Source organism: Gopherus flavomarginatus, chromosome 1 (genome assembly GCF_025201925.1).
Source record: "Gopherus flavomarginatus isolate rGopFla2 chromosome 1, rGopFla2.mat.asm, whole genome shotgun sequence".
Taxonomy (NCBI): domain Eukaryota; kingdom Metazoa; phylum Chordata; order Testudines; family Testudinidae; genus Gopherus; species Gopherus flavomarginatus.
The window spans coordinates 67,042,494-67,186,672 of NC_066617.1; the positions used below are offsets into that span (position 1 = coordinate 67,042,494).

Below are 144,179 nucleotides of genomic sequence, written 5' to 3' on the forward strand. Positions count from 1 at the left end.
TGAAGGCCTGAGGTTAACACCCTACAGGGGGTGTCAGGAGAAAAAGAAAATTGCGGCACCACTCCCGAGGCATTCACCAGAGTTCAGTACACCTCTTCACACTGCCTAATAGTTACTTACTATATGAAAGCCTCTTTCTTAATTCACTGGATCTAGTTCTACAGAGCTTCCACTCTTGGCACACCCATTGGCTTCAACAGGACTTTGGCATGCAGAGCAGCCATGAGATCAGGTCCCAGCTGCCCTTTCCTAGTGTAACATAAGTATCGTTTACATTCATTTTATTTTTCCAATTTGTAATAAAATGCCTGCAATAAAAGTTAAAAATCAATTCTAGTCTCCTTTAGCTAATAAAGATAATGAAATAGTGCTCTCTCACATCCCATTCTAAAGCAATATTTTCCATAAACATAAGAATGAAAATAAAGCTAGTATCTGTTTCTTTAAAAACTACATCAATATGCTCCAGATCATTGTGTGATAAGATTGGCACCAGGAATGAATGCATTAGCTTCCCAATGCACTACAACAAGGTTGAAATGCTTCTTAGGTCAGTGGGAAAGTTGAATGAATATTTAAGTTTATTGACTACAGAGCTCACAATAAACCTGCAAAATATCCGACTCAGCATTTTGTGTCACTGAGTGAGAATGATGTGTGTTACATTTTGACCTTGTTTCCCCCCATTATAATAAAATAGATCTATAGGCATGTTTGGTAAGTCTTTTCAGATCAAGTATCTGGTAATAATTGAATATAGTATTATTTTCCCAATAAATTTTTAAAATAAATGAAAGTAATATTTCTACCCAAGATGTTTCACTGTCAATGAAATTGTGAAAGACAGTGCAGACTTGAGTCTTTCTGTAGTCCTTATGGCAGCAACAAATCCAGTAAAAAGTATTTAACTCCCTAAGCAATAAGGCCCCCATCATATGCAGGCTTACACATGTGTATGTGTTTTCAGGCTCAGGACCCAACTGTTCAAATTGAGCAAAACATAATATATTCAGGTGTGGCTAATTGCAAACCTGCTCCACAGATTTTCTAGCATTTCTGGTCAAACTTTTCAGACTTTCTTTTGCTTAACCAACACAGACCAATAGTAAAAGAAAAGTTGTTCCACAAATGAGCGGAAGGGGGGAATGCCTTCTAGTTTCAAAAATCCTTGTTTCTGTTCTTCTTGGACAGCTTTCAGACACTTGGAAAATTTTCAGTCTGCAGATATCTCAGGGCTTTTGGATTTGGTGTTTTTTTAATGCTTCACTGAGAATGACACCAGCAATCTAATCTCTTGTCTTCAGCCAAAAAGAATTGCTTGGCTAATACAACAGATCTGTTTTCTTCCACTTCCATTTTCAGTTACTGGCAGATTTTTTTTTCTTTCTTTCCTTTTTCTGTTTGGTTGGTTGGTTTTGGACTGGTAGCATTTAAGTCAATACAGCTCCAATGTGAAGGATTTTTTTCTCTCAAAACTAGGGTTGCCAACCCTCCAGGATTGTACTGGAGTCTCAAGGAATTAAAGATTAATCTTGAATTAAAGATTATGTCATGTGATGATACTTCCAGGTATACGTCCAGCCAAAATTGGCAATCCTATTGAAAACTGTGGCTTCATGTTACATCGCACACAGAGAACTACAAACATCCTGTCTGCCCAGGTGAGGAATAATACCTGTTCCCAAAAATATAAGTGATCAAAATATTGTACACTGTCTGTCTTAAATGTTCCTAGAAGAGCAATTCCACATTTTACAGACCCACTTGCCTAGAGCAAGTAGCTGTTATGACAAACAAGTGAGAGATGTGTCTCATTATTACTGTAAAAGTGGACAAGTAGATTTTGTGCCTGGGCTAGTACATTTTCAGAATGTTTTTTCTAGGCTGTTTTTCATGCAGCCCTCTTCTTGTAGTCTGGACATTCTCATCCAGTTAACAACTTCATTATTGTACATTTCGAACATACATGAACATCTGGAGAACATCGTCAGGTGTAACTCTTGGGCAGTGTGGAAAATATCTGTAATTATCTGAAACAAGTTTTGCTTTCCATGAAAGTATGCCCCTGGGGGCTGGATAATTGAGAAGGTATGTATTGAGAGAGAGACACTTTCGCCTCTAGAACACCATTTCAATTTTGGCCTGTCTCTGTAATAGCCAAAATCCACAATGATTTCATAGCTGTTCATTGGCCGTTGTGAAATTAGTTGGTCTTGGCACCACTTTACAAACCCACCACCCCAATAACCCCACTTATTGGCAGCCTCAGCCAATAATCCAAGAACTGAATGAGCACAGAGATGAAACTACTACCTTTGCTCTAGCAGTGGTTCTTTTGTGTTCAAGGGCAGGAGTAGCAGAGTGGGGAAATTTGCATTCGCGCTGTTCATCCTATACCTGTTTTGCGGCTAAAGAAAGGCCTTACACTAGAAGGATTTCCAACCTGGCAGCTACTATGAGCTCTAAAATCACTCAAAACATAAAACAATATAAGCCTCTGAAATAATTTACAAACATGCAAGTCTTGGTTTTTCCACCCCATTGCATCAGTGTTATGCCAGGAAGTTACGCTACTGTAAACCTGGTACAATGGAACGGAGAGTCAGGCCCATTGATTGAGATTTTCGAAAGCACTTACGAGAAAATCTTTTCAATGTTCATTGAAAACTTTCTGTGGGAGTTGGGTGCCTAATTCTTAATTGCATATGTAAGCCCAGCACTTGAGAGATCTAGCCAGTGTATGAGCTATAGGGCATAGTCATTCTAAAAATAGTGGACCAAGTTCTCAACAAATTCATGTGCCATACGAAATGCATGCACCCCTCTTTATTCATGAAATTCTGAATTTTTCTAAGCAAAAATCTGCCTGAGCAGTCTTTTTGCAGGTACTGTTACCCCATTTGCACATGCGTGCCCCTTTGTATGTCAATACAGGCTTTCACAGTTACAATAGGTTCCCACATGTTTTGCAGACTCAAATATTGTACAGGACTTCAAAAAACCTATCATATTATCCCAATCCTAATCTAAGGAATTTCTGTCTTCAGGTCACTGAATATAGTTTTGTGGGCTAGCAGTGACCTGAGTGGTCACAAGTTGCAGAATGAATTCAGTGTCCTCTCTGGTCATCAGCTAGTTTTTCTCTGCCATTGTGCCATTGTCCAATAAATTGTTACTTGGAGTGTATGTGCAAGAACAGATCGGTGCACATGTTGTAAATATCACCCAACAGGATGAGTGACAAGGGATAGCTGAGAATTTACTGACTGAGAGACTCATCCTGCTGCAGTTTGAAATCAGTGGAAGTTTTGCCATTGACCCCAGTGGGAGCACAATTGCCTCCCCGAGATAGCTAAGAGTAGTTGGTGGTGGGAAGGCACAAAAGGTCCTATTTTCCCCTTTAAAGTCCCAGGGTCCGAGTAGCTTCCACTGAAGTGGGTGGACAATGCTTGCGTCCTGCAGGGGGAGGGCAGTCGTTCCCTAGTAGATGCAGGTCGAAGCAGAGAGCCCTTTCATTTAAAATAACAGTGTTTGTGTTTTTCAAGGGCAGACTCTTGTGGCTGTTTAGGTCACAAGACGCCGGTGCCTGTTTGCATTGAAAAATGAGGGCAGAGGTGGTGGGAGGTGCCTGAATTGCTACACCAAACCTAACATTCTAAACCAAACACTGACTTGGCCAAAGGGCGGCTTCATTCATCCCTAGTGACACTGTGACATGAAGGGAGCGAGTCCAACAGCTGAATGACGTCTGTCCAAGGGGAATAATATTTGGTATTCTCCCTCCATGAACATCAAATACTTCAATCTATGCAGGGGTCCTGCAGGAGTTATCCTCAAGTGAGTTGGGTAAATATTATGTATTGACTACAGCTGACGTTTCAGTGGAAAGAGATTCCAAAGGGTGAAGCCGTGCCCAGTAGTGGGATACAATGCTTGTGTCTGAAAGCATATTGGTCAAAAAGGGATCATCTTTTTCCCTCCACCTATAATCAAAACTAACCAGTAGGTTTCGTTACACCTTAGACATGGGTGAAATTCATAGACTCTCAGGCTTGGAAGGGACCTCAGGAGGTCATCTAGTCCAACCCCCTGCTCAAAGCAGAACCAATTCCCAGACAAATTTTTCCCCCAGATCCCTAAATGGCCTCCTCAAGGATTGAACTCACAAACCTGGGTTTAGTAGGCCAATGCTGAAACCACGGGCTTTCTTTCTCAGTTGTGAATTTTGTTGTGCCGCTGAAGAACCAAATTGTTAAAATGTTGCTATATCATGACAAAAAAAAAAAAAGTCACTATTAGATGACCGGGGCACTTTCACACAAAGGTTTTCATTCTTATTTCATGTTTCAAGCCAGATTGCCAGATTGAGGTTAGTCAGGTGAGTCACCTGGCATTGGTTCTGGGTTACCAATTGGCTGAGCTGTAGGAATATAGACATTGCCATAATGGAACACTGCTAGAGTGGGAAGGACAGGCTCCGGTACCAATGCCTATGCCACTTCTTGATGCAGAGTTGGTAAGCATACATCTCTAGTTAATTCCATCCACAGGTGTGAATATTAACCTATGTGTGACTTTCTGTGTTTTTATTCCTCCATGTCTTCAGTCCAGAAGCCAAAATTGCCATAGATGACAATGACAAAAGTATTTGTCCTCTGTTGCTATTTAATTAGCAGATTATGCCTCACTAAACGGAGCCTGGATATTTGAACATTACTCATAAGAACGGCCGTACTGGGTCAGACCAAAGGTCCATCTAGCCCAGTATCCTGTCTACCAACAATGGCCAATGCCAGGTGCCCCAGAGGAAGTGAACCTAACAGGTAATGGTCAAGTGATCTCTTTCCTGCCGTTCATCACCACCCTACGACAAACAGAGGCTAGGGACACCATTCCTTACCCATCCTGGCTAATAGCCATTAATGGACTTAACCTCCATGAATTTATCCAGTTCTCTTTTAAACCCTATTGTAGTCCTAGCCTTCACAACCTCCTCAGGCAAGGAGTTCCACAATGCTCACCACCTCTCTTGTCATCTGAAAGAAAAAGAAGAATCAGGAGATAAATGTTTATGACCAGTGCAATCGTGCAAAACTGTTTTAGGTGACCCAATCCTTTCTTAGCTAATCAGCTTGGCCTGTGACTCATGGGGTGAGCAGTTCTGTTACTATTCAGTAGAGGTAAGTGATAGACTACTAGTGGGCTATTGGTTTACATTTGAAAATATACATTTATACCAACAGTGTGTCAAATAAATATTTTTTTTTGCCCGGGTGACAAAATTAGATAGGTTAGAACTATTAAACTTTTTTACTATGCAGTTAAGGGACTCATTCATTTCTCATTTACATTACTTTTATACTGGCATAACCCACTTGATTTCTATGGCCTTACTTCTGATTTGCACCCATATGAGTGAAAGTAGGAGCCCACCTTCAACAAAGTGCATCATTCCAAGTGGTGCAAGTGGCTGCCCGTCAACATGAACAAAAGGCAATGTCAGCAACTGAAAGCACCATATAGTCTGCAAAACTGCTGCTCAGCCATCTTGATCTCTAGCATACGTGATACATTTCTAAATGAATTAACAAAAACTTTACCTAGCCATTTCTGAAAAAGAAATTTTTGTTGAGAACAGGGCCCCAGAAATAAGGGGTAAACCATAGAGTGCTGGAACTAAACCATCCATCTGAGGGAATCTCATGTAAATTAAGCCCCCCCCCCCCCGCCACCACAAGCTGCTGTTTCAGGCAAAGCCCAAAGGTAAGTCTCAGACATTTGCTTACCAAATGGACATACTGCCCTGTGTATACTGTGTAATGTATAATCACAATGTGTTTAGCGTTATGCAAAGGTAAATCTGAACTCTATTCCACTCAATCCAGGAATCAAACAGCTTGTTCTTATCAGGGGCAGTGGACCAAGCAGTCAGCTGAATGAGGCCAGGAAAAGAGTAAATTTGGGATTGTTCACAAGGTAATACTTACAGAACCCCTTGGAATCAACTGAGAAAATCACTGCCTTAAAAACAGCTTGACATTAGCTAAGAATATTGATACTTTCTGAGTAATGGGATAACTTGGGCTATATATTTACTTCCCAACTCACTAATTATTTTCACATCTGAGTTTATATTACAGTGCAGAAACTTCTGAGGAAAATCTCGAGGCTTGTCTGAAGATGCACATGACGACTTATATGGTGAAACATGGTGAGATTGGGAAGCTAATTCAAAACAATTGCAATGTCAGCCATAAAGATGTACAACATTTTTCAGGAAGTCTTGTCCACTCTAACAAATGTTTTCATAAAAAAAAAATAGCCTATCCTTAGTAATTGCTGTTATTGAAAAGACACCCCCAGCTTGCCATATGGAAATATGTTAAATATGTTCTGAAAAGCAATCTAATTTCAACATTAGAGCTCATTCAGAATTCTGTATTAAAAGCCTATGCAATTTTCATGAAATATGTCTGCCTGCGTAATCATGAATGCCGAATATTGTCATGGCTTTCCCGGAATTTTCAACCTCAGTGCAGAGGAAAGAAAATCCTTCTTAACCCACCAAGCAGAAATAACAATAACAACTCTAAATTTAAAATAAACATTTCTGGAAAAATAGTGTTTTTTAAAAGAGGCCATAGTCTAACAGTAATGCTACTCGTAATATGATACAGAGGCTTTGATTGTGCATATAATTACAAACCCTTGCTTTGGAGGGGACTGAGGACAAACAGGCTCATTAGTAAAGGATCTGCTTACTAACACCCAGATTTGGAAAATTATCCCTTCAGATGGATCTAGCCTGGGACATATCAATATTTTTTTTCTTTAAATCACCAGTTTTGTAGATGTTACTTTAATTATCTAATTGCAGCATGCTGCTATTTGCTAATTTGTCTTTAGTGCTAAATTCTCTCTCTAGCATACCACTACACATCTACTCTATATCTGAGAGGCTGAAAGGTAAATAGGGACTTCTGAGGCCCATCTTCATATGAATGTTGGCTTCGCTGCCATGATTTCTAGGGAGTCATTGGATATTTCTACACAGAAATTAAACATTTGTGGCCAGCCTGGGTCAGCTGACTTGGGCTGTGGGGCTGTAAAATTGCTATGTAGATATTCAGGATGGTACTGGAACTGGTGGTCTGAGGAGAGGAGGGTCCCAAAGCCTGGGCTGTAGTCTGATCCTGAACATCTACACAGCAATTTTACAGTCCCACAGCCTGAGCCCAAGTCAACTGGTATTTAACTGCGGTGTAGACATACCCATACAGACCTAGGTAATTGAAATAGTATAGCTGCTGTTTGTCATGCATTTCTTTTTTATTTGTTATTGTTTAGTTATTAACAAAGTGCTACTCAAAAAAAAGTTTTGTTTTTGTTCTGTTATATTCTTATTAATGGCTCTTTGAATTTGTTATAGGCAATCTTCTATTAGCAGAATATTGCTAATTCTGTGGCATGAGTTTAAAATGTTAGGAAAAATCATGCAGTGGGTGTGAGCTTTTTCAGCACAGCTATTCTAATCCTGTTATTTCACCCAGTACAGGGCCATAGACAACTTATTTCCAGTTCTAATACAATTCACACTACATTCATGGTATCCTGAATGCCTGCTTTTCCATTTGCCAAAGATATGAAAGTTTGTGATTCAAAGAGTTCCATTCAGACTACTCTGCATGTGGACAATTAAACAGTGTCTGCTGTGTAGTATTTAAGGACAAGTCTACACTACGTACTATGCTGAGGTGAAAACACTCTCCTGTCAGCTAAATTACTTCACCTCCATGAGAGGCAGAAGCTATGTCAGTGGGAGAGCAGTGCCCAGCGACTTAGCGCTAGTCTGGAAAGCGCTTAGGTGGATGTAACTTATGTCACTCCACTACATTGACTTAAGTGCTAGTGTGGACTAGCCCTATGTTTGAGTTCCCTATCTTAGAGCATCTGGGAGCCTCTGTGGAGATACTTCACTGTAAAAGTTCCCCCCAGCTGATGATTTGTAGGAATAGGTTCTTAGCTGAAGTCTGATCCATTTATATTAATAATACTGAATAGCACATGTGTTGCTAAGTGAGCAATTTCATTTGGAAGAAGGATCCCTTTTTATTGCCTAAGCTTTCCTTTACTACGGAGCATAACACCTACTCCGGTGAAGAGCACCACTGAAGTCACTGGTTACTCATGGCAAAAAGGCCTATGTTTAGTAGTAGGTTTTGGCCCTAAATGGCGAAGGGACAATAAAACTTAAAGAGTAGCCAAAGGATTGAGGCTAATTTACATTAGAAATGCATTTTCTATTACCTAGTCACCAATACAGATAGCAAGGATGCGTACCTGTCCAGCTTGTAGAAGGCAGAGCTTTTTGGCACCTTTCGTCCTGTCTGTCTTCCAACATATGGTGTCGAGTCCAAGAAAGAGTGTCCCTTTCATGATCTGGCAGAAAAGATATGTGCCTGCTGGCAATATGCTCTGCCCCAAATTTGTAACACTCAACCAACATGTGGTAGAAACTGTCTTTGATATTTACCTAGCTTCAATCACTTGTACCCAAATGATAAAGTGAGTGTCCAACAAACATTGCACCTGTAAGTACATTAGCAACAAAAGGAGGGGATGAGGGGCACCACCCTGAAAGAATCCCATTGGTGTGCAACTGCATGCAAATCAAAAGCTGTATTGTCAGCCATACAATTGCTGACTTCTCTGCTGACCTAACTTCCTTCCAGCCTAGATGCACACATAACTCTTCGAAGATAGGACTCCCCTCACCTCGCTCCCAATCAATCTTGTACTTGTAGGAAAGTAACATTCTGCTTCATGTCTAAGCAAACGTCTTTGAAAATTTGTCCCACTGAATTTACATCCATTTTTTAAGCTAATCGGAGTTAATGGATCATAATACTACAACTTTAGAAGTCAGACAAGAGAAATAAAGAGGATGATCATATTCTAAGATGGTGGAAAGCAGTCTATATGTCCTAGTTGTCTAAGGACTGCGTTTAATACTACAACCACCACTGAACTCCTTAAGAAAAACAAAAACAAAAAACCTCAAAGAGACCGTACACCTTTGTTTCTGAATATTCCCAGGAAAGTAGGTTTGTGCCAGTGGTCCTTTAGTAGTCTTTTCTAACTAGGAAAGCAAGAATCTGCTTAAAAGACAGGATGGTTACTAAACATAGGGGAGAAAATAATCACTTCTACTCTACAATGCCTGGAGTGAGGAAACGGCTGCATACAAGCTTTTGAGATTAGAGAGTTCAGATGAAATCCTGAGTCTGCTGAAGTCAATGACAAAATTCCCATGGATTTCAATAGAGCCAAGGTTTCACCCATGTTATTTTTCAGCAGAGTGTTGCTTTTCTAATACAACTTGAGATCCTCATTATGCAATTTTGAGCTAAGAAGGAAAGAAAAATAGTACTTAAATCAACCGGTGGTGTCTAAGAAACAGTTAAAGAGCCCGATTCACCATTGCCTTGCACCATGTGCAGTGCAAAGTGAGTGGAAAATGTTACCAAATAGGAATGGTACAAACTCAGCAGAGGCATCTTTTTACATTCACTTTGTAAATGACTATACAAAATGCAGCAGAGCAATGGTGAATTGGGCCCAAAGATTTCAAGAGATTATATAGCTGTAGATGTTCTTTCACGGTTCTGGGGTGGGACCTGAGAAGTTTGGTGGCATAGGTTTTTTCTGGGCCTGCTCCTGCAAGAACCTGAGAACCACTTTTGGGATGCTGTGCACCCTTGGCTCCTCGACTCCTGTTAAGCTCGTTTTGAGGAGACCAGTTTTATGCACAGGGCCATTGAGCACGGATTCGGGCCTCGGTGAAAAAATTTTTTCGGGCCCCCCAGCAAGAGCAGACCAGCTAAACAGGGCCAATGAAGCCGGGAAAGCTGGGCCCCAGGCCCCCTTCCGGACAACAGGGCCCCGGTAATTTATACTGGCTTCCGCCTCTCCCTCCCCTTCGTCGGCCCTGTTTATGCAAGCCTAACTGCCTAGAACTCTACTACAGATTTGTAAACTTTTCTAAGCAAGACTATTAATCACCAAATGTCATACCAATGCCAGCGCTGTAGTTACTTCACAGCTCTGGAATCTGGGCTTCATTTTTTTTTTAAAGTAATAGCCGGCTTGTGCTTGAGAATCAAAGAACCAAAACACATTGCACTGTGTTGGAACTGTTTTTATCAATTAATATATTTATTCCAGATGGCAGATGTTTAAGCTAATCCAACTGTACAATACCTTGCAAAGGTGTATGAGGGCCCTAGCTAGCAGCACTGAAGTAGTGCTATCAATAATAATGCAGAAAAGGCAGACATATTCAATAAATACTTCTGTATTTGGGGAAAAAAACAGACACTATAGTCTCATATGGTGACAGCACTCTTTCCATGCCATTAGTGTCTCAGGAAAATGTTAAACAGCAGCTACTAGAATTAGACATTTTTAAATCATCAGATTCAGATAATTTGCATCCAAGACTTTTAAAAGAGCTGGCTGAGGAGCTCGCTGGACCAGTAATGTTGATTTTCAATAAATCTTAGAATACTAGTTCCATAAGGCTGAAAGAAAGCTAATGTTGTGCCAATATTTTAAAAGAGTAAATGAGATGACCCAGATAATTATAGGCCTGATATCAATCATGAGCCAAATAATGGAGAGGATAATATGGGACTCAATTAATAAAGAATTAAAGGATGGTAATATAATTAATACCAATCAACGTGAGTTTTTGGAAATTGATCCTGTTTCACTACCTTGATAACTTTTTTTATGAAATTACAACTTTGGTTGATAAAGGTAATAGTGTTGATGCAAGATGCTTAGACTTTCATAAGGCATTTAACATGATATTTTCATTGAAAAAACTAGAGTGCCATAAAATTAACATGGTACACATTACATGAATTAAAAGCTTATTAACTAATAAGTCTCCAAATATAACTGTAGACAAGGAATCATCATTGAGCGGGTGTGTTTCTCCATGGGTCTTGCAGGGATCGATTCTTAGCCCTACACTATTAAACATTTTTACAAATGACCTGGAAGAAAACATAAAACCACCACTGATAACATTTGCAAATGACACAAAAATTGAGGGAGTGGTAAATAATGAACAGGACAGGTCACTGTTGGGGAGCCATCTGGATATCTTGGTAAACTGAGCACAAGTAAACAATATGCATTTTAACACAGATAAATGTAAATGATATATCTATGAACAAAGAGTGTAGGCCATGCTTACATGGTGGAGGGCTCTATCTGCCATGCCCTCCAAATCTTTTTCTGGGACATTGCTTCCCAGGATAATCAGCTGAATATGAGCTCCTAATGTGGTGCTGTGGCCAACAGGGCTAAAGGAATTCTTGGATGCATAAATGGGAATCTTGATTAGGAGTAGAGAGGTTATTTTACATCTGTATTTGGCACTGGTATGACTGCTGCTGGAATACTGAGTCCAGTTCTGGTGCCCACAATTCAAGAAGGATGTTGATAAATGGGAGAGAATTGAGAGAAGAGCCATGAGACTGTTTAGAAAACGTGCCTTATAATGATAGACTCAAGATGCTCTACGTATTTAGCTTAATAAAGAGAAGTCTAAGGGGAGACTTGATTACAGTCTCGAAATATCTACGTGGAGAACAAATATTTGATAGTGGGCTCTTCAGTCTAGCAGAGAAAGTATAACACAATCCAATGGCTGGAAGCTGAAGTTAGACAAATTCAGACTGGAAATAAGGTGCATATTTTTAACAGTGAGGGTAATTAACTGTTGGAACTATTTACCAACAGGTGTGGTAGATTCTCCATCACTGACAATTTTAAATCAAGATTGGATGTTCTAAAAGAGATGGTCTAGGACAGTGGTCCCCAAATTTTTGAGGGTCACATCTCCCCTTCCCCTTGTCTGCACCCTGCCCTCCCAGAGCCAGAGCCAAGAGGGGGCTGCAGCTCCTGGAGAGGGTACATGGACAGGTGTAAGGGGGCCTCAGCTTGGGGTGGGGTCTGGGTCTGGAACTGTGGCCAGGGACCAAGGCTGGGGTGCAGCTGGCGGAGGAGCCGCAGCCAAGCCACAGCAGGGGCTACAGCTGCCCCTCTGGCCAGATGTGGAGCCGCGCCAAGGCTGGGGACAGTGTCAGGCATGGAGCTGGGAGCCAGGGCTAGAGGAGAGCTGAGGGTGGAGCAGGGCTGGGTGGCACTCTCTCCCTGCTGCGCTGGGGGGCTGGCCCAGCCCATTGCGCTCCCCTGAACGTTCCTCAGTGCCATCCTCCCCTACCCCCCAAGTTTTGGGACCTGTGCTCTAGTAATTATGTAGGGAAGTTTTATAGCCTGTGTTATGCAGGAGGTCAGACTAGATGATCACAATGGTCCCTTCTGGCCGTGGAATCTATGACTCAATGAAGTCAGTGGGAGTTTTACCATTATTTTCAATGGGAGTAAGATCATGGCCTTTATTACTTAACTTGAGGTTAGAACCCTGCACAGATACAATTTTATATCACCAAGGTCAGTTAAACAGTCAATCAATGAAAAAAGAATCCAGAATCCCTGACTTCCAGCTCTTTGCTCTGATCACCAGAGTAGCTCCACAACGTGCCTATTCAGGTGTACCATATAATAACGGCCCTTCAGGATTTCAGTCACTCTGTGACATCATAAAGGCTATTTAAAAAAACGTTACATGTGCTAGATCATAAATGAGTAAAATGTGATCTCTTTAGGCCCAGTCCTACAAACACGCACAGAAGTAATGTTACCCCTACCTTCCGTGGGATTATTCATGGGAATAAAGTTAAGGGCTTAAATGTCGTGGCACTGTGCCCTTAGTCGTCATCTCTCCTGTGCTTTTTGGCTGGCTGGTTTGTTTTGCCTGCCTGTTAGTGGTGTTTCAGAAACCAAGCAAATGAGAACAATCCAAAGGGTATGTTGTGCAGCTGCCCTTTCTATGAAGGGCTAGATGGAATGTTTCCTGAACGGCACCATCATCGCCAGACAGCTTTTACAATTAACAAAGGTATTTAGTGACAAGAAATCTATAGGGTTTGGGGTTTTTTTTATGTGAATGCATTCACTGTGGGTGGCTTAAATTAACAAGGGCTGCAGGGAGGGGGCTATCAAGTATCATTGCTACCAGTATATCACAGGCTGTGGGTTAACAGCGTTTAAATTCCTGCTTTGTCTACCGCAGCTCCCAGCCAGTCCCTCCTGGAACGAAAAGGCCCTGTTTCTTATCAAAATGTATTGAAAGCTCAGCACTCAGTCATAACCAAAACATGGTGAGGGATGCCTTTACACCTTGTTGTCTGTAACCTTTCCTGGGACTGTTTCCCTCCCTTTGCATTGCCTGCCTGCCTTCTCCATTTGACATCAACTATCTCCAAGGCACATTAGGAGGACTCTTAGGTACTAAGTCCATGGGGAGATTGTCACGACACATTCTTTGAATCCAGAAGTCATGTGTGTCTCTTTTCCATTATCCAGATGTGTAAATATGTGCCTTTTAAGTACCTCGGATATAGGGGAAAAGGGTACAGAAAAGGAGGGGGCAGTGGGAAAGTAGTAATATTGGAAACACCTCATAAATCCCTGGAGACAATGACTCTGAAAACTGCAGGCTTAAGGACTTTGGAAAACGCACAAGGGTCAGCCGTAAAGCGGGTACTATTGTTGAGTACCAAGCATTTTATTTTGTTTTGTTTAAATCCTAGCATGCAATATGGTCCAAAACACATTCAAGGAGTTAACTAGATGGGCCATTATAGTGCTGATTTCACATGAGTTTAGTATTTCATGTTAATAGGTTTGACATTTCCAGACAACAGCTAATACCAGTTTCCATTCTATAAATGAGACCTTGCCTTTCCCCACACATTAAAGACAAATCCACCAAAGCCTGCTCTCAACTGTTGCTTGGATTTTCCCAGTAACTGTTTCTTTCAAGTGAAAGACTGATGTTCTAATCACAAGGGCCACAGTTTCTATTTTCAACTCTGGTTTAGACATATCCTGAGCTGAAGAATGTAGAGCTTCCTGAGTCTGAAAACAAAGGGAGTAAAAAAAAAAAAAAGAGAGAGAAAAAATCGTTCTCAGGGGGAAAATATCCCCACGTACCTCAACCCTCCTATGCGTCCTTCAGACATGCAAGGGCTGCTCTATATTCCACAGTGATATTTAAATGGGAGAGAAAGAAATGAACACTCACAGGAGAGATAAAGAGGATTTTTAGAAATATTTTCCACTTTAGCTCCCTGAATTTTCTTGTGCAGCCCAAATATGAAGCAACTGTATGCCTGTATTTGTGCACTACAACCGTGTTTTTAAAAAGCAGAAATATCTTGGCCCTATAATGAATGACTGTTGGGAAATATTGATGGACCACCAGCCTCTGGGAGTTGTTTGATCTATGTGACCCAAGGACCTCTTGATGCCAACTGGCAGAGGGCACTGGGCTGTGTAAGGGCTATAGGGGTCCCCTGCATGTGGTCTAGTTCACGAAAGAGTGTCATGGAAGGTTTCTACTGAATGCCTGTGTCACACTTGTCATCATAATATTTGAGAAAAGTGTGTGTGGATAATATGGGAGGAGATTTGCACATTTATTGGAAATTGTGTGCCTAAGGCCATCTAGTTAAAGATAGGTCACCCAGCGGTAGTGTGCCTTAAGGCAGGTCCCATTAGGCAGGAGGCGGGAGACACTTACCTCCCTAGCTGACTATTGTGTATTGTATGTCTTACAATGGAAGTCAATTTGCATACTGAGTCAAATGCTAATGAAGAGATTTCAGGGTGCTTCCAGAGAAGAAATTAACAGGAAGAGTTGAACAACGGGGGAGGGAGCCCTGTTTACAGGTAAAGAAAAAAGAACTGCTTTAATATAGCTAGGGGTGCAGAAGTATGCCCTGGCATCCTTCTGGGGCAGACAAGCTGCCATTGGGCTTGCTCTCATGAAAGGCAGGTCCTACTCCCAGCCATCTTGGCTGAAAAACACTGTGAAAAGGATTTTGGGTAAGCAGTACCATATTATACAAGAGGGCATCTTGTTAGTCAAGCTCTAGAATGTGCGTTATGATTTTATTTTCTGTGTAGCCCTTTGTTCCCAACATTTCTGTTTGCTAACATTTTAATCTCTCTTCTTTGGCAAATTTATTTTTATTTTCATTACAAACACATCTAAGTGCCATATGTTAAGTGGAGCTGGGGCCAAAGGTGTGACTAGCAAGTTGTGGTGTACAATTCCGTTAGGAACAGCAGGTCTGGTAAATCTGTGAGTATCCAGTGGATAAGGGGCTGAACACTCCAGGTGGCTGCTTGGAGGTTAGAGTCCTGTCACCAGCATATATGAGGAACAGCAGAGCCCCATGTAGTGGGAAGCTTATGTTGCCCCTGGCAGGTACAGACAAGGCTTCCTCATGCTAAGAACACTGCTGGGACTTAACATCCATCACCTGCAAGGCTAGTGAATGCATCTAATTAGTCATGCTTTGCATCTGGGGAGGTGAGTAACTAATTGGCTCTTAGCCAGGGGTTGGAGCTAAGCCATAATAAGTAGACTGGAGTGGAGACAGGTCTTTATGACTGAGAGAAGCCCAGGGCTAGAGTAACAGAGACAATGTAGGCTCCTGCAAGGGAAGCCCTGAGATAGAGTTTGTAGGAGAAGACTTTGGTAGCCTAAGGGGACAGAAGAATTGTTTAATTTCATTTGGACCTATTTATGATGCCCTGGCTGCGGTCTGAACTTAGGTGACTTGACTGAAGGCCAGAGCCCCAGATGGTCTGGCACCAGAGGCAGGTGGCCTACAGCAGCTGCTGGATCTGAAGATAGTGGCAACATGCTGCACCAATGCAAGGGGGCAGTGTAAGGGTGAGTGAGCCCCACCACAGTCAGGTCATAGCAAAGTGCCTGACAATGGTGGGTACCCCTGCTGGGGTTGTTGGAAATTATTGTTGGATCACCAGCTCTAAAGAGCAGTTTGATCCCCAGCAGTCTGATTTACTTACATTTGACCATAACTCACCATTCACTGGGCTCAGAATTTCCAGAATGGAGACCAGGGCTCTGTACTTTTAGGAAAGGGCTTGTACATTAGTGTCACTAAAGAGAGAGTGTTCATATTGTGTAATGAGCTGTAAACATAATGAAAACAATTTTCTTACAATGGCTTACGAGCTGGGAAAGCCCATCCTGTGAGGTGTCAATATTCAACTTGTCAGCTTGTGTCCTCATCTTCTTGGCCACAGTGTGTAGTAATGGGGTCACACATACCAGTAATTATGGTCACAGATGGTTGCAGTATGGGTGAGTTTGCATTGCTAATGCTACCACAATGTACAGATCCTAGGTATGCACAATATTCTTCCAGCCCAAAAGATTCTGCCATTGGGACTTAAGGAATGGAGAGCTTGTTCCAAACTGAAATTCCTTCCTTGACCTAGCAACCAGACAAATACTCTATACTCCATTCTTCTGTCTACTTCACACGTTATTCTCTGCTTCTCCATAGCAGCAAAGCAACATTTTATTAAATTGTAGGATTGTGGAAATACTGGCCCAGACTGCTTCAGAGACTGAGATTCTAGAAACTTTAGCTTACCTGCTAATTTATACATAGTGCATTAGTGGTGTGAAATGCATGAAATGGAGGGGAAGGGAATAGAGATGGAGCATAAGGTTAAGAGAACAGCAGAGAGAGCATGGATGTCATAAACAGATAGCTAAGGGTTAATGTCTCTTTCACCTGAAGCACCTGACCAGAGGACCAATCAGGAAACCGGATTTTTTCAACTTTGGGTGGAGGGAAGTTTGTGTCTGAGTCTTTTGTCTGCCTGCCTGCTTTCTCTGAGCTTTGGAGAAGTAGTTTCTACTTTCTAGTCTTCTGTTTCTAAGTGTAAGGACAAAGAGATCAGCTAGTAAGTTATATGGTTTCTTTTCTTTGATATTTGCATGAATATAAGTGCTGGAGTGCTTTGATTTGTATTCTTTTGAATAAGGCTGTTTATTCAATATTCTTTTAAGCAATTGACCCTGTATTGTATCATCTTAATACAGAGAGACCATTTGTATGTATTTTTCTTTCTTTTTATATAAAGCTTTCTTTTAAGACCTGTTGGAGTTTTTCTTTACTTCAGGGAAATTGAGTCTGTACTCACCAGGGAATTGGTGGGAGGAAGAAATCAGGGGGAGAGATCTGTGTGTGTTGGATTTGCTAGCCTGATTTTGCATTCCCTCTGGGGGAATAGGAAAGTACTTTTTGTTTCCAGGATTGAGAACAGAGAGGGGAAGTCACTCTGTGTAGTTTCACAGAGCTTGTGTCTGTGTATCTCTCCAGGAGCACCTGGAGGGGGGAAGGGAAAAAGGATTATTTCCCTTTGTTGTGAGACTCAAGGGATTTGGGTCTTGGGGTCCCCAGGGAAGGTTTTTCAGAGGGACCAGAGTGCCCCAAAACACTCTAATTTTTTGGGTGGTGGCAGCAAGTACCAGGTCCAAGCTGGTAACTAAGCTTGGAGGTTTTCATGCTAACCCCATATTTTGGACGCTAAGGTCCAAATCTGGGACTAAGGTTATGACAATGGAGAAGGATTTACTTGCCCTTTCTGAACCAGCCTTACCATAGCTTCTATTTGCATGACAGCCCTGCTTCCACCATTGCACTTTAGCACCTTGTTGAGATCCACAAGCAGCTTGGGTGACAGCTTTGCTGACTCCACCTTCCAATACAACTTTTGAAAGTCTATCTTTGCAATGTTGTTCTGCACTTACCTCGTATTCATTTTTGAGGATATAGCTTGTTAACATATGTGCATTAAAAATAAGGGCACATTGCTCAAGGATATCTTTCTAAAAGAGAGATTTTTAGCTCAACTGAAAGTGATGGTCTTGATGCAGGAACCATTTGGAGAAAGTCTGTGGCCTATGTGCTAAAGATCAGATTAGATGATCATAGTGGTCCCTTCTGGCCTTAATCTACATGTAACTTGCAACTTGATGAATCTCAAAGTGCTTTGCAAACAGGTGGAAAGCAACTGCCCAAGTTAGAATGTGCTAGGACACTGAGGGTCACACACTTGCTGTTATAAAAAGTGCCAGAGGATTTTAAATGACTACAAGTCATCAGGATCTTAATTTTAAGTTTCATTTGAGAGATGGAACCTCCAGCAGCACAGTGACCTCTAACACCAGGCTGGGGCACTGGCTCAGTGCTCACTCAGAGGGGACCTTGATATATACTGAATCGTCATCACTATGTCATGCAGCACCTGTGCTCTCTCTAAAGATCACTTACCCAAGTAGTGAGCCCAATGTGCTCTAATAAGAGAAGCACTTTTATTAGATGGAATTGGCTTGGTAAGCTCTGCATCCAGTAAGAAGAAGATTAGGTCTAATGAGATAATGCCTTGACATGGTCTGGCAGCAAACTGAAACTACTAAAAAGGAGGGTGCACCCATGTGCTGTGCCTTCATAGTCTATCTAATCCATCTAACTAGATAAGGGAATTTTATCCCTGTTTAATGCTACTGCCTATCTTAGGCCTGCTCCAAATGCCCATTGAAGTAATTGGGAGTCTCTTCATTGGCTTCAGCGACCTTGCATCAGGCTCTCAGTTTGTGGTTCACGTTCATATGACATTCTTTCTGAAACGGAACTTGCTGCATTCATTTTCAAGCCAAGAGCTTTAGCTGATGGAAATGTCTGATTCCAAGATTCCTGAAGTACCAATGATTTACCATAAATTAAGTCATTTTAGTGGTGAATTACTGTCATCCCCCAGCTATTTAGCTACCCCCTCCCTTAATAGATACACGGGCTTCCCATCTCACTCTTCTTTGGTTTCTTGTCTCCTTGAATACACCTTCTTTTACCATTCTTAGCTGAATTCAAATGCACTACTGTGACATCTCACCCATGATTGTTTCAAAGTAATTTTACAAGCTGATCTTTCAAGGTAGATAGCAAAGCAACATTCTCATTAGGGAAGGTTACTATTACAGCAACTCGCTGACAAAAAATGTGTATCTTAAAACTGAAATTCATGTAAAGAAAAAAGTAATTGCAAAATCTTGTTTCTTCCTCAATCTAGTTCCGTTATCAGGCACTAATTCATATTAGTAGCAGACAAGTGTGACATACTGGGGCACAAAACAGAGTAGTTGGAGGCTGTGTCACCACTGCCCTGCAACCTTGGGTGTCCTTTACAATACCTTGCTGTCGTAGCTCCCACCTGAGCCACTCTCAAACAGCCTCTCAGCTTGCAAGCCACACCCTGAGTGTCTGTGTGTAACTGCAGCCTGACAGCTACACCCTGGGTCTCATCAGCCTGGATTATACTGCAGCACAACTCCAACACACCCCGAGTCCTGGATCTTCCCCCAGAAATGTATGTCCTGTACTACCCAGCCCTCTCCTGGACAGTACAAATATTTCAAGTCTGTGATTCCTTAAGGGAATAATATAGCAGCTTATTATCTTAAATAGAGTTACCCAGACACTTCAATTTAAACACACTTGATTAGATCAAACAAGTTTATTAACTACAAAGAGAGATTTTAAATTAGTATAAGCAATGAGGCATAAAAGTCAGAAATGGTTACAAGAAAAATAAAGTTAAAATGCTTACTAGTGTCTAGCTTAACAAACTATATAAATCTTCTACCATAACATGCTCTTTAGTGCACTGATGATGACATGTACATAACCTTGTTTTTCTAACTTATTACATACTTTGGGAAATAAGTGTACTTCTCTTCACTTGTAAATCCCAGAGCTAGAAGGCTTAGAGGGATGGAACTCTGCTTCCGTTATAGGGGAAATGAAAGCAGGCAGGCAGTTTTGCTTCTTTATTTGGTGTTTGTCTGTGTTGTGATTGTATAAAGGGATTGCTACTGTGACTGTACTCCTCAGAGGGCATAGGAGTTGTGCAAGATATACCCTGGAGAAAATGGGTCTCCCTGAGTTTACAAGCAATGAATTTTGGTTTGGGAATGGGATTCAGGCTCAACAAAAGAGGTCCCTGTTCTAGAGACCAGCTGTGCTATCCCGGGGAACAGGACCTCTGTCCACGGCTCCTAACTTGCTCTGGATGCCTCACTTTTAGGTTCTGAATGCTATATGGAGTGATTTTGTAGTACTGGAATGGACCAGATCAGTGACAGTGGTGGTGCAGAGCTGAATTCATAGTAAGGGCCAGTTGAACCAGCCATGGAACTGGAACAGGTAGCTGCAAATTATAGTAGAACCTATGGCTGTGGCCTTCACTGAACTGCAGCAAACAGGCAGAGGAGAACCAACCCCTGACGTTCCAGAGTATAATTGTACATATGAGTGAGGATTGGTTTGTGACTAAGAGCTCTGAACCTCAACAAACCAAGCAATTAATACCTGGAACTGTGTTTTTGGCCATACTCCCAACACACTGATTGGGTTTTGCTTACTGTATCATATGTAAATATACATAGTTTGTTGTGCTGCTTTTGTTTTTTTCTCTTCGTCTTCCAAATAAAAGGGCATTTATGGTTCCATATGCCCAAGAATAACTAGTATGGTGACCAAGGATGTTATATTTTAATTTCCCAGATCCAGGAGTAGGGGTACAGCTCTGGGTGGGGGCTCGAATTATCATTTTATTTTAGAAAAGGACCCCTTGACATATTGAACTTGGCCCTTGTCGCTGCCATTGGCACCTGCTTGAAGGGTTGCATACTTGTGATAGATACATTGATGTACCCCTTTGTTAATTCTTTAGCCATACGGTCTCACCGATGTCATCCATTAACAATCAGGAAATGCCTGGTGAAGACTGAACATGGAACCCTCACTCCAGTGTCTTGGCTAGACTAGGATTTAGAATGTGTTAACTACTGTGCTAACATGCTGGTGAAGACAAGGCAGTGTGCCTTTAACATGCTATTCTGGTGAAGTAAGGGCTAGATTAACTGGCTTAACACAAGGTACACCGTCTTGTAAACACTAGGGTGTTAATGTGTTTCATTAAGCACTGAATAGAGGTGCCAGGGCTTGAGCAACTTTTTTTACTTTCATAACTGATACAGCAAGCCCAGAGATGCTGGGCTATGAACTGCCAAGCCTAGAGGAGCTCGGGCTCAGTCCTGGAACAAATTAAGCACTGTGTGTATTAGCTAACATCTTCCAAATCCTAAACTATGCCAGTGTCTGTAGTGTAGACACAACCCTGTTGGTCATGCATATGAAGGAGTCAAGCCATCCCTGACCATCAAAGCTGTGCTGGCAGAAGCCCTTGGGTAGACATGGCTCTAATCTAAACAAGACCTGAGTGCCTGTGCAGATGTTACATGGCACTCTTTAATTATCTGGTTCGTAAACATAGTCAGTATTTCAAAGAATCGTAGAAATGTTGGACTGGAAGGGACCTCCACAGGTCTCCTAGTCCATCCTTGTGCACCAAGACAGGACCAAGTATACCTAAACCATCCCTGATAGATGTCCATCTAACATGCTCTTAAAAACCTCCAGTGACAGGGATTGTCAAAGGTTACCAAAACCTCTCTTGGTAACCTATTCCAATATTTAACTATCCTTACAGTTAGAAACGTTTTCCTAATAGTTCATCTAAATCTCCCTTGCAGGAGACTAAGATGATTACTACTTGTTTACCTTCAGTTGACATGGAGAACAATTAATCACCATCCTCTTATAACAGCTCTTAACATATTTGAAGATTGTCATCAGTCCCCCTCAGTCGTCTTTTCTCAATTCTAAAAATGGCCAATTTTTTTAACCTTTCCTCACAAAACCTTTTTATCATTTTTGTTGTTCTCCTCTGAATTTGCTCCAGTTTATCCACATCTTTCCTAAAATGTGATGCCCAAAACTGGACACAACACTCTAGCTGCGTTCTCATCATAGCTCAGTAAAGTGGAAAAAGTATGTCCTATGTCTTACATACACCACTTCTTTAAATACACCCCAGAATGATAGTCTTTTCTGCAAACTTTATAAGTACACTCTCCATTCCATTATTCAGGTCACTAGTGAAAATACTGAATCATATCAGCCCAACAACAAACTGCTGTGGGATCCCATCTAGATATGTTCCCCCAGTTTGACAGTGAACCATTGATAACTACTCTTTGAGCACTGTTTTTCAACCAGTTGTGCACTCACTTTATAGTAATTTTGTCTAGACCACATTTCCTAGTTTTCTTATGAGACTGTCGTGTGGGACTGTATCAAAAGCCTTAGTAAAATCAAGATAAATCACAGCTACCACTTTCCCCCTATCAAAGAAGGAAATTAGGTGGGTTTGACATGATTTGTTCTTGACAAAACCAATGTTGTCTATTACTTATCACCCTATTAGCCTCTGGTGCTTACAAATTGATTGTTTCATAATTTGTTCCAGTATTTTTCCAAGTATGGAACTTAGGCTAACTAGTCTATAATTCCCTGAATCCTCTTTGTTCCTCTTTTTAAAGATAAGTACTATGTTTGCCCTTTTCCAGTCTTCTGGGACCTCTCCTGTCCTCCATGAGTTCTCAAAGATAATCACTAAAGGGCAGCTAGTTCCTTAAGTATCCAATTTAGAGTGATTTTTTTAAGACCTTGTTGATCTAAATACATCTAATTTACCTAAATATGCTTTAACCTGTTTTTTCCCTAGTTGGGCTTATGTTCTTTTCCTATTGCTATTAATATATATTGTGTTAAGCATCCAGTCACAATTAATTTTTTTAAAAAAGGGTAAAGAATAATAGACATTAAACCTTAGCCTTCTTGGTGTCATCTGTTAGCCCTCCTTCCCCACTAAATAGTGGACCTACACTGTCCCTCCTCTTTCTCTTGCTCCTAATTATTTATTGAACCTTTATTGCCTTTTATGTCCCTTGCTATGTCTAAATCATTCTGTGCCTTTGCCTTTCTGATTTTATCCCTACATGTTTGTACTATTCTTTTATACTCATCCTTTGCAATTTGTCCATGTTTCCACTTTTAGTAGCATTCTTTTTTGATTTTTCAGGTCATTAAAGAGCTCCTGATGCAACCATATTGGCCTCTTATTATTCTTCCTGTCTTTCCTTGTATCAGAAGAATTTGATGTTGTGCCTTTAACACTGTTTCTTTGTAAAACTGCCAGCTCTCTTGAACTCCTTTGTCCATTAGATTTTCTTCACATGGGACTCTGACTTACCAGTCCTCTGAGTTTGTTAAAGTCTAGTGTTTTGAAGTTCATTGTCCTTATTCTGTTGCTCTCATTTCTCCCTTTCCTTAGAATCAGGGCATCGTTTCATGATCACCCAAGTTGCCTTCCACTTTAAGATTTACAACTACACTGTAACTCCTCCCTGTTAGCCAGAATCAAGTCTAAAATGGCTGCCACTTTGGTTACTTCCTTTACCATATGAAACAAGAAATTCTCTCCAACACATTCCAACAGCTTATTGGACTTTTTGTGTTTTGCCATATTTTTCCAACAGATATCTAGCTAGTTAAAGTCCCCCCGTTCTACCAGCTCTTGTGGTTTGGATATTTGTTATTCTAGAAATGCCTCATCCACCTCTGCCTCCTGATTTAGTGGTCTGTAGTAGACCCGTACTAAGGCATCACCCCTTTTTATCTTCACCAGAACACTTTCAACTGATCTGTCTCTCACCTCCTTCTGGACCTCGGAATAAGTGGATACAATCTTGATGTTCTGTTTGACACCTACCTTTTTTCCCTTGCCTGTGCTTCCAGAACAAGCTATACCTCTCTCTAGCAATATTCCAGTCATGAAATTTATCCCACCAAGTCTCTGTGATTCCAGTTACATTATAATTTTTCTTGTGTACTAAGGCTTCCATTTCTTCCAGTTTAATCCCCATCATGCTCCTGGCATTTATGCAGAGATCCCCTTCCCCACCCCACCCCCGCCCTGTGTAGGGATATTAAAGAAGGTACTAACCGTGATTCTCCCAAGTGACAGTGACCCCCCCCCCAGTTTCACCAAGTACAAAAATCTTTTAGTTCTTCTGTTAAAACTTGTAAGCTCCTGTCTGTAGAAACCATTGATCGTATCTGTCCTGTGAAAGATACTCTGTTACTATGTAAAACTTACAAACAAGATAATTGACTTTGTTCTTGAAGTAAAAACTGTTACCTGTAATTGATACAATGTAAACAAATGCTATAAACCATTAAGTGACTTTTATTTCATTGTAACAGCAAAGTCTCCTAGGAACAGACCCCCACCCTCTGTGATTAAAAGACGGGAGTCTCAAATGAATTAGCACACCACACCGAAAGTGGTGGAGACAGTAAATTAAAATATGGTTAAGATATGGAATGTGTGTTGATGAATGCTTGATGTACATGCAATGGTTAGGGAGGTGCCAGCCTAGAAAGGGAGTATCCATCAGCCGAAGAACGTATCAAGTGGACCACCAGACAACCCCTGGAGGATAAACTGGGATCCACCCCAATGCCTGGAAGGATGAGAAACACAAACTTTGGACAGTGTGGAGCCACCAGGAATGTGCCATCTGCTGATTGAATCAGCAACAGCAGGATGAAACAGCTCCCATAGACTAACATAGGAATTAATTCCTATAAGAATGAACTCTAAAGACTGAGGACTTTGAGTTTCTGGTTATGCTGTCAGCCTCCAGGAGCATCAGGTGCATCTGACAGAGACTCGGTTCCATTCTTATGACCAAGATACCTGGCCAGTAACTTAGCATGAGCAACTTCTAGGCTGGTAACTATAACACCTATACAGAACTTGAATGAATATATGTGTGTACATATAGTGTGTGTGTGTATAAGGAATAAGTAGTCAAACAATGTTGTTTACTTTTATCTTTTGCTTTATTATTATTATATTTACAATAAAATGTGGCATCTTTGCCTTATCCCTCTTAAACAAGATCCTGCTGGTTTTTATTCTATTGGTGTAACAACTGTTTTCCTTCTTGTTGTTCCTATAAACTTACATATTGTAATTTTCCATTCCCTCCCTCACCAGCTTCCTGCTTTCTTCAAGGTCACCTTTTTTATACTTAGGTGATAAAAGCCTACCGATATCTCCTTTGAACTTAATTTAAAGTCCTTCTCACTGTGCTGGTGAGTTGGGTGTGAAGAACGTCTTCACACCCATCTTCATCATCTGGGCCCCATCTCTTCCTAGGAGTTATCATTCATGAAGCAGCATCCCATGGTTGAGGAAGCCAAAGCCCTCCTGTTGACACCATCTGCACAGTCATGCTTCTGTCCCTGCGTGGGCCCTTACTTTCAAATGACAGGATGGATGAGAACACCACCTGTGCCCCCTGGCTCCTTCACCCTCACTCTCAAGAGCTCTGCAGTCAAAGTATCTTTTCTTACCTTAATTTTGGTACCTTAGCAAGGTCTTGAGCACAGTATGCTGCTTAGTTCTCTATGGGTAAAATTCACTCAAATTCTGAAGGCTCATTCAAGGTCTTCCTCATCACTTAAACCTCATATTGTTCCTCTGAAAGAGAGTAAGTGTAGATGACTGTTACGTAGGGGGCATCCAGATGCCTCCTCTTTCCTGAGCCCAGAGCGGTTACTCTTGAGTGAGTGGGGATGTGCTGCTGAATACAAAAAACTTGGTGTAGGGAACATGAAGAACTGTAGCCTCTACTCCAGTTGAGCGGCAGCTGCAGAGAGGCTTTCCCCTGCAATTCCATGGGGCTGGGTGTGTGTTTGTGGATTCCACACCCCAGCCCCTTGGCATAAAGCCCAGTTATTAGAAACATAAACCAAAGAAGCATAAACAGATGATTACATGAAAAGTATATCATGATCAGCCAGATAGATCCCAAATGTTTATTCTGTAAACTGCAATAGGCAACCGCTGCAGCAGCACCGGTGTTCTTTGCAGCTGTAGTTTTTCATCTTATTTGTGCAAGTTTGTCATTAAGCTTAGAAACAGGCAAAAATATCTTCCTTCATTTCTTGGTTCACACTTAAGTAACTGCTTTAAGACTGTATTATGCCAATATTCAATCCAGCCCTTTTGCAACTATTTTTATGCTGTAAATCAGCTCTGACCTAATACAAAATCTTCAAGTTTTTCTTCTGTGCTACTTCCTTTTCTTACTGCAGCTGTTTAAGTGGCTTATTTTGTGAATGAATGCTGGCTGCCCTTAGCACAATGACATTCACATTGACCTCTGATTGTGTATTGAATTCCTGCCCAGCAGGGAGACTAGGTCTTAGGAAAAAGTTAGTTCACTGATGGTCAGAGCCTGCTGAGCTAAGGCCTGTTAACCTGCCTGGGAAGTGAATGGCTTAGAAGGCTTTTTCACTTCCTTGAATTATGTTAGAAAAGCCATCCTCTGTGTAGTTTTATCCATCATCTGGAAAGATGGATTTGATTTATCTCAGCTTGATACAATATTTTTTAAAAAAAATCAGTATCTAAAATTACATTCTCTAATAAGTTTAGGAACAAAATACATTTTAACTTCCCTATTGCTACTGTAGGTATCAGGAAGGGGCTCTGTGCTCACTGCATAGAAAACTACCACGGACAATACCGAAAAAGCCAACCCAAATGCTAACCTTCCACAGAAACGTTGGGGCCTTACGCTCTTTGAGGCCTAAATCTGTGACATACATATCCTCTGAATGGAATTAATCTGTAAACAGAATCTTTGCAAAGTTGATTGGCAATAGTGTCCTGCTCTCAAGTCCACCAACCAATGAGAGTTTGGTTGTAATGATGAGGTAGTGGTTGTAATTAACAATGATGTTACACTCTGAAAAGGTGACACTGTAAAAATGGCACCTTCTTACTCAACAGCACAGCAGGGTTACATTCAATGTTATCTGCTGTTGTTAGTGACACAAATCATGGCCTGCTTTTTAGAGATGATATGCACCCAAAGCTCCAGTTAAACTTACTAGAAGCTGCAGCATATTTAAAAATCAGGCCCTTAAATTTAGTTCTTTGTACTCCTGTTAGCCCGTTAGAGCTAACAGAGTTATGGGAGAATGAGACAGATTCTGTTCTGGTTTCTTGCATTCAATAGCTAATTTCTAAAAGCTAGTTGCAGAATCTTTACTATTGATGATATGTGAGCTACTGTAGAAAAAGATCCCAGCAAAGCCTTCAGATTCCAAATGGAATTTGCAGCTCTGGCTGTTATAGATCAGAGTCAGGTGCTCTGTTTCTTACACTGGTGTAAATCAGCAATAAAGCCACTGAAGTCAGTGCAGTTACCCCAGTGAAAAACTGATTTCAGTGAGATCAGAATTAGATTCCACTTTTTTTAACTTGTAAAATGAGTACAGGCGAGTCTCATCTTACGTGCATTTAACATGCGCGAATTCAGCTTTGTGCAGTCGGCAAAAACAAACCAAAAAAGAGAGAAACAATTTAAATACTGTACCTGTAGTGTGGGCTATTCCACCAACCATTACACTCAATGTAATTTTGACTATACGCGATTTTCGCTTTAAGCGCTGACAGCGGAACTTAACCCCCGCGCAAGATGAGACTTGCCTGTAGATAGAAATCACTGTGACATATGGAACCCCACAATGTCATGTTCAGCCACTCTTCAGCATAAAGCCACACTTTATTATCCTTGTTAGTTTGTATAGGTGGACAGTTTTTGAGAACTGGATTGAACTGCTCTCATCAGCTAAGAGAACACCTCTTCTTACTGTGCACTTTGAATTAAGCTGCTTCTTAATGCAGTTGTTTCTTTTTCAAAGCTATTTTCTAACCTTTTCAAATTACTTTACACAAACAGTAAGCCCAATCCCTCTTCCACTGAAGCCAGTGAGAGTCTTCATTCACTTCAGCGGAAGTTGGATTGGGCCCAGTAAGAACAAAAGAACTAGATAAATTCATGGAGGATAGGTCCATCAATGGCTATTAGCTAGGATGGGAAGGGATGCAAAACCATGCTCTGAAGTGTCCCATACTATATAAGTGTAGTATAAGTGGCCTTATACTACACCCATTGCTTAATCACAAATTTCCTATCAAGTTCAGTGGGGCAGAATTGGGCCCATCAAACTAAGTGAAGGCATATCTGCTTCATTCCATACCCCAAATTTATAAGGTAACTAAATTTGCTCACATTGCTCAAGGTTAGACACTGTATCAGCCTTCCTCTCCCTGACTCCTGTTAGCAGAGATACAGAAATATTCTCAGAGGTAGCACATTTCAAAAGGCACATGTCTAAGGAAGGGAATGTTCAAAGCAAAAAGAAACATGCTTAAGATTTGTTCATAGGGGTGTATCCATATGAACCCTATAAAAATTGTCTATCAATATTAGAGGATGAACGAACAGTGAGCAGCTGACCTGTCAACCCCACTACTGCTGGAGCACATCAAGGTGGCAGAGAGCAGCTGTTAGAAGCAAGTTACTCATACAATGCCTGGGATCTGGCTGGAATAGTGGTAATTCAGATATTCCAACCATCTGTGATGATAAGTATGATGTCACATATGGACAATGTAGCCATCAATGAGGGCAGGAGGAAAGAAAGACAATTAATTTATTTCCCATGTGAACTGTCACTTAGCTTTTGGTGTTTTGTAGACCTTTATTTTTTAAATGTGGAAATCTAAGAATTATTAATGAGCTCATGGATGTGAAAATACTTCCAGTGAGTAGACTTAATTTGTTTTTTGGTGCTTGGATCTTTAAATAAATAACAGAAAGGTAGGCAGGTTTGGGTTGCAAGCAGCAGGAATCACTGGAGAGGGAGAAAATGAAAAAACACCCTAATACTCTTCTTTCTGGAAGGTTCTGCACAGTCTATAAAAACATGCAAATCTAGCTGATGGCAAAGTCAAGGCTAGAGTTTGTCTCGGGGAAACATCCAGAGACCACATGCATTAGTCACGCCCCTCCTTTTAATTGTCCATCTTTCTGCACAAGTACTTCTTCCCCTACCTCATCCCAGGGCCGCCCAGAGGATTCCTGAGGTCTTTGGTGGCGGGGATCTTTCCACTCCAGCACCCACCATCAAGTGTCCCAAAGACCCACGGCGGGCGCCCCCCGCAGCCGAATTACCACCGAAGCGGGTCCCACCACTGAAGCGCAGCTGAGTCTTCAGGGCACTTCGGGGGCTGGTCCCGGAACGGAAGGACCCCCCCACTGCCAAATTACAACCGAAGACCCGGCTGCACTTCGGTGGTGGGTCCTGCTTTGGTGGTAATTCGGTGGCAGGGGTCCTTTCGCCTGGGAGAGGAAGAACCTCCGGGGCCCGTGACAGTTTTCCGGGGCTCCAGAGCGAGTGAAGGACCCCGCTCCAGGAGCCCTGGAAAAACTCTCGTGGGGGCCCCTGCAGGGCCCGGGGCCTGGGGCAAATTGCCCCACTTGCCCCCCCCGGGCAGCCCTGCCTCATTCAATCACGCTCCTCCTGCCCCTGGTGCTTATTTGCCACCTTTGACTCCCCCCCCCACCCCGCCACCAAATCAGTGCACCATTCTCCTTTGGTTGGAACACTCCCTAGTTTCTTCTACCTGCCTGCAAACTCAGGAAGGCAGCACTGCTTCAGTTCACATTCAGAAGGAAATCAGAGCAACCAAAAAGGTGAAGGTTAAAACACTTAACAGCAGTTTAATATATTAATCTAACAGTTTAAAATGCCCAACACACACAGAAGAGAAAGGAGTCACAATGGTATGACTATAAATATATAATCTTTGCTAGCCAAACAGGGTAGTGAAGATGTTACATGTTCAACAAAGGGAGGCCAAATCTCTTAATAAAATTGGTACCACCAGAAAGAGTGTTCACTTCTCTCATCAAGACAGCACAGTTATTATGGCCACTCATTTATAAAAGGTGTCAAGGCCATTTTTCTAATTATTGCATAGCAAGCTGCCAGTAGGAACAGCTTCCTTAGGGTACGTATTAGTTTTTGCTGCCATGTGGTGTTGTGTAGCTACCAGTGTTTTCTCCATGAATTAAAATTGCGGGTGGGTGGGTGGGCTGTATGGCTCCATAGTAAAAACTGAAAAATGTTTCATGACCATTTTATTAGATTTAACTCCTGTTTTAAAATCATCACATAAATTAAAGTTGGCTGCTCAAGGCTTCTATGTAGCACCACATCTATATCGTTCTTGGTTTCTTGTTATAATTTTGCACAACTCTGTTAATGACCTTCTTGAATGCAGTGCGTTCATCTTTGGTGGCTACTTGTATGTCCAGTACTTCCCTTACTTCAATTGATATGCTCATTAGTTAATTCACATGATCAGACAGAAGGTGACTTCTTTCAGAACACACAATTCTATTCAATGATGAAAAAGAACGCTCAACTGTAGCTGTTGTGTCTGGGAGTAGCAAGAGATGAATTCCTACTTCTTTCATCCCAGGAAACATAGCACGAATATTGGGTTGAGCTACTAGTGATAAAGAAGTTGAAGTCAAATCTTCATTCATTCGTCATATGATATTCCACTCTGTGTTCAAATTTTCTGTCCTGTCCTGAGCACATGGCAGCCCTATTGCTGGCAGTGCCTCACTCCACTCAACTGTTGGTGTTTTATAGGACAGGAATCTGTAAAAGCTATGTACAGGATGAGTAGAATCTAGAAGTTGCTGTTGTAGATTTTTAAGAATCAAGTCTGGGTACATTTTCAGTTGTCTTAAACACTTCTTGTCCTCTTCGCTTAAGGATTCAATATAAATGCCTTCATTAGTCAACTTCTGGACTGAAGTCTTCTCTTCTTCCAGTACTTTTTCAGTGGATAGCTCTCTGATCCAAATGTAGCTTCTATTGCTGAACAAAGATCTACTACTGTTGTAGCAGGTGCCTGGATGATATTATGGATTATTTAATGATCCAAGCAGTTTCAACAGTAGACTTACAAGAGAGAATAGCAATAGATTTCTCCAGACATAGTAGCGAAAGTAATCCACTAGCCTCACTACCAGGGCTGGCTCCAGCATTTTTGCCACCCCGAGTGGCGCGGAAAAAAAGCAGCAGCGATCGGTGGCAATTCGGAGGCAGGTCCTTCCCTCCAAGACGGACTGAGGGACTCGCTGCTGAATTGCTGCCGAAAAGCCAACGTGCCACCCCTTTCCATTGGCTGCCCCAAGCACCTGCTTGCTGCGCTGGTGCCTGGAGCCAGCCCTGCTCACTACTTAGATCTATCCCATCTTGGTAGATACTTTCCAAAGCCAGTAATAATGGCAAGAGTAATTTTAAGACAACAGCCAAGGATCGCTCATGAAAAAGCCAGCAGGTTTCCCCAGGTTGGACTAATTTGAATTTAAGTCCCAGTGTATCTTCTATTTTTTCCAAGATATTCAGTCTTTTTGGACTCTTGCTGAAAAAAGAATATAATGAAACATTAAATTTATAGCTTTTTAAATGTCTTTTGAAGAGTCTGCAGCTTATACTAGTGCTAGTTGGAGTAGATGGCCTCTGCAGTGTGTAGAGGAGAGATTAGAGTTACACTTTTCTCTGAGCAAAGCTTGTATTCTGCCATGTCTTCCAGAGAAGTTTGTAGCTCCATCAAATGCACAAGCAGCCATCTGTCTGGGGTCCAACTGACAAGCATTTAATTCTAAGATATGAGTTGTCACAGATGCAGCCAATGTGTCTTCTATAACTTGAAGATCTAGAAATGCATCTACTAGCCTACCTCTAACATCAAGATAACGTACACAATGACTTAATACTTGATGCCCATTTGCATCGCTGCATTCATCAGCCATATATGCAATTTTTTTGAATATGGTGAGAGAGTGCTTCACTTTTCAACTGTTGAGTCTTTCCCTGTTGCACCACATGCTTCTAGCCGGTCAGTTGAGTTTCTTGCAGAAAAATAGTGGGTGTTTGCTGGTCTGTTTGGAACCAGTGTTCAACTTCAGGATGAACAAGTGACAGTGCACTTAGCATTGGACTCCAGTTTTTACTGTGTGGTATCTCTTGCTTAAACAGAAAGTATGATGCCACAGCCATGTTTGTTTGCATGGACTGTGTTGTGTCTCCAGCATTCTTAACAGCCTCATTAAGTACTTCTAAAATTGGCTTTGAAAGTGGGTTTATAAGGCTTTTATGCATCTTGATGCACTCCAGAGGTGTGGTGTTTTGCAGCCTTTTCACAGTGTGACTTTGGCTTTGCTGATCGGTCTGACAAACCAAGCTCCTCCACTTTTACCAATTATAGCATTGGGAAGCTTTCCTTCTTCATAAGCTTTTTTGCGAGAGGTGCACCAGTAGCCATCTTTTGTAAATTCAATAAATGGGAACACTTTGACAAACATCAGGAACTGCCTTTAGGTTTTGGAGACAGGCTGTTTCTTCAGTAGGCAGCTGTATTTGTTCTTTGGGCTGGCCGGATGTAGATACTTCAGTTGAACCTTCAGATGACATATTGATATCTTCATTCTTGATATGTTCTTCACCTTGGTTGATTTGAGGCCTTTGAGTGGAAAAATTGTTGCATTGTTTTTTGTCTTTTCATTTTGACCTGCAACATATGAATAAATTAAATGTTTTGTTAGGATAATGCAAATTTTGTGTAAGGATAATGCAAATTACACCAAAACACATAACAGTTCTAGATTGACTTTTGAAAAGTAAGCCATCATGGGATAAGAGGGAAGTCTTCTCATGGATCAGTAACTGGTTAAAAGATGGGAAACAAAGGATAGGAATAAATTATCAGTTTTCAGAATGAAGAGAAATAAATAATGGTATCCCTGAGGGATTGGTACTGGGACCATTACTGTTCAACATATTCATAAATTATCTGGAAAAGTGGGTAAAAAGTGAGGTGGCAAAATTTCAGATGATACAAAACTATTCAAGTTAGTTAAGTCCAAAGCAAACTGAAGAGTTACAAAACGATCTCACAAAACTGTGTGACTGGGCAACAAAATGGCAGATGAAAATCAGTGTTGATAAATGCAAAGTAATGCACATTAGAAAACAATCTCACTATACATATAAAATGATGAGGTCTAAATTATCTGTTAACACTCAAGAAAGAGACCTTGGAGTCATTGTGGATGGTTCTCTGAAAATGTCCACTCAATGTGCAGCGTCAGTCAAAAAAGCAAACAGAATGTTGGGAATCATTAAGAAAGGGATAGATAATAAGACAGAAAATATCATAGTGCCTCTATTTAAATCCATGATATGCACACACTCTGAATACTTGTGTGTTCTGGTCACCCCATCCCAAAAAAGATATTATTGGAATTGGAAAAGGTACAGAGATGGGCAACTAAAATGATTAGGGGCATGAAACAGGAGGAGAGATTAAAATGACTGGGACTTTTCAGCTTAGAAAAGAGACAACTAAGGGGGGATATGATAAAGGTCTATAAAATCTTGACTGGTGTGAAGAAAGTGAATAATAAATGTTATATAATCCTTCACATAACACAAGAACTAGCAGTCACCCAATGAAATTAATAGGCATCAGGTTTAAAAAAAAAAAACAAGAAAAAGTAAGTACTTCACACAACATAAAGTCAGCCCATGGAACTCTTTGCCAGGCGATGCTGTGAAGACCAAAACTATAACAGGATTTAAAAAAAGAACTAGATAAGTTTCTGGAGAATAGGTCCATCAGTGGATATTAGCCAGGATGGGGAGGGATGCAACACCATGCTCTGAGTGGCTCTAGCCTGATTACCAGAAGCTGGGAATGGGCAACAGGGGATAGATCACTTGATCATTACCTGTTCTGTTCATTCCCTCTGAAGCATCTGCCCTTGACCACTGCCAGAAGACAGGATACTGGGCTATATGGACAATTGGTCTGACCCAGTATGGCCATTCTTATGTAAAATTAATTATAATAATAAAAATGTTTAGTACAGAAACTCCCCAACATAATGACCTTTCAAGATAGCAATGATATGAGATAACAACCTTGGCAAATAATGCATTTTAAAAATCTTGGCCTACTACTTATATACGTTTCCTTTCCCAGTCACAAATCTAGCATTCTGGAGCAAAGTCACTAAACTATAGTCCAACAAACAAATGTTTATTTAACATGCCTCTCACTGGTATCTGATAAGAAGGTTGGTTTCCTTTAGACCAGAAGATGCTGCAGTTTCTGATCTATCATATGTGGTTACATATTTCTGTATTTGCATATTCTGGGACAACTACACTGTTTAGCTTAATGAAGTGCTATGGCCATATCTCCTACAAAAGTCACCTGAAAATGTGCACACTTACACAAATGTGTAATATGTTGTATATTTGTTAGGTTACATGGTATGTTAAAAATCAGTGTTCTCCTAGCCTGTCTGCCAGATTGCTGCGCAAATCCTTTCCCTATTTAATTGTAAAGGAATCCTGTTCAAAAGATTTGAAGTCCTAAGTGCTCAATAAAGGAATCCAGATACAGCCCTAATGAGTGCAAATAAAACAGCATTTATTTTAAATTCTTAGCCCTCGTGGGAGACCACTTTTAGTGCTAGCAGAATTACTCAGTTGCAAGTATTGGGAGGCTGGGAATTCAGACCTGTTGAATGAGTTCTTATAGATGTGCTACTATTTTTCAACCACTGACTAGTAAGCAAAATGAACCTCTTTCATTTTTTAATACCTTATTTGCTGAGTCAAGAAATAAATGTTGATGCCTTAGTGGCTATCTGGTATATCTGATATATTTAGGTGCATATACATGATTGTTGCAATCTCTAGTTGTGGTAACAATCCACCAAAATATAATCACCTCAGAAAAGGAATTACTGCATCATTTTGAAGAAAGAGGGTGCAGGATCAGGCCCCCATCTATGACAAATGGCAACACTCTCATTAACTTCAAAAGGATGTAGGATTGAGCCCTTAACTATTCAAGAGCCTGATCCTGTGAAGTGTGGGGCATCCTCATCTTCCCCTGAAGTCAACACAAATTGAGGGCTCTTGACAGCTTGATAGACAAGGCACTAAGATACCTGAGAAGTATTCAGGAAGAAAGGATTTAGTGTGTGAATAAAACAAGATTGTGTAATCCATTACGGTTTTGACAATATGCCTTCTTATCCTCTTCACTGTGCTATGTGGTGGTTTTCAATAATACCGAGAAATCTTAACTCCTCAAATAAGTCTGTCCTACACACAAAAGCCACACAACCCCTAGTCATCCCTAATTCTTTTCCATTCCTCCTCCAGAGAGGCCAAAAGGCCCAATTCTTCACTACTCTGCACCTTGTGCAGCCATTTACATCTGCATCCAGTGGGTACAAAATGCTGCCACTCTGATTAGTTAGCATTTTGCTACCACTTTACACCAGTGTAAGCCACTGTAGAGCTGGAAAGGACCTTGGTAAGATCACCTAGTCCCTCCTGTCACACTGAGGCAGGACCAAGAGGCCTAAGCCATCCCTGACAGGTCTATCCCTAGGTTGAACAACAAGGGCTAGGGTAACCATACTTCTTTCAGAATGGGCAAGACTGAATTTGACTCATATCTTCCATCAAATATTTTTGGACGAGGTATAGCGCACACCCTTGAATTGCTTTGAAAATCACTCCCTGTGGCCTTTCTCTTGCTGTTTGCACATTTGTCACATGTTGTTTATTACAATTTACATTTCATTCTGTTTTAAGCAGATATATTTTATTTCCTGTGAAAATTCCACAGCTGGCTAGAAATACCAGACAGCACAGTAGTGTAACTCACAATAACTAGGAAAAGCCTTCCAGGTAAAGGATGTGAGTGCAGAAAAATAATGCCTGACCCTCTAAAACACACCAGACACAGAACAAAGACTTTGAAAGTTCAATTTCCACAAAAATTCAGTAACCGATGCAGAAGGATACGTGCCTGGGACAGAATTCAATGAGAAAACAGTGCAATAGGACTTCCATGCTGGCTTGGTGGGTAACAATGAGTACTATAGAGACCTGGGAGTATTAAGTTATGCAAGAGACCAGGCTCAGAAGCAACCCTGCTCCGATTCCTCTGGTCAGCAGGACAGGAAAGCACTATAGAAGAGAGTGGCTCAGGCAGTCAGTGGAGGATGCACTTCAAAAGATTTAGGGTGAAATTTTGGCCTTTAACTCACTGAGAAAATTCCCAACGATTTCAATAGGGCCAGGATTTTACTCCTAATTTCTCAAGGCCTACCAATTGAATGTACTTTTTGAATAGCTAAAAATAACACAGCGTACTGAAAATTTTAGCTTATGCCTTTCTTAATCTTTCCTGCTGAAGCACTGTCACTTAGTACAGTATAAACAATTAAATATTCAATGGGCCAGAGAGAGATTGACGCTCTAGCCCAGCAGTTAGTGTTATACCAATTATATTAGACCAGTAAAAACCAGCAGGATCTTATTAAAGGGGACAAGACAAAGATGCCACATTTATTATGATAACAATTTGATTTATGACTAATAAGTAATATCTTAATTCTTATACACACACATTATACCTAATACCTATATACACACACACACACACACACACCCATCAGATGTTCTGCAGCTGCTGCATAGTTACCAGTCCTGAAGATAGCTTAAGTTCATAGCTTGATTTTGTAGCTTGGGTTCATAGCTTGTGGCAGCTAACTGGCCAGGAAAGCCAGGCACAAGGACAAGCTGGATCTCTGTTGGGCAGGCACTGATGTCCTTCCATGTTGGCAGCAGAATGTTACCCAGAGTCTCTCATCTCACCCTTCTTTTTTATAGGCTTTTAGTTTGGATTCAGAGTCTATAGGTCTTGCTGTGTCACGCTGCCTCTGGGTTTAGATTGATCACCCATCAATTGCAGGCGTGACTTTCAGCCTTGGACCTGGCTTTGATCTTTCTTCTGTTGTCCTTTTCTTTTTAGGGTGGATGCTTCTTACTTTGTTTAGGGCTGTTGTTTAGGTCTTCAGCCGTTGGTATTTGAACTTTATCTCATCAGGACAGGCTGGGGCTGGAGGTTGATTCCATCATTCATACATACCTCATTCACACATCTAAACTAAACTAATAAGATTACAGCAGGGTTTGCAAAAATGAAGGTTGGAGGAAGCTTTTACAAAATGGAGTGAGTGTTTTAAAATGGGGTTTGAATTACAATATGGAACAGAAGTTACAGTATAGGCAAGTGTAGTGAATGGTGAACAGAAGTTACATTAATAAAGTGAACAACTGAAAACAATTTCATTTATCAGTTCTACATTAGGGCACTCTCAAGAGATGGGAGTGCTAGGTTAATGGCCTTGCTCTAACTCAACAGAACAGGATCTCCTGCACCACAGGTGAATTGGGCCTTTTTTTATTTTAAACACAAGAAAAAGGGCTGACCTGGCTAAGATGCCTAACTCCTGGGGAAAGATTGATTAAAGGCAGGAATCCTGCCCAGAGATAGGCCAGAGGGATACACCAGCGGCGGCTCCAGGCACCAGTGCTTCAAGCGCGTGCCTGGAGCGGCAAGCCGCGGGGGGCACCCTGTCGGTCCCTGCGAGAGCGGCAGTCAGGCAGCCTTTTGTGGCATGCCTGCGGGAGGTCTTCTGGTCCCGCGGATTTGGCGGCAATTCGATGATGGGTACACCGAAGCCACGGGACCAGTGGACCTCCCACAGGCAAGACGCTGAATCCACTGGACCGGGGACCTCCCGCAGGCATGCTGCCGAAGGCAGCCTGACTGCCGTGCTTGGAGTGGCAAAAAAGGTAGAGTTGCCCCTGGGAGGCACCTTCTAGCAGATTATCCTGATGGACCATGTGCAGCCCGCAGGCTGCCCACTACTGGTCTAAACCAAGAGTAGTTTATTTTTTGTCATGGTCCAAATTTCTTGGTCAAGGTATAGACAAGATCCAGACTCCAGAGAAACATTTTTCACACTGCAAATACCCCTGTTCAACAAACACATACCATTCTGTATAATAAAGCCACAGCCTGATGCTTTTCTTTTTAACGCATTAAATGAAAAATAATCAAACCATTGTATAACCTAAAAATAACCTCCAAGGAAGTGGTAATAAGTTTCATCTGAGACTTTGAGGAAGTACATAGATAAAATGGCAAATAGATGCAAATATTAGCATCAAAATACTTTCAGATAACTGTTTTAAGTTTTTTTTTTATTTGAGTTTACAAAGAGTATTAACTTTGGTGTTGTCAAATAAAATGATTGTAGGCATATGCCCCCCAGCTCAGGGTTACAATATTTCAAAAGAGGAGACTTCCAATGGGGCAAAGAAGAGGAGTACGGGGGGAGGGTACAGTTGAGGGGTGCTGGAGGAGTACCTGACAGCCTCACTCTTGAGGTAGGGCAGCAGGGCTGCCCAGAGGACTCAGGGGGCCTGGGGCAGGGCTGGGTCTTCAGCAGCAATTCAGCGGTGGGTCCCTCTCAGAGGGAAGGACCCACCGCTGAATGCCACTGAAGAATGAAGCGGCGGCGGTAGAGCAGCCTAAGTGCCGCCGATTGCTGCTTTTTCCCCACCCCGCCACTTGCGGTGCTTGTACTCACCAGGTGGTGCTCCGAGGCTTCGGCAGCACTTCAGCAGCGGGCCCTTCACTTGCTCCGAGTCTTCTGCTGCCAAAGACTCAGAGGGAGTGAAACCCAGAGCAGCTCACAGGGCCCCTGTGGGGCCTGGGGCAAATTGCCCACTTGCCCCCCACGTCTGGGCAGCCCTGTAGGGCAGTGCTATTCCTGGTCACAGTGGCAGGGCAGCTGGTGCAGGCCTGGGACACAGTGCCACCCTGTCAGTCAGCACCTCCCTGCAGGCCTCTTTCTCCCATTCCAGGGTGGGGAGCCAGGGCCTGACCAGGCTCTGAGGCCCCACAGCAGGGCAGGTGGCCTGGCCAAGAGGTGCTTGGCAGCTCCACTTACCTGGGGGGCCAGGCAGTCCAGCTCCCCCAATCACCCACCAGTTCCCCACCCAGAGAGGCTCCCACTGCCCCATTCATTGACCCCAGACACCAACACCTGCTCATTTGCTCACATGGCCCATTTGCTTCATCCCTGTGCTGCTGCCAGCTGAGGACAGAGCTGGTGGCTGTGCAACCACCTGGGGACAAACTGCACCCCACAGCCTGGCCAAGACATCCATCCCCTGCTGAGCAGGGATGGCTCCACATAGCTACAGGCTGTTTGACCTTTGTGGTCCACTCAAAAGTGTCTGGCAGTCCAGATTTGGCAGTTTGCTGATTGACTACCCCTGATCTAAATATATGAAGGAACCCCTTTCAGGGTTAGAAGTTCAATGGGGCCTGTCCCTGTGCCCTTGTTACCGTCTTTAGCCCTGTCTAGGCTACCTTTAAGTCTGTGTCTGCCCTGGTATAGAGCAGTGCCCCCAGGGCTTTCTCTTTTGGAGACTCTTTAAGTCCTTTCCTCTGCTTGGGCCTTTAAACAAACCTTATCCCCTTCTCAGGGCTTAGGCCACCCTGCCAGTGAGGGGACCCAATCCACAGAGTGGGACCCTATAAACAACAGTCACATGCTGCTTCCTGTAGTAAATGCTGCAGCTAATATTCCCTGGGCCACTTCCTACCCGGTCCCATCACCTTTATCCATTACGTTAGGTTACAGGTCCATGGGTTCTATTTGTCTTGTTCCCTGTTTGCTCAGGATAGCCCAGGCCTCCTTGCCTGGAAAGTCACTCTCTCTCTCTCTCTTTTCCCTTCTGGTCCTAGCCAGGAACTGACACACTTAACTCCTGCACTTTCTTTTAACTGAGCCTGCTGGGCTGTGGTTGGGTGCTTCTCTGCAGCCTGTTTAGGGAGGTTTGGAGGACACACCTTTACGGTTCCTTTTGCTCAGTGGGGTGAGGTAGGACTGCATAGCCTCCAGCAGTGGGCCTCAAAGAGCCCAGTACACCCTGTGTCAGGCTCCTAAGTCCCTTTTGAAAATGAGTTTTAAGTTCCTAAGCCCCCTAGGTGCATTTGAAAATTTTGTCTACACCAAATAGTTTTCCTCCAAAATTTACTTCTATGTTTACTCATTCTCTGTTTAAGAATCCATCCTATTACTCCCACATGTGCCAATTTACAAGGACAATCCATCATGACTGAATTATAGATCTATGAAGAAGTGATTTTTTTTTTATAGGATCTACTTAAATGTGCGTGAGGAATTGTTGAATATACAACATGTTCCACATGTTGCTCACACGGTTCTCACCTGTAAGTGGAAGGGAAAAGCCAAAATATGTAGGATCAACAGAGGCTCCTGTGAGATTACACAAATTATCCATATGAATACCACAAGAATGCATCATGATTCATGTTATTACAATGACTACCCAAGAAAGTAATAAAGATTTGGCACTTGTTATAAAGTGTTGGCAAGTGAGTTCTTAGATTCCTACCTCTAGTGCCTGGGATTTTTTTTTTCTTGTTATCTATTGAGGAGTTACTCATAAAGCTTTAATAGATGGTTGCCAAATAGGCATTGTTTCCTCTGGAAAGGGGATTTATTATAAGATAAGATTTTTCTCTCCACGTGTTGATGCCAGCTCAATATTGGAAGATGAAACACATACCTAGGAGATTACAGATCCAGAAAGCACCTTTTCCAGGAAAGCTGGCTGAGTGAATCATTTCAGTAAAAAAATGTGTTGAAATGTTAAACAAGTGCTCGCTCTCTTGATTTAATGCTGTTGTTAATTATAGAAAAGGCTCCATGAGAAAGGAAACAAGTCAGGTCAGAGATTGTTACTACAGAGCACGCATTTAAAAAGGAAACAATAGAATTGGACAAGTTCATTGACCCCAAACTAATGTGAGAAGGGCGTGGAAAATTCATCAGGAACATTTAGTTCTGTGTTATTTTTCATGTGACTAAATGGACAGTAAGAGGATTTTTGCAGCTGTAAGGTCTTTGCTAATGGAGTTGATTGGAAATGCCCGTCTTAGTGGAGCTCCTTCTTGGTGAATTACTCTCAAATTTCTAAGTAGCACAAGCAAGGCAGAGGCCATGAATGACAGGGTAGAATATTTGTGGGGAAGGCAGAAGACAAAATCGGGTAAGACCTCTTGCTAAGCCACATTTAACTATGGAACTTATGGAGATATGGCACAGAAGGACTGCAGGGATTTCTCTGCACCTCCATGGTGGGGTGTACACCCCTCCCTGAATTTCTCCATCACCCCCAGTAGTCAACTAGTTACATGCTGTGTTGCCACTTTAGTTGCTGGTTGGAAATTTGAATGAAATAGAAACATTAATGCACATTTTAAAAGCATATACAGTATGTGATAAAATACTTGTATCTGAAAAAGCATAATAGGTTTGAAAAGTTTTGACAAAGATTGTGTTCTCACACAGCTGTTTTTTTTATGACAATGTCGGCACATTTGTTTTGGTGATGTTAGCCAACCTTATAATTTCAAATTATGATCTGTAAACAAGGTCTGAATGAGCTCTCCCCTGACAGCTAGTGATGAGCCGGGGTGCAATGAAGCCGGGAACACTGGTTCTGGGCAAGACTGGCAAATGCTTACTATTTTTCTGCAAGAAACTCAGCTGACAGGCTAGAAACATGTAGTGCAACAGTGAAAGACTCGGAAGTTGAAAAAATGAAGAACTCTCTCACCACATTCAAAAAATGTGCATACATGGCTGATGAATGCACTGATGCAAATGGGCATCAAGTATTAAGTCACTGTGTATGTTATCTTGATGTCAGTGGCAGGGCTGCCCAGAGGTGTGGGCAAGTGGGGCAATTTGCCCCAGGCCCCGCAGGGGCCCCCACAAGAATGTCTGAGACTCCTTCTCTGCCCCGCCCCCACTTCCACCTTCCCCCATCCCCTGACGCCTCAGTAAGCCATGTCCAGGAGCGGCCCTGGACAGCGCTGCAGCAGCGTGGCTCCGGCGGGACCTGAGCTCCTCCCACTCAGAGCCATGTGGTAAGGGGGCGGGGCTGCAATCTCCAGCGGCTGCAGCGCTGTGTAGGGCCGCTCCTGGATGCAGCTTGCTGAGGCTTCAGGAGAGAGGGGAGGCAGGGGGTAAGCGGCATGGTAAGGGGCCAGGACCAGGGGAGTTGGATAAGGGACAGGGAGTCCTGGGGAAAGCCAGGGGGATGGGGGAGAGGGGTTGGATGGGGCAGAGGTTCTGGGGGGGAGGTCAGGATGAGGAATGGGGGGTTGGATTGTGGGCATTCCAGGGGTCCGTCAGGACTCGGTGGGGGGTGGTGGATAGGGGTTGGGGCAGTCAGGACAGGGAGCAGAGGAGGTTGGTAGGGGGTGCGGTCACCGGGTGGTGGTTAGGGGGTCTCGGGGGGGTGGTCAGGGGACAAGGAGCAGGATGGGGCAGGGATTCTGAGGGGGGAAGGCAGGGGGCAGGAAGTGGGTGGTGGTCAGATAGGGGGCAGGGCCAGGCTGTTTGGGGAGGCACAGCCTTCCCTACCTGGCCCTTCATACAATTTTGGAACCTCGATGTGGCCCTCTGGCCAAAAAGTTTGCCTATGCCTGCCCTAATGTCTCAAAAAAAGTGGCTTTGCATTTTAATTTAATAGCATGATATACTTTATATAGAAAGCACGCATTTGCTCGCAGCATGTGTCCCCAATACTGTGGCTCCGCATTAGCATTGGTCCTCCCCTCCCCTCTGACTACTATTCTAGAAAATTCTTTGACCTATATAAGCGGCCGCGTCAGGCGTGCCCAGCACGGTGTCTACAGTGTTTGTAATCTTTGTTGCGTGTACTCTACTGAAATAGCATAACAAGCCCGTGGCTTTACGTTTTAATTCAATCGTATACCGCCTTTTAATTTTAAAGTATGGATCGGTTTGTTGTTACGATAAGAAAAGGAGCAGACAAGCTGTTCATGTGAAGGAGTCTTTTTGAAACTAGTACATATAAAAAACAAACTAAGAAGTACAATGTCCCAACAGCGCCTCAACTCACTCATGATTTTGTACATAGAACAAGAGTTGGTTTCGTCAGTTAATTACAATGATGTGATTGAGAAATTCAAGTCCATTACACCTGGTGAGCGACGTCTTATTCTCTAGGACAGGAAGATGAAGAAACTTTAATCTGTTTTTGTCAATTTGGGTTAGCTCATTATCTAGTTAAAGATAAAGATCATGAAAATTGACTGTATCTTTGTATACGCCTGGTTATCTTTACAGCAAAAATTTGGTATTTTATGTCTCATTTTTTAAGAAAAGTTTAGTTGTTAATTAAAAAAAAATTAATTAAGTTTTAGTTTCTTTAGTTTGTTTGATGAATAAAAATGTCATTTATTATTGAGTATTCAATAAATGTTCACCTTTAAAAAAAATAAATAAAATTCCCTGGGTGCACACCCTAATAAAATGTGCTGCATATGCCTATGTGGGCAGTGCTTCTTGATGTTGCCAAAGCATAACAATGTGATATAAAGTAAAATGTACAGCATACATTTTGCAAGATATTCTCCTTCCTGTGCACGAAGGTTATGACAGGTACTTCAACGTTCATTTTAATTTCTGTTGCAGTTCAAATTGTTCCACAACACATGGGGTACATAAGGAATTTTTCAATTAACTACCTATTACAATTTAGATCTCAGAAACTGCCTGGGAGCTGCCACCTGATGTGCCCAGACTACTTCTACCCCTCTTTCCCTGCCAGCTCAGGACTCCAGCACCCTGTCTTGCTGAGCCAGACACACCTGTCTGCTCCAACACAGACCCAGGGTCTGAATTACCTGCCCCAAAGCTGCAGGTTTACCTGAAAGCAGCTAACAGAAGTGTTCCTGTTTTTAACACTCACATGCCCAATTCCCAATGGGGTCTAAACCCAAATAAATCCATTTTACCCTGTAGAAAGCTTATATAGGGTAAACTCATAAATTGTTCTCCCTCTATAACACTAATAGAGAGAGATGTACAGTTGTTTGCTCCCCCAGGTATTAATACATACTCTGAGTTAATTAGTAAGTAAAAAGTGATTTTATTAAATACAGAAAATAGGATTTAAGTAGTTCCAAGTAGTAACAGACAGAACAAAGTAAGTCACCAAGCCAAATAAAATAAAATGCTCAAATCTATGTCTAATCAAACTGAATACAGATAAGATCCTCACCAGTTCCAGAATGCTCCCTTTTACAGACTAATCTCCTTTTAGCCTGAGTCCAGCAACCACTCACACCCCTTGCACAATGTCCTTTGTTCCAGTTTCTTTCAAGTATCCTGGGGGGTAGGGAGGCTCTCTCTTTAGCCAGCTGAAGACCATCATGGAGGGGTCACTCAGGGGTTTAAATAGACTTTTTCTTGTGGATGGAGACCCCCTCCTCACTCCTATGCACAATCCAGCTCCAAGATGGAGTTTAGGAGTTACCTGGGCAAGTCACATGTCCATGCATGACTCACAGTTTTTACAGGTAGCATCCATTGTTTACATGCTATCTTGAACATCCTCAAGTAGACTTCTTATGTGGATTGGAGCATTCCAAGATTCATTGTCCTTTAAGTGTCTCTTGATTAGGTACTTAACTTCAACATTCCTTTCTCCAGGAACTGACCAAATGCTCTACTAAGGTTATTTAGAAATCAAGCTTGTACACAGCCAATATTTATAACTTTGAATACAAAAATGATACATGCATGCAGATAGGATTAATAGATTCAGTAGATCATAACCTTTATATAGATATGTTACATAGTATAGATAGATTCAGTAGATCATATTCCACTTATGTCATATTCCCATAAAGCATTATGGGGTACAGTGTCATATTACCTAACAAAATGAAAGATACCAAAGGAATTAATTTATTTGCAGGTATCATCACATAGTCAATGATCATAGGGGTTAGAAAAATGAAAAGTACATATCTTTCAGGATTTGAGAAGAGAAAGCAGAAGAAAGCTAGACAGATGCAAGAAGAAAAGGGAAAAATAACTTTTCACAAATTTCTTCAGGCACAATCCAAGTCAAGTCAGTTGACTGAGTTGAGCGATGCGGGCATTCAAGGCTCTTCAGAGGTGGGAAGTGAAAGTGGTGTTGTAAGAGAAAAAGAAAAGGCGATGTGTGAGAAATCCAAAATATTACCACATTCAGAAAACAATGTTATGGTTGTTGCAGAGGAAGAGAAGGAAATCCAGTCTCTTTGGATAGACAATGGAGAACACAGTGGTAACACTGCTATAACTGAGAAACTGGTACAGTTGACTAGTCCTGCTGCTGTAGATGGGAATAATGAAGAAGAGTTGTGCAGTAATGACCCAGCCTACTGGAAGTACCTAGATATAAAGAAAAGAGATCTTATTATATTGAAGGGTCCACCACATAAGCCCAAAAACTTTCCTCATGATTCTTTTGACAGGAAATTGCCAATAACGTTTTTTTCTAAACCTCTGAGTAATGGCAAATGTATTGAAAGAGACTGGATGGTGTGGAGTAAAGATGCTGCAGCAATATTTTGTTTTCCCTGCAGTCTCTACAGAAGTGAAACTCAAACTAACCAATTACATCATTCAAACTTTGTTGAAGATGGAACTGTCGATAGTTGGAAAAAGATTTACAAGAAAATCAAGAGTCATGAAGAAAATGCTTTACATTTGAGCAATTACTTTAAGTGGAAGGAATTATTTCAGACCTCACTGATAAAAGAGGCATTGATGCTGCATTACAGCATAGTATTAAACAGGAGGAGGAAAAATGACGTAAAATATTAACTGCCATTGTTGACATTCTTTTCCTAGCAAAGAATAATCTGCCATTTCGTGGTAGCCATTCTACTGTTGATTATAATGACTGTGGGCTTTTCTTGTCAACACTGAAGCTTGTGGGCAGGTACAATACTGAGGTGAAACAACATCTAGAGATGGTAGCTCAATGCAGAGAGTGTGGTCGAAGAATGCAGGCTCACTACCTGTCATGGCATAGTCAGAATGAGTTCTTGAAACTGGGTGGGGAGAAAGTTTTAAACTCTATTCTTGAAAAGGTAAGAAAAGCCCAATATTTCAGCATTGTTGTTGATGGTACACCTGATGTTTCACACACAGAGCAGTTACTTTTTACTCTCAGATATGTGACGCAAAAAAACGGAAATTGGGATGTGCATGAAAGATTTGTTAAACTAGTAGATTTTGAAAAGAAGACTGGCACAGATATAGCAGAATAGATAAAGAGGTTTTAAAAAGAAAGTGCCTTAGAACTATCTTGGCACAGAGGGCAGGAATATGACAATGCCTCTAACATGTCAGGAAAATTTCAGGGAGTAAAGACAAGAATTTTGGAAGAAAATGCCCAAGTCTATTTTTCTCTATGCAGCGCTCACACGCTGAACTTCTGTGGCACCCACGCTATGGAAACCAGTGTAGAAGTAAAACATATTTTGGAAATGTTCAGAAACTCTATAAAGTATTTGCTCTTAGCCCTGCAAGATGGAAAATTTTGCAGACCACTGCAAATATATCTCTTTACTCTGTATCTAAAAACTAGGTGGAGCGCAAGAATTGATGCTGTTCGCCCCTTAATCAAAAATCACACAGGCATGCTAGAAAGTTTAATTAAAATTGAAGAGGAGCTTCATTTACCTCCTGAAATCCAGGCAGATGTTGACTGTTTGATTAAGTGGCTTAAGTCATTTGAATTTGTACTTCTTACACTGAAGTACTTTAAACCATATTGTAGTATTGATGATAAGAACAAGGTCCTACAAAGCACCAAATTAACAATGGAAGAGCGAGCTAAACACGTGAGCAACTTAGTCAAGGGAATTCAAACAATGAAAGATTCTTGGCCAATTTTTTTTTTTGGAGAAGCCAAACAAGTTGCTTTCAAGCCTTGGCATTGACCAAAAAATGACTCAAGGATCTGGAAGAACAAGCAATTCTTTGACAACACAGGGGATGCAGACTATACTTTTGACTCTCCCAATATTCAGTTCAAAGAACAAGTGTTCTTTCCGACAATGGATTTGCTTCTATCAGAGCTAGGAGGTCTTGGCGAAAGAATGGCTGAAGTCTCAAATTCATTTTCACCCATTTTATGTCTGCCAGATAAAGTGGATGAATCTTCTATACAAAATTTTGTTGACACTTTGGTCACAGCATATCTGAAAGTTCTCCAGAGAGAAGATCTTAAAGAGTAACTTAGAATCTTTTACAAAATAAAATAAGATTCCAACTTAAGAGTTGATGGACATATAATCTCTGCACTTACACTTCTTAATGTTCTCTTCAAAAAAGGGTTGGAAAATGTGTTTCCACAGATTTGTATTTGTTTGCGCCTACTAACAGTGTTGCCAGTGTCGGTAGCATCGGGAGAGCGTGCATTTAGTAAGCTAACATTGATTAAAAATCATTTGTGTTCAGCCACCAGGGAACAAAGGCTGAACCATTTGCTCACTTTGAGCATAGAATATGAAATGGCCAAAGACATAAGTTTTGATGACATTATTAATGAGTTTGCCAAAATGAAAGCGAGGAAAAAATTTGCAGATGTATAATTGAAGTTCAGAACAATTTGTAAAAAAAGATTTCATAAGAAGCATTATGTAATTGCAAATGTATACATACCATTAAAGCATTTAATATTTTTAATAGTGTATTTTATGTATTTTCAAATTATTCAAAATTAATTTTTGAATGTATTTCACTGGTTATTTTTTTATATTTCCAAATACGTTACTATAGTATTGCAACTTTTTTTTATGGAAGGGGACCCCGAAATTGCTTTGTCCCAGGCTCCCTGAATCCTCTGGGTGGCCCAGGTCAGTGGCAGGCCAATAGATGCTTTTCTAGATGTTTCCGTTACAGAAGACACATTGGCTGAATCTGTGACAACCCACAGTTTTGAAAAGGTTAAAGGCTTGTAAATTGAACCCCAAAGAGATGGCTGCTTGTGCATTTGAAGGAACTACAAACTTCTCTGGAAGACTCTCTCCCTCTATCCTCAGTCACTTTCACTAGGCTGGGGCAGGGGAGTTGGGTGTGAGAGGGGGTGTGGGATCTGGGAGGGAGTTTGGGCGCAGGGTGCGGGATTTAGGCTGGGAGAGAGGGTTGGGGTGCAGGAGTGGATCAGGGGGTCAGCACTTACCTCAGGCGGCTCCCAAAGGTGACCAGCATACCCCTCTGGCAGTGGCTCCTAGGCAGGAGGTCCAGGGGGTCTCCATGTGCTGCTGCCTGCAGGCACCATCCCCGCAGCTTCCATTGGCCGCAGTTCCTGGCCAATGGGAGCTGCAGAGTCGGAGTCGGTGCTTGGGATGGGGGCAGTGCCTGGAGATCCTCTCCCTAGGGATCACAGAATTAATAGAATTTTGTGTTCTGAAAGAAGTCACCTTCTGCATGATCATGAGCCTATCATGGAGGACTGGAAGTACTGGACACACAAGAAGCCACCAAAGATGAACGCACTGCATTCGAGAAGTTCATTAACAGAGTTATGCAAAATTACAAGAAACCAAGAAAGATGTAGATGTAGTGCTTCATAGTAGACTTGGGTATTTGTGTGATGATTTTAAAACATGAATTAAACATTTTTCAGTTTTTACTATGGTGCCATACAGCCCACCTTCACCCTAATGATCTCACTTCTTCCCCATAATTTTAATCCCTGAGGAAAACACTCACTACAACTTCAAAGTGAAATTCACTTTAGTGCAGAGAGGTCACACAAGGCCCTATGCAGCATGGAAACCCTTAACAAAGGGCTTGTCTTCACATACAGTGCTAGAGCAGCGCAGCTTCATAGTGCAGCTGCACTGCTGTAGTGCTTTCATGAAGACGCTACTGCACAATTTTCAAGAGCTTCTCCCTTCAGCATATTGCTGTCCACATGACGGGGATTAAGTCAGTATAACTACGTCATTCGGGGGAGTAGATTTTGTGAGTGACATAGTTATACTGCTATAGGTCTTTAGTGTAGACATGGTCTTAGAGCATAAAGGGGGTTTAAAATATACATAGGCCCTTGAGTGTGCCCTCTCAATTATGTTTTTTTATTATGGTTATTATATCCTAGATGACTGCACACTTGTTGCTTCTGCATGCTGAACTCATTGCCCGCACCATGGGCTCCTTGCATTCCTGCACTTTCCCTCCCACACACTTCCTGTGTGCCACCTTCCCATCCTCCTCTATTTCAGGGACTCACTACATCCCCTCTTACAGATCTCTCTCATGCCATGGATTCTGTGTGCTTCTCATTTCCTCCCTCCATGCCAGGGTCCCCCATTTTCCCTTCCATACCAGGGGCTCTGTGTGCCCCTTCTCCTACCATACTGTGGTCCCCCATTCTCCCCCCATACCTCTTTGTCCGCCCCCCATTTCTCCTCCCACCATGCCAGTGCCCCCGTTCTCCCTGCCTGGGGCTGTATGTGCCTCATGGTCTGCTTTCCCGTGCCCCACTTTTCCCTGTGACAGAATGTTAATCACCTAAGGATGACTCACCAGATTTTGGCATGGAACAAATTGAGGAGCTAAATTGGTTAAGAACTGGATATTTAAGCAACTAACAAGGTGATTCAGCTCATCAGCTGAGGACAGATAAGAGAGACAGCTGGAGGAATGAGGGGAAGGTTAGGAGGAAGGGTCAGAGAAGCTCAAGATCTCAGGAAGATGAGTTTCCCTACCCTTGCCTAGGGAGAAGGTAAAAGCTTTTCATTGTTGGGGGAAAAGGACGTGTACAACACACTGGAACTAAAGCACTTGGTGTTGAACTTGCCATTGGTATGTGTGAGGATTGTTTGCAGAGAGGAGTTCATGGTGAGGGAACTCTGCCCTATGATGGTGCCCCCATGCCAGGAACTCTGGTATCTACCCTGCCCCTTATGAAAAGGGCCGTGTGCTTCCATTCCTCCCAAGCATTTTTATTCTCCTTCTTTCTTTCTCTTTAGTTTCCTTTGGGAGTGTCATTCCCTGGAAATTTTGGAGCTGATTGGATGTGGGGTTCAAATGACACTGCACTACATCCAATCAGAGAAATGTCATTGAGTTGAGTGTAAGGCCTTCCAAGAATAGCCAACTATTTTATTACTTATTATTCATTATCTCATGCATTTGTGTTTTGATAGCATATAGAGGCCTGGCCCCATTATACTTGGTACAATACAAACGTATGATGAAAAGATGATCCTTGCTCAAATTTCACCTATGGAGCCAGGCTTGTCTTCTGGGTCAGACTTCAGATTACGTCTGTATAAAGAAACTCATTGTTAAATAATGTAAGGAAATCATGTTAAGTCATCGCTAAAATCATGTAAGGAAAATGTGGTTTGGAAGGGGTATAAGGCAGTGAGAAAGAGATTCCAATGAATATATATGGTTTCCTTACAGCTTTTTAACAAAGAAAAGTGAGCCAAATAGTCTCTTGTGTACATTATGATACTAAATCCAGGGCCCACATTTGATTTTTTTCTTTAACAATGCTGTGCTGAGTTAGTGCTCTCAGTTCACTTCCAATAAATACATGACCACCTTGCTGCATTGCAAAATCATTGTCACAAACTGATTCACTTCACTGGCTGTCTTGACAGCTAGGCAAAAAACGGAGTGGATATACAGCCTGAGTTGTCCTCTCACTCCTCAAGGTGGTCATTCCAAGTCAGAGATTTTCCACTCGTCCATGTTAGCAACGGTGGGAGCCACAATGTAAATGACTGTCTTGCTGCTGCCAGCATTTTAAACACCTCCATGTTCCATTAACAAATAATTCTGCTCAAAGGAGATCTAATCAAGAATGTCCTAGAGGATGTTAATTTCCAAGGCTATTTGCCGAGCACCTTTAATCAATACTAAATTCTTTTCTAAAGGGAAAAAAAGGGCATGTATATAAACTTTCCTATCCTGTGGTGCATATGTGTATAATGAGACCACTATTACACCCATAGAAACATTGATCCAATTTACTTCAAAACAAAAATCAGGGCAGAATATGAATATGGAATGACATTTTACTGAATAGCCTGTGAATCATTGGCTGTCTCCCTTAGCACCACTTGAAGGGCATATCTCTTCTGCCACCTGGATCAAGGCAAAGTCAGTTCAAAACCATTCAGTCATCACAGCACGGCTCTGATTTCAAATTCTGCATGAGTAACAGCTGTCAGGTTTGCAAACCAATTAGAAAGTCTGTAAATGCCGCTAGTTACAGGGAAGTTTTTTGCAGGCTGCACTGCTTGGCACTCATTTGTATGGGCTCGAAGCCCAGTCTTTTCGTCTTTGATTTCAATTACAGGGCCTTCAAACAGTCTTGTGTTTTTGGTTGTTATTGTCACCACTGAGATACAGCATGCGCTATGGCACAATGAGCTAGCACAGCTGGGTTCCCATGCACACACAAAAGATATTTACTGTACAGGCCAATACAGTTAGGCCCCACAACCTGCCAACAGCCTAATGTGTTGGGCTACCACTTCTACAGTGGGCTCAAAGAGCATATTTAAATGTATCTAATTTAACAGAAAAAATAGCTATTCAGTGTTATGGAGAATTGGGTGGCAGCAGGGGTAGCAAGAAAAAATAACTACCAAATAAAAAGTGTGTGTGTGTTGGGGAGGGGGTGGGATTTGGCTGTCTTGTGCAAGTTACGCGGTGGCCTGCTGTAGCTGGAGACTGGTCTCGATGACCCATGAAGTCCCTTCTACTCCTGTGTTCCTAAGTGTGCTAGGTGGGAAGGAGTGTCTCCCTACAGGGAAGGATATGGACCTAGCACTTCCTTGTGCGCAAGACTTGATATGATAGGCTGACAATATCCTGGACAAACCTTATGGAATTAAAATAAACTGTGCTGAATTAAATTAAACCTCATTGGATTAGGTTTATACCTTTGGGGTTCATTGTATTAAAAATGCAATTGTGCATGCATTGTATGTGCCTTCTCTGGTGTGTGTGTGCGTGGGGATGCTAATGTACTTTCTCCCAGCAAATGGACAGGAACCTGGTCCATGGAGGGCCCCAATCTTTAGAGAAGGGTTGGAAGGACTGCGTCTACTGAGGCTTATAACACTGGATGCTGCTTTTGAGCTGAAGTTGTGATGAACTTGTGACCCAAAGAGGTTGGGGCTTGGAAGGATTGCTCCTGCCAGAGCCCATATTAGAGTTGGGGTGGGGTCTGGTAAGCTTATTACCATGGTATACGTTTTTACTGTTAATATGTTTTCTCTGTGGTGTTTTTACCTTAAGAATGAAATAGGTTTGCATAAAAAAGAGCTGTGTTGTATCTATAAGCATGGGCAGTCTCTGAAGAGAAGGCAAGTGCGCTTGAACACCTGTCTCTACTGGAATAACACATTGAAGGCAGGGAACTGTGCAGCCTGGAAATCCCCTGGTCAGAAAGGAGTGAGATATACGGGTTTCCCCCCACCACCCGCAAGAAAAGCAACAGTTGGAGAGCTGGAAATCTGAAAGTAGGTGCCCTGGCTGGAGCACTGAGGGGAAATACTGGTGCAGTTGCCTTGAGCTGTGACACTGGGAACCAGATTAACAAACCTGGAAGTGTTTCTTTATTCTAATCAGTTTGGCTAGCCAGCTTGGGGCATGTTGCCAAGCTCTGGGTACGTGCACTTAGGGGAGGGATTGGTCAAAGCCAGTAGGAGGGAAGCCCTGTGGGATATAAGGCAGAGTTCATATTCCTCCATTTTGGAGCAGCAGTAAGAAGTGCAGCTGAACATGTTACCTCTAGCACCCACACCCCACAAACCTACCCTTCTCTGTGAACTGGCTGGACGATTTCGGTTCCTTCTGCTCCATCTACTGCTCCTGCACTTAGAACCAGGAGTCTCTCTCTGTAGCCCGTGTTTTAAAAAAACGAAAACAAAAGCCGCACACAACATGAAGGTCCTGATGAGAGGTCACTGAACATTTTTCAACTCAAGAGTTTTGTGTCAAAAACTGCAGTTTTGTCAAAATCAAAACATTTCCCAAGACTGTGTCAATTTAGATGACATTTTTGACAGGAAAATTTATAAGTGAATTGTCTTGACTCTTGTTTCAATAAAGTTAAAATGTATCGTTTGGTGAGACAAAAAGATTTCATTTAGACTCTATCATTTTGATTTTTGATTTTAGACTTTTCTATTAAATTTGATTTTAATATATGTATATTTTTAATAGAAAAGTCTAAACAAAATAAATACAAATAAGGTAAAAATGTTTTATTTTGACTTGATTGAAATGACACATTTTGAGGATCCCAAACAGAATTTTTTTGGAAATTTCATATCACAGACAATTGTAGACTTGTGTTCTGATTCAGAATGAATTATTTTAAAATGTTGGCATTTCCTACAGAATGAAAATTTCTGTTCCTGATAAGCTCCAGTTCTGATTCCTTTCAGAGTACGGGCAGAGAGACTGTCTCCAACTCATAGCGTTGTGCTACCCACCACACCCATTCTCAGCGTTAGTGTATTATTTCTAGAGCAGTAGCCCTCAACCTTTCAAGAGCGATTTGTCTTGTGTACCTTAAATTTCACCTCACTTAAAAACTACTTGCTTACAGAATCAGCTATAACAACACAGAAGTGTCACAGCATGCTATTACTGAGAAATTACTCACTTTCTCATTTTTACCATATCATCATAAAATAAATCAACTGGAATATAAATATTGACTTACATTTCAGTGTATAGTATATAGAGCAGTATAAACAAGTCGTCTGTATGAAATTTTAGTTTGTACTGATTTCGCTAGTGCTTTTAATATAGCCTGTTGTAAAACTAGGCAAATAGCTAGATGAGTTGATGTACCCCCTGGAAGACCTCTAAATACTCCCAGGGGTACTTGTACCCCTAGTTGAGAACCACTGTTCTAGAGTGTGTAGATGGTATTCTACAGACAAAAAACATTAGCAAGTCCATGTCCAATAGAGGCTAGAGCCCAATGCTGCAGTTCTTACTCATTAAGCCAACGTTGTAATAGTGGCAGGACTGGACCCAATATAGACAATAAACACAATGTGGGGTGGATAATGTGGCTAGATGAGGATCATAACAGTGAGAAAGAATGTTAGTGCTTAGTGTTACCTCCTGTAAATCTCTTATCAACAAACAAAGCAGAGTTGTTTTTAAAATAATTTAATATATTAACGTAGTGTGAGTTAAGAACACACTGTCTGCACTCACTTTGGTTTTTCTTGGCTTTGGTTGGCTTGTGTCATAACATTCATGTTACTGAAAACATTTTTTCTTTGTCTGTGAATACATATAGTAGCAACTTAGCCCCAGCTCTGGATTTTCCTTTTTTTTCTTAAATACGCTTTGTTTTTAAAATGTATCTTTCTTTTTCCAGGGTGAAAGTGAAAAAAACCAAAACCCTGGTCTGGTATTAACCCTGTTTCCAGGTAATAATGCAGAACAATGGATGGTAGTAAGGAATAATTCTTTCCATACATGAATTATAGTCCAATTTCCTTACTGCTAGGAAATATAGGACTCTAGCAGTTCTCCTACCTTTAACCACTGCTCTGCAATTTGTGAATTTTCTCTGATCTGGGTACTGCACGTGTAAATAGAAAGTAACAGCTACCCATAGTACTTGCCTGTTGGAATTCTGGTGAACAAGTCACACCAGATCTCTAATATATACTGCATCTTTAAAAACTTATGGCTTTAGTTCTCCTGGAATTGGGAGGCCTTCAATCTCTCTATAGACTAGATTATAGTATTAGTTAATGGCAGTGCAAACTTCCTTATTTAGACTTACCAATGTGCCTCTACCCTGAACTGGAGACATCACATCTAGAGGGAGAGGGTAGTTCAGTCCAAATGCCCATTGATTTCCACCCCATCCCTTTGTTTGAGGCTGCAATCAAAGATGCAGTTTGATTGTGTGTGTGTGTGTGTGTGTGTGTAACTGGGAGCAAGAGGGCAAGGAGCTGAGAGTGAGTGTACTGCTGGAGGATTGAGGAGTACAAGCATTATCAGATACCAGGAGGAAGATCCTGTGGTGAGGATAAAGAAGGTGTTTGGAGGAGGCCCTGGGGAAGTAGCCCAGGGAGTTGTAACTGTCATGCAGCTGTTACAGGAGGCACTATAGACAGCTGTGATCCACAGGGCCCTGGGCTGGAACCCGGAGTAGAGGGCGGGCCCGGGTTCCCCCCCAAACCTCCCAACTCCTGATCAGACACAGGAGGAGCTAACCCAGACTGTGGGTTCCACAAGAGGGGAAGATCACTGAGGTGAGCAAATCTGCCAATAAGCGCAGGACCCATCAAGGTAGAGGAGGAACTTTTGTCACAATACATTAAGAAGTGACTACACTTTCTTCAGAAGTATAGGACACTGGTCACTGCTGCAGATAGGATACTAGACTAAATGGCCCAATGAGCAATTCCAGTATATAAGAGCTTATGATATTATGTGCTGATCAAAGGAGTCAAAACTGGCTTGCAAGAAATGCTAAGATCTTTTAAGAGTGCTTATTATTTCCTTTTATTTATTCTGTCTGTGAAGTGGAGAAAAAATATGCTCATGCTCTTCTCCAGCTGGTTCTTTTGGCCACATGGAACATGCAGTCCTGCATTCCTAAACAGTAGGACTGTCATGAAGAGTGTTCCTGCTTCTCTTTCTAGTGTCTTAATGATGCCCAACTGGTCAACAGTTGCATTTTTTGAGAGGTGAACTGTGGCTATTAAACTGGCAGTAAAACCAGCTGCAGTTAAACAACCCAGGCTTTATCTTAACAGCAATGATAGATAAAGCTTGTCACACTTCATTAACAATGGTTGATCGATTAGACAAAAATAATTAGCTTACTTTGCCTTGCTGCAGTCTCTTGCCATATCAAAAAGACAATATGCAGAGGAACTAAGGGTGGTTCATCTCTTGATCATTTGTTTTCTCTTACTGGTGATGAAAAAAGTTCTGATAATTCACAAAAAGGAAGCCATAGAAACAGGTTTTAGGTTGTCTTTACCACCAATAGGCAAGAAAGAGATCTCCAGGCACCCTGAAGTGATTTCTGTTTATGCCAGAATATGTGAAGTGTGTTTTTTGTATTCATAGATTGGCTTCATTCTCTGAAGGATAAACAGAGTACTTTGTTTCTATTAAACCTCTCTCCACAATTATAAGATTACCAAACTTAATCAAATAACTTTTTTAAAGTGCCACACTTTATAACTATCTCTGAAGTTTATGATTTTAATTTTGGTGTATGTGTGAATGTATATAAAACTAGTGTACACATGCAGGGACTCTTTTTGTTCTCTCTGTACAGCACCTAGAGCAATAGGGTCCTGGTCTATCACTGGGCTGCCTAGGCACTAAAATAATACAAATAATAACAATACACAAACACACCCATGCATGTACACTGGGATGGCTAGGGAGGAGTCAAGGCCAGAGTGCTGTTGAGCTCTGATCTGGTGATCTTTGGCTGGCATAACTATATTGGAGTTCACTATAACTATGTTCCAGAAGCATTGCTATTCTTTTCTGATCCTTCCACTGGTCCTGATTCATGTATTACTGTGCGGTGTGTATCTAAAGAGTTGTTTTCCCAAAGACACAATTATTAAAACTACTGTAACTTACTAATATGCACCATGTTTTTTACACTAGTAAGGATCAACCAAGAACGGAGCTCCATTTTTCCAGGCACCGTACAAACACGGAGTAGCAGCCAGTGCCTGCCCTGAAGAGCTTACCCTCTGATTAGACAAGACAGGGTAGAGGAAGGGGTAGAATACACAAGCAGAGGGAACAATGTGAGGGCCGGGAACATCATGCGAGTTCTATACTTCTATTTTATTTATTCGATGTGTTTGGTTAGGAGGAGATCAGCTAAATAGAAAGAAAAGGGAAGGGGAGGAAGCTGAGAGGGATAGGACAGGGGAGAAGAGGAAAGGTGTGAAGCTGAGGTGAAGAGTCTGTGAGGGAGTGGGAGGGTTGGTGGAGCAAACAGCGAATCAGCACAGGATAGAGACAGTCCCATCAAACTGTAGGAACTTTTCTGAATGTCCAGAGGTTCCTACTTTGCTGCTTCTACTCCTAACAGCTGGAGTCTCTGGCTGGCTCCTCCCTGCAGTCTTTCCCCAACATCACATGGCAGGGGGAGGAGAGGCACCAACTGCGTATAGCTTTGGTATTCAACATAAGCATCATTTAAGAGTCAATACATGGTTTATCTGTGCCTTACCCTAAAAGTAAATAAAACAACTTTAGTTAGACACATGTTAAAAATATATTGATTTACTAGTTAACTACATGGTTACCAAATGCCTGAATCAGAAACCTTACAGATATGTGTCTTGAGAAGAGCTGGGATACACCACTAGCACTTAGTTGACAATATTTCCTGCATCAGTTCACTAACTGTGCCAGGATGTCCATAGTATACAATACGTCTCATTCTTTGTGGGAATATGAGTGCAGTCATTCATTGGCAGGCTATTGAGGGAAAACAGCAATGAAATAAAAGCCTTCGCTCACTCCACTGAGGTTGTGGAATGTTATAAAACTCAATGAACAGCTGAATGTATTGCAGAATAGCTGATGATCCAGAAACTGAATAAGGCACTGGGATACAGAAGGCCAACTCATCCATGTGAAACCCCACACTACCCTCTGGAAAGATCCTCTGCGTCATATGGTAAGGGTGCATTTGATAAGAGAAAATATGTGCATTCTTACCAAAGCTACAGTCACACTTGCCTTCATTACAATATAACTTAGGGAGGGGAAATCACTGACAAAGCAAATCCCAATGGGAACCTTCTTGCCAATCCAGCACAACCTGGATCAATCTCTACCTAGGTAATTAACACGGTCTAGCTGGGTATTCAATCATTGTCCATCTTATCAGGCCACAGAAGCTTTTGGTACCCATGTGATCATATATTGCATAGCAGCATTTCTTGGTGTAAACACTCTATAATCTGTTGGTCTTCCATTCTAATACTGTACTGTACCAAGAAAACTGCTGAAACAGGACTAGCACTGGTGAAGGTGGCTGCTGGGCTCAGCTACAAATATCCTCATAGCTGATCTTGTTCTGCCACTTAATATGGAGCAGCTGATGAAGATGACAAGAATTGAAAACATGAATCCCACTGCTCTTCTTCTTCCTCATTGCCCAGATCTTCAGCTTCAGGGTAAACCTGTTGTCATCATGTCTCTACAGAGGCCACTGAAGGCCCAGAATGTGGTGGCAGCTGCTACTATCCAAACATCAACATCTTTTGAGCATCCTCCAACACTATCTATGACACTTTCCAAGTATTTGACAGTTGCCATCTGTTTGGTGTCCCATCCGGATAGGTTAATACCAAGTGGATTGTAATGCAGACTTGGAGAACGCTTGATGGTAATTGCCAAGAACTTAGTTTTGTCTAGATTAATAACCAGACCAATGTGTGCTGTTTCTTTCCTGACCACATCGCTCATCACCTGCAGTGATTCACCAGACTGAGCCAACAGGATAATGTCATGGGGGTATTTGAGATATTGAAGCAAAATCATGTTCAGCTTGCCCCACTGGCAATTTTCTCCTCCATCTTATCCATCAAGCAGTCAACACTGATATTGAACAGTGGTGACAGGACACAGCATTGCTGAACTCCCACAGAAATGTATGTGTGTGTGTAGGGAATAATGTAGTCACATAAATTCACAATTGAAATGTGCAGGGGTAGGGCACATTGATGGGCTTGTCTACACTTGAAACGCAACAACTGCACTGCTGCAACTGCACCATCGTAGTGCTTCAGTGTAGACGCTACCTACGCTGATGGGAGAGGTTCTTCTGACAACGGAGGTAATCAACCTCCCTAAGGCCATATCTACACTAGCAAGTTTACTGCGGCACAACTGTACCGATACGGCTGCGCAGCTGTAAGATTGCTCATGTAACTGCTCTATGTTGATGGGAGAGAGCTCTCCCATCGACATAATAAAACCGCCTCAACAAGCAGCTGTAGCTATGTTGGCAGGAGAAGCACTCCTGCTGACACAGTGCTGTGCACACTACCACTTATGCCAGTGAAACTATGATGCTTGGAGTGGTGTTTTTTCACACCCCCCGAGCAACATAGCTTTTGCTGACATAAGTGTTGGTGTAGACATGACCTAAGAGGAGGCTAACAGAAGAATTCTTCTTTCAACCTAGCACTGTCTACACAGTCTTCACAGGATTTAAGTCAGGTTAACTATGCTGCTCAGGGTTGTAGATTTTTCACACCTCTGAGTAATTTTGTTAAGACTATTTAACTTTCTACTGAAGATCAGCCCATAGTGCGCTACCGAATGTTCCCTTTCAACTGAAGAGTTGAAAAATCTTAGGTAGAAGGTACAATAATATCAATGGGAGAGAGCATTGTGCCTCCCAAAATCATGGCAGTCTCAACATGCCAGAGTTGGTCCATGTGTACTTCGGCATATTCAAGAACTGTGGCTAGCAATAGGAATGCTATAGCTGCACAGACAGACACATAGTGGTTCCCTAAAAATGGCTGTTCAGTGGGTGTAAAACAGAGCTGGGAGTTAGGCAAACTGGGTTCTGTGCCCAGCTCTGAAGTTGACCTATCATGTGAGGTTGAGTAAGCCACGTCACAGCTGTGGGTCAGTTTCCTTCTCTATGAAATGAGGATAATAATGCTTTGTGAACATACATTGAGATTGATGGATGAAAAGTGCTCTAAAAAGACTGATATTAATTAGGCCTGTGGGGATTAGGCTGTAACCTCATGAAGCTGTAATTATCAAAAGTACTCGTGTCCTTGCTTCAAAATTGCCACCAGCCCACTGGGAATATTAAAAAGAATGATGACTTAGCTCCTATTTCTGAACATAGTTTATATGCCCACTGGAAATGCACTTATTGCATTACAGGTTCATTCAGACTAATATAGCAAAAAATATTCATTATGTATTAGGGCATGACACAATATAAGGCTTGAAAACATTTCTTCTTAAGGTATCTTCAGGTAAATGGCTCGTTGAAGACCTGCTTATTAAAAAAAAACACAACAGAAACCAAGAACAGGATACCAAAAATGTATCTACACTTGTGTGTCTAATTTGAGCATGCAGTTACCACAGCGTTCCATGCACGTTAGTCATGCAGTTGCATAGGTAGTTTTGCATGCAGCCTTAGGCTTTGGGTGCTTTGAAAACAAGGTCTTCAGTGTGCTTTCCTACCAAGGGGGGATGAAATCCTGACCCTATTCAAGTCAATAGGAGATTTGCCATTCACTTAAGTGGAACCAAGATTTCATGCAGTGTATGTATATGTCGATATGTGGAGTACATTGTCCAAATATCATAAAAGATAAACCTCAACAAACACACTAGAACTTTGAGACATGCATGCTATTGAAAAATATTTATCTCTAAACATTGTAGCCTACTTAGAAAGTGGGCTTTTATTGTTTGTTATTACAGGTAGGCCCTAATCAGCACTCCTTCCTTTTGGTTATTACTCTTATTACTTTATTCATGCAACTCTATTCCTTGCATAAACCTTCTTAATCTATTTCAGGCAATCAGTAGGTAATGGCACCCTATCCAAAAGTGTAGTTGCACGAGTTCCTTAGGATTACAAATGAGGGCCATCTGTAGTCCCAACTATTTGTGGAGATGAAAAGGAGGCTTAACATAATGTACTTTGGCAGAGTAATAGGAAAACATCAATCATGTAGTGACATGTTAGTTCATATGCACCGATAGGCTCATGTTTGTAGCTGAACACATTAAGTGGATCTGTTCCTTTACAGACGAGTCCATCACTTAAAGACATGCATTCAAATCTCAAGCATACAGGACACTTTTAAGAGATACTTGATAAAGAGCTTGAAAATGTGAGTAGTGACATGAGCTAAACTCCATCTCATTTTCTTCAGATTCCCTATTAATATAAGCCTCAAAGTTGAAATTGGGGTCACTTGGACAGTTATTTTAGCTAAAACAGATGGAGTTGCAGTGGTTGCTTCTAAAAAAGCAATTTTTACCAAAAGTTAATATGCTATTGTCTCTGAAATAACAGAACATTTCCCTGTACTGTGCTCTCTCAAGGCTGGGTTGTAACTGTTGGTAGAAGCTGACTCTTTAAAAGATGTGTGCAGTATTTTTTTTTTCACTATTGGGGAAATTCACTGAACAAAGGAACTGTGTATAGTTTCCCAAGAATGCTAGAAACTAGAAAGCAAACATTGTTTCTTTTGTTTTTTAACAAAATAATGTAAAAATTGAGCATCTCCAGAATTACTGTTTTTCCCATGTAACAAAATATTCGTCATGAAGTAAAATTATTAGACCCCTGAACTTCCCTAGGGTGTAGAGTACAGCTGTGTGAGCAATTCACAATGAATAATTTATTGGATGAAGCTGAGATCTTTCTACTTGTGAATTATTCATGAGCAGATCATGACTTTCTTGTAACTGTTTGTTCTTCAAAATGAGTCCCAAATTTCCTCAGTAATTGTAGTCTTCATATCACTCATGAAAAATTCATTGCTAATATGTAAAATTCAAAATTCACTGTTAGATCAGTTACAGACATCTCATAGTATAATTGCTCTTCCATGATTGGATGACTTGTTGTGTAATATTGTACATACATTCCTGTTTCCTGATGTTAGAAAGACAATTTCTTTTAAAAAAGGTAATTTTTGTTGAACATAAATGCTTATATACTTGAAATATAGAAAGAACATATTATCTAAAGAGCAAGTTATTAAACACCAAGTATTTCATGAACATGTCAAGTTAACTTTAACAATGTATTGAAATGTTGCCTGTGTTTTATACTTATGAAAGGGGAAGGATCAAAAGCTCTGATTCATGCCAGAAATGGTGTGGGTGTGTGCTGAGGGACACCCCCCCCACAGCCTTTGCTAATGCATCTCCGTTCTGACTAGAAAACCCCTACTATCATTCTTGCCACTTCTTGGGCAAGGTATGCTATTAGTACTGAATTGTGTAAAGGTTTGTGTTGAGGAGAAGATGTAGATTAGACTTGAAAACTTATGTTAACTTTTGACTTAAGCCAAATTCGCTATTGGCATAAAGGGACAAAACTCAGTTGACCTCAGTGGGTTGGACCAGTGAATTTGGCCCCAAGTCCGCAGAGCTAAAAGTTTAGACCTAGCAAGCCACTGATCTGTATTAGCTATTTGAAAGGTAAGTTGAGCCTTTATTATCCATTCAGATATGTCATTGTCAATTGAGACATCATTCTTCATTACAGTAGGTTTATGATACTGTGGCTATCAAACCAACAATGAAAGCTTGTGGAAGCAGTTTATTAATTCCTCTTTGGAGTTTAAAAATTAATGTACTATAGTAACATTCATATAATAGTTTTTTCATCGAGACAGTGGAAAGGGGGCAGAGACTCAATGCAAACCTGTATGTGGGTATAGTACTGGCAGGAGATGGTGGTTCATTCTGGCAGCCCCGGAAAGCCAGATACCGTTTGGGGACCATTGACAGCTGATATAAGGTAGAACAATCCCCATGCTGATCTAACCTGTGTCCAGGTCAGGGGTTGGGCAGAGAAGCAAATAGACATAACTCACTCCTTGACCCTCACCCTGCCTGCTCCCCATTTCCACAGACTGAGCTCCATAGAAGCTAGACATGGCAGAGAATTTGGCCCTTGGTGTCCTAATAAGGGTTGGGGTAGACATCAGAAATGGAAAGCTACCCAAAAGAAGTGAGCTCTGAGAGATCTGAAGGAGAAACATCTCTGTTGGAGGTTCCTTTATAAAGTAGAAGATCTGGATCATTTTAAACTAACTGAAAAGCACTATTTGATGATGAATAAGTTTAGACCTTTAATGCTGAAAATTATATCTGGAGATTTATAGCTACAGAGTATGTTCTGAGTGCTGAAACTCGTTACAGTCAAATATACTCAAGAATGTCTAGCATGCAACATCGAAGAAGCTGCTGTAGGTCTTAATACACCACAATAATAAAATTATAGAGGTAGAAAGTGCCTTCTAATGGCCTATCAAAAGATTAACATTCCTGTCTCTTTTATTGTTTCTGGAGAAAATCCGGAAGCAGTCTATAAGTTGGGCTGAGTTTTAATAATGTAAGTAATTTGGATTGTTTGAGCTGTCTCAGGACCTAAATGTCAAAGTGAAGTAGCTGTGCTGTACTATCAGGTTCCCTACTCTGTATTCTGTGTTCCCAGAACAACGTACAGCCACAATTATGAGAAGCTGCTGGTTATCCAGAATAAAATGTATCTGACTTCTCTGAAGTAACAAAACAAAAATAAAGGATTATCTGATTGCTGTGTGTGTCTGGAACCACTCACAATTCACTTTCAAACTATCTGATACAAATAAAACCTGTCCTTTTTCGAGTGCCAGTGTGACTAGATTGTCATCGATTAACGTTGCAGTGATCAAGGGAATTTGGTATTAGCCAGGATCAGGTAACAGTCTATATTTTCAAACATGGGATTCCTTTCGGTGTGTGAGAGACTTGAGCAAGTACATAGGTCTCCCTGCCTTAGCAACATCTGTATAAAAGCTAACCTCAGACATATGCATCCACACACTCATGGAAGAGACATCACCTCCCCACCTCTGGAAGTTATTCAAAAGTGGTGAAATTCCTTCCTGGGCAGAGGGCCAGCTCAAGACCTACACTATCTGACATCCTACTTAGTCCATACTTTGAGGATTTAAGTGGGATTAAAATAGTAAATAGGTCCTGTGTTGGCCTTCTTCACAGGAGTGAATTTCACCCTAGTATAGTAGGGAACTAACTCAGGGTATGTCTACAGTAGAGTTGGAGGTGTAATTTCTAGCTCAGGGGAACCTGTCCCCATTAGTGCTGATGGAGCTAGTGTGTTAAAAATAGGCATTAGCCACTGTGGAGCCAGTGGCGGAATGGAATAGCTGTCCCCAGCACAATACTGTCTGAAACCCTATCTACTCATTTGGATGGCTGTCCAATTCAGTTGCTTGCACCACCACTGCTACACTTTGAAATTTAGCATGCTACCTTGCTCAGAGCAAGCACAGGTGTGTCTACCCAAGCTGGAAATTACACCTCCAGCTCCAGTGTAGATAGACCCTTAGGTTACATCTACACAGCAACTAGACACCCGTGACTGACCTGCCTGGCTGCGGGGCTGTTCATTCCTGTGTAGACTTCTGGGCTTGGGATGGAGCCCAGGCTCTAAGACTCTGAGAGGTGGGAGGGTCCCAGAGCTCAGCCTGGAAGTCCACACAGCAATGAAACAGCCCCGCAGCCCAGGACTGTGAGTCTGAGTCAGCTGGCATGGGCCAGTCCTGGGTGTCTAATTGTTGTGTAGATAGCGTCACCAGATGTCCTGTTTTTAAAGTTGCCTATTACTCCCTACCCCTGTCCCGTTTTTTCACAGTTGCTATCTCGTAACCCTATGTGTAGATGTACCCTTAGCCTTCAAAAGGGAAGGAGGTGGAAGGTGGACATGTAGCCTTTCTGGAACTAGAACAGGCTCCCCTCTCATCTCCCTCCTTTAATAAACCTTTCTTAAAATATTGTTATGACCAGCATCAGCAGATGGTGCAGTTACACATACCCTAAGAAAAAGGACTTGGAAGACTATATGTGTGTCTATATAGCAGCATCAGGTGTGATTTGCACCTCCACGTATGTGGATCTGTGCTAGCTGTACTCTAGCTAGGTCACTACAAGGTGGAAGTGAGGATACCACCGTGCAGGCTTTAGCCCTGGCTGCACAAACAAGTCCATACCCAGAGGGGTAAGGCAGGCTTGTACAGCTGCACTGAAGTCTGCATCATGGTGTCCTCACTTCTGTTTTTAGCAAGCTAAATATTGCACTGCTAGCACAGCTATGGTTACCTGGGCTGCCTTTCACTGCCCTGGCTGCAATGTAGACACAGCCGTGGAAGAGCAGATGTTCAGTGGTGGGAAGCCATGCTGAGATGGTGGTAATTGTTTTATTATGAAAGGTTCCGGGTAGAGGCAGTGGTCTCTGGAGATGCAGCTGTGGCAGCAGCAGGACAGTTCCTTCGGAACCAGACATTGGTGTTTGGTATATATGTTTAAATAAACCAAGTTGCACCTAAGAGTATTATCCACACTGCAGCACTGGTTTCTCCTTCATGAGAAAGCCAACCTGCAAGGCCTCCAACATCTGCTTCTGCTTGGTATCATCCCACATCTGCTGGGCCCAGGTGCTGTGGATCAGCACTTCTACAACCACTGCTGCCTCCAACACGAGGTGCTCTTTACAGTGCCTCATTAGATGGCAGCCTAGCAGAAGGAGGAGACTGATCAGAGCTACAATTTTAGATTGGCTGGGTGTGTATTTTCTGGAGGCATCTTAGCTAACCCACCTCCCCATATTTCCGTGTCAGCTGCTTTTTTCTGGGACGCTTATGCTCACATTTGCATTAGCTCTATTTTCAAACAAAATTGAAAAGGACATTCAGTGTGATAAGAACAATCAAAGTCCAGCTCAGGCAACTCTTTCTTGTTACCTGATGTAGCATATCATCAGAATAAATGAGACCAGGAAGTATTTGTGGAGGCTTAACCTCTAAAGGCCATATTGTCAGAAACGTTGCAGCTTTATGTAATAAAGATCATCTGTCAAACATCTAAAACAAAGGAATAGTACTTTTAAACTACTCTGTATAAAGATCTTTTGGTTACAAGTGCTACCTGATAAGCTGGGACATGGGCTATGCTTATCAGAAAAGGGCTGTTCTGTATAGAACTCTGAACTTGCAATGAAGGAAGCGATGCTCAAAAAAAGTAGAAAATCATTCATGAAAATTTTCATGCACATATTTTTTAGTTAAAATTTCAATAAAAAGTTGACCACCTAATAAGTTAGGGAAAAGATAAGGAGAAAAAAATGACAAAAAATTCTTTGCAAAAATGCATGCTGAAATTTAAATTTTTAAAAAACTTTCTGCAAAGTCCTTAGAAGTCAATGGGAGGCCTCTCATCAACTGCCATATTTGCTGATAGAAGACCACAATGTCATATTGCCCCTTATCTAGAAATTATCTCCTGTCACCTCAATCTTTATCTCTGCCTTCTTTACTTGAGGTTATTGAAGCTATATATCTTTCACTGACTGAGCCTTTCAACTTCAGATAAACTACAGCACATTCAGGGCCTGACCCTGCATGGCTTATTCTGGCCAATCTGCCATGAACTTCAGCAGGAAGTTCAGAAAAAGGTTGAGGAAAAAGGTGTGCAGGACTGAACCATGAAGTAGCAGATGGCCTTATTTTCCAAGTTACTCAGGACCCACAGCTGCAAGTTAATAGGAGCAATGGGTGCTCAACATCTCTTAAAATCAGGCCCCAAATATCCGTGCTACCTACCTACATCCGTCACTCACATACACAAAAATGTTCAGGTCCATATCCTCAGATAGTATCATGGAGTCAGTACAGTGCTTCACACCAACTGAGGCGTTTTGAGGAGAGAGGGAAGAAGAAAAAGAGAATGGAAAGGAGAATAAGAATGAAAGGAGACTATAAAGTGAGAAGGAGAAAATCAGGAAGAGGAGGACAGAAGTAGCTTCCTGAGTGGGGAATTGTGTCTGTCTATGTTTGTTCAGTGCTTTTTACAAGATTAAAATGCAAAGACTCAAAGAAGCCTATTGATTTGTTGGTGCAGTTTTCAAACAAACATGTTATTTATAAAAGATGCACCCAACAGAATCCCTCCGAGTTCCTAATTGGATTTTAAATACTATGCAAAGGCATTCTGTGTCACTTGAACAGTCTGTCTTAATCACCTACCTTAAAAATAAAGAGATGCCAATGTACTCTGTAGAGAAACTGAATAACACAGGAATTTTTTGTTGCTGATCCTAAGATGGTGTGTCCTTTAATTTATCTGCTGCTCTGTTGGTGTTTCTAACTCAATACCACATCGGCTGCAGAGAAAAGAAGCTCAGTAAGGCACAATGCATATACTCCAGATTTGTTTCAATATATGAAATATCATAGGATTTATTTACTGATGTGACTTTGAGATGCCCTCATCATTTACAAGGGTCAGAATTTCCTACAGATTCCATCAAACGTTGTCCTTTTGATCTATCTATATTTCCCCCCTGTTCTGAAGTACATGACTTAGCTGGATTTTCCCTATACTCTCATCCCTAGGCTGAGTTTCAGGGGTGTGGCACGACTGCTCCCTCAGAGCAGAAGAGAATAGTCCAGTGGTACTCCATTGATCTCCCCTCACTACCCTTTCTAGAGCCTCCTGCAAAGTCTCCTGCCTTCCTCCACGTCTCCTATGGAGCAGTTCCACTGTATGCAGGGCTCCCTGTGCCCATGGAGGCTAGTGGGGACAGGGCTTACCTCTGGCAAACAAAGACTTTATTATTTTGTGTGACTACTAGTGACATCCACACAAGCAAAATAAAGTCGATGGGCTAAATTCAGACCCGGTAGTAGTGGGTGCAACTCCACTGAAATCAATAGTGTTGCATCTGCTTGCACCAGGTCTGAATTTGGCTTGATTGATTTGGAAATTTTATACCAAGGTTTGGGAAAAAGAGGAGGGTATGTTCACATTTGTGGTATAAATAGACAATATAAAAGGCAAGCCATATACTCTTAAAACTAATGTTTTATAATAAAAGAACTGATATTCACATCTTAACCCTTTGACTCTGGAAGTTCTGAAGTTTAGATGTGCACATACAGTAGGAGTTTCATGCCAGAGGCAGGAAAAATAAATATAAGAAAGATAAGTAAATAGATATTATGTTAAAAATATCAGCTGTTACTCTGGATGTTTGGAAAGTTTTGAATCTATCAAGTTGGGGAAGCACTCTGCCTGTATTCTATAATGATTTCCTCCCCTCCTTTTTCATCTCTTGCTTCCTCCAAAAATTGCATTTAAAAACAAATTGCAGACTACAAAGAAGGAGAGCATGGAAACTAAGATTTCCTTTTCATCATTTTCTCAAGTGTAGGAAAGAAGATTGCTGCTTGTTAGGGTGACCAGATGTCCCAATTTTACAGGGACAGTCCTGATTTTTGTGTCTTTTTTCTTATAAAGGCTGTTATTAGCCCCCCACCCCCGTCCAGACTTTTCACATTTGCTGTCAGGTCACCCTACTGCTTGTAGACACTAAGAAAAAGCAGACCTGTCAATCTGACCTCATTTATGGGGGAAGACTCTGAAACTATTTTAAGGGATCAAATGGGGAACACTTGGAAAAGCAGAGCTTGATTAAAGACAACTAACATCAGTTCAGGAATGGGAGATCTTGCCTAACTAATTTTGTTGGAATTATTTGAGGAAATTGCTGCTATGGTTGATAAGTAAGGAGGGAAGGATATTATAGCCTTAGTTTTTCAGAAAGCACTTGACAAAATTCTCCACTGTTGGTTAAAATGTCTAAAGTCTGAAGTCATGGAATAGTAGGACAATGGGCATATTGGACTGAAAACTGGCAAAAGAGAAGGAAAGAAAGGGTATCTATGAATGGAAGCCTTTCACTTTAGAGAGTGGATGTAAGAAGAATCAGAGAAGAAACCACATTTAGAATCTGGAAATAGGATTTTCAAGGTTACTGAAGACTTTACTGCACCTTGGGCAGTACAGTTAATCATGAGGACCATAGCAGACGGATAGAAAAAGGACTGCTTTGTGATAATACAGTATCTTGATGAGTAGAGAACAGGAGGGGAAATTACTTCTCTGATATGCTTTTCACTCCAGAGCATCCTGCTAAAATGGATGAGTCTTGTTTTGGAATGATAATACATTTTACATCCCAAAGACAATGAAGGGGAATCCGTACAAGAACATTTCACACTACAAAAACTGACATTGGCCCACTCTCCATTTTTCATGCTAATTACTAACTTTATGTACCTAAGCCATCTTCCTACAGAATGACCTTATCTCACCCACAAATCTTCTTACATGGGGTCCTCTTGCTAGAGAATGGTCTCACCGTAGGTTAGTTTTGTTATTAGCTCTTTAAATACTATCCATAGCAAAAGTAGGTCTGTTTTGAATCCTCATATTTTGGCACGGGCCCATACACATACACACACAAACTTGATACTCCTTGCTGCTTCACACTAAGGACATGTCTATATAGGAAAGTTTAGATGTAAATTTAAAGCAATATAGTTACACTGATGCAACTCCCTGTGTGGACACTCCCTTTTCAGGAATAAGCATGTCTTTTTCAATTCACTTTATGCCTTTTTGGAATAGGGCTTAAAGCAAAAAAGTCATGCTTATTCTGGAATGTGTGTGTCCCTATGGGGAATTCCACTAGTATAACTATACTGGTATAATCATACTGGTATAACTGGTAAAATTTTCCCACGTAGACAAACCCTAAGTAAGGCTGCACCTTACTCAAGCTGTCTTAAGAAAGACTCAGGCTCAGAATCAAAGCCTCAGTATCCCCTTTCTCTGTGACTGTCTTATCCATGAGTGTAGCAATAGCACCTTCCCTTGGTGGGACACTCAGGCCTGGTCCAAGCTCAAAGTTTTGCTAGCCTAGCTATGCCGGCTAGGAGAATGGAAAAAAAAAATCACACCCCTGACCAGCATATCTGTGTTGCTAAAAGCCCAAATGTGGCTGCAGTTATACTGGCAAAAGAGTCCTTCTATCAGCATAGTTTATGTTGTTCAGGATGTGGCTTAACTATGGTGCCAAAAGAACTCCTTGTGTTGATATAAACTGTGTCTACATTAGGGGGCTCTGCCAGCATAGTCCTACTGGTATAGCTATGCCAGCAAAGCCTTTCTAGTGTAGACAAGCCCTCTTTCTTATGCACAGCATCACACTATGCAGGTTGATATCTTTATATAATTTCTAGTTATATCCCTTTAAGCCTATCTTCCACTATTCATTTGAAAATATCCCCTTATGTTAACATTATCTATATTGTTAGGATTTTCTACACAGAAACACTCCACTCTCCTGATTACACTATTCTTGGAAGGGAAGCAATAATTTAAGTCTTGTGATTACTAGAATGATTATGATGGGGTTTAATGTATGTGGGAGCTAAGGCAAGTAACCCTCTATCAATGAGGGTGTTAAACCAGAAAGTTTTATCATTGACTGAGAATACGCTTCAGTAAAACAATCTCATAATCCTCTAATTTTTCCACACTAGATGATTTAAAGTTTGTCCTCGGAACTGACATGTTTTTGCTCTGTTGCCTTTCTTTTCACTTTTCAAGTACAAAGAGGCATTTGTTTTTTTAATTGACCAAGATGGAACAGGCTACACAGCAAGTGACATCTTACCAGGGAAATGCATAACTTCATTAGTATTTCTTAATGCTTGGCTTCTCAAGTAGGTCTTGTAATTCCTCTTATCTGTTGGCTTTTCTTGATTGTGTCTTTCTAAAGATATCTGCACATCTCTAGAAAGGAATTTACTATAATCTGAAGGACTTCTAATAGTTCTCTCTCTCCCTCCTCCCCTCTGTTTATAACTTTTTATCATCTTCATTCCGTTGTTCAGCCCCCTTGATTTTCTATCCCTATTAGAGTTCCTGGATGCGACATCTTTTAAATTTTCTGTTTGCTCATTGTTCTACACTTCTTCCTCTCACTCCCCTAATCTGAGTCATAAATAACTGCACTAAGTTTAAAGCTGGCCCTTCTGTCTGGTTCATTGGTACAGAACATCTGCCTGAATCACTGAAACAGAACAGAAGACGCACAAGTCTGAGACCTGCCCCTGTTGGACCCCATCTAGTAAAACACAACTCTGAAAAGCGGTGACTATCAAGATGTTAAATCTGTTTAATAATTGAGACAGAGAGTGATACTGTATATAATTTAGACAACAAACAATTACATATACCTCAGTAACCTCTGCTGGAATAGGAGAGATTCCGACATTATTATAACTCAAAATCTTCTGCTCCAAACGCCAAAGATGGACTAAGGGGATTGTGAGCATTGTGCCTCTACCCTTTGGATCACCATCTCTTCTCAGTCTTTCCTTCCTGAAGGAGTGAAATTTTGGCAGACTTTATAGTATTTTTTCCCCAGATGATATTTCAATTTAACGTGTCTTGTGTGGGGAGGGGGAGGAACTTATTACTAGATACCTCTAATCTGTTCTAAGCAGATTTCCCCATACTATTCCATATTAATTAGTTTCTAGTTTGTGGAGAAGTCTTTTATTCACACTCTTAAGATGATCATTAATAGACATCAGCATGATAAGAAATGTATAATTCTACCCTCGTTATTTTTTTTCTTTTTTAGGAGGAGGAAAGGGAGAAGGGTTTGTGTTTTTGAATCTTAACTGCAGCCCCTGTTCTTATCAGGTTAATTGGGCTGTAGAATAGCTTGCTTAGAGGGTAATTTTAAAAACGGCAAATGTGATGTGTGGTTTATTTTTCATTCACTTAATGCTGGAATGTCAGCCCGTTTGTATAAATCAGAACAGTTGCTTCCGTCTCAGTGACATAGGTATTTCTTTAGCATGTATTAATGAGCAAGCTGCTATTGAGAACAAGGAAAATGTGATTTAACAAAAAATAAAAAAATCCTCTATGAACGTTATCGCTCTGGCACTGTATAAGCCCATTGGTAGCAGGCCAGGTCTTAGGATGTCACCATCATGCTTGCTACTTCCACTTAGCTTTGCAGAATTCTCCCTGGCACCTTTTCAAAACAAATCTTGGAAAGCGCACAGAGAAATGCATTCTTTCTGGAACCCTCTGAGTTCTTTTAACTGCACAGTGGCTGCCAATTGCGGCTAACAGAACTTTCGCTCTCTTTTTTTGAGGTATCAGCATCCTAAATAGAATTGCATGCCTCCTCCAGCAGTGCCTTGAGGAGACAGAGGGTGGCACTGTGCAAGAGAAGGACCCGTGACACCCGACTGTGCAAAGTGGCAGCAGACACAGTTCCCACGGCTCAGAGATTTCTGCAAGGGTTAGCACCTAATGTGCTGACAACTAGTCAAACTAGAAGTCCTTGAGCTGAGTGAAATGATAAGCACTGAATTCTGCAAGACAAAATAAGGAAAAAACGAGTGGCGATTAAAGAGGTGGAAAGGCCTCTTCTGTAATTAAGATGTTACTAGGAAGGAACAAGGCTTTAGTCTGGGAGAGGTCACCTCTCTGCTCCTGAGAGAGGAGACAGTAAAGAAATGCCTATTATGTCAGCATGGTGGCTTTGAAAAGCAGGAGCTGTACAATCTGGAACATGACAGGACATGGCAACGATAATTGATTCTTTCAATTGTGATTGGTCAAGAGTAGAAGCCTTCAAGTAGAGTTGTGAGTGGTTTGTTGGTTGAACTCAGCAACACTTCAACTTTGTTGACAAGCATCTACTGGCCTATCAGGTGCTCACTTGTTTTGGTATTAGAGGGATTTCTCACTGTTAATGTGCTGTAGACTCCTGAGCCACAGGCTTATTGTCTCTTTTAAAGGCTACTGTGAAATGACTTGACGGATTGTAATTTCAATTAACTGAAAAGCATTTTATCTCCATAATCATATAAAACAATGATTTCCTATAATCCTATGTTTAAAAAAATGTATAATCCTTTTTGCTTTCAATATCCTTTAAATATGGAAAGTGACTTGTATTCCTGAATGGAGGCTTGTACCTCTGACGAATCTACTCTTGTGCAGGCTCCTAGAGCAGAAAGTCAGCTGGAAGAAGAGGCTGAAGTGATTCAAAGGGCTTAACTCAGTTGCTTTATTTATGGGGAGACAGTAAGAGATGAACACAGCCCCAGAAGTGGGTTGTTTTGTTTGGAGGGCCGTATCCAGGTGTCTGGAGAACGTAATAATACAATGCATCCTCTCAATAGCCCATGCCATCTCAGCAATTGGCCCACATGCTAAATCAATTCTTTTACTTGTATTCAGGTAATCTTAAATCTGGTTCTACTGACTTCAACGGGACTTGCTTCAGATATAGATAGGGATAGATATAAAATATATCCCATCAGAGAATCTCAGAGCACTTTAATGTTTTCAAGAATTAAGCCTCTTGAATTAATAATCCTGACTTATACCTGTAGGAGAGAGTGCTGAGGGTATTTCCCATAAATTGAGGGGTAGAAAGGTTGGTTCACCTTTCTCTGAAGCATCAGATACTTGCTAGGATTAGGATAATGGATTGAATACCCAATGGTCTGAAATTGTATGACTGCTTCATTGTTTCTGTGTATATAAATGACTTCTTAACTCTTGAGTGGCTCTCAGTAGCAGCCATACTGTGATACTAACTCAGTACAGAAGGAATGGGTAGAAACAAAACATACTTCAGAACACTAGAAGGGGCTTGGAGAAGGAGTCTGGAGGGAGGAGACTAACAAGATGGCAGGGACTGTGAGTAGACTTCTGTGAGTTGACTTTAATAATCTACTTTAATTCTACTGGCCTCTTGCTTGCTTCATTCAACACATTTTCTTTAGAAAAAGGTTTAATGTAGCCTAGCCAAGTTTTTGGTGGAGTACAGACCCCAGACATCCATAATTCATGGGTTGAGGGAGGCTGTGGGTTTTTTGGTGGTAAACAGGACCCTGAGTGAACTAGACCATTTTCATTTGCTGATTATGCCCCATGTCAGTATGCTTTTAGGAAATCGTACGAACATAACGGTATGGATCTAGCAAAATCAAACTCATGATTCAAAAACTGAAAGGAAATTGAAGATAAGCTGATAATTAATAAAATACTAATATTAGGATAACCAGGACATGTAGATACCTAAATATTCAAAATTGAACACAGTTAACTATTTTGTCTAATATACTACTGATGTATCCAATATCTGTTAAACAACATTATGTCACTGACTTGCAAAATTCTTATACTTTTCACTGTATTCTGGCACACCTGCAACTGTTAATAATGTTTAACAGTGTTTGAAGTTGATAAGAAAATTTCTAGAATAGAAACAAAGGTAAATGAATCTCAAGTTTCTTGCCAACTCATTGTGACTTTTATAGAACAGATAAGTGAGTGAAAAAGGGTGGGTATCCATTTATTTTAATCACGTTCCATTTTTTGCTGGCTTTCTGGCAGTAAACAGCCTAGTCCTAAAATATCGGTCAATTCTCCTCCACCCCCAAAAATAATCTTGACAGTAAGAATGACAACAAAGTATGGTCATATCATTTAAAAGATATTGGGTTTCCTGGTGGACAAAGAGACACTAAATTCATTTTCACAAAAAATAAAAGCTTTCTTTTGTTTCTGTAGAATACTTTTTTCTGCATTTCTGATGCGGTAATGATTCCAATGCCATTTATATTTATATTGCAGATGTCACAGCCAATATAGGATTGTCCAACCTTTTCATTGCTGTGGGACAGATGCTAAATTTGAGGTACCTCTGTGGGCCACATACAGAAATATCATTCCAGATTCTAGGATTAGATACTTTTTTAGAATTTAGGAGAATTTAGCCACTAAGGCATTAATGGAGTTAAGCAGCAATAAAATAAAATTAAATAAGAGAATAGCTCACATCTTAGTGAGAACCCTGAGGAAAAGTTTTTTCTCACCTTTGTCATAACCAGATAGTTAAGGGTTAATGTCTCTTTTACCTGTAAAGGGTTAAGAAGCTCAGTGAACCTGGCTGACACTTGACCAGAGGACCAATAGCGGGACAAGATACTTTCAAATCTTGGTGGAGGGAAGTCTTTGTTTGTGCTTTTTGTGTTGTTTGTTGTTCGCTCTTGGGGCTAAGAGGGACCAGATGTACACCCAGGCTTTCCTTATCTTTTTGAATCAGTCTTTCAGGTTTCAAAATTGTAAGTAATAGCCAGGCAAGGTGGATTAGTCTTATGTTTGTTTTCTTAACTTGTAAATGTGTCTTTTTGCTGGAAGGATTTTTACCTCTGTTTGCTGTAACTTTGAATCTAAGGCTGGGGGGGGGGGTCCCTCTAGTCTATATGAATCTAAGTGCCCTGTAAAGCATTTTCCATCCTGATTTTACAGAGAGAATTTTTACCTTTTTTTTCTTGACTTAAAAGCTTTCTTTTTAAGAACCTGATTGATTTTTCCTTGTTTTAAAATCCAAGGGATTGAGTCTGAACTCACCAGGGATTGGTGGGGGGAAAGAAGGGGGATGGTTAATTTCTCCTTGTTTTAAGACCCAAGGGGTTTGGGTCTGGGTTCCTCAGGGAAGGTTTTGGGGGAACAGAAAGTGAGCTAGACACTAAATTCTGGCTGGTGGCAGCGTACCAGATTTAAGCTAGTAATTAAGCTTAAAAGTGTTCATGCAGGTCCCCACTTTTTGTACCCTAAAGTTCTAAGTGGGGGAAAAACCTTGACAGCCTTAGAGTCCCAATGTCAACATCAATATTTGTAGTGACAAGTCAGAGATGGTAGACAAACATGTCACTTGCAAGCACACAAAGGATTGTGACTGTCCACCACTTTCTTCTTGCTCTATTCTCTGCATCAACTTTTCTTTCTTGCAGCCCCTACAGTTACTCACATCCTTGCTCTTAGATTACTGCTGCATCACATTTTAATGCACCAAAGTTGAAATCCACAAAGAATACACTATAATAAACGGATTCAAAAGCAACTACACCCCGTGATTCGGCCAGACTGAATTGTCCCTCCAGATGCCAGTTGGACCGTTAACCTCTCTGTAGCTTCAGTATAGCAAACTTAACTGGCTGAAACAGTATTTTATTGGCCATTAAGATACTGTAAACAGAATATTTCATTATTTATTTGTATTAATGTAGCCCCAGTCATGGAATAGGACCCCATTGTGCTAGGCACTGTACAAACACAGAACAAAAAGACAGACCTCAAAGACGTACCTCAAAGATTTTGCAATCTAAGTATATGACAAGAGACAATAGATGCAAACAGCTGGGTGGGAGAATACAAGGGATCAGTGAGAAAATATTGTTTAATTAGACAAGACACGCACAGGGTGGGGGGCGGGGTAGAACACACAAGTGGAGTTAACAATGGGATGGTAGCAAACATCATGTTAGTTCCACGATTTATTTACTTATTTATTTGGGGAAGCGGGCAGTTAGTTGTCTGATCTAATATTCGAATTGACTGAAAAATAATTTCATGAAATTTTTAAAAATTTCATAGTTTCAGTTTGGAATGGCCCTGTTTTCTGTTTTATTCTGCATCTTCTGTGCATTTTTTACTGAAATTTTTATCAAAATCATTTTTTCAAAATTTTTAATTTACCAAGACACAATTTTCAGTAAGAAAATGTGGTATTTTGTTTTAAAATACTGTGGAAAATTTTTTGCAAAAAACAAGAAAATTTCTATAATGCTAACAATTTTTCACAAAAAGTTTTGTTTTGGGGAAAAGACCATAGCAGAACTATATATAACCTACTCTGTGATAGCCCTACAATAGTGGTATTGAGAACTCTACCCTAAATTTATACTGGAGAGGTTGCAGTATTACTTGAGATTAACAGAGGGTCATTAACCATTGAAATACTGTGAGAGAGGGAGTTTGTCGATTGTGTCTTGTTTCAGAATCTGGTCTACAAGGGAGAGCACTTCATTCTTTCTGCTCACATGGTGAAATTATAACATACTGTGCTTCTGCCAAATATCGGCTTCAGCTGGGGAATTAAGTATAGAAAAGGAAGACTCCCAAATGGAATGAAGGCAGACAATGCTGCAGTGAATTTCAACTACTTTAATATTCTTGTCCAAAGAATGGCTGAGGGGTGAGTAAGTTGGTGGCCTGTCTTGTTGAAAGAGAAATCTTCCTGTGATATGAGAGTATAATGGATAGATACGGTTGAAATTCCCATTTGAACATTTTTTTCATTAAAAAGTTTAACGAAATACAGAGCATTTCCTTGTGTGCCTTCAAGTCCCATTGAAGTTAATGAGGAATGCTGGGTACTTAGCCCTTTTAAAAATCAGGCCATTTATTTAGGCACCATGGTATTAGAAGCCTAACTTTTGGTCCCCACTTTTGAAAATCTTGGCTTTAATCTCTGGAACCTGGGCAGATACTATTCTATATACCTGCCAGTTTCAGGGTAGATGTGGCCTTTTAATACATCTAGGAGATAAAGGAAGTGAGCATGACCTGCACACTTACCAGTCTGAATCTATGTCCTCAATTACATTGAAATCACTTTCCCAAGTACACAATTTTCTAAGTCAAGTAAGGGATATGTGGTATGCAAGACATGGGAGCAGCCTCTGCCTCCAAACCCCTCCCTTTCTGGCTACTGGTGTAAATAAGATAAATAAATATACATACACAAAAGGGATTAAAAACATAAAAAGAAACAACTGGATGAGAATGATATTGGGCTGTATTCATATGTAACAATATCATTAATTGTATCGTAGTAGCACACACAAGAGTCTAGGCACTTTCAGGACACTATTATTATTTATGTATTATTTGTATTACAATAGCACGTAAAGGCCCCAACTGAGATCAAGGATCCATCATGTTAGACATTGTGCACTCACACACTGTGCGCATACACACACACTTGCAAGCACACAAGGATTTGTGGGTGTCCATCACTTTCAATGAACAAGTAATCTTCCTCCTACTTGGTATGAAATGCTCTATTCTCCTCATCAACTTTTCTAGTGAGATTTGGTGCCTGCTCCGAAAAGCTTAGCAGCTAAATAGATAATACAGACAAAGGGTAGATGGGGAAAGGGAGACGTTGCTTCCCAAGAGCACACATCATGTAAGTCATTGGTCCCCAACCTTTTTGTGGCCAATAGCATATTCATGTTTTCAGAAGAGTGTGGCGGGTGCCAACAATTTTTCAAGGCTTATTTTGTATTTGTACATTAAATAGTACAAAAATATCATATTTAATATTACATAATATATGAATCCATAAGATAAAAAAGGTAATTTTACATGTGTGATGGTATAATTCCCCACTCTGAACCTTAGCGTCCAAAAGATGGGGTACCAGCATGAATTCCTCTAAGCTCAATTACCAGCTTAGTACTTGTAGCCTTTCCACCAACCAAGAATTCCAGTGCCTGGTACACTCTGGTCCCCCAAAAACCTTGCCCGGGGACCCCCAAGACCCAGACCGTCTGGATCTTAACACAAGGAAAATAAACCCTTTCCCTCACCTTTGCCTCTCCCAGGCTTCCCCTCCCTGAGTTACCCTGGAAGATCACTGTGATTCAAACTCCTTGAATCTCAAAAGAGAGAGGAAAATCCACCTTCCCCCCTCCTTCTCTCTCCCCCTCCCAGACTCTCCCTGAGAGAGAAAGTAATCCTAACACAGAGAGAAAATTAACCTTTCTCTCCCCCTTCCCTCCTTTCTCCCCACCAATTTCCTGGTGGATCCAGACCCAGTCCCCTGGGGTCTCACCAGAATAAAAATACAATCAAGTTCTTAAACAAGAAAAGCTTTTAATTAAAGAAAGAAAAACAGTAAAAATTATCTTTGTAAATTTAAGATGGATTAGGTACAGGGTTTTTCAGCTATAGACACTGGGAACTCCCTCCCAGCCCAAGTATACAAGTACAAAGTAAAATCCTTTCAGCAAAATACCAATTTGAACTCCTTCCAGCCAAATACACATTTGCAAATAAAGAAAACAAACTTAAGCCTAACTCGCCTTATCTACCTAGTACTCACTATTCTGAACTTATAAGAGAGAGATTGGAGAGAAACCTGGTTGCATGTTTGGTCCCTCTGAGCCCCCAGAGTGAACAACAACCAAACACTAACAGCACACACAAAAACTTCCCTCCCTCAAGATTTGAAAGTATCCTGTCCCCTGATTGGTCCTCTGGTCAGGTGACAGCTAGGCTCACTGAACTTGTTAACTCTTTACAGTCAAAAGAGACATGAAGTACTCCTGTTCTATTAACCCTTAACTATCTATTTAAGACAAAATGTAAGAGGTATTCATTAAATTATTCGGCAATTACTCTTTCACCTTACCATGTGAATTTGTTCTTTTTTATCTACCTGTAAGAAAAGTTAAGGAGTTTTTTCAAAATAAATATCATAACCAGTTTTCATCTTATTTAGTTTTAAGAAGTAAAACATTGTTGAACTGCTGCTCCAAATATATTTATTATTCTTACTTTAACATAGATAGCCAGTTATGGTTAATTAAAAATATTCTTTGTATTGTTACTTGTATCTGGATTTCAACAGACAAACAAATATGAAAAAAAGTTAAACACAAGTTAATCGTACGCGCTCATTAGCACTTAGTGGAAAATAAGTATTATTAATTCGTGTGGTTTTTCTAATAAAGTCAGTGTGATTTTTGGCACTGCATTTCTTCAGCCAATTTTTCATAGTTAGGAGAGTAGGATAATATTCCCATTCGTAAGCAATGATCTCGATGGGTTTCTGTAAGCCGAGATCTGTATTTTGATTTTATGATGTTCATTGTTGAAAACAAAACTTCGCACAGATAAGTGGAACCAAAATAAGATTTTATTTTGTATGCTACATTTTTTAAGGCAGGAAACTTTTTTCGGTAAACCAGATTCCAAAAGTTTTCATCTGTTGTCAGGGGCAGCTCCAGGCCCCAGCACGCCAAGCGCATGCTTGGGGCGGCAAGCTGAGCGGGGTGCTTTGCTGGCGCAGCGAGGGTGGCAGGCAGGCTGCCTTCGACAGCGTGCCTGCGGAGGGTCCGCTAGTCCATGGCTTCAGAGGACCTCCCACAGGCATGCCTAGAAGCTGTGGTACCAGTGGACCCTCTGCAGGCAAGCCGCCAAAGGCAGCCTGCCTGCGTGCTTGGAGCGGCAAAATGCCTAGAGCCGCCCCTGTCTGTTGTGCAGGATTTTAGAACAATATCATTTTGAAGGTCCAAAATCTCCAGTTCCACGTCTTCTATTCTTACTTGACTGAGACTCACAATTGATGTAGCCATTTCTGTTACCTCTATTTGGCAAGTAAAAGGATTCACAAGAAAGGCAACTACAGGCTCAATGATGGTGAACTGTTGAAATCTCTTTTCAAATTGTTTCAGAGTGTTTGAATGTGGATAACAAATGGTGATCGGTTAAAATCGCTATCACATACCATTTTCTTCATACTTGTGAAATGTACGAGAGACTTCGTCTTCATGTGTGACATCCACAAGATCAGTTTTGTTATGAATGTTTTTACAGAACCTATCATTTGAGCCACATGTTTGTCTTTTCTCTGGAGTTCAAGATTTAAAATATTCAATTTGTCAGTGATGTAGGCAAGAAAAGCCAAGTCCATTAACCAGCTGGAGTTTTCTAGTTGCTTGAAGTTCTGATTTGTGGACTTCAGAAATTCTTTGATTTCTTCAATTAGGCTTAAAAAACGTGCAAGAACTTTACCTTTGCTCAGCCATTATACTTCTGAGTGCAAGATAAGATCAAATTGTTTATCATCAACATCTTCCAACAGAGCCTTAAAAGGTTGGTGTTGCAAAGGTTTCTCTCGAATAGAGTTAATTATTTTAATAATGACATTCATGATGTGTTAAAAAGAAAGAACTTTGACACACAAAGCTTCTTGGTGGATACTGCAATGATAAGACATAAAGTTTGGAAAGGATTCATTCTTCTTGCAGAGTACAATGAATCCATTGGCACTGCCCATCATTGCTGGTGCCCCATCAGTGGTGATCACAGACAGCTTGTGTATTAGCATACTAACTGATGTTGCATATGATTTGAATAAATTATAGATGTCCTCACCCTTTGTTCGCCCTTTCATAGGCAATACTTTTAGTAACTCTTCTTTTACGGTGAAGTCACTAAATATCATCCTCACCAGAACTGTCAACTACACTGTATCCAATATATCTGTCGACTTATCGAACTGCAGTGAAAACCAGTCACATATTTCCAAGTCATCCTTTAGCTGAGTTTGCATGTCACTTGAAATTGCATGTATCCTCCTCGTAACTGTGTTGTCTGATAACTGCAAGTCATATATTGCTGACAAAATCTCACACTTGTTAGGAAATCCTTGAAAAAGGCAACTAGCACCCATCAAAAATGCTTCCTTTAACAATTCACCATCTTGAAAGGGGTTTTTCTTCTTTGTGAGCAGATGAGCAATTTTAAAGGAAGCAATAGTAGCTTTACCACTTGTCTAGTTAAAACAGATTGCTGGGTAGATAGAAGAAAATTAATCAACTCAAATCTAACCTTTCTCAACTCAGATTTAAGTGGATGGCTAATGTCAAAAGAGCCATGATTAGTCTGGAAATGGTGTTCAACATTGTTTTTTCTGCATTGCAACAGTACCACCGCACAATAAGCAAACACATTTCCCTTTATTTTCAATAAAACAATAGGATTCTTCCCACTCTGTGTTGAAATAATATGTATGTTGTCTGTTATTTGAACCACTCATTTTGGGGCAAAATGTTAAAAAAATAATAAATCACAAAGCATGAGAAAACAGTAATATCAGTGCAGCGGAAGAATACTCACATACAGGGCCGGCTCCAGGTACTAGCGGAGCAAGCACGTGCCTGGGGCAGCACATGCTACAGGGTGGCATTCCGTCCATTCTTGGGGCAGCAGAGTCCGAGCGGGTTTTTTAAATTTTTTTTTGCACTTTGGCAGTTTGGGCGGTGACAGTCCGAGATGCCTTTTTTTTTTTTGGCAGTTCTGGGCAGCGCGGAAAGAAGCCGTAGAGAAGCCGCAGCCTCGCGCCTGCTGGGGACAGAGAACACCAGTGCCCACAACCTGCCACCCTGGAATTCTCTGTCCCCGGCAGGCGTGGGGCCACTGTTTCTCTCCCCTGCTGGGCATTACTTTTCATACCGTGTCACTAGGTGGGCGTACATAAATGCCCCGGTGGGCGACGTGTTGGAGACCTCTGATGTAGGTGGTAACGCTTTGCTTAGAGCTCAGAAATGATCCTCAGTCCAGTGCTCTGTCCTCTAAATCACTATGTTTGTATTCAAAGAGGTAAAATTATTAGTATTTTATATGTATTACCACAGCATCCAGAAGCTACAGTCATGGTCCAGAACCCTATTGTGCTAGGTGCTGTACAAACACAGAACAAAAAGAAGGGTCCCTGCCCCAAGGAGTTTATAATCTAAGTATAAGACAAGACAGCAGACGGCTAGAGTAAGGCATGTTCCCATAAAGCTCATAATCTAAGATGATAGAGTCTTTTTTTTGTGAGTGAAGCCTTCTTTCCCTTTTCAGTGGTAATGTGTCTGGCTAAGCAATAAGCGCTACCTAAATGCAGAGAATTAAAATATTTATAATATTAAAGAACAACACATTTACAATGGATCCCTCCCTGAAATTGCCTTTTAGAATACGTATGCAAAAGAATGAAACAAAGGTAAACAATGGGGGGGTCATTTCCTGTTTGTGTCTATAAGCACAATGTAGACACTTTGGGCCAAGAGCTGTGCTCAGTGCAAGACACAGGGCTGGGAGAGGAAAAGGTGGCTCTAGTCCCCTGGCCCTTGGCCTGACCAGGGGCTGAACTGGTTCCTGACCTAACTTAGAGTAGCCTAAAGGTCTCTGGTGCAGTGTCCTCCCACATCCACACCACCCAGGGGCATCCCTATGCTGGGGAGAACAAGTGGCAGAGAGCTGGCTGTAAGCACAGAGAGGCTGGAACTTGGGGCCAGAATCTGGCTACATGTTTTGCTGACTTACCTCAATATGGCTTCTCCATCTCTGATTGTTATGGACCAAGTCTTTGGGGTCCTCACTCCTTTCCTTAGGCAAAGCCCCAGCAAAGGCAATGGGAGTTATGACTGAGGAAGGACTGAGGGAGAGATTGAGCTTGGGCCTTGTGAAGGGAGCACTTGGGTGGGGAGAATGTAGGATACAAAGAGCACTGATAGATCGCTCCCCCTCGACCCTGTGCCTTTTGAGAAAGGGCTGGAGATAATCATTGTTCCTGTACTCCTGTGAATACAAGGACTGATCCATCCTAGTGTTCTTAGGGCTGCAAACTGTCCCAAAGAGGCCAAGGTGTGCCTCAGACTTCCCTCCACACTGGCCAGCAGAGCTGGCTGGGTGCACAGGTGTTTGTCATCACCCTAAGTTACGGTGCAGTGTACACCCTCACACTGCACATGGGGGAACTCTCAGGCACTGTGGCTCCAAAGGCACAATCAATCCCGGCACTCCTGGTGGTGCATCCCTTCACTTCCCTCAGCAGGGAGCAGTGAACACAGTGGCTAGAGCAAGGACTTCAGAGTATGTCCCCCTGTTGTTACAATTCTGTGACTATGTCATCCTTAAAATGACAGAGCTGGCTTAGAAGCAGGTTAGGCAGTGTGGCTTATGGAGAAGTGAGGTGAAGGAGTGTAGAAAAGCACGGTCTTTCACGAACAACTAAGTATAATCCAGTCGACTGAGAGCAGACTTTTAAAAAGGGGCCGTCAGAAAAGCAAAGACAACCTCTCTTCCACAGCAGAAACGCTGCTGACTAACTAACTAAAATATCTGACTGAATCACCACAAAGCTGCCCTGCCCGGAGCCAGGTACAACAAGTGCTTTGTGCACTCAAATGAGGCTTGCATTTGGGCAAGTCAATAGACATCAACATTTACGGTATCATGGCAACTGGTGTATCACTTGCATCAGCTTGTACAGTGCTCTGCTGGGCCCCAATACGCAAACTTCTCACAAACATTTCAACATGCTCTGAGCCAAATTCCTGTCAATACCTAAAGTAATTTTACCTCAGCTTTTAGCCAACAGAAAAGAAAACACCTCTAAAACTTCTTTTCAGATGTTGAAAATAGCATTTTTGTACTAGTCTAGTGAAAGCAGAAAGGAGCAAGAAAGAAGCAAGAACACATATTTTTAGTGTTTGTGGGCCACCTGGGGCTGCCTTTCCTTTTTGCACATGCAAGCTTAGCGCTCAAGGAATGGATTATGGGTGGAAATATGAGTATTTGCCCCTCCAAGCCCCCAATTTGTGCCACACCTTGTTCATGGGCACACATACATTTCCTCCTCTTAAAGAAAACAGACCTTTTTATTCTTCAGAGGAGGAGCTAAGCCAGGTGCTGGATAGCTACATATGGCAAGGGAGGAGCCTGTTTCCCAGGCTGCAGAATGGCTATGGAGCTGCTCTACAGAGACTACTGCAGTGTGATGGCTGGAGCATCCTCCACAGCTCCCTCAGAGTTGGGTAAGAATATGTACATAACACAGAAGCAGATTCTTCTGCCCCGCCCATGTCCCTGCCCCCCCAGAACAGAGCTTTGTGTCATGCAGTGAGTGTACAGCCCCCTAGAATCCGGTTGCACAGAGAGAAAGACTGGAATTGAGCCACAATACACAGTGGGGGATACCAAAACACATAACTTCATGTGGTAAATACCACTGGGGAATATGATGTTGGTTTATGTGCAATAAATTTCCTGCAGGAAGATTACACATTTTGGCAGCCTCCTTTGGGAGGCCACTTTTGATGTTGCACTTTCTTGCTCTATTCTGCTTTCGCTTACTGAATGTGACATGTGCTGTGGATTTTCATATAGTGTCGTTCTGTAGTCGTGTAGCACCAGATGCAGTCCATGGGCCCGTCACATCTGGAAAAGTTATCTAGGAGAGATCTGTGGGGCCAGCTATATAACAGATGCACTCAAACTCTTTCAGAGTGTGGAAGCATTCTTAGGAACAAGATGGTCTTCTAAGCCACTTCTTGATTCCATCTGGGATCATATACCTTCCATATGGCCACTGCAGTGCTTGCTTACAGAGTGAAACGATACGAGGACAGTATTTGTCTTCTTATGACTGTTTTTAATGTGATGGGTGTGGTCTGTGATCTTGGGGGGGGTGTAAGTATTCAGGTCAACGATAAAAATCAAATTTTTCCTCTTTTGTGAATTTTATTGGTGTAACAGTAAGAAATTAAAACCACCATGCTTCCTTCTTTCTGTTTATTCCCCCCCCCCCCCTTTGACAGATTCTAGCTCCACAGCTTTGCTTCTCCCTGCCCCCTGCCTTGGCATGTGAGTGTGAGTAAGTCACTGAAACGTTCTGTGTCAGTTTCCATGTCTGTAAAATGGGAGGTGATGATATTTATACTAAAGCACTGAGCGATAGTGAGGATTCATTAGTTAACATTTGTAAAGCACTTGATAGATGTGCCATCAATCACACTATCTGCTTTAAGTTTGATCATTATTCTTTTTTCTTTGCACAAATACAACTGGGGGAAAGGGAAGTCCCTTTTTTAAAATGGGGGCCATGGTCTGGATGTCAAGTTATGAAAGCAAGTGGTTTAATAGGAAATTTATCTTGTAGTAGAACTTAATATGTAGTGCCTGCTATGGAATATCTGAACTTCTCTCAGGATACTGGGTGTTGCTTCTCTGTTCCCAACACCAGGAGTAACAATGGCAAACAAAAGAATCAAAGCACAGGACATGAGTTTTGTTTCGGTCTCCACTGAGAAGTCTGAAGGAATGTCTAGTATAGTGAATGATTACGGGAAGAGGGTAGGTTTAGAAGAGAAAATAAAAAAAGAGCAAGTAAAAAATCACTTAGAAAAGTTAGATGCCTGCAAGTCACCAGGGCCTGATGAAATGCATCCTAGAATACTCAAGGAGTTAATAGAGGAGGTATCTGAGCCTCTAGCTATTATCTTTGGGAAATCATGGGAGACGGGGGAGATTCCAGAAGACTGGAAGGGGGCAAATATAGTGCCCATCTATAAAAAGGGAAATAAAAACAACCCAGGAAACTACAGACCAGTTAGATTAACTTCTGTGCCAGGGAAGATAATGGAGCAGATAATTAAAGAAGTCATCTGCAAACACGTGGAAGGTGGTAAGGTGATAGGGAATAGCCAGCATGGATTTGTAAAGAACAAATCGTGTCAAACTAATGTCATAGCGTTCTTTGATAGGATAACGAGCCTTGTGGATAAGGGAGAAGCGGTGGATGTGATATACCTAGACTTTAGTAAGGCATTTGATATGGTCTCACATGATATTCTTATAGATAAACTAGGAAAGTACAATTTAGATGGGGCTACTATAAGGTGGGTGCATAACTGGCTGGATAACCGTACTCAGAGAGTAGTTGTTAATGGTTCCCAATCCTGCTGGAAAGGTATAACAAGTGGGGTTTCGCAGGGATCTGTTTTGGGACCGGCTCTGTTCAATATCTTCATCAACGATTTAGATGTTGGCATAGAAAGTATGCTTATTAAGTTTGCGGACGATACCAAACTGGGAGGGATTGCAACTGCTTTGGAGGACAGGGTCAAAATTCAAAATGATCTGGACAAATTGGAGAAATGGTCTGAGGTAAACAGGATGAAGTTCAATAAAGATAAATGCAAAGTGCTCCACTTAGGAAGGAACAATCAGTTTCACACGTACAGAATGGGAAGAGACTGTCTAGGAAGGAGTATGGCAGAAAGAGATCTAGGGGTCATAGTGGACCACAAGCTTAATATGAGTCAACAGTGTGATACTGTTGCAAAAAAAGCAAACGTGATTCTGGGATGTATTAACAGGTGTGTTGTAAACAAGACACGAGAAGTCATTCTTCCGCTTTACTCTGCGCTGGTTAGGCCTCAACTGGAGTATTGTGTCCAGTTCTGGGCACCGCATTTCAAGAAAGATGTGGAGAAATTGGAGAGGGTCCAGAAAAGAGCAACAAGAATGATTAAAGGTCTTGAGAACATGACCTATGAAGGAAGGCTGAAAGAATTGGGTTTGTTTAGTTTGGAAAAGAGAAGACTGAGAGGGGACATGATAGCAGTTTTCAGGTATCTAAAAGGGTGTCATCAGGACGAGGGAGAAAACTTGTTCACCTTAGCCTCCAATGATAGAACAAGAAGCAATGGGCTTAAACTGCAGCAAGGGAGATTTAGGTTGGACATTAGGAAAAAGTTCCTAACTGTCAGGGTAGTTAAACACTGGAATAGATTGCCTAGGGAAGTTGTGGAATCTCCATCTCTGGAGATATTTAAGAGTAGGTTAGATAAATGTCTATTAGGGATGGTCTAGACAGTATTTGGTCCTGCCATGAGGGGACTGGACTCGATGACCTCTCGAGGTCCCTTCCAGTCCTAGAGTCTATGAGTCTATGAGCTCTGGATATTTGAAGCCTTTGCTAGAGCCCCAGTCATGTGTTTGTGGGACTCAGCTGGAGTTATCTACTTGATCTTCTGTGCCATGACCACAGACATCAGTCAAGAGCTATTACGCTCAGAAAAATGATGATATAAAAATTTCACCTTCTTACATTGGGAGCAGAGCTATTAAGTATCTTCCAAGTCAGACGTACTTAGTTTACTAGGTGGGAAAAATACTGTTAGTACTGCAGAACCATACAGCCATGAGAATCCCTGGATTCTGTTTGCTCACGTGCACGCACCATCAATAAAATTGTCAACAGAATCTTCACTGCTCATGACAATGTAAAAAGTAGAAATAACACAGCTTGCTTTTCAGATCCCAGACTGAGTTTAGCGTTTCAAACATTATTATTTTTTATTTTCAACCGGAGATAATTTGGTAAGTGATTCACTGAGAGAAAATAAATATGGAACCCTATGATGCCATTTTACAAAGTTGTATTTCTTGTTATAACTAAAACTGTAAAAGCATAATATTTTAATAATGTCAACCTAGTCGCAAAAAGGCAAGGTGTAATGCTAGATACAGGATAATGTGTGATTTTCTAATAGTGTAGTTTCACATTATGTAACATTGTTTGTGGTAGTGAGAAAGATTTGTTTACATTCATAAAGTTTTAATTATGGAACAAAAAATAAGAAATCTGAACCTACTCTATATGTATTTACATGGCCTCCATTGTTGTTATTTCCAAGCACCTTACATACATTATTTAATTCATTCTCACAACATTTAAATAAGGCAGGAAAGTGTTACTATTCCTATTATAAAGATGGGAACTGGACACAGAAAGATGCAGTAACTTGCCACGATGTCTGTGTCAGAACTTGAAACTGAACCAATATCTTTTGAATCCCAGTCCAGTGCCTTATGCATAAAACTATTCTTCTTCTTTATGAAGGTGAGGTGCTGCTGTAAATGTATTATTTTACATTCTAAATAGTATGGCTTTTCTTGACTCCAAATTCTCAGTGCCAAGTCATTGTGTTCTTCAAGGAATAGAAATGAGAAGCAGACTCTCCGTCATCCACTTTCAGGTATCTGTTAAGTTGTGTGAGTGGGACTTTAATTAGTTAATGTGTAATTAAGCCATATTTCTCTCTCCACTGTAATCTTCTCCTTTCTAGTCAGTCTGTGTAAAGCACTATACCATGTTATGCTACTATGTAAATGTTGAATAAATTTAATCATCCTAATTAATAATAGACATGCTTATTTCTGGGTTTGATTGCTGGTGATGTTGTGGCTAGAAGTGATTTTGAGGTGCATAACTGTTGTCTGTGATTAAAAGTCTAATTTTAGTGGATAGAAGGTTACTGTTAATGTTTTGAGATGTATAGGATGGGACCAGTGCATGAGGTGTGAAGGAGTTCCTTTTTAAGTGTTTTGTACTGCACCACTAAGGCTGCTGGGTGCATGCATTTCATTCTGCAGTTTGCATGCAAGAGAATATGTGGGGTAGGGGCTAGATCAAAGAAAGTACAAATTGTCTAGGAGCTGATGGAATAATTCACTTCACGGCACAGAATACTCCTCAGCGAAGAGGATGAATTTGCTCATGTGCCTGCTCCTTTACTTTAGGTCCCAATGGTTGAAAGAACAGTTTTCACACATCACATAAGCATTGGTGATTGCTTGCTTCTAATGAAATGAGACTGGATTGAGAAGTGAATGCTACAAGAGTTATTCTGAGCATTTCATTGTGATGATGTTTTCTTTCCTCTTCATTGGCAGTATATGCCTTATTCATTCTCTTTCTAAATAATTTTATTATTGTTGTTTGTTTGTTTATTAGTGGGCAGGTTCGTGAAGTCCATATTTAGTTTGTACTTTGTCATTTCTCAGGCAAAACTCCTGAGGAAAAATATCAAGATTTGACCAATAGAAATTTTACTTGAGTGAGAACTGATACAAACTCAGTGAGAGCTTCAAGATTTGGCCCTTTAACCTTCCATCTTTGAACATTAAATAGACTTTTGCAAAGGTGCTAGGAGACCATGCTCTTTACTCTGTGAGTCATTATTCTATCAAACATTCACTACCTAGCTGGGAGGTCAGAGGAAGGGAGCCTACCAGAATTGTGAGAATTCCCAATCAGTCTCTGGAAACCAGAGCCTCCCTCAGATGAGTTACCTAACACAGGCTTTGAACTCAAATAGGAAATGAATCTTTTGCAAAAGAAAGAAGACAACTTTCATACATTTTCTGAATCTACATATGGAAAAAAAATCCTTTCTGTATTAAGAGACCTTCCATCTCTCTCCTGTTGCAGAACAAAGAGCCAACTTCAACCCTTCCAGTCGCTCAAGATTAATATTTCCTGTCTCACAAGACTGGACTCAGATCTCAGACAGCAATGGGGAGATTCTGGAGAGTTTTCCTCTCTCCCTTCTCTTCTTAGTCCTTTCTGATTCCAGTACAGCCACTAGAAAATGGCAGAGATCCTCTTCCAGCTAGGGAATGCTATGTTTCCATTGCTTTTCTGCTGAAGACGTGCATTTTGGTTAAATTTTGTCTCACTCCCTAACTTTTCCCAAATGTGCCCTGCAATAAGATACCAACTCCTTTCATGCTTTCTCTTCCTGCCAGGTGTTTCACACTAGACTTACTACCTTGTAGGGGGACCAGATGTCCTGATTTTATAGGGACAGTCCTGATTTTTGGGTCTTTTTCTTATATAGACTCTTATTACCCTCCATCCCCGTGCCAATTTTTCACATTTGCTCTCTGGTCACCTTACTACCTTGCAACCTTTTTAGTGACACCGTAGTGACTGAGGTACCTTTTGTGATGAATTTGGGTTCTGAGGAATTTGGAGGCAATGCTTCTTTCTGTTAGGCCATTCTTTTCTTCCACCAGGAAGTTCTTGGTGTCTCAGCGAGGTCAAGGTTTTTGTGGTTTGCTTTCTTCTCCTGACCTGCTTCCATCTGGCTTTGTCATAGAGTCTCAAACTTTCTTTTATCCCCCACAATGACTAGCCTTGCTCTTCATCCTGCCCCAGCCCCAGACTCTTTGCTGCTACTCTTCTGCTCTGTGGGAACCTTTGAACTCTTTCTCAAATTCCTTTCTCCTCTGCAGGCTGAATTACTAGGAGAGGAAATCTCTGTCTCCTTACACTCCTCCCAAGCCCACTGAAGTCAGTGAAAAGATTTCATTGGGCTTTGGAACTGCTCCTTAATTAATATGCACCATTTTTTCCTACTTATTCCGGAGGCTTCATCTAATAGCTAAAAAGGCGAACAGCACCATTTTTTCAAATTAAACATCAGCATCACAGCACAATGAAGTTCATCACAGACATTTCTCTCAAGTTTATGAAAGGATACGAGACCCTCTTACACAGGGTTGCCAACTCTCCAGGATTGTCCTTGAGTCTCCAGGAATTAAAGATTCATCTTTAATTAAAGATTATGTCAGGTGAGGAAACCTCAAGGAGCACGTCCAACCAAAATTGTCAAGCCTAACCCTACAGGATGGCAGCAAATTTTGTTGTGACTCCCCTGAAAACTGGTCTGTTATGTGTAATAACATGTGGGTAGCTCATACGTCTTCATATGCAACCACTTAGTGCAAGTAATAGGGGGCAGATCCTCCTGAGGTATAAACTGACATCACTCCTCTAAAGGCACTGGAGCTATGTTGATTTACACCAACTGAGACTCTGACTCAGGGTGCCTTTCTTCTGGAGAAACTGCACACGTCAAACTAGAGGAGTGTGTTTCCTTTTGATTTTGGTTCATATCTGGAGATAAAATCCCGCTCACGTGAACAAATAACCCAGAGCTCATTATTTTCTTTAATCAGACACTTAAGTCTCCATTTAAAGTTCTGCAAAGATAATTGGAACTCATCATCAAATGCAATACAAATAGTACAGCAGATCTGAGCCAGTTGCTCTCAAACTGAACTCTGTCAGACTAAGATGCTTTTTTTTTTGCGTGTGCTTGCAGTAATTGTTATTCCAGCATTAAAGAGATAATGGGAGGGGTTGCTCTGTTTTACAAGGCAATAATTTGGTTTGTGAGGAAATAAACCATGAGACCGAAGGCTGAGCCATGGATCTCAATGGGGGAAGTGAATTATTCACTGAGGAAAATGAAGCACTCCACCTATTATACTAGAAGGGAAACTATAACATTTATAGTATCAATAAAAATAAAGTTTCTCCCTCTGTCATCCCTTAGTAATATGCATATCTCTGGCTTTAACCTCCACAACATGTCTTTGTTCCTGAATAAAAACAAGAATTTCTCTCCAGCAGTCTCCCCCAATCTCTTCCTCACTCTATACTCCTTTCCATGGCTGATTTAGCAAAATGTTAGATAGAATAAATCTAACCTTTCCTTTCTTTTCCTGTTGTGCCTGTTGCTATCTAAAGCTGAGTTCAGCTGTCAGCTTCAGGGTTGAGCAGATCAGACCACCCACGTTATCAGGGAGTGCTCTGAGCCACTCCAGACTGAGGCGAACATTTGCACTTGGTGCAAAGGGTGATAGAGACATTGGGAGAGGCAAAGAAAGAGTTAGATGGAAGGGATTCAAGATTTTTATAAATCAAGGCTGAACATAAGGAAAGCCTGACTGAGCTGGGAGGGTGTGGAGTGAAACTAGATTTTCTGAAGTAAAACAGAGAGAGGTGTCATTTGGAACATGGATTGAGGGCACAGCCCTTATAGAAATACAACAGTTATTCAAAACACTGCAGTAACATTGTAGTAAGTGGCAGCATTTTGGATATTACACTAGAATTCTATAGAGGTTTTAGATGTTTGTTGTTGTTTTAAATCAATAGCTTTTCTGAGTAAAAACTAAGGACTTCAGGATTTGGCTTTCATTTTGTGTTAACTCCAACCAATATTTGGGGCTCAATTCTCCACCGCTTTGCACCCGAGTCATTGACCGCAGTGCAAGGCAAGTGTGCAAAGCTACTATTCTGATTCGGTCAAGTTTTCTGCCCACTTTGCACTGATTTAAATTATTACACGGGTTCAGAGCAATGGAGATTCAGGCCTTTGAAGTTTATAACAGGGTTGTGGGGGAAAGGCAAGAAAGAAAGGGGGTGATGCAAACTTTTATTCAAGACAGCAAGCATTTCTTTGCAAACTAACCTGACCGGGTTTTTTCCACTTGTGGCTGAAAGTATAGAAAGTAGGGCGGTCAAGCGATTAAAAAAATTAATTGTGACTAATCGCACCGTTAATAATAGAGTACCATTTATTTAAATATTTTTGGGTGTTTTCTACATTTCAAATATATTGATTTCAATTACAGCACAGAATACAAAGTGCACAGTGCTCACTTTATTTTTTATTACAAATATTTGCACTATAAAAAACAGAAGAAATAGTACTTTTCAATTCACCTGATACAAGTACACCTCTACCCCAATATAATGTGACCCGATATAACACGAATTCGGATATAACGCGGTAAAGCAGTGCTCTGAGGGAGCGGGGCTGTGCACTCCAGTGGATCAAAGCAAGTTCGATATAACGTGGTTTCACATATAACACAGTAAGATTTTTTGGCTCCCAAAGTCAGCATTATATCGGGGTAGAGGTGCACTATAGTGCAACCTCTTTATCATGAAAGTTGAACTTACAGGTGTAGAATTATGTACAAAAAATAACTGCATTCAAAAATAAAAGAATGTAAAATTTTAGAGCCTATAAGTCTACTCAGTCCTATTTCAGCCAATCACTCAGACAAACACACTTGGTTACAATTTGCAGGAGATAATGCTTCCCGCTTTTTGTTTACAATGTTACTTGAAAGTGAGAACAGGCGTTCACATGGCACTTTTTGTAGCGTCCGAAAATATTTAATAAATTTCAATTGGTATTCTATTGTTTAATGGTGCGATTAACTGAAATTAAATTTTTAATTGCAATTAATTTTTTTGAGTTAATGGTGTGAGTTAACTGAGATTAGTCGACTGCCCTGTTAGAAAGAGATGTGGACATTCGGTAACTATGACTCGAATAATGGTGACAGGGAAGGAATCATTTCAGGAAGAGCAAAGTGGAAAGGTAAAAAGATCTTGATTTTAATAAATTGTGAACCCCTCAGGGATATATTGTAGGTGAATTAAACTGTGTTGCACACTGTTATATATCCCATTTGCTTCAAAGCTCTCTTCTTTTATATTACACAAAAACCTATGTTAAAAGAACATTATTAACAGTTGCAAAGTCAAATACTCAAAAGTTATGAAATACCAGCATTAAGGTTGCATATGCAACCCTAATTCATCCTTCTTGTGCAACAAATGAGGCACCCCCATTCAACCTCCCCAGCACAGTATTCCCCACTCCCCACTCCCCATCTCGGTCTGCCCCAAGCCCTCCTTCTAGTCTCCTTGCCCAGCCATACAGATTCATCCCCTCTTGCCCCTCCCCTGACTCCTTAAGAACATAAGAACAGCCACATTGGGTCAATCCAAAGGTCTATCTAGCCCAGTATCCTGTCTTCCGACAGTGGCCAATGCCAGCTGCTTCAGAGGGAGTGAACAGAAGAGGACAATTTACCATGTGATCCTTGGGGACATAGTGGGCAGGACAGCTGCAGAGTAACTCCACACGCTCTGCTGTAGCTACTCATCCCATACCTGACTCTAACTCATGTTGTGCAGTGATGGTGGAGCCTGGTTGGAATCTGAAACTCTGCCTGTGCTCTGCAGCTGCTCACCGCCTGGGTCATGATTTGGGCCATATGGTTTTTATGTATTTTTCACATATCAGCATAATGCAAAAAAAAAAGAAAAAGTAATTTCAGCTACAGCAAACACAGATGAAATGGGAAGCTCAAAACCACAGGCCTGTTTGTGTGCATAGAAATGTTTGAAAACTGTATCCTACTAGATAAAAATCAGTCTCACTAAAGTGCGAAGAGAAATATTTAGGGAGTACTAGAAAGAGATGCCTTTTGCTTGAAAGTAGTCCTTATAAATGTGGCTTGAACCCTAGCATTGAGTTCATATCTCAGTGTCTCCTTTATGACTCCTGCTTTGTTATTATCTTTCAACACCAGCACACACACAGGCTGCAAAGAGAAGATAGATTAGGGGTAAGATGAAGGGCAGATGAAATGTCCATGATAAAAATGCACTCTTGATTTGAGGCTCCGGGGGCTCCAGAAATGACTGTCATGCCAGAATGTGTGATTTTACAGCTATGCAGTGGGGTTGTGGGATTTTTTTTTTAAAAGATTTTGTCTGTGCATCTTCTTTCCTCTTTAGGAAAGGAGCATTCCCAATCCTACAAGCTCTTATTCACTAGGGTAAGCCCACAGAGTTCAGGATCAGGCCCTATGTTTTTATTTTCTCTATATATGGTTCCCATCACTGAGGAGGTTGGTATCTCTTATACTAATAACATACTGATTGACAATTTTAATTCTATAGATAAGGGACGGAAAGGACATTGTGTTTACCATTTACAGTAATATGGAAGGTTTACACCAATAAAACGTCATATTTTAATAAGTTTTCCAACATAACCTATAGTATACACTGTATGTATACACAGTGTACATAGCACAATTTCATTAAGGCTACTCCAAAGCTTTGAGCAAAAATTGAATGTATTTATTTATTCTTCAGATCTATAACAAGAGATGCCTATATAACACAGACTTTAAAAGAAAATAAATCAAAGAAAAGACCAAAAATCTCCTTGTATAGAAGAGTTGTAATCAAGTAGGACATAAATAAGCCAATTCTCCATTTCTCTATAAATCTCACCCCCTGCAATAGGCAACTCTTCAGCAGTTCTTCCGAGAAGATGAACCTTGCAGTGTGCCCTGAAGGTCAGCACATTCAGGCTATTTTGGACTGGAGGGAGTGAATTCCAAAGAAGAAGGACTTCACAGAGAAACCTCTGTCCCCTCTCTTTTATACCAAAACCAGCTTGAGTACTTCTATCTAGAGTAGGTGTGGGCAAACTTTTTGGCCTAAGGGCCACATATGTAGGGCTGGGGCAGGAGGTTGGGGTGTGGAAGGGGGCTCAGGGCAAGGGGTTGGTGCACAAGAGGCATGCAGGGTGTATGTGGGGGCTCAGGGCAGGGGATTGGAGCTCAGGAGGGGTGCAGGGTGTACAAGGGGGCTCAGGGCAAGGGGTTGGAGTGTGGGAGGGGTGCAGGGTGTACAAGGGGGCTCAGAACAGGAGGTTGGGGTGCAGGAGGGGTGCGGCAGGGGCTTGGGGTGAGGAGTTCAGGAGGGGTTCAGGGTGCAGACTCCAGCCCAGCGCCGCTTACCTGGAGTGGCTCCAGGGTGACAGCGGCACACACTAGGGCTAAGACAGGCTCCCTGCCTGTCTTAGCCCTGTGCCACGCCACTCCTGGAAGTGGCCAGCACCATGTCCCTGTGGCCCCTGGAAGAAGTGGGGGCAGAGAACTCTGTGCGCTGCCCTTGCCTGCCGGTACTTCCCACAAAGCTCCCATTGGCCATGGTTCCCCATTCCTGGCAAATGGGAGATGTGAGGGACGGTGCCTGCACGCGAGAGCTGAGCACAGAGCCCTCTGCCACCCCCTTCCCCCCCCCAGGAGCTGCAGGGACGTAGTGCCGGCCACTTCCAGGAGCTGCGCGGGCCTGTGGCACCATGGGGGTGGCAATTCTGCAGGCCAGATCCAAAACCCTGACGGCCCATAGTTTGCCAGCCCTGATCCAGAGCCTCAGCTGCAGCAGCATATGACAAAGAGGAAGACAGTGGAATCGAAAAGGCCACTAAAACTGTGTCTAGAGTCTTTTGTGTGCTTATGTTTTTGCACATATACTCCATCATACCTAACTTTTTCAATGTGCAAAAACTGAGATTTACATGTGCAAACTACACTGGCGTATATAAATGAGGTGGGTCATCTGAATAATAGGGCTTTGCTCAAGGAGGCTAGGAGGGAGCGGAGTGGGTAGAATCCTGCTCTGTGTGGCAAAACAAGTTTTGAGGCATTTGTATGGCTAGCTTGCATCCAGATACTGCTAAATTTAGAGGGAGGAATAGTGGATTCAGTTTACTGCTCAGTTCCTACATAAGTTTTCAGACATTTAGATTCCTGCTTGTCCAGACCTATTCATCACAGTGAAGAGCCACTACAGGGATCTTCTCACCATGCATGAAGGTGTAACCTTACTGCAGGCAGGATTGCAGCTCCTTTTGTCCCCCATGTAGCAGATAAGTAGCTATTAAGCTATGTTTGGCCTCTGCATTTGGCACCTACAGGATTAGGCCCTTTGATGTAGCAACAGCTTCCTTAATAAACAACTGCTCCCTCTCGCCTCTCTGTAGAATATCCTTCTTATAGGGCACGGATCGGCAACCTTTGGCACACGGCCTGCCAGGGTAAGCACCCTGGAGGGCCGGGCCTGTTTGTTTACCTGCCATGTCTGCAGGTTCGGCCGATCGCAGCTCCCACTGGCCACGGTTCGCCGCTCCTAGGCAATGGGGACTGCAGTCCTAAAGCAACCATTTTGCATTTAACTGCTACTGATTCTCCATCTCTTCCAGCCAGCTGGTAAGTGTTCTTAATTCCAATTAGGATTTCTCCTCCTTCCCTCTCTCATTCTCCTGAGAAGATGGCACTTTCTCAGAGGCTCTGTGATTCAAGGACACGCAGTGGTACCTGGAGCACCCTGATTACATTAGTGGGGCAGCAGCTAGCTAGAACCTTCTGAAAGATGCCACTTACTCCTCTCAGCCTGGCTGGCCAGTGTATTGGGGAGCCAAGCCATGCTCTACCTTGCTGTCATAAACAGATAGCTAAGGGTTAAAGTCTCTTTCACCTGTAAAGGGTTAACAAACAGTGACCTGCAACACCTGACCAGAGGACCAATCAGGAGACAAAATACTTTCAAATCTCGGTGGAGGGAAGCCTTTGTTTGTTTGTTTTTGGCTTTTGCTTTCCATCTATCCCACCACTGCCACCATGTCATAGTATCTTTCCCCAATCTGAACCTTAGAGTCCAGAAGTTGGGGTACTAGCATGAATTCCTCTAAGCTTAATTACCAGCTTAGATCTGATAAGCTGCCACCAAGCAGGAATTCGAGTGCCTGATACACTCTGATCCCCCCAAAACCTTCCCTGGGGACCCCCATGACCCAGACCCCCTAGATCTTAACACAAGGAAAGTAAACCCCTTTCCTCACCGTTGCCTTTCCCAGCCTTCCCCTCCCTGGGTTACCCTGGAAGATTACTGTGATTCAAACCCCTTGAATCACAACACAGAGAAATTAGGTCTCCTGGAGAGAGAGACAGATTCACACTCCATGAATCTAAAACAAAGGGATTCCACCCTTCCCCTCCCTTTTCCTTCCCTGTTAAGTACAGACTCCATTCCCTTGAGCCTCAACAAGGGGAAAAAAATCAGACAGGTCTTAAAAGCAAAACTTTTAATAAAAAGAAAGAAAAAAGCAAAAGGTCTATCTCTGCAATTTAGATGGTAAAAAGTTACAGGGTCTGTCAGCTTAAGAAATTGGAGAAACAGCCTCCTCCAATAGAAATACAATTTAAAATACTTCCAGCCAAATACACATTTGCAAATAAAGGAAAACAAATAAAAAGACTATACCGCCTTTCTACCTTTATACTTACACAATTGGAATAGAAGATTAGAGAGCCTGTAGGTACGTGTGGTCACTCTCAGAGCCCAGAGAGAACAAAGCAAAAGCCAAAAAAAACAAACAAAGGCTTCCCTCCACCGAGATTTGAAAGTATTTTGTCTCCTGATTGGTCCTCTGGTCAGGTGTTGCAGGTCACTGTTTGTTAACCCTTTACAGGTGAAAGAGACATTAACCCTTAGCTACCTGTTTATGACACTTGCCCTGCCCCCCATCCATCCTGCTCCCTTTGCTGTGAGCTGCTACTGACAGGGAGCAACTTAGTAGGAGACCCTGTGCTCCCTCAAACGTGGAGGCTACAATTCTGGCTAGTTTGTGTTTGGACTGTGCAGAAGAGAGTGAAGAGTCCTTATTCCCTTCCTGTGCTGTTGCATAAGGGCTAGGTACAATCTAGAGCCGAATGTTAAGGAGTTAAGGACTGTTAGGGCCAGTTTGTGGCTGCCCATGCACAGTCACACAGGATGCAACCAGAATGCCAGTGCTAGCACCCCTGAGTGTGGAAAGAAAGGAGAGGGGCTAGTATAGTCTGAAGCAGGCCACACCCCAACGGGCCTGGCCAGGGCCTTGGGGCCTTTTCAGCAGTCACATAACTGAAGGCTGATACTGAAAGACACACTGAAGTCATTTGAAGGGTATTTGCTGCTTCTGAGCACACTCCCCCATTGTCCCTGGAGCACTGCTTAACTTGTGTTGGGGCTTGTCAGGGTGGAGCCCTGGCACCTCTAGGCTTGGCAGTTCATAGCCCTGGCACCTCTCGGCTTGGCAGTTCATAGCTCCGGCATCCCTGGGCTGGTCACTTCAGTTATGAAAGTAAAAAAATTGCTTGAGCCCCAGCACCTCTTTCATTACAAATTAATCACTGCCCTGACAACATTTTGCCAGCATCTACACTCCATTGGCATAGAGCATTCAGCAATTGCCTCCAGCACTTCCTCCCACCTTCACTGGCCAAAATCACCATTGTACGAAAAACCACAGCCTGTCCTGTCCCAGCTTTGAGAAAATCCTGTGGGCAGCAGCACACTGAAGAAGTAATGGGAGATCACTCACTACCTATCCATCCAAATGAAGGGAGAGATTTACAGGTAGCCTAACTGGCAGGTGAGTCCAACCTGCAAAATAAAACTCTAATACTTCCAACTTTAGATATGGAATTTCCAGACAGTCTAAACACTGCCATGGAAGAACGGACCTCTCAGAAGCAGATGCTCCTGTGTATGTACGAGGCCTAGCAAACATGCAGACTGCAAAATAAAGTGCTGATCCTACATTCCGATCCATATGGATTGATCACTGCACTTAGAGGGTCTGCAAATGCATAAAGTCCAGCAAGATGCATCAGATTACAAAATCAGGGCCTAAAATGATTCTTTTCCTCTGGAGGTGGAATTGAGTGCTAACTAGACCCACTGAAGACATAAGCTTCTGCTTGCTGACATTACTGAGATAGCATGCAGTGAAATTTGGTCTGCATAATCACATAATATATATGACTTTTCACATAGCGAAGGAATTATTACTGGTAGCATTTTTGCCTAAGGGAGAAAAAAACCCTCCTCCCATCCTTCCCTGCTGTCTCTGTAACTACATAAAGCGATTCTCTGTATGTGAAAACCTATAAATGTTAAAAAATATTTTAAAAGTTAACCTGTGGAAATTGGAGTTTCAGTCCCATCTAAACATAGCTGGCCAAAATCTATCCTCCATGGCACTTATGCAACCAACCCCAATAAGAAGAGTAGGGTTAAGCAGGTTCTTCAGAAGGCAGAACTAAGTCCAGAACTGCTTGATGAGAACTGACCTGGTTGTCCTTTGCTATCAATTAAGGATGGCTCAGCCAATCAGCAATCAAGAATAACCACCACTTGATTTACACCATGTTACCTTTTGCAACAAAGTCTGAAACAAAGACACTCCAGGCCTGACTCTAATTTCAGTTATACTAGTGTAAATCAGGAGTAATTCCACTGACATCAATGGAGTTATGTCAGTGTAAAACAGGTGTGAGATTCAGACATGAGGAAACTAGAAATGACCTAGTGCAATGTGTACATAAGTTCAATGCTTTGAAGACAGTCTCTGAAGCTGCACCATGATCATACAATTAAATCTATATGTTAATGTCCAGAAGTCAGAGTCCCTCATCATGTTAGTGTATACTACTTTTTTTTTTTACCCATTTCTCCAGCAAGGGTGAATCTACACCAGGACTAGTAACAGTGTAAGCACACGTGAAGACAAGATTCAGGCATTTTATCCTGAAAACCTGCTAATAAAAACACCTGAGCTCTGCCTACACAAGCCCCAGGGCACTGTCCGCCATTGCTGAAAAATGGATACTATTCACAGCTCCCTGTAAAGATCTTCACAGAGAAAGCAATTTGAAGTGCACAAGTTTCATTGGTCTTACAAAGCTCAAAAGCTATATTGCATTTTCTTGAGCACTATCCACTGGCACTTATCTATCAAACAACTATCTACATATGTGCAGTCATCTCATTTATAGAGTACTCCTGGAACAGGTACAACATTTTTCTGGTGTAGGACTACCCATGAAAGCCTAAAGACAAGTGTGAATTTTAAGTATCGGTGAACCTGACCCTGCAAGGAACTGAGGACCAAATTTTCAAAGATGTTTAAGCACCTAAACCTTAACTTTCTTAGGCACTGTTGCAAATACCACTAGGCACCCACCTGCATCTGTAAGCGCCTAAATACCTCAGTCCCATTGTCCCAAATCCTGACTCTGTGGCACCACTTTCCTGGATTCCTACTGTGGGATATCTGTTGTCTGGGATCCACAAATGAGGTGGGCTGGAGGCATTGACTCCCCCCCCAAATCCTGCACAAAATCCATGCAGAAGGTATCCAGCACCAACAGGACTGTGCTAAAGGGGTGGGATCAGTGACCCTGTAGTCAATATGCAGGCCTGGGGCTTCTGGCAGATCCTAAGATCCATGTCAACCTTGGGGTTCTTTTAGGATTCCAGGATTCCAGCTTCTTCAGAAGAAGGGAGGAAATTTTAGGAAACTGTCTGTGGAGGAACTTCATAAAGTTTTCTTCTCTCCAGGGCCTCCCCCTTCCCTTCCTGTAACCCTCTTGAGAAGTGCAGAACGCCTGCTGTTCTTATTAACTTTAGGGGGAGCTGCAGGTGCTCAGCATCTCTCAGAATGTGACTCATGGAGCTCAGTGAGAATTAAAGACACTCAGCACCTCACAGCTTGTGCTTAGGCAGATCAGACCCTGGGAGAGCTGCACAGAAAATCTGGGGCAAACACTGTGATGCATCATGTATTTATGTAAAAGAAACCAGCTTTGGGCTTTTCCAAAAGAATATTCCAGGGATGCTGGAGTATCATAGAGCCAGTATCACCCTCCTTCTGGTGTAAAAAGCATCTCCTATGTATGAATGTTGACTGTGTGCTTCAGAAGGAGGAAACACACAATACTACAAATAAATATATAGGTACGAGTTTATGTTCATAAAGCTTTATGCACTATCTATGGAGAATGCCAAAAGTTGCTCTTTCTGAGTTTGGAAAGAGTATGTTTTTTTCCTCTTGTCTTAACTTGCTTCCCCCTTGTTACACTCAAAAAACCTCAGGAGCCAAAAAAAAGAGAAAAAAAAAGAGAGAGAGAAAAAATTAGAAGGATTAGTGAAAGTCAACCCAAAAAATAATAATAAAAGTCATTCATGGTTCAAGTGCTCAGCCTAAGCAATATTTATCATAAAACAGTTGACATTTTTTTCCAAAAAGGCCAAATGCATCAATTAATCTGCACAAGGGCAGGTCTGAATTATACTCTGGCCATTTACAGTATGCAGGCTTTTATGAGACTTTTTACTCTCTTGTTCAATAAAACAATAAGTAGTTATACAGCAGCCAAAGGAGATGATGATTCATATACTTCCAAGGGATGCCAAGTACCGTCTTAAGGAAATACACTCATTGATATGTAATATGAACCTTTTGTGCTTTCTCTGGTATTTCAAGGATTAATAGAATTTCCAAAGACAAGAGATGAATGAGATACAATAGCAAATGCTGCTGATGCTGGATTTGGCCCAGTGGTGACCATATGCAACCCTGTACTTCTAAAGCTTTATTACAAGTGATTCCTCATGCAGTGGTAAATGAAATCAAATGCCACCTGTTATGTTATCAGTTACGTTATCAGTTGGCTGCAACATGAAAAAGAGAGTTGGTTGCAGCTACTAAATTCTATAGGAATAAAAGCACATGAATTGACTAGTGTACATTTAGCCCAGTGTTGAGTGGGAAAGAAGCACTTGTATTTTGGGTTAAAATCAGAAGCAGTCCTGGGCAATTGGGTTTTAAGTGGCTCCTTGTGTCTAAAGGTAGCTAGTAAATAAATGGGAGGGGGAGGAGTATCCCAGCCAAGTTTTCTGCCCTAGTTGACTAGATTAACAGCATAGTAGATGTTAGGAAATCAGACAAACTGTGTATCTGTAGAGACCCAGGGGACTATGACTAAAGTCAGGAAAATTCCGGAATATTCTTGGGGCTTGATACAACGATGGCTCTGTCAAATCTGAAGAATTTCTGAACGTTACCAAAATATTTCCTCTGACAAACAGTGGCTTCTAGGACATCCCCAGTATTATGCAGTTGCAGCTGAGGACATCCCCAGTATTATGCAGCTGGGGGGGCTTGCAGGAATAAACATTATAGCAAATAACAGTCCTTAATTTATTAACTGGGAGAGGTTGTAGATAAATAAAATAGGGCTCATGACAAAAATGGCATCTGCTCATTTTAAAGAGCAAGAAAAGTAAACCTGAAGTTAAACAATACAACAAACAAAACAGAATGAAAAATTATAGCTCAACACTGTGCAAGATACTGTATATATTGAGTTGGCTTTATTTTTAATATATACAACAAAAAAGATTTTATCCCAAGTTCTAGGCGATAAAGTCATCTGAAAATGAAAACCAGCAGCTTTTTCTCATCCTAAAACCTGAAAGTAACCAACTAGGGACAAACCAACCCCATGCCAGACACAGGTAACAGTCCTGATTATGTCCCTCCCTCCCCAGAGCTTGGTAACTAGATTAAGTATTTTACACCAAGGGAGACTGACAGAGGTCAAGGGATAGACTAGTACCTTGCAATCTGCCTGGACTAATGGGCAATGAGTAGCTGTGCTGCCTCAAGAGCAGGACAGGGACCAAACTGTGACTCAGATTCACAATTTGGTCCTTAATCCCCTCTCTGTGCTGGCTCAACTGTGTTGGCTAGTGCATTGGAGGAGCAGGAAGGGGAGAAGGAGCCCAGTGGCAAATGCTCTCTTGCAGCATGTATCTGTGCAGAGGAATAAGGAGGCATCCTATACCCACTTACGCAGGAATATTCAGGAGCTCTCAGCTGAGGTCTATGTGGTTTGCCCAAATCCACAAAAGGCATCATCAGTGTCAGAGAGAGTTAAGAACTCAGGAGTTCCTGGCTCTGAGTCCTGTGTTCAGGCCATGAGAGCATGCTTCTTTCTGCTGACCTTTTAGAAGCATTTATGGCAGCTAGAATGAGCTCAGATGCACAGGGCTATGAACACTTCAACATGTGTAGATTCCATACGTTTCCAAGTAGAGCTACAAAATACCCACCTTTGGGACAGCTGACCAAACAGGAAACTGAGTAACAAAAACAAAAGAACAAACCCCAAAGAGAGATTCACAGATTCCAAGGCCAAAAGGGACCATTGTAATATCTAGTCCAGGGCTGGGCAAACTATGGTCTGTGGGCCAGATCTGGCCTGCGAGCCTTTTTAAACTGGCCCACGAGCTGCACCACGTGGCTCAGCCCTGCTCCGGTGCTCCAGCTGGATCAGAAGTCGCAAAATGCAGCTTCCAGAAGCTGCGGCATGGCCCCACTCTGGCTCCTACATGCTTCGATGGGAGCTGCAGGGATGGTGCCTGCAGATAGAGCAGCGTGCACAACCACCTGGCCGCACTTTCATATAGGAGCCGGAGAAGGGACATGCCACTGCTTCTGGGAGCTGCTTGAGGTAAGCGCCACTCGGAGCCTGCACCCCTCAGCCTCTCCCCATGCCCCAACCTCCTATCCCAGCTCTGATCCCCCTCCTGCCCTCTGAACCCCTCGGTTCCAGCCCAGAGTACCCTCCTACACCCCAAACTCCTCATCCCCAGAGCCCACATCCTCTCCTGCACCCCAATCCCAATATTGTGAGCATTCAAGGCCCGCCATCCAATTTCTATTCCCCAATGTGGCCCTCAGGCCAAAAAATTTGCCCACCCCAATCTAGTCTGACCTCCTGTATCACACAGGCCATAGAAGTGCCCTAAAATAATTCCTAGAGCATGAGTTTTAGAAAAACATTCCATCTGGACTTAATAGTTGTCAGTGAGGAAGAATCCCCCACAACCCTTGATTAATTGTTCCAATGGTTAATTACACTCACAGTTAAAAAATTATGCCTTATTTCCCATCTGAATTTGTCTAGCTTCAGCTTCCAGCCTTTGGACAGTGCTATATTGAAAAGCCCATTATTATTTCTTTCCCATGTAGATACTTCTAGAGTGACTCGGATCTAGTTCTCCCTAACCTTCTCTTTGTAACGCTGAATAGATTGAGCTCCTTGACCCTATCACTATAAGGCAATTTTTTTAATTCTTTAATCATTCTCATGGCTCTTTCCAAACCCTCTCCAATTTTTCAACATCTTTCTTGAATTGTGGGCACCAGAACTGGACACAGTTTTCCAGCTCTGGTTGCACTAGTGCCAAATACAGAGATAAAATATAATTATAATAGGAGATATACCTATCTCCTAGAACTGGAAGGGACCTTGAAAAGTCATTGAGTTCAGCCCCCTGCCTTCACTAGCAGGACCAAGTACTGATTTTTGCCCCAGATCTCTAAGTGGCCCCCTTAGGGATTGAATTCACAACTCTGGGTTTAGTAGGTCAATGCTTAAACCACTGAGCTATCCTTCCCCCAAAAGCATCTCTACTGCTGCTCGAGATTTCCCTATTTATGCATTTGTAACAAGGTGGTGTGGTTCCCCAGCTGCCCCGGAGAGGGATGAACCCGTCCAGACACCAGAGTGGGTGGGGCCAGAGAGCTCCAAGCCCGCCTCCCAGTGGGTCAGGTGCAGGACAGGAAGTAGAAAAACATGGGGCCAGAGCTCACTAGAGTGCAGCTGCAGGAGAGGCCAGATGTTTCTGGCCTAGATCCTGGCTGGGAGATCCCGGCAACAGACCCAAAGACTGGCCTGCCCAACTAACGCCTGTCACTGACCAGAGCCTGGAGGAGCTGCCAAACCCGACCCTCGCCAGTTACCTGGAGGAGCTACCAAGCCCACCCCTTGCCAGTTACCTGGAGGAGCTGCCATACCTAACCCTTGCCAGTTACCCTAGGATCCCAGGAGCTTGACCGTCTGAAGGACTTCGTCCTGACTCTGGTACCTCTAGAGGGGGAGTTAGGAAGTTGGAGGCAGCTGACCCTACTCTGACTGCAGTACTGCCAGTGCCAATGTCAATGTGATGCGGCCAGGATCCCCACTGACACAGCAGTAGGCCTTTTGCCACTGCTAGGGCCTCAGGCTGGTACGCAGTGAAGTGGGAGGACCTGCATCCCTCCTGCCACCCCTCCTGGGGATGACTTTCTCCGCCTATCCCAGGCCCTTCAGAGCCAAGAGCCAGAGCTTGTTGTTAACCTGTCTGAACTCATCCCTGCCTAAGGGCCTGAGCCTTAGACTCATTGCTGCCCAGCCCTGACCCAGGGTCTGGGCCTGTTACTTATAAACTGCTGCTCGGCCCTGCCTGAGGACCTGAGCCACTGACACTCACAGCCCACAACTGGGCACAAATAACTGTTTTGTGGCATCTCCCTGGTCATCCCTGTGAGAGACTCCTGCAACCGGACTGATTCCACACCAGCAACGGTGAGGATATAACGAGGCAGTGTGGTCTCCCACCGCCGTGGAGAGGGATGAGCCCAGCTAAGCCCCTCTACCGCGTCCCAGGAGTGCATTAACCCTTTTGGCCATAGTGTCACACTGGGAGCTTGTGTTTAGCTGATTATCCAGCATGACTCCCAAATCTTTTTCAGCATCACCACTTACCAGGCTAGAATCCCACATCTTGTAAGTATGGCCTACAGTCTTTACCCCTAAATATATGCATTTACATTTAGTTATATTAAAACTCATATTGCACCCATTATACCAAGCAATTCAGATCTCTTGGTACCAGTGTCTTGTTCTTTTTCATTATTTACCACTCCCACAATCTTTGCGTCATCTGCCAACATTATCAATAGTGATGTTATGTTCTCCTCTAGGTCATTGATTAAAATGTTAAACAGTGTGAGGCCAACAACAGGTTCCCTGTGGGACTCCACTAGAAAAGCATCTCTCAATGATGATTCCCCTTTATAATTACATTAGTCATCTTTTAATCTATTTAATGTGTGCTATGCTAAATTTATATCATTCTAGTTTTTTTTATGAAAATGTTGTGTTGTACCAAGTCAAATGCCTTACAGAAGCTGAGTATATTACATCAACATTGTGACTTCTATTAACCAAATTTATAATTTCTTCAAAAAAAGATATCAAGTTAGTTTGACAGGATCTATTTTTTCATAAACTCATGCTGATTGGCATTCAGTATATTACCCTTCTTTAATTCTTTATTAATCAATTCTCGTATTGGCCACTCCATTATTTTGCCTGGGATCAAAATCAGATTAACAGGTCTGTATTTACCCAGTCATTCCATTTACCATTTTTTTTAAACTGGCATAACATTAGCTTTCTTCTAGTCTTCTGGAACTTCCCCAGTGTTCCAAAACTTATTGAAAATCAACATTAATGGTCCAGTGATCTCCCCACCCAGCTCTTTTAAAACTCTTGGATGCATGTTACCTAGGCCTGCTGATTTAAAAATTTCTAACTTTAGTAGCTGCTGTTCAACATCCTCCTGACATGCTAATGGAATGGAAAGAATGTTGATCATCATACTATATGGCTACAACACCTGTTTTTTCCACAAATACAATCAGAAATGTTTATAAGCTCTAATCCTATACACACTAAAATCTAGTGAGCTGATCAGATACAGAAGGTCCTGTCGCAATTCATATGTGCTGCAGTTCCCCTGAAGAGCTGAGTGGCTAAGATTGCATCATTCGTGACAGGTGCAGCATTATAACTCTGAAAGCAATGAGTTCTGGAAAGTAACAAACTCCCTTTATGTGAAAGTCAAAAGGGGAGCCAGTGACCCTGAAAGAGTCTTGTACTAGTTTATTATTAAGCAGCCAGGAAAATACCTGGAAGATTTGTCTAATGATAAATGGTACTATATATTGCTAGAAAATTCTCTGAAAGGAATCTAGACTTCAATTGGACTATTTCTTGTAGAGACAAACTGCCTATGATTTTCATTCATAAACCTTTTAGTCTATTCCAATAAGTCTGACTGAGCTGTACAGACCAAGGGTCAGATTTACAAAAGAAGTAGGTGTTTAGCTGCCACTTTAGGCACCTAAATACCAGAATCAGGCCACTCTGGTATTCACAAAACCCCTGCTCAGCTGCCCCCAACTCCTTTTGGGTCCTAAACTTGCTCAGCACCTACATTTTTGCAGTAAAAGTTCCCTAGGTATCTATGTTTCTGCCTCTGAGCATGTGCATTGCACCCCCTAACTCAGGCTTTGGGAAGCCCAGTGATTTTCTAGGCACCTAAAAGCTAGGCATGGTGACACTCAGCTGCACTAAGTCTAAGTTCCCTTGTGAATCCAGCCCCAAGTGCCTAATTCTTCTCTCACTTACACTAAGGCAGGGGTCCCCAACTCGGTGCCCGCAGACAGTATGGCACCCCCCGGGACGTCTAAGTGCACCCATGACGAGCATCCACCAAAATGCTGCCGACAAGCTATGTCATCCAGAGGCGTCGCCTCTGAAATGCTGCCGATTTTGGGCTGTATTTCGGCAGTGCCACCTCTGGATGACGCTGCTTGTTGGCGGCATTTCGGTGGTGACACCTATTGACGTTGCTGCTTGTTGGCAGAATTTTGGCAGATGCTCATCTGCCGCCATGGTCCGCCATGGCTCATCGTCTGGCGCCCGCCAGACGAAAAAGTTTGGGGACCACTGCACTAAGGGCTTGTCTACGTTACCCGCTGGATCGACAGCAGTGATCAATCCAGTGGGGGGTCTAGATGCGATAAATTGAACGCCAAGTGCTCTCTCGTTGACTCTGGTACTCCACCAGGGCTAGAGGCACAGGCGGAGTTAACGGGAAAGCATCAGCTGTTGACTTACCACAGTGAAGACACCGCGGTGAGTAGATCTAAGTACATCGACTTCAACTATGTTATTCATGTAGCTGAAGTTGTGTAACTTAGATTGATTTTCCCCCTCCCCTCCCCCCCCCCCCAGTGTAGACCAGGCCTTAATGTTCATCCAGAGTAACTTCTAGAGGTGGTCAGGTTTTTTTCATCCAAGTATTTTTTTCACTGAAAAATGGCTTTTTGACCTAAATGAAAATGTTTGCAGGAATTATTCATTTTGGTCAAATTTTTCTGATTTGTTTTTATGGAAAAATTGAGGGGAAATGTAAACATTCACTTTTCAGTAAAATATTTTGCTTATGGTAAAAATAATTGGCTTTTGAAAAAAGAAAATTTTAACTGAAAACCATAAACTGTAACTAAAACAGTTTTGAAAAACTGAAAATATTTCAGTTTTTGGTTTTAGTTTTTTGTCCAAAAATGAAAAATTGTCATGGAAATTTTGAAAAACAAAACCAAAACTGAAAAAACACATCAAAAAATGAAATTCCTATGAATGATATTTGGCATTATATAGCCAGCTCTGTGACTTCGCTGAAGCCAATGGATTACAAAGGAATTAGTCCTAAAGTTGTAGACAAGTATGATTTTCCAAATCAAGGGTGCTAGCTTCAAAGAATTTGGGAAAATGGTGGTGTTTTAGAAAGTAAGCAACAAATGACTTAAGTTTTAAAATAAGAAATATTTTTAACAACGCTAAAACACATTTAATAATTATTTATTAAGGGAAACTTTTAATAATTATTTATAGACAAGTCCCTATAGCCCTTGAGTTTACATGGTGTTCAGAACAGCATCCTAATCTGTAATTTAGCCCTTACATTTAAGGGCTGAGTCCCTGACTAACAGGAATCCAGATTACATGTAAAGTATTTGCAATTCATAGGTATCTGTATCAATTCTAAACAAAACAAGCTAATTCAACCCTCAGACACTTCCACAACTCTCACTGAAGTCAATATGTGTATCCTGAGGTGGAATTTATCCCTCAGTTATTTCCTCAGTGATGGACGTTACACAGAAAAGCAAACACAAAAATTGCACCCATCTGATGTTATATTTCTTTTCAATGACATCTCTTAAAGTATTGTTACAATTTTTGCTAACACATGCATAGATTCATACAGATAATCTATTCATCACCTCACAATAAAACGGTATTTGCTTTAGACTGTGGCCCTAAGTGTAAAGTCTAATTTTGTCTTGGACATATCCAGGGACAGTATTATGAAACCTCAGTAGCTTTCTTGAGTATATTACACCTTTAAGAACTATTTTCTAAACCTTATTTTGAGTTTTATCCTTTTGAAATTACTGCTTCTTGTTTTCCACCTTTTTGAATAATTCTTCCTTCTATCAACCACAACTGCATCACCTATTGTCACCTCTTTTCCAAGTTGAAAAGTATCTATATAGTTTCTCCTTATTGGACATGCCCTCTAACCTTACTATCCATTTCTCTTTTGTGCTGCTGTGACTTTATCCCTATCTCTTCTATAGTGAGGGGTCCAGAACTGAACAAAGTACCCGAGTTCTTGCAGCAAGTGGGACTATTTGGGTGATCTAGTGCTCCCCAACATGAACAAGGGTTCCACAATTGTGTCCTTAAGATTTCCTCTACTCAGGAATAGCATGAGTGCACTTCCATAGGGACCAGCTCTAGCCAACAGACATACTGTTGGCAAAAGTCAAGGTTCACTTTGGGCCCCAATCCTGCTCCCCATGTAATTCATTGCAGTTTTGTCAATATCTTCGGTGGGAGCAGGAGTGGGCCTTCTATCTCCAAATTACTTTGTTTTCCCCCAGCCTGTTTCTCTTCCCCAAATGACACATTCTCATTCCATTATTTTGTTGTAAATATAAGAAAAGGCTCCCTGTTGAGATGAGTAACACACTTCTGAACAGAGACTGCTGCTAGTCTTGTTTATTTGGTTTTATTGTTTGTGTTCAGTTGTACTGCTACTCCCCAGGATTTTTTTCGATGTATTATTTCTTGACTCATTTTGCTTGAACTCTAGAGGAGGTTCACTGGTCAAATGCAGCCCACAGATGTCAGTAATTTCCCTTGCAGTTTCCCTTTAATACAGAGGTGTGACTCACCGAGACTACAGAGAAGGGCCGCCCAGGCCAAAATGGTCTATTATATGCTGTGACCAGGAGTCTGCCTCACGGGCAGCTGCTCCCTGCTCCATTTTATGTATATTAGAAATGTTTTCCAAAACTGTGCACAAGGAAAGACTTATATTGTGGTTGGTGAGGAGTCTCAGAAAAGCTAACAGCATCAGGCAACTGGCAGTTGGTTCCAATTGTAGGCAATGGTGGAGACAGCTCAGTACTATGACCAGCAGAAGTCGATCCCTTTATTCGACGGTTAGTTTCCTCCTTTTTAATCAGCCATTTTTAAGTGATTTCATTTTAGCCCCTGAATGTATCTGCTTTGTTTTGGCACTTCACTCAGGCACTACTCACGTAGTGAGACCAGCATAGCACTATAGAATTACAAAACATACACAATACTTCTCCGGCAAACTGAATCATTTAGCTGACCTCTTGGTTTTATGTAGTCACTGCATTCTTTGTAGAATAATCAAGACTGTGGCAGAATGAAGAAAGGGAACAGACTACATCTGATCCGTTGATTACATTGGAAAACAATTGCTTTTTTATTTTGCTTAGGTAACCCCTGGATTCCTCTCATACCTAGAGAGTCTGACAAAGAAAGGACTACCAATAAGATGGCAGCTGGTGGCCTTGTGATCTCAAGGCACGATGGGACTAATGTCAGAGGCTGCAAAAAAACAGCCAAAGCATCATGGGCTCAGTGACTTCTGGCCTCTATTTCCCTTTGTGAAAAAGAACATATGGAACTCATGAGGGAGGCAGGACAAAAGAAGAACAGGGTCAATTAGGAGTCTCTGGGAGTCTGCCCCAAAGGAATGGCAGCTGGCTGGACTTATCAGGACTTCCTAGATAAAGAGGGGATGAGAAGTCCTCGTGCACAGAGACAGAACAAGAGAATCAGTCACGGGTGCTGGAACAATTTGTATAGTAGGGGTGCTGAGAGCCATTGAACAAAACTGTAAACCCTATATATGATGGAAACGACTTCAAACAAGGGGGAGCAGCAGCACTCTTAGTTCTGGTACCTATGGGGTTAATAACCTACATGAGAGAAGGAGGCAAATGGCCAGGGTGGCTCCAGAAAGAGTGGGGAAAGCACAGATAGGAGAGCCTCACCCTGGCACACACAATTCCTCAGAGGAGACCCTGCTTGCTAAGCTATTTCCCAGCCAGGGACGAAAGGAGCCAGAGCCTGCTGCAAAAAGGACCTTTGACTGGCTCCAGCTCCCAAGTGCCAGCAGAAAGAAGGGAAAGAGAGGGACTTCAAGCAACCAAGACCAACAGAGGACTGTACCCCTCCTGAACTGCAGAGAACAAACTGTGAGTTATCAGAGGACTATCCCTTATACAATAGTTAGATGATGTAAAAATGGTATTCAACAGCTATTATTTTAACTCAGCCTCACTGCCCCATAAAAATGTTGTCTGTGTCCCTGAACGACACCTCTACCTCGATATAATGCTGTCCTCAGGAGCCAAAAAATCTTACTGCATTATAGGTAAAACAGCATTATATCGAACTTGGCTTGATCTGCCAGAGTGCGCAGCCCTGCACCCCAGAGCACTGCTTTACCGCGTTATATCTGAATTTGTGTTATATCAGGTTGCGTTATATTGGGGTAGAGACGTATCAGTAGCTAATATAAAACCGACGCAAATGCTGGGGCAGCACAATATGTGATCTATATAAATGACCCACTTTGCCATTTGAATGAGGTGCACACATTGTGGATACCCATATTCTTGTCTGGAAGAGATTCTAGGTGTAATCAACCTGGAGATTTATGTAACAACAGATTAAGGCTGTGTCTAGACAAGCATGTTTTTCAGGACCCCATTGCTGCCACCACCATTGTACTAGATAGATCCACTAGTGGCAACTCTGGTGGGAATGCCAATGACCGATACAAAAGGGCCCAGGTTTTTTTATCATTGTGTTGTCTAACCCTGCTCAAAGCAGTTCTAAACAATGTAGTGGTAGAAATACCCATGCCCAGTCTACTTTAGGGCTCCCATCTTTGCTACCACTAGAGGAGCTGCATTAGCAGTAGTGCAAGAAGGGGGTTTCTTAAAACATGCTAGTATAGACAAGGCTTCTAAGGCATCATATTTGTTTGTAACAATAAAAATAATGACACTGGATGGTGTGTTGAAATGTGGTAGTCCCTGGTCTGTTACAGCAGTTCTGGGGAGCAAAACAAATCTTAAAAGTTCCTGCAACAGTTACATATTAGATTTGCCTCGGCTAGTATAACACTGGAATTTGCTCTACTGGTAAACATTTAGGGACAGAAATAAAGTGTAGGGCTAAATACATTGCTGTTGTAACTCTACTGGAGTCAGTGGACCTGTGTCAGCAGAAAATTTTGCCTAGAGTTGGTTTGTCTTATGATTCTCACTGGCTTTTGAAAGGCAGTTAAGGAGGAGCCAAGTGCTTTGTTATGAAGGATGGAGGGGTGATTCTGAGCATATTTAGTGGGATTTTCCTAGCTCACTTAGTGGGGTTGTTTCCCTGACATTATTTTCAAGAACCTGATTTTCATATTAGACAAGGCAAAGTCAGAGGCCTGATTCAGAGGGGATGAAAATTATGGGATAAGTTGATAATTTACATGCTAGGGAGTGGGGCGGGTTTGTAGAAGTAAAAGCAATCAGCAGGAGGATGTGAGAGGTATGTGCCAGGCTGCTTTACCTTACACTTTACCTTACACTCCACCCCCTGTTGGTTGATTTTTTTTCCTTCTACAAACCTGCCCTTCAGCTCCAGTGGCATGTAAATTACATCAATTTGCACTCAGATGGACTCCCCCATCTCTTTGCTAGCATGTAATTTATACCACCACCATGTAACTCACACCACCTCTCAACTAGGCCCATGGACTCTGCTGTGGAGAGGGTGCAGCGCAGAAGGCCAGACAGGCTATTTACATGGCCACCAAAGATGAGTGAAATTAAAAAATGTCTCTGAAGAATGTAAATTAGTCACCACAGCTGCAGAGTACAGGAAACCTGTGGAGCTTTTGGTGGCCAACATCCCCAGCAACTGTTTATTACTGAACTGAGCCCTTTAATAGCCTATTGTTCACAGTGCACCAATTATTAGGTAGATATGGGCTTCTGTGAATTATAGCATACACATGTTCAGTATATATACAAAGACATAAAAATAAGTACACAGATAATGACGTACATATGGTAGAGAAATCAAATCTATCTAATTTCATAAGGACCATGCAGAATATAAAATAGACATAAAAGAAACTGAGTTTCTTAGGATACAACATCTGATTTTTATAATTAACTCAGGGGGCCAAAGGGAATGTATATGAGTATCTAAGAAAGTGCTGTAATCTGAGAGGATTGAAAATACATGCCTTAATGCTTCCACTTGCTGAGGGAAGCAGTGTAGTCTAGTGGTGAGAGCACTGGCGTTAGACTCAGGGGAACTGAGTTCTATCTCTGCTCTGACATGCTGGGTAACTTTGGGCACATTGCTTCAGTTTTTGTGTCTCCGTTTTCCCTCTCACCCTTTGTGTGTCTTGCTTTCAGACAAGCCCACAGAGTATAAGTTCTTCAGGGCAGAGACTGTCTCTTACTACAGTGTCTAGCACAGTGGGGCCCTGCTCTAGCACTACTGTTGTGCAAACACAACAGCCGTAGTGTAAATCAGCAGTGTAATTCTGTTGAAGCCAATGGGGTTACATGGGTGGAAGCATGGGAGTCAGGTATAATATGCCAAGGGAGCCTAGGACTCCCTAGCACAGAGGCCTGGGCTGTGGTGTCCCTGCCTGTGCTTTGCCTCTTCCTGTCACTGCTCCACCCCTTCCCTGAGTTCTCCTCCACCTGCCACTGACTAGTGAATCCCTCCTCTGCTCTCCTCCACCCCCGCCCTCTCTGGAGGTCCCTCCCACCCGCCGTGTCCCTTCTCTGGTAGAAGTGAGCAGAAAATCAGGCTCAGATTCTTTTCTAGTTTAAGGGTGGGATCCTAACCTCTGCTCTGTCCCCTTTATCTCAGTAAAAAGGCTGGAGCAGTGTAAAGGAGCCTAAAAGCCCTACTGTAAATGGCTTAAGGAAGGAATTTTCTGGTTCAGAACTGTGGAGACAGCTGGAGGCTGCCTCCCAAGGACCTCTTTGCAAGCTCCCAGTATAGGGGACAGGGCTGGAGGCCAGAGAGGTGTGTTGCGAGTGGCACTGCAACACACAGTACTGGGAGAGGGAGGCTGCCCTTACTTAAACAGGGTCCCAGGGCTGTATCATTTATGCTGGTCGACACTCCACCCCAAGATTGGAGGGAGGGTGCTCAAGTGGCTTATAGACAGAGTAACTCCCTCTCACCCTGGTCTATGAGTTCTGTGCTGCAAGAGGCACTGCACAGAAGCTCACCCTTAAGAAACCATGTGAATTATTCACAACATAAATTAATACAAGAAAAAACAAATAAAGCCCTAAACAACCCTCAAAGAAGATTGAAGTGTGTTGGCCTGATTCTCCTTTTGTGCCATCTTCAGTATTATTCCTGGAAGGCAATGTAGTTACTCCTGATGTAGCAGGAGAATCAGGTCAATATAAAGGACAAAGCCATTACATATTTGACAGAGCCAGTAGACTTATTTTCTGAATGTAGACAACCACCTCCTTTCTCACATGCAAAATTACTTTGATGTTATGTAAAGCATTAGCCTTTGAAACCATGTAGATTCTGCTCCTGCAATCTGATTGGAAAGGCTGAGGTGTTCAGGCCCCCTATACAGTTCTGTATTTTGACAGGGAAGAGTGAGCCTCTGAGCCCTTTGCAAAGAAACAAAACACCACCTGAACCCTCCTATGGAGGAGAGGCAGGTTGCCTCACCCCAGCCATTTACACACATCAGCAACAGAATTGTGAACAAAATTCTAACAGCATTGCTGTGCAACCTTATGGGTAACAATGTTTTGTCTACACTAGCACTTTTGTCAGTAAAACTTCTGTCGGTCAGGAGTGTGAAAAAACACACACACCTTGACCAATATAAGTTTCACCAACAAAAGCACTAGTATGGCCAGTGCTGTGTTGGTGGGAGACACTCTCCCACCAACATAGCTACTGCTGCTTGTTGAGAGTGGTTTAATTATGCTGGTGGGAGAGTTCTCTGCCACCAGCATAGTGTGGCTACACAGAAGACCTTACTGCTGCGCAGCTGCAGCAGTACAGCTGTGCCACTGTAAGGTTCGTAGTATAGACATGGCCTTAGTTACATCTGGGCAACTCCACAGAACACACTGGGGTTGCACAAGTGTAACTGAGGCACAAGTGTAACTTAGGCATAATTTGGTCCTGATTATGATGATATGTGAGAAGGAAATAACCCAGCCTGACCTTCAGATCCCATTGGGAGATTTCAGGGCTGGAAGTTGTATTAAAAAAAACCCCTCAGCTTTTCCTTTGTGAGTCATTAATATGCGCACCTTACTCGCTTGCAGTGACATAGTCACACATGAGCTCATCTGAATCATGTCCAAACATTAGGATTCCTTGGGATGGTGTGGAGAAGCAACAGTCCTGATTTAGTTGGAAGAGAGGGGCGATGGGGGTGGGGAGGCAGGAGGGACAGAAATACTAAGTTTGGACTGCAAAAATTAACTATTTAATGTACATTTGCAACCTCCTCAGCAAACTGACAGAACTGTTCCCTGGTATTCAGAGTGAATGCTGGGAATGAACTGGAATAGCGTTCCAGTCCTGGTGGGGTATACAAGTACAGGGCCTGATCATGAAGCCATTACTCACATGAGTAATCCTGGTGCATCTTTACAATCTTGGCAATTTCCATCCATATATATTATACTATCATTACAGATGAGGGCCTGGTATCAGATGGGACTAGACTGCAATTCATTGCATTGGGGGACTGAAAAGGTACTGATGTGGTTGAAAGTTTGCTACACAAATCCTGTGGAAAGCTTTGTGTTTGAGAGCTAGCTCTCAATTTTTGTGCTAAATCTCTTTCATTGGGCCTGTGCAAAGAGCATACCTTCAGGCTCATTGAAAGGAAATTATATGACAGGGGACTTAATTTATGGGGTTATTGCACTGAAAGTCTGAGCTAATCTAAAATTAAATGGAGGGGGAAAGGCCTCTGTTGATGCTACACCAAAGATGCACAGTTGAAACAACAATATGTCAAGAAATGCAACTGTTAAGGTTCCAGCAGCAACACTAACCTGGCTGGGCTGCTCGTGCTGTATATTCTGTAGTTTACGTTTAAGCATATAAACAATTAATATATTGGGCTGTACTTTGAACCAGAGAAGCAGGAATTGAAAGCAGTTCATGTGTTCAGTGGAGCTGATATAGTTGCTGAAGGCTTAGACTTGCGTTGCCTGACGTGTGGTTTTAATTGTGCAAGCTGCATGCTCTTCCAGTCATCCTTCTTCCCTTACCCCCACAATAGGGCAGTAGACTCTACTCCACCTAAGCTGTTCTCACTTTGCTGCCTTGGCATGATGATTTCTCTCCCTTGTTCTTATAGCCCAGTGACTAGCTCAGTTACTCCGATTGGGAGCTGAGTATGGATTTGCACCCATTTCAACTAAGTACTTCTGAGCATGCCTAAATTCAAGCACATGAGTAGTCCCACAGGAGTTATAACTTGCTGAAGGGGGGCCTACCTGCAAATTTACTCATCGCATATCTTCAGGTATGAACCTAGGGACTATGACGTTTTCTATTGTGCATGCTCACAACACAGTTTTCAAATGGCTGTCATACTCTGAAGAAAGCAGTTACTTTCAATGAATGCAAAGGCATAACTCTCAGTCAGGGCTATGCCCAGGCCCAATTTAAGGATTTATTTTTCAATTATATTCTCTGTAGAAAAATGTATAGAGTGGGAAGAGTGTGTGTGCTAGTTTGTTTTCTCCTGTCCTAAAACTGAAACGGGCCGAAAGGATCATGCTGAAATTTTATAAAAAGAAAAAAGTAATTGCCTTCAAGCAGCAATCAAGAATGGGCAATTTCAGCCACAAATGTGACTCTTTCAGTAGGTTATGAGTGTGTGAAACCAGGCGATTATAATGGAAAATGTTTATAAATTTTAACTATCGCAGCCACTGCTATAATAACTTTATGAAACCATTATACCTGGAAGATCAAAGTGTAACACATAGTTGAAGATATATTGTCCTTTAAAACAAACTTGTAAGACTTAAACCTGAGCATTTAGTGAAATGAAGAAAAAAATTAAAATAACACAAAATATATAATTAAGATAATAAATGAGTCTTTTCTTTTCATCATTTCTACAAGCACTTTAAATATCTGCTGGAAATGATTATATAAGCAAAGGCTGGACTATATTAAAATAATGAAGAGTGAAGTTTTCACTGTGTTCCCATTTAATCATCACCTCACAACTTTACATTTTAATGTCTGACCTTAGGATATCCTCTTCCAGTATCACATTAAGAATGTTGAAAGGAAACAGGAAGGTCCACAAGTGACATAGTTTCCTCAGAAGAACAGTGGCTATCAGCCTAATGGAGTCTGAATTTTTCAGACAAAGAGCAGCAGCAGCTTATCCGTGACCAGATTTATCAAATGCTCACACAATACAACTTTTCCCTCTAATTAGCAGAGTTAGCTTAAATGATGGGTGGTGCTTTTTGTATCATGTTCATGAAAAAAAAATTCTCCCACATGCTTTGACCAGTTCTATAAATAGTCTGGCGTACTGTAAAGCCAAAACAAAGTCCATTTAGTGCTTTAAAAAAAGGACAGTAAAAAAAAAAAAAAGAAACAAAAGCCAGCCAAAACATTAGAAACTGTATTTGACCCTTTGAATCTCAACTCTGGTTCAAAGCCCAGATTTGAAACTAACTGCTGAAGTTATTAAGCTGACCGTATATGGCAAGTTTCTGGATGTCATTTCTGTAGCAAGAAATTGAACGTTACTAGATAGTGTGGAGGGAAGGGGAATAGGAGAGAACCAGGCTGCTGCATATGAAAAGTGTAAGATTTCCAGAAGGCTGGGGGAAAGGAAATAAAATGGGTGAAAATAGGAGATGAATTATTACATGAAATCCTTTCATCAAACTGGCTGATGTTAAAATTCACATATTGAAGGTCATGAACATTACAATATTCAAGTAAGGGGGGAAAATAACCATCCCATATAGGAGCAAACCTAGTGGGAAATCTAGAATATTGCCTTAAAACGGTTCCAAATGTTAAAAATGTATTGTTTCAGACAAACCTACTTGCTTAAATATCACATGCATCAAATCAGTTTCATATGTCTGCTCATTTAGACTAGATGAGGATACATATTGTAGAAAAACATGAGGAGAGGCGTCATCTTCAATAGCCTCTTTGTTTGGCTATAGATAAAAAGCAGACAGTTAATTAAGTCGGATGTTCATGAACTTTTGCATGCACGGAGAGCTACATTGTGACCTATGGATCACACTGTTTGAGCTCTGTAGCCTTTATGTCCAACTTTAAATTGACTTTTCTTCAGCGCTATCAGGATGTTTGTATTACATTCATGGGACTCCCTCTGGTGTATAACTTAACACATGAAATTTCTTGGTTTATTCTTCACCGAAGGCTCTTTGTAGCATGGTGGATATGGTGGTTGCTTTTGCGACCGCATATATGGCGGCATATGTGTTGCTTGTGTTTCCATTAACAAGAAAAAGTAATGCTGGGCCCGATCACCCCCTCCTACAGTAAAACCCACAAATGGGGGTTGAGGGCCCGGGAACCTTCACAAGCTTCACCTTGTGATGTTTGTCTACTATTGCTCCACAGGTGTAAAAGGGCATTGTGAAGTGAACTCTGGAGCTCACCTACAAATGTGCAGAGGCATTGTGTCCCCTGGCAGCCCCCTTTAAAAGTGGGTCTTAACACAGAGTGGGCTCTGTGGAAGAGGTAATACAGCCATAGATGCAAGACCAGAGAAGGGATGATACACATTTTTCCTGTTCACCATTTTGCGGCCACCCAGTGCCTGCCCCTCTCCCTCCCACATGCAGATCCTGACCCCACAGAAACCTCACTGTGAGGTCCTAGAAAGGTGTGAGAGAAGAAACCATAAAAATGGATGATCCCCTGACTTCTTTGTGGGAGGGGTAAGATCTGCATCTGAGGTTTCCCCTCCTCATGCAGGTCAGAGGTGCTATCTGGTCCTGGCCTCATAGCTGATTTTCTCAGTGAGAGAGGACTTATTTTTGTAAAACATAAACATGTTGTGAAAGTTAATGTGGCCTCCGACTAGGTTTAGCAAGCCACACATGGGTGTTCTGGGAGTTCTAATTGTATCTTGTTTAACTTGGCCATTTAAATGGCTGATTATTGTCTAAATGTATAATCTGCTTACTTTACTTGTTAACTTAATGTACAATGTTGTATTCAATAAGAATTATTTTATGTTCCCAGTGGAATGATTGGCTGCATGCCTCAGAAACTATTCACTTTCCAACACCCACACTGAATGGGGCAGAGGGCCTGTGGATCCATGCTTCATTCATTACACACCATCCAGCTTTTGCCATGCATGAAATGGGATCTCCAGATCCCAACTTCATTCACTGCACAGCCGTGCATTATTCACCATTCATTATGTGCAATGAATGAGGCCAGGGTCCTGTGGTGGTGGTGCGGGGGAGAAGAGCATGTGATCTTGTAATGAAAGCCTTTTTTGTAATGTAGAGACATTGGTGGAGCCAAGATAAGGATGCATGGGCAAGCTTAACTTTGATATTTCCTGATATTTGTTTGTTTCAGTTTACAATCTTACCAGTCTCTTTTGTATGGAATTGCCTAGGTTCTCTCTCTCTCTCTTTTTTTTTTTTTAAAGAAATAAAACAAAGAATTCCATTATTAGCTAGACAACAGTTTAGTGTGCCATTCTGCACAGCATATGCACTCAATGCAAGGGCTTCTGCAAAAGCAGCTTTACATAATGTATGGAAGAAATAGTGCTCCTTTAGAGTTCTCTCTCCTTTCATGACCATATTGAGTAGATATGTAACTTCAGATATCCTATGGAATGATGCAGGGCTTCAAAAACACCCTCCCTGATATATAGGCTTGGAATGATTAGACTTTTATCAGTAAATGAAATAGGAAATAAGTCTCTCTTGGCTAGTTTATGGACTTTGGAGGTGAGACCGGGGCAGGGACACAGCTCTGGTGACTAATGTGCGAGGGAGGAGTCTAGGAGGAAGATCCAGCCAATGAGAGTGAACAGATTGGGACTCTTTAATTTAAAGAGAAGACGTGATAAAGGTGTACTGAATAATTAGGCTTGGAAGGATTTCATTTTTATTGGTAAATGTCGGTAAACATGAATTTCAACATACACACACAAACCGACAAACAAATATTTCCATCAATCATAATCAAAATTGATAGATAAGCAAAGTAAGAAAAAATGCTAAAGAAATTTTATGAGAGTTTGATTTGAGGATATTTACTTTGTGTATTTTGACATGTGATGTTGACAATTTGTGTTTTAACAGTGATAAAGCTTTAACTTTTTGAATCTCATGACTTCTGTCATTAAATAATTGTCTCAACCTTCTACTGTGTGACCTTCCCTGTCATTGCACACAACTATGAAAATTTAAATCAATCTAAAAAAAATGCTACAGATAAACATTATTATCTGTTGAAATGACAGATAAATAAATAATAAAAATTGAATTCTGTCTTATTTTATATCTGCCTGCTAATTAAAAATAAAATTCACTGTAAAACCTTATTAAAAAACATAGTGTGCACGTGCAAAAGAAGTTTCAGAATCCCTTATTAATCCGACAACTCAAAACTAATTTTCTTGAAACCCCTAAAAAAGCACATCTACTACCTTAAGATGACGTCCCTGCCAAATCTAGAATTTTTACCATCTCTACTTAGGCAGTGTTACAGTTCGAAAAAAAAAAAAGAGTGACAAATAATTTTTGTAATGCTGAAAGAGTTGTTTCACTCTTCCTTTTTGCTTAGACTTTTCAAAGCAATTCATTCCTCAACTCAGAGAGCGTGCCAAATTTTAGCCCCAAAGACAACAGTTTGTCAAAATTATATCTGAAAAATAGCCTTTAGAATGAAAACTCTTGTGTAACCTTGTCTAGAAGCTTTGTTATGTGCTGCACGTCTAATCAGAATGGCTGCTCTAAAGAAGAGCAAATAGCTACATAGTTTACCTTGAGTTACTCTGTAGACATCCTCTGACGTAAATATAATGCAAATAAACATAATACACATTTTATTTTCAATTATTAGAGATAGCCATGCACAGCTTATCCGCTTTCACTTTAGTTTTGGCCTGCCATAGTTTTGCAGTCATCCCTAAGTCATTAAAAAGAAAACATTTATTAAATTGTGGTCCCATGTCCTTTTTCTCTTTCTGAAAATGATTCGGGTCAGAAGAGAGACCATTTTGCCTCTGTGTGACTGCTGTTTTCTCAAAATTATGACAATGTCAACAATTCTGGCTGCTAAACATAATTTAGTTATTTTTCACAGTATGCAGGAGAAGAGCTCTGTTAAAGACAGGCAGTGTAGTTTAGAGGACCACAGCAAAGACTGAGATGCAGGAGCTTTTAAATTCTACGCTGACTTCTGCCACTGACTTACTATTTGATGATCTTAGGCAAGTTACTTAATTTCTATAGCTTTTTTTCAAAAAATTCCCATCAGTGGTAGCACAGGTTTAGTTCTACTGGTGTTAGTGATGTTGGGAACCATAGCACAGACAGAATTCTGCTATTTTAGGCATTGTGGGTAAAATTTTCAAAAGTGCCTAAGTCCCATTTTTAAAAGAGACTTAGGCACTTGAGGGCAGATTTTTAAAGGTGTTTAGGCACCTAGTGGGATTTTCAAAAGCAGCTGGGGTTCCTAAAGCTATGGAAATTGGGCTTTTGAAAATCCCAGTCGGCACCTAAATGGCTTTACAAATCTGACCCTTAGGCCCTTCAGTCACACTGACTTCTAATGAGTGCCTAAGTCACTTTTTAAAATTTGACTTAGGCTCTTAAGTCATCTAGGCACTATTGAAAATGTTACCTTGTATCTAACTTTGCTCATAGCAGTTCTGATTGTCATGGCACTTAAAATGGTGATGGCAAGAGATGGCCCACCTCCACTAGGGCTTAGACTGTAAGCTCTTTGGGTCAGGAACCATCTCTTTGTTCTGTGTTTGTACAGCCCCTGGCACAATGGGGCTCCGAAATGCTAACACTTGTGGGGGAAGTAACTGTGTTTGTGATGGTCGGAAATAGTTGCAAACATTCCTTAGCCTAGACTAAACTTACGTATCTTGGCTTTGCCAGCTATAAAATGATACTCTTCTATTTGGCAGGGGTGCTGTGAGGATTATTAGTTCATGTCTCTTCAGCCCTTTGAAAAGGCAAAGCGCTATGTAAGTGTTATTACTGAGGGGCTGACATCTGTGAAATACAGAGTGTATTTTGAATTCTAATTTTAAACCACAGAGAACCAAGTAAGCAAAAGCTGACCATGTGTTAAAAACACTTGAAGTCCTTTCTCTTGTAACTGTTTATCTACATTTTTAAAACTATGTTTACATTGTAGTAACAGCTGTGTTTAAAGGGGACATGAAGGGCAGACTAATTTGTAAAGCTAAACTTGATTCTGAAGGAAAAAAAGCTAATGTTTGAAAAAACACTTCAAAAGAGGGCAAAAATGATTAAAATAGACACAACCATTTGTTTAAACTATGACTTTCTCAAGAAAAACCAGCCTAATGTAAACTGGCCTATCCATGGTCCAAGCAGCTGTTCTGTGTAGCTCTTATACAAAACCCTCATGTCAGGGAGGGGGAAAACTTGAAGACATAACAGGTCATTTCTCAGTGAAGGAGCCAAACTAAGGATCTGATTAACAATGAAATGGCCATATGCAGGTAAGACTTTGTAAGGTCCTGAGAAGGAGAACACAATCCCTTTGACCTATTTACCCTCAGCAATGGCTTTACCATGGTTGCTGATCCAGTGTTAGCCACAGTTTGTTTTTATTTCCACTTTACACATATTTACTTTTACACAGTTACACCGCCCGTATTCAGCACTGGTTGAGCTAAACTGAAATGGCTCTATTTCATACTGGAGGCATATTTTAGGGTTTTTCTACTGTCCATCACCACAATATTGACACACTTCCCAGGTAAGTTAAAGCTGCACATCTCTAGGGAACTTCAGCAAGTTTTCTGCTCTTTCCCCCTCCTTGGGCGTGGCTTGGGGAAATTTTTTTTTTAAAAATCATCATTCTATCACTTATGGGGAAAATGCTGTGTCAAACAAGAAGGTCTTGCAACATGCCCTTCCAGAGGTCAGATTAGATTAGCCTGGCTGCCTCTGGAAGGTCATTCTAATGCCCTTCAATAGAGAATGTTTTATCTTGTTTCAATAGAATGTTTGTTTGTTTTTATCTTCCTTCAGTAGAGAATGTTTGATCACTTCCTTCACCTAAGGCTTTTTAAGCTGCATTGTAAACCAGGATTGCATCTGGCTAGATGAACTAGATGGGGATGTGGTCATTAACTCAGGTGGGTCCTTAAACTTCCTCAGAACAGGAGCAAAGGCTTGAACAGACAATAGAAGTGGACTGGGGTACAATGGAGGAGTAGATCACAGAAGATGTGTTCATGGCAACCCATCCTATTTGCATCCACCTTTAGTTCCAGTTAACAGTTCCAGTAATCTAGTCTGGAAGTAATAAATGCATGTATCACTGTGGCCAGATCCTCATCCAGGAGGTAGGGATGGAACTTCCTAGCAGTCTGGAGGTGGAAAAAGGCTGTGTTCACTGTGGATGTTGAGCATCTAATCTTAGGGATGAGTCAAACAGGACCTAGAAACCTTGCACCACTTTGACAAAATGGGAAAGGGGAAGGATCCATTTGATTGAAAGAGAAGATTTTTTTTTCTCCTCCTAACCAGTATCACTTAGGTCTTGCCTCATTTGAGCATGAGCCAGCTGCCCTCCAAAAGCTGACCTCTTATAGGGGCCATCTCAGTGGTGGTGCTGGTTTCAGCCGTAGAAAATGATACGTACAGAGCGCTGTCATTGGCAAATTGGAGGCAGTGATGCCTATGGCATCTCACCAACTTCCCAGTGGTCTTATGCCGATGTTGAAGGGAGGCCAGCTGGATCTCTGTGGGACGCTTTTAGTGAGGGCTTTTGAGGAGGAGGAGCAGTTACCCATCCCCACGGTCCGGTGGGTGGGTGGTTTACCCACAAAGGCATTGTGAACAAATGCTTTTCCCATCTTACTTTCAAACACAGTCTACACTTCATGTAAAGTCTAAATTTGTCCTCTTCCTGAAGTTTGATTTTTTTTTAATTAATGAAGAAATGTATTAGCAAATTAATGATAAAATAACAAAATTCATCTCAGACCTTCTCCCTCTAGGTTTAGCTGCTCCTAGAGTTCCCCTGGACTGCTCAGCTGGCACCTTGGGTCCTCTCTCTCTAGATAGCTACTCCCACTTCTTTTATATCAAAGAATGGGCTGACAAGCTGCCTGCTTTAGTGAAACAGCAGAACCTCCTTAACATTCCTAGCAATATTAACATTTGCTAACCGGGTGGGTGTTTCCGGCAAACACTGCTAGCCTGTTACAGGGATGTTAAAATGTAACGGATTTAAAAGTGTGTGTAGTAAAACGGCTCTGGCAGTCCATACCCTGGATTACCTGGAGGGATAGCCCTGATCTTCATCTAGATGGTGAGGGTGGGTGGACCATATGTAAGGCTAAGATTTTGACATGGTTATTTTTAGTAACAGTCATGGACAGGCCACAGCAATACACAAAAATTCACGGAAGCCGTGACCTGTCTGTGACTTTTGCTGCTGCAGCTCCATAGTTTCCCCCACTACTATGGTGGCTGAGAGCTGCAAGATTCTCCTGCCTCCTTCTCTGCTGCAAGGCTGTCCCCAGGCCCCTGAGGAGACTGTCGCCGGAACCCTGCTGGGGCACTGGCTGCCAGCTCAGTCCCGCAGACCCAGGGCCTGAAGCAGAAAATGTCACAGAGGTCTCTGGAAATCATAGCTTCCGTGACCTCCATGACATAAACGTAGCCTTTACCATGAGGCCAGACAGCTGATCATATCCCCAAAGTCCACTTCTAGGCTGAAGGTCAGATCCAGTGTGTGTCTACCTGAGTGTGTGGGTCCAGAGATGGACTGTGTGAAACCTATGGTTTCCATATGAAATAGAAGAATGGATGCTAATATATTCTTGGTATTCTATATGTAGAAGGTAAGGTCACTGAGGATAGTAAATCTGGGGGATTCCAACGCCAGGCTGGGCAATAGCTCTGTGAGTTCCTCTAGGAAATCAACAGGGTCTTTGCGTTTAGCTCTACAGACCACTAAGGGTCCTTGATTCTTTCTGGCCTTTACATCACAGGTCTTGTGGATGCAATTAAAGGTTTTGTTTTCTGGGGTGCAGTGTTGTCATGGTTACCAGGCTAACTGCACCTCTCACCCTCCTGGTCTCTTTGACTATACCCCTCTCAAGCCTGGAGCTGTCACCTCTCTTGTGGGATGAAATGCTATGATTCTCCCGCTGTCAGACCAGGCCCTGGGTTGCAGTCCCTATGCATCAACTGTGATCACCACAGAAAGTCTCACGTATGTCCAGACCATGCAAGTCTGTTCCTGCGTGGAGCAATGACAGGGTTTAATACAGTGATCAAACAGCCTTCTTCAAGCAAAGTGTTATTTAGGTAGAACAAAAACATTTAAAAGAACACAACCCTTCAAACAAGAAACCAGTCTATGTGCATACCTGCCTCTCTTTACGGCTTACTGTCCCCTGGATCTGGGAAGACCCAACTCCTTCAGAATCCCTCTGCAGAGTATATTCCTGTGTCCCTCAACAGCTTCTGACAATTGAATCCCTTTCTTCTCTGGAGAAGAATTTTTTTAAACTATTTAGTATTTGAGTATTTTGATTTATTTATGTGTTATTTTTTTATCTTCAGGCTCCCAATTTTGACAAAACAAGACTTGACTTGCTTCAAGGATCCTGTATCCTAACATCTTGTTCCATTCATTGTCTTTCAAATGTGTACCCGGATGTTTTTATCCAGGAAGTTATTCTGTTGCCTTAATGCACAGACCCCATTGAATTCAATACTGTTATAGCTGTGTAATAAGTATTCCATCACCCCCCAATATGAGTTTAATAAATACATTCATACAAGAAATTCTAATAACCCACCATAATTACACAGGAAATTTACCTGACTGACCAGATCACTTACAAGATTCATGTCATTATTCTATATCAGTCTTCTCCACATACATATAGCATCTCCACAGGGGTCATCTGCACCTGAGTTTAGAAGGGAACAGGATTGCTACTCTCCTGCCTCTTTTCTTTTTGCCTCATTACAGGATCTTTTCTAGGTTTGTGTTGAACTGAGTGGCCCTTACGGGCTACACCTCTCACTTGAACTGAGAACATTTTGCTGAGAAATCAGTTCATATAGCCAGATGGTATCAAACTTGGGCACTGGGAACAAAATAGAAGGTTTAGTATGTAATATTTTAAGAGTCTTTTAAAAGTGTCTGACTTCCAGAAGGATATCTTCAGCACCCCTGTTGACCTCTGATAACAAGAAGTGAACATGCTGAGTGACAAGTGCCTTTCAAGGGAGGTGCCCTGTTTTATCGATTTTCCTCATTTGCTATTCTGGTATAACTGATGCATGCAGTTTCCCTGTGTCTGAATGTGTCTACTCGCTGGGATGGCAGCAGGTTGTTTCCCAGTGCACAATGTGATTTCACAACTACCTGAAAATGAAAAGGAATAGACTCAGTACCAAAAGCACCCCTTGCATAAGCAGTTATTGGAGTGATACCATGGCTGCAGTTGTTGTACCATTATGTGAGTAACATTTGCTGAATATAGAAAATAGCCAGTGGGCCTGATTCACCACATCCTTGTACTTTGTGTCATCATTTACACCAGAGCTAAGAGGGTGTAAAATGCTAGTGTCTGGGTTCATGAGTGAAAAGTTCTGATTCTGTCTCGGAAATCTACATAGTCTTCCTCAGAATCATGGGATACTCTCAAGTATTAAAAGGTGACAGGTTTCAGAGTGGTAGCTGTGTTAGTCTGTATCATCTTGATAGAGATCCTGCAGGTGTTTGTCTCTGTCTGAGGGATTGGAGTAAATGCGGTTGTATCTTAGAGCTTGGCTGTAGACAATGAATCGTGTGGTGTGGTCTGGATGAAAGCTGGAGGCATGTAGGTAAGTATAGTGGTCAGTAGGTTTCCAGAATAGGTTTCCATCACCTACAGCCCCCAACTAAAACCTCTCCAGCGCATCATCAAGGATCTACAACCTATCCTGAAGGACAATCCCTCACTCTCACAGACCTTGGGAGACAGACCAGTCCTCACTTACACACAGCCCCCCAACATGAAGCAAATACTCACCAGCAACTACACACTACACAACAAAAACACTAACCCAGGAACCAACCCCTGCAACAAACCCCGTTGCCAACTCTGCATATCTATTCAAGGGACACAATCATAGGACCTAACCACATCACCCACACCATCAGGGGCTTGTTCACCTGCACATATACCAATATGATATATGCCATCATGTGCCAACAATGACCCTCTGCCATGTACATTGACCAAACCGGACAGTCTCTATGCAAAAGAATAAATGGACACAAACCAGACATCAAGCATTGTAACATTCAAAAACCAGTCGGAGAACAGTTCCATCTCCCTGGACACTCAATAACAGACTTAAAAGTAGCAATTCTTCAACAAAAAAAACTTCAAAAACAGACTCCAATGAGAAACTGCAGAACTGGAATTAATTTGCGAACTGGACACCATCAAATTAGTCCTGAATAACAACCGGGAGTGGATAGGTCACTATGAAAAGTAATTTTCCCTCTGCTGATACTCGCACCATCTTGTCAGCTGTTGAGACTAGGCCACTTCTACCTTAACTGAATTGGCCTCATTAGCACTGACCCCTTCACTTGATAAGGCAACTCCCATCTTTTCATATGCTATAGTATATATTCTGCTTACTGTATTTTTTACTCCATGCATCTGATGAAGTGGGTTTTAGCCCATGAAAGCTTATGCCCAAATAAATCTGTTTGTCTCTAAGGTGCCACAAGGACTCCTCGTTGTTTTTGTTCAACTATTAAAGTACATCAAACCATTATATGGAGAAACATTTTTTCTCTCCAATTTGCGTCATCGTAGTCTATTATGGTTTATATTGTGGTGCTCCCCAAAAATCTCAGTGGTGGATCGGTGCCTGTTGTGTTATTCCCTATCTCTGAAAAGATAATCCCTGCCCCCAAAGAAACAGGGTCTGATTGACATTTACACTAAGGATCTGCTACACTGATCTGGCACTGTAAAGGTGCCTGAGAGTGGGGGCTATTCCACTTTGAGACCCCTTTACTGTGTCAGAGTGGTGTAAAGGGGCCATAGTATAAATGAGAATCAGCTACACACTGTATATTATATAACATACCTCTTAGCTGTGAAGTGCCACTAAAGATGGGAAACAGGGACAGATGGACATCCCTGTCATCTCTCTCTTTCTCCCTTCTAGCTACAGTGGGCCTGATTCTTCCCTAGCTTGAAGCTTGTCTAGCCATTTACACCTGTGCAAATTGGGTGTACAAAGCTATTTCACTCGGTATGTAAATCAGTTAAAGATACAATCTGTCACTGAATCCATGAATCACCTTTTCATTAATGTGCATCAAAAAAGGGCTTGTTACTGCATGTTACAACTGATAAAATCTAATAAAAACTCAATTAAAACAAATAATTTTCTATAAGATAAACACCAAAAATACAAAATTTGCCGTGAGGAAAATTATTTGTGGAAGGGCTAGTTAAACTTAAAGATGTCCCCCTGGGAGCACAGAAAGCAGGGCTTTCACTTCAGTCTTTGCACAGAATTCAAGGGAAAATATTTTTAAAACACCAGTCAAAATTATTTGTTTCTGTAACATTAAAAACTATCTGATTTCTCTGTATGATTTTCCCTATATGGATTCAAATGGACAGATTTAATATTGCCGAATAAGTTTCCTAGATGCCAAAGATGAGTCTGAACTTGCATTACTTGTGCGCTCATAATGCCTCCCATTGATTTCAGTGAGAGGTTAAAGTGTGTAAGTAACGGAGGACTACACTTATTAAAATATCCATCTAACTCAGTGTGCATGTATTTATATAATATGAATATCTGGATTATATTGGTTTAGTTTTTTGTAATAAATCTTTTAAGAGTGAAAATAGTCTTCCCAGCATGAGAAGTGTCTCATTTGACTTTAGATTTGAGCCCAAATAGCAAACAGAATATTTGTGGCATGATATTTAATGTAGTATGTCCTGTTTTCCAGATGCATACATCTGGTCTTTAATGGCCATTTTATCAGGACTGCATCATTTCATGTTGGTTCTTTCACCACAAATATTTGATTGTAATGAGATCCGACCATGGGATGTGTCATCCTTGCTGCTAAATATAAAGAAGATAGAAATTGTAAATCCAAGCTCCAAGGCATCATATCTTCTGTTTGAGATTATAATTTTGTCATGACAAGACATTGCTGACAAGATTTTGTGCAATGCTAACCAAATGTCCTATGAACAGCCCAGTAGTTACACTAGGAAACTGGGAGTCGAGACTGCCTGGCTCCGTTCCCACTTCACAAACTGACTTGCTGTGTGACCTTGCACAAGTTGTTTAGGCTGGGATTTCCAATGGGATTTAGGTACCTAACTCCCAGTGAAAGTCAACCTAAATCCTTTGTCTCAGCCTGAACCTTTCTATGCCTCCAATTATCCACCTGAAAATGGGGATACTGTTTGTAAAGCTCCTTCAGATCTTCTAGTGAAAATCATTTGCAGAAGGACACAGTGTTGTTATTAAGCTTCACATCTGCCAGAAATCACATACAAAATATCATATGTGGTAAAGCCTCCGATGGGGTCAAAGAAACAGCATGAGCTAAGGGAATTTGTACAGAACTGGGAACCAGGAATTCCGGATTTCTTGTCTCAGTTCTGACATTAATGCACCATGTGTCTTTGGACATGTCCCTTAATCTGCAATGAGCCAAATTCTGCTCACCCTTATCATACAAATCCTCCATGAAATAAATGGAGGTGTATGTAAGCAGAATTTGGCATTGTAGATGAAATGCATCCCTGATATACTCAAATTAATGGATTACAGCTGGGATGAATTTGGCCCTGTGCATATCATTTTCACTATCTGTCAAATGATGATAACTGTGCTTAACTACATGATAAGGTGTAAATATTTATTGTCAAGTTTAGGGGCACTAGTATAAATGCTAAGTACTGTATTATTATTTAATGTGATAGCCTTGGACATGCAATTGGAAAGGTCTGACATTTGAATCTACTTTAGGGACTCTGATTTTGGTTATTTGTTGAATACAGTTACTGCACACCATTAGCCCCATAGGCCACCTAAGAAGATTTATGAATTTTCTATTACTTGATGATCTCTTGAGTATAAATAATAGAACTGCTCAGAAAATGGAATTTTCCATCCCATGGGAAATTCCAAAATATTGACATTTGTTTTCATCTGAAAACAGGATGAAAAGTCAAAATTTTCCCAGAAGAAAAAGTACAGAAAAATTTCATTTTGGAAACATCGAAATAAAAAAAAAATTTGAAATGTCAATTAAATTTCAGCAATTTGTTTTTAAATGTCAACCTTTCTGATGATTTTTGATATTATGGAATTTGTATTAAAAAATTGCAAAATTTTCTCAAAAGTGACATTTTCCCATGGAAAAATTTAGATTTTGATGAAACTCATAGTTTGTAGGGAAAATTTATACCGTTGATTGAGTTGTATTTAATTCTGGTCCTATTTTATCTCATTAAATGAATAGTGGCCCAGATCTTCCTTGAAATCAGATAAACCAGTTTATGCCAGAAGAGGATTTGATCCAGTAGTTGAAGTTATTTTTGAATAAACACTCACCTTGGTGTAGTGTGGGTAGATGTCAATACATATTTTTGCAGATAAAACATTCAGGCTCTGAGAGACAAGCAAAGAGAAAAGAAGAGGAATTTTTTAAGGTGAACAGCAAAGCAGAAATGAAAATGAGAAAACTTAGTTCAGGGCTGAATGTGCCTCACAGCAAACTAGGCTGAGGTGGAATTTCGTACTGAAATAATGTTTAGCTTGCACAGTGAATTTCCCTTTATCTTTACTAGCCTGGGTCATAGAGAGTCAGAGGAAATCATCCCATTCCAAATGTGTGATACTGAATAAATTTGGCTGGCTGCTTCTTCCAGATGTGAATGAATCCAGTTAAATGTATTTGTCTTAACAAGTTTTGGCCCTGGTCTTTGGCTCTGGCCTAGGAACTGAGCAGAACTCAGTTACTTTTCAACTCCCTCGATCCTAGTTCCAGCCTGAGCTAGACCCTCCTTCTGGTGCAAGTTAGAGCAATGTAGAGGCTACTGTAATTTGTACCAGCTGTCAAAGGCTGTTAAGGCTGCTGGGGATCACCAGGATGCAGGAATGCCTCAGGCACGTGGTCTTTATCGCAACTATGATCCTTGTGCTAGCCACAGGAACGAGATGGTGGTAAAGGAATCACTTGGCTGCTCTATGCAATCCAGCTACACTGGGACAATGCCTCCACTGAGGTACTCCTCCTGCGGCCAGCAACTTTCCATTAGCAAAGGAGTGCAAATCTGCCCTAATGCAGAGGAAAATCTGTCCCTAGGCTTTTTAATATTCTCCCTTTGTATTTATTCCTGTCCTGCCTAGCAAATACAAGGCCAACTCTGGTGAACTCATGACCAAAGAGAAATAAAAGTAAGATCACTCACACACTCTTGTTAGTGTGTTGCTTGTCTATTTATATGCAGTCAAATAGTTCACTCCTTTGGCTTTGAAGAAGACTCAGCTGAAGTATTATGAGAGAGGTGATGGGGTGGGTAATTTATTAGCACTGCAGCTGTGAGGCATAGAGGTTGAGAGAACACTTGTGAGTATAAAGAAAGAAGGGGGAGATATGGTATACTTTCCAGATAAGATGAATCCAAAGTTCTACAAATCTCTTGATACAGTGAGCTCAACTCCTTTTTTAGAAGATTTTATTAGGAGAGAAACATAAAGGCCTTAATTCTCCTGGATGGCTTACTTGTATTTGCTTATTTGCAGAGCTCTGGGCATCTCAGGAATACATGATATCTGGTATCTACAAATAAAATGCCTTATTGCACACACAAGTTATGACAAGGGGACCTGGAAGGCAGCTGTAGAGTATATTTTAGTGAAAAGGAAAGAATGAGCAAAGTAGGGATGGACTCTCAATGTATGTTTTTAGGTTTGCTGTGCTGCTTTGAGTTTGCAAACCTTTTCCACCCATAATTTTAACCTATGATTTTTAAGGGTGACTCAGTTTATACACATGCTTTTCTGTCTAAAAGGAAATTCACTTTGAGGCCTTAATCAGGACTGGGCTCCTGGTGTGCTTCGCACGTGTGTGTGTGTGTGTGTGTGTGTACACAATATAGAGGGAACCCACTGGTGCCTACCACCCCTTGAGTGTCTACTCATATATACATGTAGATATATAGAGAAAGACGAGATACATTTAATCTCCCTCTCTATATTTGTGTGTGATACACTGTAATTTAGAAAAGTTCTCTCACCCTCTCTGTTCCTATTTTCCCCCTTACCAGGGCTGGCTCCAGTGTAGCAAACAAGTGCCTGGGGCGGCCAATGAAGAGGGGGACGGCATGTCTGGCCATTCGGCGGCAATTCAGTGGCAGGGCTGTCACTCCTTCTCAGAGCGAAGGACCTGCCGCCGAATTGCCGCCGTAGAAGAAGCGGTGGTAGAGCTGCCACTGGTGCAGCTTTTTTTTTTTTTTTTTCCTGCTTGGGGCAGCAAAAACACTAGAGCCGGCCCTGCCCTTACATTCTTTCTTAAGTAAAATCTGAATTCACTTAGGTCTAAGTCATACATGAGGTTGTGGGCTATTTGAAATTAGGCAAAATGGATTAACTGAGACTCTGTTGAGACTCCACTGTGACAGCCTGATGGGGTGTCAGTTTTGTAATGTAGGCCCTTATCCACTAATAAGTGGACTGAGACTAAATATGACTTTTGAGCATTTATATCCAGATGAAATTTTAACCAGTGACCTAAGAATAAAAGGTTCCATATCCAGTTACCAGTCTTCTGAGCATACCTCTCAACCTTCAAATCTGCCAGTGTATGACCCCAGCAAGCAAAATATGTGACAAATGACCAAAATATGAAACATCTGTATAAGGCTGCATATGGCACCATAACTTACTGATAATATTTTTTATCTACAAAACCTGTTTAAGGGATGTTTTCTCTTTGTATAAATTAAATAAACTATTTTAAAAAGAAAACTGTAAAAGCAAAAAGTCTATTGCATGCAGCCAAAGTCGCCCCGCCAATGTGGCTCATCCATAGGTAGGGCCCTACCAAACTCAGAGCTATGAAAAATGTGCCACAGACCATGAAATCAGACCTCCCTCATGAAATCTACCTATTGGAGGGGAGGGGAGGTGCAGGACTGGTAGGTATCCACCTCAGGGTACCTACCAGGGTACCTACCCCAGCTGCAGGAAGCTCTGGAGCTTCCTGCAGTGCAGGAGGTTTCTGGCAGTGAGTCTGATCTCCCCTGTGCTGCTGGGAACACCCTGCAGCAGGAGAAGGCAGCCAGAGTTAGATTTGATCTCCTCCCAAAAGCAGCTGTGCAGGGGAAGAGCAAGTCCTGTCCCTCCCCAGCCCAGCTGGGAGTAGCAGCTAGGAGCCCCCTGCTGGGGTGCTCCCAGCAGCATGGGGCAGATCAGACCCACCTCCAACTTCAGGAACCTGCTGTGGCTTCAGGAAGCTCCAGGGATGCAGAAGTGAGGCAGAAATCCCATGACCCTCTCTACAATAGCTTTGTGACACCACCGATCCCATTTTGGGTCAGGACCCCCACAGTTATAACTGTCATAAACAGATAGTTAAGGGTTAATGTCTCTCTTACCTGTAAAGGGTTAACAAACAGGGACCCCAAACACCTGACCAGAGGACCAATCAGGAGACAAGATAGTTTAAAATCTCGTGGGAGGGAAGCCTTTGTTTGTGGGTTTGGGGTTTGGCTTTGTTCTCTCTGAGTCCTGGATGGGGCTAGAGGTGTAACCAGGTTTCTGCCAATCTCCCTGCTACAGTCTATCTGTTCAGAATTGTAAGTAGAAAAGGCGGTCATAGTCTTTTAATTTGTTTTCTTTTTCATTTGCGTAGGTGTACTTGCTGGAAGTAACTTAAATTGTGTTTCTGCTGGAGAAAGTTTCTTTCTATTGTTTATAAGTTGAAAGACCCTGTAACTTTTTACCATCTAAAGTGCAGAGATAAACCTGTTACTTTTTTCTTTCTTTTTTTATTAAAAGCTTTGCTTTAAGACCTGTTTGAGTGTTTTCTCCTAGTTAAGGCTCAAAGAAGCTTGAGTCTGTATTGCCTGAGGGAGGGAATGGTAAAGTTCTTCTTTGTATTAGATTCACAGAGTTGAATCAGGTGATCTCCTAGTGTTCCCAGGGCGGGAAGGAGATGGGGAGGAAGGAGGGAGGGGGAAGGAAATGATTTATTCCCCTTTGTTGTGAGACTCAGGGAATTTGGTTCTTGGGACCCCCAGGGAAGGTTTTTGGGGGAGACTAGAGTCGATCAGGTGCTCTACTCTAAGTCCTGATTGGTGGCAGCCTATCAGATCTAAGCTGGTAATTAAGCTTAGGGGAATTCATGCTAATACTCATATTTTGGACGCTAAGGTCCAGAATTGGGAATTATATTATGACATGGTGTGCAGCGTATGAGAAAGATAAGAATCCAAAAGCCAGTAAGATTATAAATTTTTTTCTCTGCTAGCTGCTTGTAAGCAGAGAGAGAAAGGGTTTTGTTTTAAACCTACAGCCAGAGATTTTTTTTTTCCTTGCTCGGTCTGGCTGTGCATAGATATGGCCTCAGGCAAGGGCCATTAGGTTTAACGATGGTCGTTTGTTAAACAAAGCAGCCTTAAGTGGTCAGCAACGCACTACACCAGCAGAACACACATACAAATGAAAGGTTTCTTTTTGTTCTAGTTTTATTCGGGAAGGCTTGTTAGAAAGACTCTGTTGCTTAGCAACAGAGCAGACAACAGAGAGCCAGCAGTTCAGAAAAAAAAAACACCAGAGGGCACCCCAACACAAGAAAACAGGAACCATGACTTCCAAGGCAAAACGGGATGCAGAGAAACAAATCAAAGAGGCAGACCACAGGCGAGATATGGAAAAAAAACTACAAGAGATGGAGGTGAGAGAAAGAGAAAGAGAGGCAGCCTACAAAAGAGAACAAGAAGACAGAGAGGCAAATAACACCATCACATTTCAGATGTAAACATCTGAAAATGTGAAATTGACTAATTTTAAAATCTGATGGCTATGAAATGGACCAGAATGGACAGTGAATTTGGTAGGGCCCTATCCATAGGGCAGGAATCAGATCTCCAACACAAACATTTACCACTTGAATGACAGGAGTAATTAGTATCCTTCATATCAGGGGTGGGCAAACTTTTTGGCCTGAGGGCCGTATTGGGTTTTGTAAATGTTATGGAGGGCCAGTTAAGGGAGGGGGTTGTGGCTCAGCCCCCATCTCCTATCTGCCCCCCCCCCCAGGACTCCTGCCCCATCTGACCCCCCATTCCCTGAAAGCCCCCTCAGGACCCCATTCACACACCCCTGCTCCCTGTCCCCTGACTGTCCCTTGACCCCCGCTGCCCCATCCAACTCCATCTCTCATTCCTCATGCCCCCTCGGGACCCAACCTTCATTCAATCCCCCCATTTCCCCCCAACCACCCTGACCCCTATCCACATCCCCACCCCCTGACCACCACCCCAAACTCCCCTGCCCTCTATCCAACCCTGACCGCACTGCCTGGAGCACCAGTGGCTGGTGGCACTACAGCTGTGCCACCTGGCTGAGCTGGGCCACACCGCCACTGCTGCCACCACATGGCACAGAGCACTGGGTCAGGCTGGGCTCCGCAGCTGCGCTGCCCCAGGAGCTCACAGCCTGCCGCCCAGAGCATTGCGCTGGTGGCGGAGCGAGCAAGCTGAGGCTGCGGGGGAGGGAGGACAGCAGGGGAGGAGCCAGGGGCTAGCCTCCTGGGCCAGGACCTCAGGAGTCAGGCAGGATGGTCCCCCAGGCCAGATGTGGCCCACAGGCTGTAGTTCGCCCACCTCTGCTTTGTATGGATCACTAGAGGGGGACTCAGCACACACTTTGCTAGTAGATTACAGACCTATTAAGACAGCAGCAGCATATTGGACATCAGTAATCCATGGTTAGGGAGTGTGGTGTAATGGTTAGAGGTAGGCTAACCAAATTGCATATAGTTGGCACATTCAATATGATTTACAGTGAGATAGTTAATGCTAGTTGGAGGTATAGTGTTGACTATACCTAATTACATCACAGTAAAAACTATCTTGCCTTGTCTCTACTAGGATTTTATAGCAAGATAATTAGCATTAGTTATCTCTCAGTTAAAAATAATAATAATCTCTTTTGGCAGTGAAGACATAGCTAAAAAGACAGTTTGCTGAGTGGGTAAGACTTGGCACTATTAGAGGTTTATTCCCAACACTTTCAGAAGTGACCTTATGCAGCTTGTCTGTTAATTTACTGCCTCTAGGGTTAGAATGTAAGGGCTTGGTCAGTAATAAGAGCTGTGAAGTTAACACAAATATAAACAGTCCTTAAAAGTGAGAGTTAAACACATGGTCTTTTGCCCCACCAGTGCATGTTCCCCTAGGCTGCGAGAGAGTATTTTCTCAGGAAAGTGTCTCTCTTACTCTCTCTGTTTGTGGAACACTGCCTGCCTTTGCAGTGCTGCAAAACAGGCAGCTTGAGTCAACCAAAGTGAGCGGCATCCCACAAAATGCAGTACGGTATGCTTAAGGGGTCTGCTTTGAAGGCATCCAAATCCTGCCCTGATGATTATTTTCACCAAACGTTGGTTTGAAATGCTTTTAAGTTTCTTACCACTAAAATACAAGTACTGAGACTTTTTTCAGGAAAGGTATTTTTATTAAATCCCATTGCTTGTTAATGTTAAGACACTAATAGCATTGTAAAAAGAAGTCACCATATATCAGTCAGTCAAGTAGTCTAAACATCTGCATTGGAAGCTTTCCAGTATTGCCTAGTCAGTGGCCACAGACCTTATTTGGAAGGCCATCATCACTTGTAGAAGTAAGATGTAATAATGTTTTCCTAATAGTCTGTTACCCAGAACTCTCCTAGAGAGAGATGTCCATTTTGGTGGCTTAGTGATGTTCACTGCTGTAAGCAATGAAGTTAAATCTGAATGTAATGTGATTATCACACCCAGAGAACACATGACAAAAGACAGAGGAATTTTTTTTTTATATAAGCTCACAGGGTCACAGTAGTCACACTCCTAGAAGTTTTCTGCTACCCTTAAGAAATTTATTTCCATGTAATGTATAAATTATTGCATCAGTCTACTCAGCAGCAGCTCCAGGCACCAGCACTGCAAGGGGGTGCCTGGGGCAGTGTAACCATGTGGACTCACCCCTGCAGCGCCTCCTGCTGGTTGTTTCAGGGAATTAGCTCAATTCCAGCTACAGAGCACCCTCTGCAGGTCAGTGACCCACCTGTCCTCTGCTGGCCCCAGGCCCCTCCCTAGACCTTGGTGCCCCTTTAACTGGGTCTCCTCTCTCCCAGGGGGAACCCCACCCCCCTATCCCCACTTTGCCTCAGTATTGGCTACTGCCCAGTCATTGTCTAGCCCCCACACCCTGGGGCAGACTGCAGTATCAGCCCCTCATCATAGGCAAAGGGGGGGTTGGCCTGGCTGCCTTTACCCACCCTCCGGCTGCCCCTCTGCAAGCCCAGTACCTTGGAGGCCTAGAGTTAGGCCCTGCAGCCTGGGGAGTTGCTGGCCTAGGGCTTCCCAGCTCCTAAGGCTTTTCCCCAGCCCTGCCTTCCTCTAGGTCCCCTGGGTGACTTCCCAAGCAGCCAGACCTGTCTCTCTCTCCAGTCAGTGAGAGACTCTGTCTGTTTCTGGCTCCCCTGGCCTTCTTATACAGCCTTGTGGCTCAGTTTGGGGCCTGGCCCCCAGCTGCAGCCACTCCCGCCATCAGCCCAGGCTTCTGGTTCCAGCTACGGCCCCTTGCCAGGGCTGTTTTAACCCCTTCTCTCCCAGAGCAGGAGTCCACCCTGCTACAGGAAGCAAGCCACAGGGGGCGCCCTGCCGGTCACTGCAAGAGCTGCAGTCAGGCTGCCTTCGGTGGCTTGCCTGAGGGAGGTCCGCTGGTCCCGCGGCTTCGGCGGTAATTCAGTGGCAGGTACTCCGAAGCCGCAGGACCGGCAGACCTCCTGCGGGCACGCCGCTGAAGGCAGCCTGCCTGCCGTGCTTGGGGCGGCAAAAAAGCTAGAGCCGCCCGAGTCTGCTTCATGAACACACTTTGCATTGGAACTTTAGGACATGTTTCAGGCTCCCTGGAAAGTACATTCTTAGGATACAGTTGTATTGTTTAGAACACAGAATATAAGAGAAGAGTCTCTGCTAAGTCATCCTCCCAATGTAATGTATAATTATAATAAACACAGTGGCTGATACATTGCTCAATATGGAATGCAAACATTTATTATTTTTTTATCACAATGAAAATTTTTAAAAAGTACATCATAGTAATCATGTTTATATGTTACTTGCTTTAATATATTGTTTTAAATATTTTACATACTTTATGTATTTAGGAAAACAGTGGAAATGTGCTCATTTTGTTAAATTTATTTTTCATAGAACACCTTCCCTATGAACAGATTCTCACAGTAGCATGGAATTGCCATGTGTCTCATTCCAATGCACCAAAACCATTTCACTCATGAATTCTACTTTCTTATCAATACAATTTGCTATATCGAAATGAATTGTGAATGTATTTGTATAGCATGAAAAATATTGCCTAATTTTGACATAGATTATTTTCAATACAGTTAGTGTTTTTCCTTTTTTTTACCAATGAGAAATCATTATGTATGATTAATCTTAATATATGTATAGAAAGTGGAGGGAGTTTAGTGGTTAAAGAACAAGAGTGGAGTCAGAAAAGCTAGGCTCTATTCCTTGTAATCACTATGAAGGTTTTTAATTTCTGTGCCTCATTTTTGTTATCTGTAAAATGGGGATAACAATACATATCTACTTAACAGATGTATCATGACACTAAACTGATTAATGTTTGAAAAATGCATTAAGAACCTCAGAAAGTGAAACAGCAATACAAAGTGTTGTTATTTTCTAAAAATCTGCTATGGCTACATATTTAATGTACGTAATTTGAACAGAAAGCTTTAACATGGGTTATATTATTTAATTAATGTTTGCTGAGTACTCAAAATGTGAAGTGTGTGTGTATATATAAATAAAATAAATTTTATTGATTAAGTCTCCTTTTACATAGATATTGGATGTAATAATTCGTACACATTTCACTAGCTTTATATAATGTGCCTAGTGATTTGAGTTACATAAAAATGAATGAGATCTAGACTGAATCCATGAAATGTCAACAGGATATTTTTTCACTAATGCTTCCATTTTGGGAAATTATGGGAAATCTGTCTATTATATAGCACCCATTATTTTAGTAATTAATCTTACCCATGTATTTAAAACTATAAATTTCTCTCTCTCTCTCTTTCTTTCTTCCCAGCCTGAGGAAGAAATAGAATTAGAGAGAGAGAGAGAGAGAGAGAGAGAGTGTGTCTGAAGACCTTAGTGAAGAAAAGTCAAAATCCTGAGTTTTGCATGTGCTGAGGCCTGTAGTCATTCTTATCTCTGGCCTGAATGAATTCCATTGTCTTGGTCCAACTCCTGTGAAAATTTGTCTCCTATGCACACTAGCTTCTTCCTGTCTTCCACTAATTTGTTAGATTTTTTGGCCTAACTTCTTGACACCAGAACAATACACAGAATTGTGATGGTCACAAAGTGTGTATGAAGGCAGTATGTGCCCCCTGGCTCTGTACAATATTACCCTAAATAAATTCCTCATAAGGCTTCCACAGTTATTCACTCCTTTAAATATATGTTTGTGGGTTTTTTATACAATGACTCTGCACCAAAACTTCAGTATCTTCTGTAACCCAACAATCTGAAATACCATCAAACTCACTTCATCCCATATGGAATAAAGATATAGAGACCTCCCTGTTTCCTGCTGACTGGCAACACACATTAGTTCCAATATTTCTCTAGCCTCACTAGACCTTCTGACTAGACTTACAACAGAAAATCCCTTTTTGAACTTATTGGACACCAGTCTGTGTGGCTGATGCACGATGAAATGTTCACAAAATTGCTGTTGCTGTAATCAATATCTTGACACTCCATTGCATATGTTATGGTATTGTCTCAAAGTCTCTGATTTCACCCCAGTGAACGTGGTTGCTGCAAGTAACATTAATACCCAATAAAATTATTTTACAGAAATGAAAATTTTCTTCCCTCTGGTCCTGAGGAATTTGTGGATAGGGCTTTGCAGACTTGCAATATTTAAACAAATCTTATAGATAAAACAACGAATGTTAAATACTTTTAAAAGACATGGTCAAAAGACATGTGGCTCCTGATAAAGTCAATCATGGAAATTAAACAGCTAAATAAAATGTTCATTTAACTACAGTGATATATATGAATATGTATAATTTTTTGTAATATACCTGAGGTCAGATAACAAAAAATCGAACAAATGAAAATTGTTCCAATTTCTTCTGTTTAAATAACAAGTAGAGAAGTATATGTACCCAGACCTTAGACAAAACTCTCACTGACATCAGTGGACTAATTTCAACCAGTGCCACCGTGCTGACTTTTCCGAGGCTGCATAGCTATAACCAGTAGCAGATTTGACCCAAACTAAATTTTTGCATGAGGAAGAACTTCAAGATTTGGACCATATTAAATATTTTCCCTATTTACTGATTTTATTGTCTCTTTCTTCTTTGCCCTTTGGTTGTTTTCTTTCTTAGCATCTTTCTTTTTAACCCAGGGTATAATTATTACTAAACAAATAATAATCCTAATAAAATGGCATAGATTCTGTGAAAAGGTTCATAATAAATTACTTAGGGGGCAGAGTATCATAGATCATTAGGGTTAGAAGGGACCTCAAGAGATCATCTAGTCCAACCCCTGCTCAAAGCAGGACCAATCCCCAAATGGCCCCCTTAAGGATTGAACTTACAACCCTGGGTTTAGCAGGCCAATACTCAAACCACTGAGCTGTCCCTTCCTTCACATAAGTGTGTAAGGGTGTGAGACCATTCCAACCACTCAGCCTCTGAGCATGGGTGCACAGAACAGGGATTATATACCCAATTCTCCCTCCCTCCCATGAGGCCAAGTTTTCACCTCTCCAACATGCTAGCCAGTAAACCACACTGTAAAGTACCTACCCCTGCAAGGAAGAGCAGGGAAGAAATTGAAACATTGACTCTCAATTCCTTCCCGGGGCTCCTCTTGGGGCAGCACAGCTATGCTTTACCCTTTACTCAATCCAGTTTGAGGTGGCACTTTCCAGACCCAAAGGACTGTGCAATCATTAATCCTTACAGCACTCCTGTGATGGAGGGAGGTCAGCATTATTATTCCTATTTCACAGATGGCAGAGAAGTAGAACAAGTTGCCCAAGACCCACATCAAGTCAGGGGCAGAGCTGGAATTAGAGCTCAAGATTCCTATCTCACATTCTCACTCAGCACTCCAGACCATTTTGTTTGGAACCTCACCAAACTCACCCTGAGGTTCATGAACCTTAATTAGCCCTCTCTGGGATTTGGATTGTTGACTAAACCTGAAGCAACACAAAGTTTGTGATGTATTGTGAAAATTTCACACAGTTCAGTTTTCCACTTGTTCAGTCCATCCTGAATCATAATGGCGTGGCACAGCAGGCTAAAAAACTGCCTGTTTTACTGAGGACTGCAGTTTACAAGTGAAAGGTAGAGGAGGTGGAGAGAGGTGGGGAATGGGCTTTTCAACATTTTATGGAAATTACCACTTCCTCTCAGAATCCAGATTACTTGCCAAACTTGTTTACACCCAAACAATCCCTTTGTCTTTAGTGGTGTATCTGAGAATCTGGCCCTGATTTTGCTAACAGGTTCTTCAGTCAGAGTAAGAATTATTTATAAAAACGCCATCTTCCTCAATCTGTGCATAGAAATGAAGAGCAGCTAGTGTAACGTAAACCAAATTAAAGCAATTTGAAGCCATTCGTGAAACATGTTAATTTAAAATAATAAAGGATAAAGGAATCGAAGAAGAGTGGCTTTTCTGTCACATCTATGTTCCAGCACTGTTGGAAGCCATCTATAAATCAGCAATAAAAGTGCGGGTGTCTTGAACAGCTACCTATTTGCTGCCTGTGATGAGGTGCTCTACTAAACCACTTATGTTAACTCAGACATAAATGTAGTCAATGAAATTAGTGGAGATTCTGCAAATCCTTACACTCATGAGTAGTCCTCATTCGCTCATTGAAGGCTGGGCTGCACTTAAAATTCAGGTTGCTACAGTGCTCAATGGGGTGAAAAATCCACTCCCCCCACCCCCGAGTGCCATAGCTATGCTGACCTAACCCCTGGTGTATACGCAGCGAGGGCAAGAGATGAATGACGAATGCTTCCATCAGCCTAGCCACTGTCACTCAGGAGGTGGTATTCCACCACAGCAGTGCAAAAACCCCTCCTGTCACTATAGGCTGTTGACTTAAATGGGAGAAGAACATTGTCCTTCCTAGGACCAGATCACGACCCTTGCTACGGTCCTGCGTAGGGGCGCAAGAGAACATAAGGAACCTCCCCTACTTCCCTGAACAGACCACCAGTATTGTAGGGCTGGGGGAGATAAGCTTCCATCAAACTGCTACTCCCCTGTCCTGCAGGAGTTGAGCTCCCAAAGAGGGGTAAAAAGTAAACTACACCAGGAAAAGGGCTGCCACAGTCTCTTCTCCCATAGAGTGAATCAGGGACTGAACCGTGTGACTCCTATAAGCCAACCTTAGCCCTTGGTAAGTCAATGGAATCTTCTGAATGAATAAATGTTTTCAGTTTCAGGTCTAATGGCTGAATCTATGCAGGACAAAATGTACACTATATATTAGTGCCATATAGCAAAATTATCTATTATTGGGAAAAAAGTCAAGCAAACCTGTGAAGATGCCTAAATCTTAGGCTCCTTTGACAATGACGATTCTGTCATGAATCACGTTGTTCTGGCCATTCATTTTGAGGTGGATTCATTATTCATGACAAATGCTGCACATGATTAGTATGTCCCATTCCAGGTTTCCTGCTCAAGTTGTTTGGTCTTCATCCTATTATGAGCATGGTAGTTATGAGAAGATATTTGCTAGCCATCCATTATATATCCAAAAGGGTCTTTGGAAATGCTGCCCCACAATGTGACTTAGAAAGTTTCATTTGGATAAGCTTTTTTTGGTATTCTCACTCTTTTGTGCTCTTTTGTTTCAATTATTTTCTCCTCAAACTCTTTTCAGACAGATCTATAGCATTTCATCTAACTTGATCATTTTGCTATGTAAAAAAGAAAAAAAAATCTGAAAAGCACAGCATATAAGACTATTAGCTTGGTAAATCTTAGACATTGCCTGATTTGATTACTGAGCCATTATTATTTATTTAACATTGATATTTGTGTTTCAGTAATGCTGCAAGTCTCCAATCAAGATCTGAGGTCCCATCATACCAAGTGCTGGACAAACATCTACAATTGTTGTTTTCAGTTTTGTTGTAATTTTGGTCCCAGAGAATATTAGACAGTCAAGTTGGGTGAGGTAACATCTTGTATGCGACCAACTTCTGAGAGTCTTTTTCACCAACAGAAATTGGTCCAATAAAAGATACTACCTCCCTCACCTTGTCTTTCATACATTTGCAAAGAAATCATGCAATTATAAATAATGTGATTCTAGAAATCTTCTGATGAAATCATATTTATTATGTTAAACTTTTAGCAAGTGTTTTCTTTAAAAAAAAGTTTGTAAGTTCACAAATTGGAGATCCTTCAAACACAGAGGTCACAATTTCCAGGTCTCTTTGATCTTTATTAACCAAATTTCCTATTCCTTTAAACTGTTTTCTTTTGTTTGTTT

The 144,179-nt window shown here is 41.7% G+C and overlaps 1 protein-coding gene across 3 annotated transcripts; it reads left to right on the forward strand.

The window, feature by feature from the left end:
* Positions 1-1,566: 1,566 nt before the first annotated feature.
* On the forward strand, positions 1,567-46,241 carry LOC127034751 (zinc finger MYM-type protein 5-like). Of its 3 annotated transcripts, none has more exons than XR_007769494.1 (2): positions 1,567-1,661; positions 6,129-7,303. XR_007769494.1 is itself a non-coding variant. In XM_050923975.1 (2 exons), exon 2 carries the CDS (start codon positions 44,747-44,749, stop codon positions 45,545-45,547), a length of 801 nt encoding a protein of 266 aa, XP_050779932.1. In that variant the 5' UTR covers positions 1,588-1,661; positions 44,712-44,746; the 3' UTR covers positions 45,548-46,241. The 3 variants fall into 3 exon arrangements, 2 of the variants coding, with proteins under 2 accessions (XP_050779932.1, XP_050779925.1); XM_050923975.1 differs by lacking the exon at positions 6,129-7,303 and adding an exon at positions 44,712-46,241 and having other exon boundaries at positions 1,588-1,661; XM_050923968.1 differs by lacking the exons at positions 1,567-1,661; positions 6,129-7,303 and adding exons at positions 12,929-13,033; positions 44,712-46,241.
* Positions 46,242-144,179: the final 97,938 nt, after the last annotated feature.

What these genes read in the sequence shown, in the direction of transcription:
- LOC127034751 (XM_050923968.1), top strand. Translation starts at nt 12,943, where the DNA reads ATGTTGTGCAGCTGCCCTTTCTATGAAGGGCTAGATGGAATGTTTCCT. An exon ending in AGCTTTTACAATTAACAAAG is followed by an intron (nt 13,034 to 44,711) that starts GTATTTAGTGAC and finishes CATATCTTTCAG; the next exon opens with GATTTGAGAAGAGAAAGCAG.